Source organism: Notolepis coatsorum (genome assembly GCF_963971535.1).
Source record: "Notolepis coatsorum genome assembly, chromosome: 3".
Classification (NCBI taxonomy): Eukaryota; Metazoa; Chordata; class Actinopteri; order Aulopiformes; family Paralepididae; genus Notolepis; species Notolepis coatsorum.
The window spans coordinates 13,386,699-13,509,040 of record NC_140167.1 but is presented as its reverse complement, the minus strand read 5'-3'; the positions used below and the strand labels follow the sequence as shown (position 1 = coordinate 13,509,040).

Sequence of the window (122,342 nt, the reverse complement as noted above, 5' to 3'; positions counted from 1 at the left end):
TATTTTCCTCTCTTTCCTCACTAAACCTCTCTTCCCTCTCTCTCCTCCCTAAACCTCTCTTCCCTCTCTCCTCTCTAAACCTCTCTTCCCTCTCTTTCCTCCCTAAACCTTTATTCCCTCTCTTTCCTCCCTAAACCTCTCTTCCCTCTCTCTCCTCCCTAAACCTCTCTTCCCTCTCTCTCCTCCCTAAACCTCTCTTCCCTCTCTTTCCTCCCTACCTGTTGTTCTTTCTTCCTCCTCTGCTCTTTCATACTCATTCGTCCTCCATCTGTCTTCCCTCCCTAAACCTCTCTTTTCCTCTCTTTCCTCCTTAAACCTCTCTTCCCTCTCTTTCCTCCATAAACCTCTCCTTTACTCTCTTCCCTCTCTTTCCTCCATAAACCTCTCTTTTCCTCTCTTTCCTCTCTTTCCTCCCTAAACCTCTCTTCCCTCTCTTTCCTCCCTAAACCTCTCCTTTACTCTCTTCCCTCTCTTTCCTCCCTAAACCTTTCCTCTCTTCCCTCTCTTTCCTCCCTAAACCTCTCTTTTCCTCTCTTCCCTCCCTAAACCTCTCTTCCCTCTCTTTCCTCCCTAAACCTCTATTTTCCTCTCTTCCCTCCCTAAACCTCTCTTCCCTCTCTCTCCTCCCTAAACCTCTCTTCCCTCTCTCCTCCCTAAACCTCTCTTCCCTCTCTTTCCTCCATAAACCTCTCCTTTACTCTCTTCCCTCTCTTTCCTCCATAAACCTCTCCTTTACTCTCTAAACCTCTCTTCCCTCCATAAACCTCTCTTTTCCTCGCTTTCCTCTCTTTCCTCCCTAAACCTCTCTTCCCTCTCTTTCCTCACTAAACCTCTCTTCCCTCTCTTTCCTCACTAAACCTCTCTTCCCTCTCTTTCCTCCATAAACCTCTCCTTTACTCTCTTCCCTCTCTTTCCCCCCTAAACCTTGCCTCTCTTCCCTCTCTTTCCTCCCTAAACCTTTCCTCTCTTCCCTCTCTTTCCTCCCTAAACCTCTCTTTTCCTCTCTTCCCTCCCTAAACCTCTCTTTCCTCTCTTTCCTCTCTAAATCTTCCCTCTCTTCCCTCTCTCTCCTCCCTAAACCTCTCTTTTCCTCTCTTTCCTCACTAAACGTATCTTCCCTCTCTTTCCTCCCTAAACCTCTCTCCCCTCTCTCTCCTCCCTAAACCTCTCTTCCCTCTCTCCTCCCTAAACCTCTCTTCCCTCTCTCCTCCCTAAACCTCTCTTCCCTCTCTCTCCTCCCTAAACCTCTCTTCCCTCTCTTTTCTCCCTAAACCTCTCTTCCCTCTCTCTCCTTCCTAAACCTTTCTTCCCTCTCTTTCCTCCCTAAACCTCTCTTCCTCTCTCTCCTCCCTAAACCTCTCTTCCCTCTCTCTCCTCCCCAAACCTCTCTTCCCTCTCTTTCCTCCCTAAACCCCACCCGCATTTCATTGTATACTTGTATGCCGTGACAAATAAAACTCTTGACTTGACTTGACTCTTCCCTCTCTCTCCTCCCTAAACATCTCTCCCCCTTCCCACACATTGTCTTCTCTCCTCTGTATGAAATTTCTGTATAAACAAAAACAATAAAGATAATGAAATGAAAATGAAAAATGGAATTAACAGCTCTGTCTTCAGGAGGAGGAGGGGGACTATTCAATCACCACATGGGACCCCTGTACCGGCCCTCAGAGGACGGGGTGGAGGGGGAGAGCAGGGGGGAAGGGGGAGGGTGGGGGTGGGTGTGGTTGGGGGGTGGTAGAGAAAGCAAAAGGGTCAAGAGGGGGGAGTTGTTGAAACTGTCCAGAAAACGTGTCCCTCTCTGTTGGCAAACCGAGGCTGGAAATGTGAACTGGGGGCAACGAAAGGGCCCCGTCTTCACAGGACCGCAGCTCGTCTGTGGGTCGCGGGGTCCTAAGTTCCAACGGGGACCCAACGAACGCAGTAAAACTTTACAGACAGGCGGGGAGATTTCCTAGTCCCTCAAAATATCCCACTCCTATAGCGTGTCCTCTCGCCGTGGTCCATGAAGATAATAGTAAAATGTAAGAATGTGGAAATTCAGAAGCCGTCAGGATTAGCGTAGATAGACACCGGGGCAACTCTATCCTCTTCACATCCGGCTGTAAAAGAGACAGAGACGGAGAAGGCTGCAATATCTATGTCACTGCTCATCAAGGTTGAAGGTGCAGCACCTCACTATAAACATCAGACCATCTCTCCGCGGCTCATGGGACGAGGCTGAGGCCGCAGACTCTCAGGCTGGTGGAGCCTACAAGTGTTCCTTGTCTTGTTAGACCTCTCCAAACTTGTCTGTAATAGAATAGAAATACTTTATTCATCCCGAGGGAAATTTGGCACTACAAATCACTCACAGTAAACAGTAAACATTTAGGGAGACAAAAACAAAAGTCACGAATAAGAATACAAATAAGCCCAAGAATAAAATACGGCCCGGGATATACATTTCCTATGTTATGTATATACATTCTAATATAAAATATACAGAAAAAATATACAGAAATATACAGTAAGTGTACAGTAAAAGTGTACAATGTCGGTTTAAAAGTAAAAGTGCAGGAAGATAGTACTGTCACCCTGTGCTCAGTGATGCAGTGAGGCACAGTCTTAATCTCTTGACTGTATCCACACACCCCCAGCCCCCCGAATAGAGACAGTCCATGTAGGGAAATAGATATATTTGGGAATAGTTGTTCTTCTTTGGGAGAAAGTTGTTCATGTTTCCATGAATTGAATGGAATTGTTTGTTCTCTAGACCATAAGAATAATATAAAGAATATGAATTATTCCTTTGAGAGGTATTCCACTGAAAAATAAAACAAATCGTTTTGTACCATTTTCTCCCCAATTTAGTCGTTATACCAATTCCATGTGTGTATCACGGTCCTGGTCGATGCTCTACCACCTCTGTCAGTCTGGGAGGGTGTAGACTACATGCCTCCGCCGATCCACATGGAGTCACCAGTCGCTTCTTTTCACCTGACAGCGAGGAGTTTCACTGGGAGGGCATAATGTGTGTGGAGGTTTATGCTATCTCCCCCCAGACCCCCCCCCCCCCCTGCTCAACAGGTGCCCTGACTGACCAGTAGGAGTCGCTAATGCAACAATCAAGACTCTCAGTGCTAAGACCTCTACACTGCCCAGCCAAACCAGTGCTAAGACCTCTACACTACCCAGCCACTCCCGTGCTTAGACCTCTACACTACCCAGCCATCCCAGTGCTTAGACCTCTACACTACCCAGCCATCCCAGTGCTTAGACCTCTACACTACCCAGCCATCCCAGTGGTTAGACCGCTACACTACCCAGCCACACCAGTGCTTAGACCTCTACACTACCCAGCCACACCAGTCCTAAGACCTCTACACTACCCAGCCACTCCCGTGCTTAGACCTCTACACTACCCAGCCATCCCAGTGCTTAGACCTCTACACTACCCAGCCACACCAGTCCTAAGACCTCTACACTACCCAGCCACTCTCGTGCTTAGACCTCTACACTACCCAGCCACACCAGTCCTAAGACCTCTACACCAGTGGTTCCCAACCTTTTTTGAGTACTGTACCCCCAAAGCATTTCAAGCCAACCTAAAGTACCCCCTACTACGCAATCAATCGTGGTGATCCCCAGGATATATAATTAATAGTCTCTATATTGTGGCAGACCGGGTGTGTGTGTGTGTGTGTGTGTGTGTGTGTGTGTGTGTGTGTGTGTGTGTGTGTGTGTGTGTGTGTGTGTGTGTGTGTGTGTGTGTGTGTGTGTGTGTGTGTGTGTGTGTGTGTGTAGAGGTGTGTAGAGGTGTGTAGAGGTGTGTGTGCGTGTTGCAGTTCAGAGCTGGAGTCCATCCAGCTGACATCAGTAGAATATCAACAGCTGAAGAAGAAGTTCATGTTATACAAGGAAGAGACGTCTTCAATAAGACGACACCTCAGGTACACACACTCACACTCACACACACACACACACACACATACAGGCTCTCTCTATCTCTTTCACTCTGTCTCTCCATTCCTTCTCCTCTCTCGCTCTCTCTCTCTCTCTCTCTCTCTCACTATTCAATTCAAAGGTGCTTTATTTGCATGCATGTCAAACAATTAACAGTATTTTTACAATGTAAGATTGTTATGTTTTTTATATATTTATTTTTTAGTCAATGTGTTTTTAAAGTTTTAGACGTTACAGTAGACATTACAGACGTATCAAACATAAGCACACACAAAACAAAACCAAGAAAACAGAAAAACAGTTCACAGAGCACTTCAATACAAAACCGTTACAATACAATACAGTCATTATCTCAGGAGATGAGAGACATAGTGTTATGTCGTAGTAAGAATGAGGAATGGACACTTTAGTACTAGCGTCTTACTTTATTCACATCCATACCGAGAGCTGCCTTGCTCAGTCATGCACTCTACTTTGTGTGTCACGCAGGAGCACACCCAGCCAGGTGTAACACATACTCTATGTTAGAGCTCCGCCTACAGGCCTAATGGAGAACACCACATATCCTTCTCAATAAGACAGCACTTACAGGACTGACTATAACTGTAACATAGAATCCATTAAGGCTAAACAGTAAAGAACATTTCAAAGTACTCTTACCTTTCTTAAGTTATAACTAACATAGAGTCCATTAAGGCTAAGCAGTAAAAAGAACATTTACTCTACCTTTCTTATTCCGGCCTATGAAAAACAGAATAAACATTTGTATACATATTTCAATTATATGCATTACTAGCATTCAAGTCTGCCACAATTATAATGAACCAGAACCGTTAACTCTTTCACCTTTCAGCATTACTAATATCAATATTACATCACTTTTCTCAGTGGCTCATCACAAAGTCCTGAGTCCACACAGGTGCTTGTCTCAGCCTGGCCTGTCTTACAGGTTCTGTGTGTGTGTCAGAAGGTGGCACTGCTGTGACCCCTCGCCATCCCCCTCTCCTCTCCGAAGAGAGACCGGTGCCAGATGGGAAGCATTCCAACAGTGTCCATCAGACAGCATGTAGGTCTGCGGTCCTTTCTGTCCCACCACCTTGAGTGGCTTGGAAAACTTGCACTGAGTCTTAGGCAGAATGCCATGTTTCTTAACCCGAACGTATGAGCCACATGGGAATGACACACTCTTCGCACCTCGCCTTTGATCCGTGTACGCCTTGCTTCTGTCCTGTTGCACGGCTACTCTGGCGGCTATGTCCTCCGACGAGTGTGGTGTGGCTTGTGGAATCTGAAATCCAGCCACATGGAGTTTGGTGCGCATAGGCCTACCATGCAACAGTTCTGCTGGTGAGTGCTGTGTCGCAGAGTGAGGAGTAGACCGGTAGGCCTGTAAGAAGTCTGTTGTAAACTCCTTCCATTGCTTGCCTTCCAGCGAGGCAGTCTGCAAACTGTCTTTCAAACTGCGGTTAAAGCGTTCTATTTCACCATTTGCACGTGGATAATACACAGATGACTTCCTGTGCACTATGCCCCTGTCTTGGAGAAACGCCTCAAACTCCTGAGACACAAACTGAGGGCCATTGTCAGAGACGAGCTCTTTCGGATTGCCCTCTCTGCTGAAAACTGTAGATAGGAATATTGTCACAGTCCGTGATGTAACCTGTGGCACAAAAGCTATCTCAGGCCACTTACTGTAGTAGTCTATTAGTGTGATTGCAAAGCGACAGTCCAGGGGCACTTTATCAAAGGGCCCCACCACGTCAATTGCCAGTTACTCCCAAGCCCCAGTAGGGCACAGGCTGCAGTGGAAAGGTTTGTGTGACTGCTGACTTGTCATGTGACTGGCATGTGTTGCATGCTTTGATAGCCGACTCAACCTGGGCATCCATGCCAGGCCACCAGTATACTTCTCTGAGTCTCTGTTTTGTCCTCACGATTCCCTGGTGAGTGTCGTGAGCCAGGGAGATCAGTTTGGGCTGTAGACTCTCTGGGACGAGCAGTCTATATGTGCCTCGCACGATACAGTCATCCTGTAGAGAGAGTTCGTTCTGTAGTTTGAAGAACATCCGTAGGTCCGGGCCTAGATCCTTTTCGGATTTAGGCCATCTGGAGGTGAGTATCTCACATAGTTTCAGTTGCACCGGGCAGGCAGTGCATGCAGCTTTGAACTCCGCCGCTGTGATGGCTGAGAGATTAGAGACAAGGGCTACCACTTCCATGTCCTCCTCCTGGCTAGGTTCTGAGCCGGGTAGTGGGAGACGGGACAGGCAGTCCGCAGTGACGTTTTCTCTGCCGGGCTTTTACTGAATGTCATAGCAGAATGACATTAGCCTAGCGGACCACCTGGCTACGCGCATGCCCACTCTACCTTGACCTTTTGAAGAGAGCAGTGTGGTCAGGGGACTGTGATCTGTCCGTAGTGTGAAGTGTCTTCCCCACAGGTATGTCCTCCACTTTTCCGTTGCCCACACACAGCCCAGCGCCTCTTTTTCCACAGTAGAATATTTTCTCTCTGCCTGGGACAGCGTGCGGGAGGCGAACGCCACAGTCCTTTCTGAGGCGTCCGGATGCATCTGGGTGAGGACGGCGCCCAGACCATAGTCCCATGCGTCTGTAGTGACGACCGTGGGCAGCTCAGGGTCAAAGAGTGAGAGTGCAGGGCTATCAACTATGAGTCCTTTAACTGCCTCAAAACTCTGCTGAGCCTCAGGAGTCCAGTCGAATATTGCTGACCCTCGGAGCAGCGCTCGCAGCGGCTCCACGACAACGGCGTAGTCTGGGATGAATTTTGAATACCACCCTGTGAGCCCCAGGAATGACCTCAGTCTGATGAGATCTGTAGGTGGGGGTAACTCAGACACAGCAGCAGCGTGAGATGCGTCAGGTTGTAGTCCCTTTGCTGACACTGTGTGCCCCAGGAAAGTCAGCTCTGTTTTCCTGATGTGGCACTTGGAGTAGTTGAGCTTGAGCCCCGCGTTGTCTATGCTTCGCAGCACCGCCGTCAGGTTCCTGTCGTGCTCCTCCACTGATGTACCTGTGACAATGATGTCATCGAGATAGCACTGGACCCCCGACAGACCTTTGAGGATTATTGACATCATTCGTTGGAAGCAGCTGGGTGCCGACGCCAGTCCATACGGCACTCTCTTAAAGCGAAACAGTCCATCATGAGTAATGAATGTCGTCAAGCTACGGCTGTCCTCGTGTAGTGTAACCTGGTGATAAGCACTCTGAAGGTCTAATGTCGAAAACAGTGTTGCGCCCCTCAATTCTGTAAACAGTTCCTCCATGTGGGGTAGTGGAAAACCATCTATGACTACTGCCTTATTTGGCTCCCTCAGGTCTACACAGAGGCGTAATCCTGCGTCTTTCTTTGTAGTAACTACTATGGGTGAGATCCATTCAGATGCCTCTACAGGCTTGATTATGTCCTGCTCTACCAGTCTCTTTATCTCCTGGGATACAGCTGCTCTAACTGAGAATGGCAACCTACGTAGTGGTTGTTGTACATGTTACGTGCCCCCGTGGGGAGACGCAACACTAGGCCACAGACAGGATAGGTGAGGATGCAGTGACACAAAACACCATAGACGGGTTGTAAAATAACAATATTTATTTTACACAAATGAGGATCAGCAACACAGAGAGCAAAGAGGACCTACCAGTGAGCACCAAATAATATCAAAATAAAACAAAAGCCCCCCCCCCCCTTTACAGGCGCGGACGCCCCAAAGTACAGGAGGTGGTGCTCACTCTAAGCTGGTGTCTTTAACAGTGGTTCTCCTACGTGATGCAGATGTAGACCCCAGGGTATCTTCACTGCCCTCAATGTCCCTGTGTGCGAAACAAAAGGTTAATATATAAGAAAAACAATCACCATAAGCTGGGTGACGAGGAATACATAAATACAGAAACAGGTTATGGGTAAAACAGAAATGTACAACAGGCAGGATCACAAAACGGTACAATACTATAGGGAATTGCTAGAAAACCAGAGCCTTGACCAGCTCTCACACAAACAACAGCTCCACAGAGCTTTAACTAGCTCATGCTCCAAAACATGAGCTCAACAGAGCTTTAACTAGCTCATGCACCAATCATGAGCTCAACAGGGCTTTAACTAGCTCATGCACTAAACATGGGCTCAACAGAGCTTTAACTAGCTCATACACAAAAAACAATGAGAGCTCTACCACAACACCACCAGATATAATTACCCACATACACCGACAGAGCTCTGGCTCACAATGCATACACAGGGATTATATTGGGATGTGGAGGCCAATTAGGCTGATGAGCCTCAGCTGTGGTTGCTGCTGCTTCTTCTGTTGGTTGGAGTGGAATGGTGATTGACCCTGAGAGGTAGATAGATTATATAGGAGGGAGACAAGAAAACACTACAACCTGCCTACATACATAACACATATTATATATATACATAATAACCCATACAATATAATATTACATGCATACATAATGAAATAAGGAATGAAATAAGGACAGAGTCCGTAACACTTCCCCCCCCAAGGAGTCAGCCCATGGCCGACGAACACACTCTCCATCAGTCACCATAGAACAAACAAAACAAACACCCAACCATCCCGAATAGCAAAACACCTGTTCCAACAGGCTACCCCCGAGAAAGGGCATCGGCAAACACATTCTCTGTGCCCTTCTTGTGCCGGACCACCACGTTATACCCCTGCATAAGCAGAGACCACCGCATCAACCGCTGGTTGTGGTTATACATGCGGTGCAAAAAAACAAGTGGGTTGTGGTCTGTGTGGACCACCACAGGCTCCACACTCGATCCCACATAGACCTCAAAAAATTGGAGCGCCAGCAGCAATGCCAACGTCTCCTGCTCTATCGTCGAGTAGCGTGTCTGGCTGCCACTAAACTTCTTTGAGAAGTAGCCCACAGGATGGACCAAACCCTCGGAATCCACCTGCGTCAGAACCGCACCAGCACCCACACAACTCGCATCAACCTCAATAGAAAAAGGCTTACTGAAATCAGGAGCATTTAGAACCGGAGCACTACATAAAAGGGCCTTACAGCTCTCAAAAGCCGCTTGACACCTGCCTGTCCACTGGTATGGCACCAAGGGACTGATTAGGTCAGTCAGAGGGGCTGCAACCAAGGAAAAATTCCTACAGAACCCCCTGTAGTAACCTGTCATCCCAAGAAAACGACGTAGCTCTCGTCGTGTGGTCGGTACTGGGAACATGGTTATGGCCTCTATTTTGGCTCCTAGAGGACGCACCTTACCACCGCCCACCTGTTTCCCCAGGTAGGTCACTGTCGCTTTACCGAACTCGCATTTTGCCAAGTTCAGTGTCAGAGAAGCGTCTGCCAACCGCTGGAATACGGTTCTCAATGAGCTCACATGAGCAGACCAACTCACTGAATGCACCACCACATCGTCCAGATATGCTGTGCAGTTGGGCACATCCCCCAACACTATGTTGACCAGTCTCTGAAACGTAGCCGGTGCGTTACGCATCCCGAACGCCATCACAGAATACTGCAGGAAAGCATCGGGCGTAGCAAACGCAGATATTTCAGAGGCCCTTGACGAGAGCGGCACCTGCCAGTACCCTTTTAAAAGATCCAATTTCGTCACATACCGGGCTGACCCAATGGTATCTACACAATCGTCGATGCGCGGCATAGGAAAAGAATCAGGAATGGTTACTGCATTTACCTTTCGATAATCAGTGCAAAACCGATGAGTGGTGTCTGGTTTCGGAACCAGCAGGCATGGTGAGCTCCACGGGCTCAAACTGTGATGAGCCAAATCATGCTCCAGTAAATATGCCACCTCCTGTTTCATTATTTCCCTTTTTACCGCATTTACCCTATAAGGATGCTGTTTGACTGGCCTTGCATTACCGACATCAATGTCGTGTTCCAGAACGGTAGTGCGGGTTGGGACATCCCCAAACAAAATGGGATAACTGTTAATGAGCGCCACCATGTCAGCTTCCTGCTCCTTACCCAAGTGTGGCATCAGGGAGGGAAGGATCAACAACATCTCTGAGTTGCATAAACGAGGAGTCTGCTGCTGGACCTCACAACCATTCAAACCATCCTCATCACTTATTGGCAGAGTAGAAGGAACAGCAACCACAGTCACTGGTACTCCTCTCACTCCTGCTACTGCAGCTCCCACAGCGGCCCCTGGGGGCGTACTTTGTTTCTCCAGCTGCAGGTTGTCCCTGGGAAGATAACGCTTCAACATATTAATGTGACAAACACAGGTTTTCTTTCGCCTGTCAGGCGTCCTGACTACATAGTCAGTATTACTCAACTTCTGCTCGATAGCATAAGGGCCAAAAAAACGAGCACTCAAAGAAGAGCCAGGGATGGGGAACAGAACTAAAACCAAGTCCTCAGACTGGAAAGAACGTGGAACCGCTTTTTTGTCAAACTGCCGTTTCATTGAACCCTGAGCAGCAGAGAGACTCTCCTTAGCGATACTACACGCCTCATGCAGCCGCTCTTTAAATCTACACACATAGTTCAAAACCCCTCTCTTTGGAGGTACGGTGTGCAGAGCCTCCCCCATTAACTGATCCTTTAATACTCTCAAAGGACCCCTCACTGAATGCCCAAACACCAGCTCTGCTGGGCTAAAACCCAGTGACTCCTGAACTGTCTCTCGCACAGCAAACAGAGCTAGGGGAACACCTTCATCCCAGTCTCTGCCGCTCTCCATACAATACTTGCGCAACACCGACTTGAAGGTCTGATGCCACCTCTCCAGGGCACCTTGCGACTCAGGGTGATACGCACTTGAGATCCTGTGAGAAATAGACAATGATGACAACACCTGCTCAAATATTCCAGAAAGGAAGTTAGTACCTTGGTCCGTTTGTAAGACTTTTGGCAGCCCGAACGTAGAAAAAAACTTGATCAGAGCTTTCACTACAGACTGAGATGTTATCTTCCTAAGAGGAATAGCCTCAGGGTACCGTGTCGCCACACACATAATTGTTAAAAGGAACTCGTTACCAGACTTCGTTCTCGGCAGGGGACCAACACAATCCACTATCACATGCTCAAACGGCTCCCCCATCGCTGGGATTGGGTGAAGCGGGGCAGGTTTAATAACCTGATTAGGCTTCCCTGTAACTTGACACACATGACAAGTATTACAGAATCTGGTCACATCCCCCTTTAACCCGGGCCAAAAAAAGTGCTTCAAAACCCTGTCATTGGACTTGGTGATGCCTAGATGTCCCGACCAAGGATGATCGTGAGCTAAAGACAAAACAGACTGTCGATACGGTGTTGGCACAACAATCTGGGTAACATAACTCCACTCATTACCAAAATCCATCCGTGATCTCCACCTCCGCATTAGCACATCATTCTCAACAAAATAGGCTACCTCCTTGTTCTCAGCTGTCTCTGGGGCAAGAGCAGCAGCAAAACATTTTGCTAAACTAGCATCCTCCTTCTGAGCAACGATCAGATTACCTCTAGTCATGGGTAAATGCGTTGTCTCAGAGGTGAGCGTATCCTGCTGAAGCGCATTACTGTCACTCGTCTCTATAGCAGGTGGAACAAACACAAGTGGGGAAATAGGCGCGCCAGACAACTGTGTAGCTAGCACAGACTCCGACAGATCAACTACCTCACCCAACTTACGTGCTTGAGCACGGGTGACTGCACAAACTGTAAACACCTGGGGAAACTGTTGCGCCAACACATCTGGACGCAAAACCTCAGGGCGCTCTAAAACCTCCAAAACGGGCATAACTCTGCCACCCGCGATGTCGTTACCCAACAGGAAAGTGACACCCCGTACCGGTAACGGCGGGCGAATGCCCACTTTGAACACCCCCTGAGCTAAACCACAGTTTAAGTGTATCAGATGGAGGGGCACCGACACAAAACCCATCTCGATCCCCTGCACCAACACACTTGAGCCATTTGATGACTCATGAGTAAACTGTAGCACGTCTGACAAGATAAAAGACTGCGCTGCCCCAGTATCTCTCAGTATGCGCACCGGACGCTGGTCCAACTCACTACCACTGAGAGAAACCATGCCGTCCAACATAAACGGTTCGTAACTGGGCTCCAGGTCACCACACATTTTTGTGGGGACTACTGACTGTGGAACTATCACCGTCTGCACCAAACCAACCTCCTTTGGCCGACCACTTGGCGTAGACTGTGTGCGTTTATACGCTTGACAGTTCTCTCTAATATGACCCACCCGGTGACAATGATAGCATTCCCGCTCCTCCCTGTAGCGGGGAGATAACAAACGTGCTGGGCTAGTGTGCACTTTAGCTGGAGCCCGAGCAGAGGGATAGAAACCTCTATCCTCCTGTCTTAGTGTACCAAATGACTGTTTATGAGTAAGCACAAACTCATCAGCGAGCACCGCCGCCTGTGCCAACGACTCAACTTTATGCTCATTGAGATAAGTCACTAAACGGTCATTTAGGCTATTTTTAAACTCCTCCAGTAACATTAATTCAGACAGAGAATCAAAATCAGCTACATCACAAGCCCTGCACCACCGATGAAATAGGGATTCTTTCTCCCGAGCAAACTCCACAAAAGTCCGGCCAGGTAACTTTCTGTGAGTTCTAAACTTTTGCCTGTACGCCTCTGGCACTAACTCATAGGCTCTAAGCACCGCCGTCTTGATTAAGTCATACGACAAACTGTCAGACAGAGGGAGGGCAGACAGAATTTCCTGGGCTTTTCCCGTTAGCTTACATTGCAGTAAGAGAGCCCAGACCTCTTTAGGCCACTTTAAAGACGTAGCCACCCGCTCAAAAGCATTAAAATAGGAGTCTACCTCCGCCTCACGAAATTGAGGTACTAAAGAAATAAGCCTACTTACATCATAAGCCCCCACAGCCGTGGAAGAGGGTTGAGCAGGACTCCCAGCCTTAGCAGCGTCGAGCTCCAGTTGCTTCAACTTAACCTCCTTCTCAGCATCCACCCGGCGGTTCTCAGTGTCCAGCTCCATTTTTCTAATAGCTAACCGATGACTATATTCTTTCTCCCTCTCCTCCTTCCTCTCCTCAAATTGCAACCGTGCTAAACTCAATTTAAGATTGTCCTCCTCAGCACTCCCACTAGGGAAAGATGCTGCACGCCCGTGCACTGGAGACGTGACACCCGAAAGGGGAGGCTTATCCTCTACCCCGTCTTTAACCGGGTCTACCACCGGAGGTTCCTCGCCCTCCTCGTCTGTGTTTAGAGGGGAAGAAACAAAAGACGCTCCCTCACCGACACCGAGCACCTTGTTCCACACCAATATGCGCACCACCTCTTCTCTCAGGTCAGCCTTTGCCAAACTTTTAGAAAGGGCGACCTGAAAATGCGAGGCGATGGCAAACAAGTCTTCCCTCCTACACTGATCCAAACGATCAACCGAGGGATCACCCAGGAACACCTCCACCCCAAAAGACGACATCCCTACCCAGACCAGTGCACACAAACACCAAAACACACCCAACAAACTACCACCCAAAACCAAAACCAAGCAACGCGCCCACCGCACACCAACACCAAATGTCTGTCGCCCAACTACCGAGCCCCCATTTATGTTACGTGCCCCCGTGGGGAGACGCAACACTAGGCCACAGACAGGATAGGTGAGGATGCAGTGACACAAAACACCATAGACGGGTTGTAAAATAACAATATTTATTTTACACAAATGAGGATCAGCAACACAGAGAGCAAAGAGGACCTACCAGTGAGCACCAAATAATATCAAAATAAAACAAAAGCCCCCCCCCCCTTTACAGGCGCGGACGCCCCAAAGTACAGGAGGTGGTGCTCACTCTAAGCTGGTGTCTTTAACAGTGGTTCTCCTACGTGATGCAGATGTAGACCCCAGGGTATCTTCACTGCCCTCAATGTCCCTGTGTGCGAAACAAAAGGTTAATATATAAGAAAAACAATCACCATAAGCTGGGTGACGAGGAATACATAAATACAGAAACAGGTTATGGGTAAAACAGAAATGTACAACAGGCAGGATCACAAAACGGTACAATACTATAGGGAATTGCTAGAAAACCAGAGCCTTGACCAGCTCTCACACAAACAACAGCTCCACAGAGCTTTAACTAGCTCATGCTCCAAAACATGAGCTCAACAGAGCTTTAACTAGCTCATGCACCAATCATGAGCTCAACAGGGCTTTAACTAGCTCATGCACTAAACATGGGCTCAACAGAGCTTTAACTAGCTCATACACAAAAAACAATGAGAGCTCTACCACAACACCACCAGATATAATTACCCACATACACCGACAGAGCTCTGGCTCACAATGCATACACAGGGATTATATTGGGATGTGGAGGCCAATTAGGCTGATGAGCCTCAGCTGTGGTTGCTGCTGCTTCTTCTGTTGGTTGGAGTGGAATGGTGATTGACCCTGAGAGGTAGATAGATTATATAGGAGGGAGACAAGAAAACACTACAACCTGCCTACATACATAACACATATTATATATATACATAATAACCCATACAATATAATATTACATGCATACATAATGAAATAAGGAATGAAATAAGGACAGAGTCCGTAACAGTACAGGTCTGACTTCTGGACGCATTTTCACCCGATGTGTGAATGCCTTTGCACACCCAAGTGTATTTTCCTCAACACTGGTTGCAACTGAATTTGTCTGGTTGCACTGAGCTGACGTGACCTTGCCGTCTAGTATCTGCATCTGTAACGCAGTAAACAGGTCCCTCCCTAACACTGGAGACCCATTTTGCACAATGTAAATATCTGCGTCAGTGCAGCGGTCACCAAAAGCTACGCTAGCCTTCAAGCATCCATGGATGGGGATTGCATTACCTCCGTAGCTGACAAGACTTAGCTTTGGTGTTGTAAGAGATGCATTAGGGAATAATTGCATGTAACTCGCTCTGGGCAAAATAGACACAGCTGAACCTGTATCTAGCATGAGCTCAATGTCCTGACCGTCTCGTTCATTTGTGCTAACCTGACCTGTACACACTATCTTTTCAACAGAGCGTGCACCATCTACCATGCACAATACAGTCACTTCAGGTACAGTCTCAGACTCGGTTACCTCACTCACTCTGTTAGAACCCCGACAAACTTTTGAAAAATGTCCCTTCTTTTTACATGTGTTGCACAGTGCATCCCTAGCAGGGCATCCATCAAAGCTGGCGATGTGTTGAGGAGAGCCACATCTGTAACATGTCTTACCCTGCATTGACTGCGTAGGCAAGGGTTGCGGTGACGCATTAAAATTACCCCGCTGTGACCTGTACTGTCGCGAGCGTGAGAACTGGACCGCCTCTACCCTGCTCTCCGGCTGTCCATGAAGCATGACTTTTGCCTCTGACACCGCAGTTTCAATCTGACCAGCGATCATTACAGCCAGTGGAACTTCCATTAGTAGTCGCTCCCTGATGCGTGCTGAGTTGGTTTTTTCGACCAGCTGGTCCCGGATAATTTCCTCTTCCATCACCCCAAACTCACAAGTTGTAGCTAGCTCTTTTAGAGAGGCAACGTACTGGTCCGTGCTCTCGCCATTGCGTTGGCTACGTTGGCGAAAACTGTAGTGCTCCGCCACTACATTAACTTTCCGTGTAAAGAACTTTCCAATAACTGATAAAGCTGTGGTGTAGGCCTACTTATCATCTGCCACCATCATTGTATAGAAAAGTCTCTGTCCTTCCACTCCCAAACAATGGACGAGCAGGGCACGCTTGCGCGCGTCAGGTAGCTCCTTCTCGGACATGGCTAGCAGGTAATTTTCGAACGTGCAGATCCATGCCTTGAATGGAATGGCTGGCTCTCCGGCGTTTTGCAGAAAAGGTGCCGGTTGGCTTAGGTTCAACATCGACATCACTCGTCGCCAATATGTTAGGTCGTAGTAAGAACGAGGAATGGACACTTTAGTACTAGCGTCTTACTTTATTCACATCCATACCGAGAGCCGCCTTGCTCAGTCATGCACTCTACTTTGTGTGTCATGCAGGAGCACACCCAGCCAGGTGTAACACATACTCTATGTTAGAGCTCCGCCTACAGGCCTAATGGAGAACACCACACATAGTCAACCGTTCCACCTGAGAAATAAAGGGCTGCCACACCACATCAAACTTTCCACTTGATCCCCGCAATGTGTATTTTATCTTTTCCACTTTTAAACAATACATAACATCACAAATCCACCTGAGGGAGGACGATCATTTTTCCAGTTCAGAAGAATGAGACGCCTTGCTAGAAGGGAGGAGTAAGCAAATGGCAATACAGTTCAGCTGTGCTTCTGGTAGATCAGAATCCCCGAGAGAGAACACCAACAAGTCCCGGAAAATGACATGGTTAACCCTTTCACTGCCACACGACAGAAGGTTAACCCTTTACTATCACACAACCGACGGCGATGCTCCATCATTAGCATCCGCGGAGCTAATGTAAAGGGCTAACCTTCTGTATTGTCACAGTGAAAGGGTTAACCGGCTGTCGTGTGGCAGTGAAAGGGTTCAAGTATCCGACCTGCAAGCTAGCTCCTCTGAGTAGAGCTCAAATATGGAGGACCAGAAAGCTGCTAGGCTAGCACACAACCAAAATGTGTGATACAGATGTCAAATTTTTTTTATTTCTTTTATCCACTTTTTCTCCGTATTTTCTATTTTTCCCCCATCCCAATTTCGAGTTTCCAATTCTCCCTCCCCTGTCTTGAACGTTGCTCGACTATGCCCCCCACTGGTCGGTTGTAGGGAGGATAGAAGCCTTGCATCACGTGTCCCCTCCGATACACGAGGAGGCAGCCTGTCGCATCTTTTCACCTGCCAGCGCGGACTCTCAGTGGCAAGGTGTAAAGGCCTCTACATGCTACAGCAACTTCAAAGCAACTTCAACACAACATCAGCGCGATTTCAGCGCGGTTGTTGTTTAGGGTCTTGTAGACTGTGTTGCGAGGATGCTGCGTACATGTCTCCAAAATCTAACCTAAACAACCGTTGCGTTGATATTGCGTAGCAGTGATTGGTTGGTTAGCGAATGGGGGCGGGGCTGTCATAGAATAATATTGGTCTCGCAGAGAATACCATCCGCCATTGTTGTAGCCAGCCAGCATTGATGCTAAATAATTAGCGTCACATAGCTGGCCTTTTTCTGAAAACCCAAGCACATATTGTTCCATAGCATACGCCTTCAGTTGATCATGACAAATCCTCTCTTACCTTGACGATTAAAAAGCCTCCATAATTTAGTAAATAAAGCTGTAGCCAGCCAGCTAGCATTGGTGCTATACAAAATGCTATCCACATTAGCTACATAGCTAACCAACTAAATACAATGGTATCCTGAGGTAACTTTAACGTTAAATACAACGTTTGCTAGTCGAAATGACTGGACACACACAGGGACAAGTTAAACATCAATCAATTAATTTATTCCAATAGGTAGTTTGAGCTGCATGTGAGCCGAGGTCCTCTCCATTGGAAACTAATGACGTTACGGTAACGTTAGCTTGAAAAGCACAGAAAGTTAAGCTGCTAGCAACAGACACTATAACACTTCCGGTCGGGGGATTTCAAAATAAAAGAGCGACGTCTAAAATCACCGGAAATACGTTTATTTTGTACATTATCTAACGTTAACACGAACCTAAACTAACTTTAGTTAAACTAACTTTGTGCGTCGATGTTGCAGAAGCATAAAGGCAGAGTGTCTAAAACACCGTTGCTTTGTCGATGTTGTGTTGCAGTTGCTTTGAAGTTTCTGTAGCATGCAGAGGCCTTAACGTGTGGGAGGCTCACGCTGCCCCCGCCACATCCTGTCTCTGCTGTGCAGGCGTCCCCCAACCAACCTGTAGGAGTCGCTGTCCATAACGTCCAAATCCCCACCCATCGACTTCCACCCGCTACCTCTGCCAATGAGTTAGTATGACCAGGGACGTGCACAGGACTTTAGAGGGGCAGGTGCTCAAAGGCTGAAAAGGGCACTGGGCCTGTGCTATTTTTGGGGGCCCTTTTTGGGTGGGGAGGGGCCTTTTTATGCTTTTTGGGGGGTTTTGGTGATCAAATATTGAATATTGAACTATAATAATCAGTGCAGGAGCTCACTTATCCTTGAAAGACACTTTTATCACTGACTTAAAAGGCCCATACATCTCCATAAATGTTCAGGGCGGAGGGAATAAGTGCATACCCTACAGACCCCAAGTCTGTTAGGACAGCAGACTCGGTAGGCACTGCTCAAAACTTACCTTTTTAAAATAGCTTTTAAATTAATTATTATCTTTATTTCATTGTCTTATTTTTCTTTATTTTTATACATTTTACTTAAATATTTTATTATAATTTGTATCATTGTTTTATGTCGTTTTTTTATCATTTTATTTGTTCTTTTTTAATGTCAACATATTATTTATATTATCGAACTCAAACGTGTTCCGTTGTGATGTCACAGTATGATGTTGTAATAACACATTCTAGAACATTTGTGATGTCACAGTATGTTGTCATAATCAAACATTCTAGAACATTTGTGATGTCACAGTATGATGTCATAATCAAACATTTTAGAACATTTGTGATGTCACAGTATGATGTCATAATAGACCATTCTAGAACATTTGTGTAAAGTATATATTCAACAATTCTCTCAGAAGTTCTCAGATCTCAGAAGACCAAGTGAAGATAGCACTTGTTGGTTCCGGCTACTTGTCTGTAAGCTTGAATATATTCTGTAGATACAATTTAAAATCCCCACATGGCAAAGGAAACAATGTCCTGTACAATCCTTAATGAGCTGCGTCTGGAGGGAAGGCTCTGTGATGTGGTTATTAAAGTCAACAGCACTGAGTTTAATGCCCACAAGGCCCTCCTGTGTGACTGCAGTGACTATTTCAGGTAAGTTTAGCTTGGTTCAGGTTAGCTTGGTTCAGGTTAGCTTGGTTAGTAAACAGATACCATACTGTACTTTTACTGTAAACAGATACTGTACTGTAAACAGATACTATACTGTATGTCTACTGTAAAAAGATACTATACTGAACGTCTACTGTAAAAAGATACTATACTGTACTTCTACTGTAAACAGATACTATCAAGTCAAGAGTTTTATTTGTCACGGCATACAAGTATACAATGAAATGCGGGTGGTCTTGCCCGCAACGATGTGCAATACAGTAGTACAACATATAATAAAATCCAATAAAACAACATTGTGCAATAAACAGGTAACATAGTGGGGCATCTCTGCATCTTTTTCCATAGTCGAATATTTTCTCTCTGCCTGGGACAGCGTGCGGGAGGCGAACGCCACAGTCCTTTCTGAGGCGTCCGGATGCATCTGGGTGAGGACGGCGCCCAGACCATAGTCCCATGCGTCTGTAGTGACGACCGTGGGCAGCTCAGGGTCAAAGAGTGAGAGTGCAGGGCTATCAACTATGAGTCCTTTAACTGCCTCAAAACTCTGCTGAGCCTCAGGAGTCCAGTCGAATATTGCTGACCCTCGGAGCAGCGCTCGCAGCGGCTCCACGACAACGGCGTAGTCTGGGATGAATTTTGAATACCACCCTGTGAGCCCCAGGAATGACCTCAGTCTGATGAGATCTGTAGGTGGGGGTAACTCAGACACAGCAGCAGCGTGAGATGCGTCAGGTTGTAGTCCCTTTGCTGACACTGTGTGCCCCAGGAAAGTCAGCTCTGTTTTCCTGATGTGGCACTTGGAGTAGTTGAGCTTGAGCCCCGCGTTGTCTATGCTTCGCAGCACCGCCGTCAGGTTCCTGTCGTGCTCCTCCACTGATGTACCTGTGACAATGATGTCATCGAGATAGCACTGGACCCCCGACAGACCTTTGAGGATTATTGACATCATTCGTTGGAAGCAGCTGGGTGCCGACGCCAGTCCATACGGCACTCGCTTAAAGCGAAACAGTCCATCATGAGTAATGAATGTCGTCAAGCTACGGCTGTCCTCGTGTAGTGTAACCTGGTGATAAGCACTCTGAAGGTCTAATGTCGAAAACAGTGTTGCGCCCCTCAATTCTGTAAACAGTTCCTCCATGTGGGGTAGTGGAAAACCATCTATGACTACTGCCTTATTTGGCTCCCTCAGGTCTACACAGAGGCGTAATCCTGCGTCTTTCTTTGTAGTAACTACTATGGGTGAGATCCATTCAGATGCCTCTACAGGCTTGATTATGTCCTGCTCTACCAGTCTCTTTATCTCCTGGGATACAGCTGCTCTAACTGAGAATGGCAACCTACGTAGTGGTTGTTGTACAGGTCTGACTTCTGGACGCATTTTCACCCGATGTGTGAATGCCTTTGCACACCCAAGTGTATTTTCCTCAACACTGGTCGCAACTGAATTTGTCTGGTTGCACTGAGCTGACGTGACCTTGCCGTCTAGTATCTGCATCTGTAACGCAGTAAACAGGTCCCTCCCTAACACTGGAGACCCATTTTGCACAATGTAAATATCTGCGTCAGTGCAGCGGTCACCAAAAGCTACGCTAGCCTTCAAGCATCCATGGACGGGGATTGCATTACCTCCGTAGCTGACAAGACTTAGCTTTGGTGTTGTAAGAGATGCATTAGGGAATAATTGCATGTAACTCGCTCTGGGCAAAATAGACACAGCTGAACCTGTATCTAGCATGAGCTCAATGTCCTGACCGTCTCGTTCATTTGTGCTAACCTGAACTGTACACACTATCTTTTCAACAGAGCGTGCACCATCTACCATGCACAATACAGTCACTTCAGGTACAGTCTCAGACTCGGTTACCTCACTCACTCTGTTAGAACCCCGACAAACTTTTGAAAAATTTCCCTTCTTTTTACATGTGTTGCACAGTGCATCCCTAGCAGGGCATCCATCAAAGCTGGCGATGTGTTGAGGAGAGCCACATCTGTAACATGTCTTACCCTGCATTGACTGCGTAGGCAAGGGTTGCGGTGACGCATTAAAATTACCTCGCTGTGACCTGTACTGTCGCAAGCGTGAGAACTGGACCGCCTCTACCGTGCTCTCCGGCTGTCCATGAAGCATGACTTTTGCCTCCGACACCGCAGTTTCAATCTGACCAGCGATCATTACAGCCAGTGGAACTTCCATTAGTAGTCGCTCCCTGATGCGTGCTGAGTTGGTTTTTTCGATCAGCTGGTCCCGGATCATTTCCTCTTCCATCACCCCGAACTCACAAGTTGTAGCTAGCTCTTTTAGAGAGGCAACATACTGGTCCGTGCTCTCGCCATTGCGTTGGCTACGTTGGAGAAAACTGTAGCGCTCCGCCACTACATTAACTTTCCGTGTAAAGAACTTTCCAATAACTGATAAAGCTGTGGTGTAGGCCTACTTATCATCTGCCACCGTCATTGTATAGAAAAGTCTCTGTCCTTCCACTCCCAAACAATGGACGAGCAGGGCACGCTTGCGCGCGTCAGGTAGCTCCTTCTCGGACATGGCTAGCAGGTAATTTTCGAACGTGCCGATCCATGCCTTGAATGGAATGGCTGGCTCTCCGGCGTTTTGCAGAAAAGGTGCCGGTTGGCTTAGGTTCAACATCGACATCACTCGTCGCCAATATGTTATGTCGTAGTAAGAACGAGGAATGGACACTTTAGTACTAGCCTCTTACTTTATTCACATCCATACCGAGAGCCGCCTTGCTCAGTCATGCACTCTACTTTGTGTGTCACGCAGGAGCACACCCAGCCAGGTGTAACACATACTCTGTTAGAGCTCCGCCTACAGGCCTAATGGAGAACACCACACATAGTCAACCGTTCCACCTGAGAAATAAAGGGCTGCCACACCACATCAAACTTTCCACTTGATCCCCGCAATGTGTATTTTATCTTTTCCACTTTTTTTTTTTTTTTTTTTATTGATATTTTTGCACAAATCTTACAAATATTCAAAGATATATTTCAACAGCATAATATGCAAATTCCAAGATTTGTTTTTTTTTCTTTTTCGTATAGACATATAAAACATACAAAAGACTTATACAGACATACCAAAAACAGACATGGAAATTATAAAAAATACTTACAAAAAAAAACATTACTATATGTGCATATATAACCAAGATGCATATACGTTAATGCATATACATATATAATACAATATAAAGTATAGGTACCATCAGGTCAGATCCCATTTTTCACTTTCATCATTGATAATACTGAAACCCCACCTTAATCATTCATCCCCAGACCGTTCAGTCAGGTGTAGAAAACTGTCCCATACCTCAGCGAAGATATCCTCTCTTCCTGCGACTCTATATGTCACCCTTTCATATGATGCTGTCCGGAACATTAGTTCCATCCATTCTTTAAAAGTAATATCAACAGGTGATTTCCAATGTCGTAATGCAATTCTACATCCTGATATCATGGCCATTCTATACCACATTCCCCGGTATTTAGGCAGTTTAATCCCTTTCGGTACTATACCCAAAACACATGCCATTGGGGCGTTATTTATCTTCACATTCAGAACCTTACTTAGGAACCTCACAATTTGATCCCACATTTTCCGGACCTTCTCACATTCGTACAGCATGTGCAGTAAAGTGCCTGTCTCCTTCTCACATCTCCAGCAGATGTCACTGTCCCTTAATTTCAGTCTGGCCAGTTTACTAGGCGTCCAATAGCTTCTGTTCAACACTTTGTAAAAAATAAGTTGTGATTGTGCCTCCCGCGAGAATTTACCCCATTTGGATACCAGCTTCTCCCATATTTCCTCAGTAATATCCTCACGTACATCGTTCTCCCAGCTCAGCCTCAGACCTGCCAACTTGGGTGCATTGTATTCTCTTATAACATCATAGAATCTTGACGCACCGCCTTTCCTACGCCATCCTTTATAAAATATTTCTTGAATTGCAGTAATCGGGCCACACTTTGGCCCTCCCATTGATGACGATATACAATGTCTAATCTGTAGGAATTTATAGACGTTTTTATTATCTATACCAAAATCCTCTTTAATATCCTCAAAAGGTAAAACCCCATCTTCCCCGGCTATATCACCTAGTACATGTATCCCCCTTTTAATCCAGTCGTCCCATATGACTGATTTCTTACCAATCTTTAGTTTTTTATTATACCATATAGAGGCTCTTGTAGTCAGATATGGGCTATCACCAGTCAGCCTGTGCGACTGATTCCAAGTTTCCCTGGCAAACGCCATTAGAGGGTTCTTAAGAGGTATAGGTCTGTCTGATTGTGTCAGAAAGGATTCCAGAGACGAGGGATACACCATTTCCTCCTCTATCTTGACCCAAACAGGTGCCTCCTCAGTCGAGTGATTCAATTTGGAGAGCTGGGAGAGCGAGAACGCATAGTGATACCAGTCTAGCTTAGGCAGGGATAAGCCGCCATTTTCCTTTGCTGCATACATTTTGGCCCGACCAAATAGTGGCCTTTTGCCCCCCCACAAATATATATTAATGACTTTGTCATACTGTTTGAGTAACTGGGTCGGGAGAGTCAGCGGCAGCATATATAGGATATAATTTAATTTGGGAGCCAATATCATTTTTACTAAGTTTATCTTCCCCAGGAGGGACATATTCTATCTTTTCCACTTTTAAACAATACATAACATCACAAATCCACCTGAGGGAGGACGATCATTTTTCCAGTTCAGAAGAATGAGACGCCTTGCTAGAAGGGAGGAGTAAGCAAATGGCAATACAGTTCAGCTGTGCTTCTGGTAGATCAGAATCCCCCGAGAGAGAACACCAACAAGTCCCGGAAAATGACATGGTTAACCCTTTCACTGCCACACGACAGAAGGTTAACCCTTTACTATCACACAACCGACGGCGATGCTCCATCATTAGCATCATTAGCTCCGCATCCGCGGAGCATCTGCGGAGCTAATGATGGAGCATCGCCGTCGGTTGTGTGATAGTAAAGGGCTAACCTTCTGTATTGTCACAGTGAAAGGGTTAACCGGCTGTCGTGTGGCAGTGAAAGGGTTCAAGTATCCGACCTGCAAGCTAGCTCCTCTGAGTAGAGCTCAAATATGGAGGACCAGAAAGCTGCTAGGCTAGCACACAACCAAAATGTGTGATACAGATGTCAAAACATTTTTATTTTTTTTATCCACTTTTTCTCCGTATTTTCTATTTTTCCCCCATCCCAATTTCGAGTTTCCAATTCTCCCTCCCCTGTCTTGAACGTTGCTCGACTATGCCCCCTACTGGTCGGTTGTAGGGAGGATAGAAGCCTTGCATCACGTGTCCCCTCCGATACACGAGGAGGCAGCCTGTCGCATCTTTTCACCTGCCAGCGTGGACTCTCAGTGGCAAGGTGTAACGTGTCGGAGGCTCACGTTGCCCCCGCCACTTCCTGTCTCTGCTGTGCAGGCGTCCCCCAACCAACCTGTAGGAGTCGCTGTCCATAATGTCCAAATCCCCACCCATCGACTTCCACCCGCTACCTCTGCCAATGAGTTAGTATGACCAGGGACGTGCACAGGACTTTAGAGGGGCAGGTGCTCAAAGGCTGAAAAGGGCACTGGGCCTGTGCTATTTTTGGGGGCCCTTTTTGGTTGGGGAGGGGCCTTTTTATGCTTTTTGGGGGGTTTTGGTGATCAAATATTGAATATTGAACTATAATAATCAGTGCAGGAGCTCACTTATCCTTGAAAGACACTTTTATCACTGACTTAAAAGGCCCATACATCTCCATAAATGTTCAGGGCGGAGGGAATAAGTGCATACCCTACAGACCCCAAGTCTGTTAGGACAGCAGACTCGGTAGGCACTGCTCAAAACGTACCTTTTTAAAATAGCTTTTAAATGAATTATTATCTTTATTTCATTGTCTTATTTTTCTTTATTTTTATACATTTTACTTAAATATTTTATTATAATTTGTATCATTGTTTTATGTCGTTTTTTTATCATTTTATTTGTTCTTTTTTAATGTCAACATATTATTTATATTATCGAACTCAAACGTGTTCCGTTGTGATGTCACAGTATGATGTTGTAATAACACATTCTAGAACATTTGTGATGTCACAGTATGTTGTCATAATCAAACATTCTAGAACATTTGTGATGTCACAGTATGATGTCATAATCAAACATTTTAGAACATTTGTGATGTCACAGTATGATGTCATAATAGACCATTCTAGAACATTTGTGTAAAGTATATATTCAACAATTCTCTCAGAAGTTCTCAGATCTCAGAAGACCAAGTGAAGATAGCACTTGTTGGTTCCGGCTACTTGTCTGTAAGCTTGAATATATTCTGTAGATACAATTTAAAATCCCCACATGGCAAAGGAAACAATGTCCTGTACAATCCTTAATGAGCTGCGTCTGGAGGGAAGGCTCTGTGATGTGGTTATTAAAGTCAACAGCACTGAGTTTAATGCCCACAAGGCCCTCCTGTGTGACTGCAGTGACTATTTCAGGTACGTTTAGCTTGGTTCAGGTTAGCTTGGTTCAGGTTAGCTTGGTTAGTAAACAGATACCATACTGTACTTTTACTGTAAACAGATACTGTACTGTAAACAGATACTATACTGTATGTCTACTGTAAAAAGATACTATACTGAACGTCTACTGTAAAAAGATACTATACTGTACTTCTACTGTAAACAGATACTATCAAGTCAAGAGTTTTATTTGTCACGGCATACAAGTATACAATGAAATGCGGGTGGTCTTGCCCGCAACGATGTGCAATACAGTAGTACAACATATAATAGAATCCAATAAAACAACATTGTGCAATAAACAGGTAACATAGTGGGGCATCTCGGTATTTGTACATAGTTATTTACAGAGCATGGATGACATGCTAGGTCCTTTGGTAGTGCAATACACTGTTACTGTTGCTATACTATTTTTAAAGTGACCTTTCCTTTGTGGCCATAAGTGTGGGCGTGTGCAGCATGAGTGTGTGCTTGCTCATGTTAAAGTGGCTGCTAGTGTGCTTGTGTGTGGAGAGTTCAGTGTTCTGTGGCACTCAGTGTTCAGTGTTCAAGGCTCTGATGGCCTGGGGGAAGAAGCTGAGCCGAAGCCTCTCTGTCCTAGTAGCTGGGGTTCGCAGGCGTCTGCCTGACCTCAGCAGCTGGAACAGGCTGTTATTGGGGTGGTGAGGGTCTTTCATTATTCTGCAGGCTCTGGATTTGCACCTCTTGTTGTATAGAACCTGCAGGGGAGGTAGTGCAATACCCGTGGTACGCTCGGCTGAGCGCACCACTCTCTGTAGGGCCTTCTTGTCCTGTGCCGTGCTGTTTCCATACCAGGCAGTGATGTTTCCAGTCAAGATGCTCTCTACAGCTCCGGAGTAGAAGGACTGGAGTATCTTCCCAGATACTCTGAACTTCCTTAACTGTCTCAGGTGGTAGAGGCGCTGCTTCGCCTTTTTTACGACTGTGTCTATGTGTGTTGACCATGTCAGATCCTCTGAGATGTGGACCCCCAGGTACTTAAAGCTGCTCACCCTGTCCACGGTAGCCCCGTTTATCCTCAGTGGTGTGTGTGTCTCCTGCTGTCCTCTCCTATAATCCACGATCAGCTCCTTGGTTTTACCAATGTTCAGGAGCAGGCTGTTGTCCTGGCACCAGCGTTCCAGTACCTCAACCTCCTCCCGGTAGGCCTTCTCGTCGTTGTCCGAGATCAGCCCCACCACCACCGTGTCGTCTGCAAACTTCACTATGGAGTTGGAGCTGAACTTGGCCACACAATCGTGTGTGTAGAGTGAGTACAGCAGGGGGCTCAGAACACAGCCCTGGGGGGACCCGATGCTCAGGGTGATGGTGTTGGAGGTCTGACCCCCCACCCTGACCGCCTGGGGTCTTTCACTCAGAAAGTCCAGTACCCAGGCACTCAGAGCGGAGCTCAGACCCAGCTTGATCAGCTTGTCCACCAGTCTGGTGGGGACTATGGTGTTGAACGCTGAGCTGTAGTCAATGAACAACAGTCTCACATAGCCCCCCTTCTGGCGGTCAAGGTGAGAGAGGGTGCTGTGCAGTACCTGGGAGACCGCGTCATCAGTGAACCTGTTTGTCCTGTATGCAAATTGCATAGGGTCCATATCACTGGGGAGGGAGGCACAAATGTGATCCTTGACCAGCCTCTCGAAACATTTCATGACCACAGAGGTGAGTGCCACCGGTCTGTAGTCATTGAGACATGTTGGGGAGGGTTTCTTCGGTACAGGGATGATGGTAGACATCTTGAAGCAGGCAGGGACCACTGACTCCGCCAGGGATTGATTAAATATGGCGGTGAACACAGGGGCTAGCTGGTTGGAACAGGACTTAAGTATGCGTCCTGTTATACCATCTGGGCCAGCCGCTTTCCTGGTGTTCACCTGCATAAATGCTCTTCTCACACTGTGTTCCGACAACGAGAGAGCGTCCCCGCCCCCCCGCGGTTGCCCCCCCCCCCCTCCACAACAGCCGGCGCGCCAGTGACGTCACTAGCCGTTGAGCCACCGTCTACACCAAACCGAGCATAGAAAGAGTTGAGTTTGTCCGCGAGAGAGGCGTCGTCGCTCCCCATTGAGGGGGCGCTGACTTTGTAGTCAGTTATTGTCCTCAGTCCCCGCCATAAGCCTCTTGTGTTGTTTTGTGCCATTTGTGTCTCCAGTTTATCAGCATATGTCCGTTTTGCAAGTTTTACAGCCTTGCGCAGAGTATAGACTGAAGTCTTGTACTCCTCCATGTTTGCTGACTCTCTGCCCAGGTTGTAAGCAGTGGTGCGAGAGTCCAGAGCTGCTCTGATAGTACTGTCCACCCACGGTTTCTGGTTTGGGAAAACCTGCACCTTTTTCATGGGGACAATACTGTCAGCAATTGTTGTTATGAAGCTCACAACGGTGTCCGCGAACTCGCTGACATCACTGGCGCTTCCTTGAAACATATTCCAATCCGTGTCTGCGAGCGCGTCCTGAAGCGTGGCCTCTGATTGGTCGGTCCATTTTTTTGTCTCACGTGACACGACGGCGTCACATGATCTTTGTTTGTAAGCAGGAAATAACAAGATGGAGTCGTGATCGCTTGAGCTTGTAGCACCCGTCAATGGTGGAGCTGCTACAGCCTTGTAGCCGGCTCTGAACGGGGTATAACAGTGGTCGAGTGTGTTTCCTCCTCTTGTGGAGCAGGCGATGTGTTGAAAAAAGGACGACATCACTTTTTTCAAATTCGCCTGGTTGAAATCACCAGCTACGATCGTCGCCGCGTCTGGATGTTTGATTTGATGTTTATTGAGGTGGTCGTGTAGCTCCACCAGCGCTTTGCCAGTGTTCGCTTGTGGAGGGATATATACGGCGGTCATGATGACCACGGTAAAGTCACGGGGAGGTGGAACGGACGGCACAGAATTGAAAGATGTTCCATGTCTGGGGAGCATGAGCTTGAGAGAACAAGTACCTATACTGTACTTCTACTGTAAACAGATACTATACTGTACTTCCAATGTAAAAAATATACTATACTGTACTTCTACTGTAAACAGATACTGTACTTCTACTGTAAACCGAGAATATACTGTACTTCTACTGTAAACAGATACTATACTTTATGTATACTGTAAAAAGATAATATACTGTACTTCTACTGTAAACATATACTATACTGTACTTCTACTGTAAACAGATAATATACTGTACTTCTACGGTAAACAGATACTATACTGTACTTATAATGTAAAAATATACTACACTGTACTTATACTGTAAACGGGTACTGTACTTCTACTGTAAACTGATATTATACTGTACTTCTACTGTAAACAGATACTATACTGTACTTCTACTGTAAACAGATACTATACTGGACTTCTACTGTAAAAAGATACTATACTTCTACTGTGCTAAAGACCCTATACTTCTACAGTGAAAATATATTACTACTAGGGCTGTCCCCGACTAAGGATTTGGATAGTCGACTATGATTGGCCAAAATTTGCCATTAGTCGACTATCAGTCGACCAAAAAAAAAAAGTATAATATTTATATATATTTTTTTATCATTCCATTTGGGCTGTGGGGGGTGCTTAATGTCTGAAGGAGTCTACTGAAGGCTTCTTGTCCTCTGCAAAAGCATGCAATTGGTCCACTGATGGATACATCTTGATATTTGTCTAGTCTAGTGTGTTCATTAGATGGGTGAAATCCTCTTTCAGTGCCTCTGTGCCTGTTTTCTTAGGCAGTTGGCCTCTGGTATGCGTGCCAAGGCGCTAGCCACGCTTCTAAGAGGTTGGCAGTCGACTACGGCTCCTTTCGACCGATTAGTCGAATATTCGACTAATAGGGGTCAGCCCTAATTACTACACAGGACAGAATGTTGCTTACTGTTTACTTCAGATATCTCTATACTCTGCGTCCCACAGAGCCCTCTTCACTCGCTGGAGCGACTCAGAGCAACTCGTCTACACTATCCCTGGGGTGTCCCCGGGTATGATGCAGCTCATCATAGAGTACGCCTACACACGCTTTGTGCTGGTGATAGCAGAGAACGTGAAAGAGCTTCTGGTGGCTGCAGACCAGCTTCTCGTCACTGGCATAGTAGGAGCGTGCTCTGACTTCGTAGAAGGCCAGCTGTCTCTGGAAAACTGTGTCGGCATCTGGAGGTTCGCGGACATCTACTGCTGCCCTGACCTGATGCGCAAGGCCCATCTCTTCATCGTGTGCCACTTTGAGGAGATGTTGCATGTCTCACAGGAGTTTGTGGAGCTGTCCCCGCAGCAACTGGTGGACATCATCGAGAGGGATGACCTGAACGTGAAGAGCGAGGAGACGGTGTTCAAGGCCGTCCTCCGTTGGATCGACCACTCCCGTGAGGAGCGTAAAACACACATCCCTTTGCTGCTGCCCAAGGTAACTAATTGTATTACGGATACACAAACATGGTTGCTAGTGCCTGAGCCACATTTATTTTTAATTTAATTTTTATTATTTTACTTTTTCTTGTTTGTCTGTCTCTTGTCAAGGTCATTATGATTCATGTTACTGTTATTATTGTTGTCGTCGCTGTTGTCATTGTTATTATTATTATTATTATTATTATTGTACTGTTATGTTCTGTTTTATGTATGAAAAGAAAAGAAAAGAAAAACATTTATAAAAAATAAAAATAAATAATTGTATTACTGTGCATTACATTAAAACAACACTAGGTTCCCTAGTACAGTGGTTCTCAAACATTTGGGTCCAAACTGTTCCCTAGCAACAGAAACTGTCTACAACCGATGTCTAAGTTGTACCCGCTGTCTGCTTGTCTCTTCCCAGGTTCGCATGGGCTTGATGAGGCCTGACTACTTCAGGAGCAATGTCCAGAACAACCCTGTGGTGAGGGACAGCCACGACTGCAGGCCCCTCATCCTCAGCGTCCTGAACCCCCCTGGCTCCGACAGGCTCCCAAACCCCCTGACCCGCCCACGCCTGCCCCAGGAGGTCCTATTGGCCATCGGAGGCGAGAGTCACGGCAGCATGACCATTGGCATGGAGGCTTACAATATCCGAGCCGGTGGATGGATGGACGTGAGCGTTGAGGGGGAGAGTCCCCGGGCCTACCACGCCACCGCTTATCTCCACGGTCTGGTCTACTGCGTCGGCGGCAGGAACGGCCGGCGGTATCTCAGAAGTGTGCGCAGGTTCAACCCTGTCACTTGCAGCTGGCTGAAGGTGGCTCCCATGCACTCACGCCGCAGTCAGATCAGCGTGGTCGCATTGGACGGCTGTATCTACGCCATGGGAGGGTTAGACGGACACGTGCTACTGAACACCGCCGAGCGCTACGAGCCTGAAACCAACCAGTGGACACTGATCTCACCCATGCTGGACCACAGGATCTCCGCAGGGGCAGCAGCCCTCCAGGGCAAGGTGGGTGAAACTGAGGGACACAGGGTGCTAGATGAACACAAGGAACGTTAGATCAGAAATCATAAATGTCTTTATTGCCAAGTAAGCTTGCACATACAAAAGATGTGTCTGGGTCCTTTGGTGCATCAACATTAACAGACAATTAAAGTAGAATGAAATCAAATGGAATATATAAACTAAATTAGAATATTCTTTCTTATTACAGGTTTACATCTGTGGTGGCTTAAACGGGAGGTTGGAGTGTCTGTTCACAGCTGAGTGCTACAGCCCAGACACTGACCAGTGGACTCTGATCGCCCCCATGAGCAGCAGGCGTAGAGGACTGGGAGTCGCTGCGTACGGAGGACAAGTCTATGCGGTAGGTGCACACGGAGACAAATGCTTTATACTAGATATTTCTATAGATATGTATCATTTGACTTGCAATGCTGCTGTGATGCCCTCATTTCCCTAAGTGGATTAATACAGTGTCTGCCTGCCTGCCTGCCTGCCTGAGCCACACACTAAAACATTCCTCTCATGTGTCCTGTCCTCAGGTGGGAGGGTATGACCGTGTAAACGACCTGCGTAGCGCGGAGGCCTACTGCCCCTTGACTGACTCCTGGAGCGCCCTGCCCGACATGCTCACCCCCCGCAGCTTCTTTGGCATTGCGGTGCAGGACGACCTGCTCTTCGTGGTCGGAGGCCTCAATGGCTCCACCACCCCCTCCAAGGTGGAGCGCTACGACCAGAGCAGCGACAGGTGGACTGCAGCCGAGGACATGAAGACCCAGCGCTATGGCCTAAGCTGCTGCACAATGCATGGCCTGCCTAACATGAGCCAGTACGCTGCTCCCCGTGGAGGAGGAGGAGGAGGAGGAGGAGGAGGAGGAGGAGGAGCAGGAGGAGGAGGCTCCGACAGGCTCCCAAACCCCCTGACCCGCCCACGCCTGCCCCAGGAGGTCCTATTGGCCATCGGAGGCGAGAGTCACGGCAGCATGACCATTGGCATGGAGGCTTACAATATCCGAGCCGGTGGATGGATGGACGTGAGCGTTGAGGGGGAGAGTCCCCGGGCCTACCACGCCACCGCTTATCTCCACGGTCTGGTCTACTGCGTCGGCGGCAGGAACGGCCGCCGGTATCTCAGAAGTGTGCGCAGGTTCAACCCTGTCACTTGCAGCTGGCTGAAGGTGGCTCCCATGCACTCACGCCGCAGTCAGATCAGCGTGGTCGCATTGGACGGCTGTATCTACGCCATGGGAGGGTTAGACAGACACGTGCTACTGAACACCGCCGAGCGCTACGAGCCTGAAACCAACCAGTGGACACTGATCTCACCCATGCTGGACCACAGGATCTCCGCAGGGGCAGCAGCCCTCCAGGGCAAGGTGGGTGAAACTGAGGGACACAGGGTGCTAGATGAACACAAGGAACGTTAGATCAGAAATCATAAATGTCTTTATTGCCAAGTAAGCTTGCACATACAAAAGATGTGTCTGGGTCCTTTGGTGCATCAACATTAACAGACAATTAAAGTAGAATGAAATCAAATGGAATATATAAACTAAATTAGAATATTCTTTCTTATTACAGGTTTACATCTGTGGTGGCTTAAACGGGAGGTTGGAGTGTCTGTTCACAGCTGAGTGCTACAGCCCAGACACTGACCAGTGGACTCTGATCGCCCCCATGAGCAGCAGGCGTAGAGGACTGGGAGTCGCTGCGTACGGAGGACAAGTCTATGCGGTAGGTGCACACGGAGACAAATGCTTTATACTAGATATTTCTATAGATATGTATCATTTGACTTGCAATGCTGCTGTGATGCCCTCATTTCCCTAAGTGGATTAATACAGTGTCTGCCTGCCTGCCTGCCTGCCTGAGCCACACACTAAAACATTCCTCTCATGTGTCCTGTCCTCAGGTGGGAGGGTATGACCGTGTAAACGACCTGCGTAGCGCGGAGGCCTACTGCCCCTTGACTGACTCCTGGAGCGCCCTGCCCGACATGCTCACCCCCCGCAGCTTCTTTGGCATTGCGGTGCAGGACGACCTGCTCTTCGTGGTCGGAGGCCTCAATGGCTCCACCACCCCCTCCAAGGTGGAGCGCTACGACCAGAGCAGCGACAGGTGGACTGCAGCCGAGGACATGAAGACCCAGCGCTATGGCCTAAGCTGCTGCACAATGCATGGCCTGCCTAACATGAGCCAGTACGCTGCTCCCCGTGGAGGAGGAGGAGGAGGAGGAGGAGGAGGAGGAGGAGGAGGAGGAGGAGGAGCAGGAGGAGGAGGCTCCGACAGGCTCCCAAACCCCCTGACCCGCCCACGCCTGCCCCAGGAGGTCCTATTGGCCATCGGAGGCGAGAGTCACGGCAGCATGACCATTGGCATGGAGGCTTACAATATCCGAGCCGGTGGATGGATGGACGTGAGCGTTGAGGGGGAGAGTCCCCGGGCCTACCACGCCACCGCTTATCTCCACGGTCTGGTCTACTGCGTCGGCGGCAAGAACGGCCGCCGGTATCTCAGAAGTGTGCACAGGTTCAACCCTGTCACTTGCAGCTGGCTGAAGGTGGCTCCCATGCACTCACGCCGCAGTCAGATCAGCGTGGTCGCATTGGACGGCTGTATCTACGCCATGGGAGGGTACGACAGACACGTGCTACTGAACACCGCCGAGCGCTACGAGCCTGAAACCAACCAGTGGACACTGATCTCACCCATGCTGGACCACAGGATCTCCGCAGGGGCAGCAGCCCTCCAGGGCAAGGTGGGTGAAACTGAGGGACACAGGGTGCTAGATGAACACAAGGAACGTTAGATCAGAAATCATAAATGTCTTTATTGCCAAGTAAGCTTGCCCATACAAAAGATGTGTCTGGGTCCTTTGGTGCATCAACATTAACAGACAATTAAAGTAGAATGAAATCAAATGGAATATATAAACTAAATTAGAATATTCTTTCTTATTACAGGTTTACATCTGTGGTGGCTTAAACGGGAGGTTGGAGTGTCTGTTCACAGCTGAGTGCTACAGCCCAGACACTGACCAGTGGACTCTGATCGCCCCCATGAGCAGCAGGCGTAGAGGACTGGGAGTCGCTGCGTACGGAGGACAAGTCTATGCGGTAGGTGCACATGGAGACAAATGCTTTATACTAGATATTTCTATAGATATGTATCATTTGACTTGCAATGCTGCTGTGATGCCCTCATTTCCCTAAGTGGATTAATACAGTGTCTGCCTGCCTGCCTGCCTGCCTGAGCCACACACTAAAACATTCCTCTCATGTGTCCTGTCCTCAGGTGGGAGGGTATGACCGTGTAAACGACCTGCGTAGCGCGGAGGCCTACTGCCCCTTGACTGACTCCTGGAGCGCCCTGCCCGACATGCTCACCCCCCGCAGCTTCTTTGGCATCGCGGTGCGGGACGACCTGCTCTTCGTGGTCGGAGGCCTCAATCGCTCCACCACCCCGTCCAAGGTGGAGCGCTACGACCAGAGCAGCGACAGGTGGACTGCAGCCGAGGACATGAAGACCCAGCGCTATGGCCTAAGCTGCTGCATAATGCATGGCCTGCCTAACATGAGCTAGTACGCTGCTCCCCGTGGAGGAGGAGGAGGAGGAGGAGGAGGAGGAGGAGGAGGAGGAGGAGGAGGAGGAGGAAGATAAGGAAGATGTGGAAGAGTAGAAGGAGGAGGAGAAGGAGGAGGAGGAAGAGGAGGAGGAGGAGGAGGAGAAGGAGGAGCAGGAGGAGGAGGAAGAGGAGGAGGAGGAGGAAGATGTGGAAGATGTGGAAGAGTAGGAGGAGGAGGAGGAGGAGGAAGAGTAGGAAGATGAGGAAGAGGAGGAGGAGGAGGAGGAGGAGGAGGAGGAGGAAGAAGAAGAGGAGGAGGAAGAGGAGGAGGAGGCAGCAGGGGATCCATCTAAGAACCTTAAACATTTATTAGACCAAAAGAAATCCTAAGAAATTATTAAATTACTATCAGCCAAAGGTGGTGCATTTCTTTCTTCTAGTAATTCAGACAATATCTGTTTTTAGTTTGTGTAATGTAATGTAATATCTGTTTTTAATTTGTGTAATGTAATGTAATATCTGTTTTTAGTTTGTGTAATGTAATGTAATATCTGTTTTTAGTTTGTGTAATGTAATGTAATGTCTGTTTTTAGTTTGTGTAATGTAATGTAATATCTGTTTTTAGTTTGTGTAATGCACATAATATGGGAACTTTTATCCATATGGTGAGCCTGTTAGGAATTGCACCCCCAACCCAAGCAGATTGCAGATCACTCTCTCTGGAGGTAAAAAAGAAAATATGGTCAAAATAATTGGCATAAAAAGGGCACTTTTTTATGAGGCACAAAAGGGCAGGTGCTTGTGCACCCGTTGGGCTCGATGTGTGCACGTGCCTGGTCCAGGGTGTCACTCACCCTGCTCCAGAAGCTGTGCGGCAGGGGTTACTGCAAGACAAATAACTAGAGAATGAGTGATCAAGTGTGAACACATTTGGTTGTGTGTGTTTCTGACTAAGGCCTGAAACACAGCACCATCAAAGCGCCACAAAACGGACATTTGTAGCCTGGTTGTTAACACCAGCAGCGATACCCAGTGGTGCAGTCGTAATATGGGAACTGGTTACACGCCACGTGCACGCGCGCTCCCGCGCATGCGCATACATGTTCCCTCAGTTGCGCACAGAACAGATGATTATTATGCATAACAATGGAGATCAAGCAGCCCCCCACCTTCTCGTAGGTTCCTATTATTATGCAAAGTCTAGGTGAGAAGTGCCGGCCGCCGGCCGGGTAGCTTTCTACAACGGCCGGGTACTTATCATTGCGCGCACTTCTGCCCTGAGTGACCTACTAATAACACGCCGTGTAACCGCGTGTGTGCACGACTGCACCCCTGGCGATACCCCCACGCACCTGTCTGCTCCGCTGCTCTTAACTCTTTGGACGCCAGACCCGATGATAGTTGGGTTATCTCGCCGACCGTTCAGCACCAGACCCGAGTATAGTCGGGTTTTCTTTTTTTTTTTGATCCACTTTTTCTCCCATTTTCTATATTTTCTCCCATCCCAATTTCGTATCATCCAATTCAACCCTCCCCTGTCACGAACGCTGTTTCTTGCCTCCCACAAGCCGGCTGCAATGTGGACTAAGTCATACATAGCACAAGTCCCCTCCGGTACTTGAGGTAACAGCAGTCGCATATTTTCACCTGCGCAGCTCGATCTCTCAGTGTCGAGGAGTAACGCGTGGGAGGCTCACGCTGCCCCCGACACTTCCTGATTCTACTGCGCAGGCGCACCAACTGACTTGTAGGAGTCGCTTGTTCACAACGTTCGATCCCCACCCTTCAGTTTCCCTCCCCGTAATACGGCCAATGTGTATTACTGCGGACGACCAGCTAAACTGAAAACAATGTGGAGAGCTGGATTCGAACACGCGAATCCAGCGTCTCCACATTGGTGGCGAGTGCCTTTCCCACTACACCACCTAGCCGCCCCGTATAGTCGGGTTTTCATCGTTATTTCTTTTATTCGATATTTCCATTAATTACAGGCACACGGACTCGGGGTTAACATGGGGAATCATCCTGAGAATGCCAAAGTGCAATACCGGCCGCATCCACCCAGGTGGCAGTATCGAGCACCCTTTGAAACATTATATCTTGGCCTGTGTGTTGATCTTGGCCAAATGTCTCGGGGCCAATTTTCTTTGTCGGGCGAGGCGGGCGGGTATCCCGATCCCATTGAGAAGCGTCAAATGCCTCCGATGCATCTGTTGTGGTGGATTATGTTGGCGACACGATGGACACCAGTACTTGGACTTGCGATCAGACAATTTGAATATTCTTTTTGGGGTACCTCTTACTGAAGGTAAGGATTCAATTATATCAATCCTGCTTTGATCCAACCATGATTTCACCTCGATCGCAACGTGTGTCTGTAACGTTACTCCACAACATATGCCGTTGGTGACGATCAAAGCATCAAAAAACGCCCGCCCCCCCCCCCCCCCCCCCCTTTCATGCATTCATGATGAAACATAATACCTATTTTATATATTTGTTTTGGAAATAGTAGCGTGTCCAGGCGAGAAATGGCAACACTTTTAGTGAAAATCACATTTTACTGTATATCGTCGTTTTCTGGGATTAGACAGGTTCACTCTAAAACTATATTCATATTCACCACGGTATAACACGCGAACGTATTGACGAATTTTTTTTTTTTCATATATTGAACGATAGATAGGTGATGTCAAATGGGCCATAGTATTGTATCCATAGCTATAATATAAAATATATATATAGCCCTGCAAACACTGCCACTTATTCCTATCCTTTAGAGCGTTGGCGTATATGTACACTCCTATACAATATACAGTTTTACTTCTATGTCCCTATGCTATACTTGCTGTTACTAGCTATACTATGCAATAATCACAACAAGTTATTTTCTTAAAGTGTCCTTTTTCCCCTTCATTTAAAGTGTCCTTTTTTCCCTTCCTTTTCCGCTTAACCCCTAACTACTGCCGATGAGCAGGTTGGCACCTTGCATTGGTGTGTGAATGGGTAAAATGTGAGGAACAAACTGTAAAGCGCTTTGGATAAAAGCGTTACATAAATGCAGTCCATTTACCATGGTCCACTGTGGTGCAAGTGCTGGTTCTGTCAAAGACAAACAAGTACAACAAACCTCTCAATAATGTGCATTGATGTGCACCATTACATTTCTCTTTTTTCCGTTTTGTCCTGCAACACCCTGGTGTGGTTCTGTGAGCCCGCGCCCAGACACGACCCTTCACGCCTTGCTCTTTCACATTTTCAAGTAGTAAATCTTCACTCAGTTACTCAATTACACAAGCTTATACTTTTCTATTTGCTAAATCCTTTTCTCCTCAGGCTACTTCATTCTTAACCTTGGTTCCGATAAGAATGAGGCAATAGACATACTCCTTTTATATGCTGTTTGTTTTATCTCTCAATTGACCATTAGTTAAGCGTTTCTTAGCCACACATTTCAGTTGAACTTGAATGTCCAGCCAAGCTTGATACAGTGTCACAACCTGTCAAGACATGTAACATTGGAAGGGCACTTGACATCTCTGGTCCGAGGCACGCAGCTTGGTGGGCTGCCTGGCAGCAAAGGCTCTTGCCAGTTCTGAATGCTAGCCACAGTTCCAGCTGGTAGTTGACTTATGGCAGACGGAGCCAAGACCACAACATCAGTGTTAACGGTATGGATGAGGTGGTGGCCATGCTGTGCAGTATGTGATACATACAGTAGCATACGACTATCAGCTTCTTCATGGCTGCATGGGGCCAGGGTGTGGAGATCCTGCTGTGGCTGTGTTGAGCACCCCCTTCCCATCATTGAGGACAACTTCCTTATCTTCCTCACAGAACACCTTTACTTTATTAAGTTTATTTGAATAGGGACAGTGCACATTATTCAACAGTAATGAGACAGAGTACCACCACTGTAATTATGCCAGTGTTAGCTGGGTAGCTAGTTTTCAACTGCAGTCCCTAGGCAAGATGTTAAATGCCAGGTAAAAACAGAATAGATAGACATTTTATACATTTTAAGAGCATAATTATAACAGTATTTGAATATAACAGCATAGTTAAAAGTGGTTAAGGCTATTAAAAACACAATTTGCTGTTGGCAAAGTAGGGAAAATACAATACAGGAGGGGAAATGTTGAGACAGAACAAGGCAAGACAGGGACAATGTAACATCAGCAACATGTAGGCATGTAAACAGGCAGACGGACGTACATTAAGTAAAACACTAACTACTATTGAGGACACCTTCCTTGTCTTCCTCACAGAACACCTGAAGGAGGACCCTGCAGGACAGGAAACTGAATAGTTCTGTCTTGTTGCCAGGGGCGTAGCTGGGGGGGTAGCTTAGGATGATTCCAAGGGCCCAGCACTGGTGGGGGGCCCCCAATTTTTTTTTTTTTTTTTTTTTTTTACTAGACATCACTCAGGTGTATTATTGATGCTCTCATTGATACTATGTTTCTTTCTGAAGTGTGTGTGTGTGTGTGTGTGTGTGTGTGTGTGTGTGTGTGTGTGTGTGTGTGTGTGTGTGTGTGTGTGTGTGTGTGTGTGTGTGTGTGTGTGTGTGTGTGTGTGTGTGTGTGTGTGTGTGTGTGTGTGTGTGTGTGTGAGAGATATATAGAGAGAGAGGGGGGGCTTTGGTAGACTATTGCATTGGTCCATTCATTGAAGATGAACGCAATGCGACATCCATTACTAGGCTCACCCACCAACAGTGCAGGTGCTGAATTGCTGATCCGAATGTATAGGTAAAAACCATATTATGCGTTTTCATCAATAAAAAAATGGCCAAAAAAAATTCCGCTCGCGCGCTTACGCGAGCTCGCATTCACTGGGGGCCTATAAATACATTTTTTCATGGGGCCCAGAATCTGGAGCTACACCCCTGCTTGTTGCCCACACGTTATGTTTCCTGGTATGTCAGCCTTTCCAACCACACATCTCCTTACACCTTTTCCACGCTTGGCTCTTGCTGTGCCTTTAAAAAGGAAAACTCCAACATTTTGGGAAATTAGCTTATTTGCCATCTACCCTGGAGTTAGACAAGAAGATACATACTTTTTTCTTCTCTGTGCGTGCATTAGGCTTAGGGAACAGCCGCTCCGTTAGCGTAGCTTAGCTTCTTCACTGGAAGTGGGTCAGACTTGTACCCTGACGTTCCCTACAGTGCCCTACAGTCACGAAATACACTCCAAATACAACTCCAAAACGTTCCTGTAAACATGTTGTGACCTGTGTATTTACCACGTGGAGAAATAAAAAATAATTGAATTCAACAATTACGTTTTCTAAGCAAATATACTCTGAACTATTTATTGCCGAACCACTCCTCTCCCCGTCCTCCCATTGATTAAAGCGGTGGCCATCTAGACCTATATTCGCCATATAGCTCTGGCGCTGAATGTGTTAAGGGGATGCAGACCAGAGAAAGACTTTCGTCTTGTTTACATCAGGGTCCCCCATTTTCAATTCATCATAACATATATGACATACATGACATACAGTACTGTTACATTTAGACATTCATGACATACCAAATCTACAAATATACAGTACTGTTTATGAGTACAAAAAGAGTTTAAAAAGAGAGTATATACATTTGAGGGGAAAGAAACTGTAATTGGAGGAGGTTGGGTAGGTGGGGTGGGGGGGATTGGGGTTGGGTAGGTGTTAAGCAACATAATATTAAAAGCTTCATGCCCCAATGAAAGCAGAGAGATGTTGAGTTTCCTCACAAAGGAAAACAGCTGAACTCCTCCCATCTTCTGCTTCCATGTTGGCTGAGCTCCAACACAGCAAACCAAACCATCAGACAGGTGTTCTAATCTAAAACCTAAAGTACATCTAGCTGTACTTAACACATTGACTGCCAGCCATTGTACCCATCAAAGTACCCAGTATGCCACCGTTGAAAGCCTATGGAGATGTTTACCTTCTTTGTAGGGCTATAACTTTTAAAATTGTATTGCTATATTGACATTACTATGGCCCATTCAACATTGATTATCTATCGTTCCGGATGTGGGAACGTTATATTTTGTCATTCATACATTGTTGTGTTAATACCGTCGAGAATATAAGTATGTTTTTAACGTGGCAAACAATACAAAACTGACTCACTGGGAATACGGAGAAACATAAGGTTGACAGCACACAGGACGAGAGTAACATGAACAATGATCCAGCACAGGAGGGCAGGGCAGACACTAATATACACAGACTAATTGACACATGAGGGTGATTGGGAACAAGACACAGCTGTGTGGAAAAGACTGAAACAACCTGGGGTAACATACTGAAACATGACGAGACTAAATAACACATAGATACAGACACATACACTAGACTAGACAATGGGGCACAACACAGACAACAGATACACAGACAACAGCTAGGTGAGCATAACAGAGAACAAATTAATAAACATAGACAGACACAAATGCAGTGGTGTATTGTTCATGAGTGGTGCTGAAAGTCCAATGACCGGTCCATTAGGACCGGGGGGAGACACTTTTTGGGTGGTTTTGGTGATCAAATATTGAATATTGAACTATAATAATCAGTGCAGGAGCTCACTTATCCTTGAAAGACACTTTTATCACAGACTTAAAGGGAATAAGTGCTTACCCTACAGACCCCAAGAAGTGCTGTATATTCTGTATTGTTTAATATAAATGCATTTTTTTTTCCAATCCCGATTTGTATTTGAGATTCCCAAATCCCATCGGACTTGACTTCTTCGTGTCCCTCAGTGAGTGTAATACCAGTATTCAACTGTATGCACCACAGCGGTTTCTATCATCATCATCATCACCACCCACGCTATGCATAAAATATATAGGCCCGCAGAGAGGCACTCTGAGGAGGCCGTGCAAACTGCAATGGAATATGGGGCAACTCTCTCTCTTTACCTAATATTTTGATTCTATCCTGACATTTTCAGTTGGAAGGGCAGTCTTGTCCTCCATGTTGGAAGAGACAACGGTTGCTATATGTTGATTCATGAGAAATCAATCAACAAACATGTAATAAATTGGTGTTCGTTTACTGGATCTTGTAAACAAGTCACAGTGGAACAGTAATATCATGCTACCCCTATGCGGAAACGATGGCATTTTCTTTTTGAAAGTGGGTTACCAGTGGTTAGGATTGATTGAATTGATTGAAAACTTTATTAACAGATTGCAGAATGGGTACAATACAGTACAGCTCAATACACACAATTGTTAAGGGGATGCAGACCAGAGAAAGACTTTCGTCTTGTTTACATCAGGGTCCCCCATTTTCAATTCATCAGGAGGCAGCCACGTTGGAAGAAAGACTATACAAGCATTCCGTCCGAGGCCTCAATTCTTCCCAGCTGCGTCCTCCCCTCTGAAGTCTCGTTATTCCTCCCTTGTTGTCCGCAGATCAAGGCCTACCTGCAGTGCTGTAAGCTGCGGCCCGCCTACCTGCTGGCGGTAAAGCTGGAGTCCAGCCGCGCGCGCCCCCTGGTGCAGGAGGTGCTGGTGGCCGCGGAGGGCGCACATGACTCTGTGATGCTCAACATCTGTCGCCAGTGGCTCTCGGAGCACCAGGATAGGAGCGCTCAGCAGCAGGAGATGAGTCCTCAGCAGCAGGAGAGGAGCACTCAGCAGCAGGAGAGGAGCCCTCAGCAGCAGGAGAGGAGCGCTCAGCAGCAGGAGAGGAGCCCTCAGCAGCAGGAGAGGAGCCCTCAGCACCAGGAGAGGAGCCCTCAGCACCAGGAGAGGAGCCCTCAGCACCAGGAGAGGAGCCCTCAGCAGCAGGAGAGGAGCCCTCAGCACCAGGAGAGGAGCCCTCAGCAGCAGGAGAGGAGCCCTCAGCAGCAGGAGAGGAGCGCTCAGCAGCAGGAGAGGAGCCCTCAGCATCAGGAGACGAGCCCTCAGCACCAGGAGAGGAGCGCTCAGCAGCAGGAGAGGAGCCCTCTGCACCAGGAGAGGAGCCCTCAGCACCAGGAGAGGAGCCCTCAGCACCAGGAGAGGAGCGCTCAGCAGCAGGAGAGGAGCCCTCAGCACCAGGAGAGGAGCCCTCAGCAGCAGGAGAGGAGCCCTCAGCAGCAGCGTCAGGGCCGCCCCAGCCCTCAGTGATGACTCCAGTGGCTCTCGGAGCACCAGGAGACGAGCCCTCAGCAGCAGGAGAGGAGCCCTCAGCAGCAGCGTCAGGGCCGCCCCAGCCCTCAGTGATGACTCCAGTGGCTCTCGGAGCACCAGGAGACGAGCCCTCAGCACCAGGAGAGGAGCACTAAGCAGCAGGAGACGCCCTGGTGCTCAGTAATGACTCCACGCTAGGTAACGGCACACTGTGCACTACGAGGGAACGCAGGAATAGCACCAAAACTGATTTTCTCTTTGCCGTCGAATGGCGTCGTCACCTCCGATGCCTACCGTTCGCACAGGCTTCCTTCTGTTGTAAATGAAAAACACTGCTGTGCTTTACTTCCAATCCTGGGGATATTCTGCTGGTCGCCGCACCCCTTGTGTCTCATCCGTAGCAGTTGAATTGAGAGGTTATTTCCCGTTTGAATCCATATTCTTGAATGGTCGTTTTTGGCTGAAACACCTCAATGTCTGCCATGGAATGTTTGTAAATGTTGTCGTGGAAATTCAGTGTTGATTTGATGCGTTGCCGTGGCAAAGGTGTCATCTGGACCGTTATTCCAGCAGCACGTTGGAACATTCCAACTTTTTGGAGTCAGTGTTCCACATACACACACGAAACGGTGCTCCATTCCATGACAACATTATCAAAATTCTCTTGAAGCCATCTTGGGTACGCGGAAGGAAATGACCCTGATCTTATCTCTTCAGGTTATGTGGTCGCATCTGTCTGGGTGGCGAGGGAATGATGTTACCACACTGGAATGACAACAACTATTATGTAACAAAATAGAGGCCTGTCACGGAATGCTTACAATGCCCACCTGTGACCCATGTTGGAAGAAATAATATCAACAAAGATTTTATCATTTGATTTGAATTATTTCTGGATGTTGTGAACAAGTCGTGATGGAACAATAATAATGTTCCTTTCCGGTGTTTTACCTACTCTAGCACTACACAGAAACCATGTATTTTCTTTGCAAAAGTGGGTATCACCAGTGGTTACAGGCGCGGCCATGTTGGAAGGGTGATGGCTACACAAACATTCTGTGCAAGGCCTCTACCGCTGACCGCAATATGCACAGATAAAGACATGTGGTATAGCTCAATATTTATCAGTGTTATGTCCTACCTCAGCCAAAAGGGAAGGTATCTTTTACCAACAGCAAAGCCTCCTGACACGTCTTTGTTGGTCGTACGAGTTTGTATGTTCCATTCCCTTATCCTTCTGTAGCAGGGTGGATTATCCCTGCTTTATGGGAGTGGTTGTACACGGCCACCTGGTAGCGGGATGCAGTAGATTCTAATCTATCTGAACCCCCGTCTTTGGGCCCGGAACGTCGAACTGGAGGGCGGGCAGCAGGAGCGGATGGGGCCCAGGATTTACTAACCTGGGGGTGGTACTCTGGTCCTCCTCGCCTTCCAGGGCGGTCAGCAGTAGCTCCCCACACACTCTCACTTCCTTCCCCCAGTACCTCCGTTAGCCCTCCCACACCTGGTGACTGTTAGTTGAATAAAGATATTGCGCTCCCCCAAAGCAGTACCCTTCCTTGACAACCTGTAGAGACCTTTAACCATGTGATGCGAATAGGGTGAGAAGGGTTAAATAATAATACTACAGTCATATATTTACCCAGTCAACAAAGGTTAGAATACGGGCTCAGTAATAGACACACACACCGTGCTCCCATCTACGTCTCCTTTATATAAGGCCTGGTCAAGTAGCAATTACAGGTTATAACTTTATGTGGTTCATATGGCATATAATCACATTAGGCACCGGGTACTCTCACTCACATTATAGGGGAACGCTATTCCCAACATAGGCACCTAGTGCTCAGTACATTAATTCAAAAGCCCCGCTTGGATTAGGGGAAGACCCAGGCACATATCAAGGAGTTCAATGGGAATTCAAGAACGTCACACAGTTATTACAATACAAAAATAAGTTACATGTGGGCCCACGTTACCAAATAAAAGACCTAAGCTAAAGCCGGCTTATAATGGTTGGGGTACCCCTAGACGCTGGTTGTTAGCGTTCGCTTCAAATGAATACTGTTTTGGCACACGAAGTACCGCTGCACTTAACCAAGATGGCGGGTCCACTCTCACCACCCCTCGTCCGGGTGACAAGATGGCCGTCGGGCGATCCCGCGAGCACAGCCAGCGGGCTGGGGTAGGCAGCAGGGGCAGTGGCTGAACTGGAGGAGCGTGCTGTGTTGTGGCGACCTCTGCTGGAAGAAGAGGTGTCCTCGGCTTCGTCGACGAGACGTCCACTGCGGGGCTGCTGACTGGGCTGGCGCGCTCTAAACTGTTTGCTACCTTAAACACAGCTAAACTGTGGGTCTTGGTGAACCCTCCTGCTATCGCCTGTACTGCTAACGCAACGTGGCTGTATGCACCACCGGTCTTCAGCGACGCTCGCCTTGTGGTATACTCAGAGTCACTATAGCCGTTAGCAGCAAGCTAATATACCGCTTACACTTCTAGGATAACACGTTATTTACTGACGTTGGTTCTTCTTTCCGTTTCGCTTATTCACACACTTCTCTATCGCTTGTACTTCTAATATAACCCGTGTTATAGCAAAGTACTTGTTATCTCCCGTTGCTCTTCAACGGGGCTCTTCAATGGGGCTCTTCAACGGGGCTCTTCGAGAGCACACGCCCGTTCACGTTCGAGGTCACTGTCGAAGAGAGCTTCCTTCTGTTCTGCCCTCCAGGTAATCATCTCTCACTCGCTGCTCCTTTCTCCTCCGCTCCGCCTGCCACCACTGCCCCCTGCTGGCGACCGCAAACTGGTCCCACTATAGGACACTCAAGGCAGGAATAAAGATGCTTCAATGTCACGTTAATGGTCCATATCGAAGCCGGAGGAAGAAGAGCACACAGTGCAACACTTCCGGCGCCGGGGCGACGACTACTGGCGAGACGCATCCCCTTGATCCCTTTGAAGAGGCCGTCCACTCCGCCGAGTACGTTCATCCCCAGAAGTCCCTGGACGGCGTCTGTCGCGGGTCCTCGGAGGGGGTCGTCTTTCACGATGAATATGCACTTCCCGGAGAACGTCAATTCTAGGCACTTCACCTCCGCGTACAGGCACCCCACCACGAGGATCTCCAATCCGTTGGCGGCCGTGAGGGTGATCCAGTTGGCGGAGGTCAGCTTCTTTTTTGGGAAGTGCCGCTTGAAGTGGCTTTCCGACATGGTCGTAACCTCGGCTCCGGTGTCGAATAGGCAGCGGGTCTCCACACCGTCTATTTGTACATCCAGGGTGAAGCATTCCCCATGTACGTTCTGAGCCTCCGGGGCCTCAGCGACTGGGTCGGCGGCTCCTGTTGCGACGGCGTCGATCGCCCTTCGCGGTCCAGGTCGGTATCCCGACAGGCCCGGCGCTTCGGGAGCGGGGGAAAGGGCGGGGCTTGGGCCACCGGCGGGGCAGGGGCAATCTCTAGCGATATGGCCCGGCTGTTGGCAGGTGTAGCATATCAATCGCCCGTCCTCGTCTCGGCAGGGCGTTCCACGCGGGGCCGCGGACACGTCTCCCCTGTGTTGGCGTCCGGCGACGCCTCTCTGGGGCGCGTCTCGCTCCTGCTGCAATGCCTGGAAGAGCTGTTCCTGGCGCTCGCCCAACCGCTCTTGGCCTGCAAACAGCTGTCGGATCGACTCTTGGAGGGTGTCTGCGCTAGGAGGGGTTTCGCATCCCTCCGCGGCGGCGGCGTGGATCAGGCCCTGGGCGGGAACCTTCGTGGGGGGCAGGACCATCTCCTCCTTGGACCAGTCTATCGCCGCCATCATCAAGTCGAGGAACGTCCGTCCCCCGTCCTCCCTCACGTACTTCCTCATCTCCCATCTCAGCATCTCGTCCCTCAGGCCGAGCACAAACTGCTCCTGCAGCCGGGCGGCAGGATCTGTGACCTGTCTGGGGTCTCGGCCCTGAATGCGCCGCATCCGCTCCTGTAGGTCGTACGCGAACTCTCGCGCGGTCTCACCGTCTGATTGCCGGCGGTCGAGGAACTCTCCCAGGCGGACACTGACTGGGGTTTTGTCTCCGTACGTCTCCTGCAGCAAGCGGAACAGGTCGTCTGGCTCTGGGGTGGTTCCTTCCATGACGAAGCGCACCGTCCGCTTAGCCTCGCCCTTTAAGTGCTGCTGTACGAACTCCGCCTGTTCGTCGCCGGGCACTCTGCTGATCCGGAAATGGGCTTTCATTTCCCGGATCCAGTCCTCCACCGGCAACTCCCCTCTCTCTTTTCCCCCTCCGAACTCACTCCATTTTTGGTCCCGTTGGACATACACGGTCTGCGAGGGGGGCGGGCGGGATTCGCGGCCGTCCCTGTCGAGTGCGGCTTGGGTCCTTTCCTGGGCCAGCGCCTGTCTGTCCAGGAGGCCTGCTTGTCGGTGGGCTTTGTCCGCCAGGGCCTTCACCTGTGCGGTCAATTCCTCCATGGTTTCAGCCTCCTCTTTCTTTACTTTGGGGGCGGCGTCTTGGCCGTCTCGTTGCTCCCGTAGAGCCGCCTGAGTGTAGCGCTTCTCCTGGAGTGCCTGCTCGGTCAACTCCTTCACTGCTTCGGCTTGCTGCTTTAGTAGTGCCGCCTGAGTCCGACACTCTTCCTGCAGCTCCTCGAACTTCGCCGCCATCTCCTGCGCGGCGCGGGTCTGTTCGTCTGTCATCATGGTCTCTCTACTGGTCAACGTCAAGGAAGTGGAGTAGGATGTTGATCCTGTTCGTGACGCCAAATGTAGCAGGGTGGATTATCCCTGCTTTATGGGAGTGGTTGTACACGGCCACCTGGTAGCGGGATGCAGTAGATTCTAATCTATCTGAACCCCCGTCTTTGGACCCGGAACGTCGAACTGGAGGGCGGGCAGCAGGAGCGGATGGGGCCCAGGATTTACTAACCTGGGGGGTGGTACTCTGGTCCTCCTCGCCTTCCAGGGCGGTCAGCAGTAGCTCCCCACACACTCTCACTTCCCCCAGTACCTCCGTTAGCCCTCCCACACCTGGTGACTGTTAGTTGAATAAAGATATTGCACTCCCCCAAAGCAGTACCCTTCCTTGACAACCTGTAGAGACCTTTAACCATGTAACCAGGGTGAGAAGGGTTAAATAATAATACTACAGTCATATATTTACCCAGTCAACAAAGGTTAGAATACGGGCTCAGTAATAGACACACACACCGTGCTCCCATCTACGTCTCCTTTATATAAGGCCTGGTCAAGTAGCAATTACAGGTTATAACTTTATGTGGTTCATATGGCATATAATCACATTAGGCACCGGGTGCTCTCACTCACATTATAGGGGAACGCTATTCCCAACATAGGCACCTAGTGCTCAGTACATTAATTCAAAAGCCCCGCTTGGATTAGGGGAAGACCCAAGCACATATCAAGGAGTTCAATGGGAATTGAAGAACGTCACACAGTTATTACAATACAAAAATAAGTTACATGTGGGCCCACGTTACCAAATAAAAGACCTAAGCTAAAGCCGGCTTATAATGGTTGGGGTACCCCTAGACGCTGGTTGTTAGCGTTTGCTTCAAATGAATACTGTTTTGGCACACGAAGTACCGCTGTACTTAACCAAGATGGCGGGTCCACTCTCACCACCGGGTCACTCGTCCGGGTGACAAGATGGCCGTCGGGCAGCAGGGGCAGTGGCTGAACTTGAGGAGCGTGCTGTGTTGTGGCGACCTCTGCTGGAAGAAAAGGTGTCCTTGGCTGCTGACTGGGCTGGCGGGCTCTAAACTGTTTGCTACCTTAAACACAGCTAAACTGTGGGTCTTGGTGAACCCTCCTGCTATCGCCTGTACTGCTAACGCAACGTGGCTGTATGCACCACCGGTCTTCAGCGACGCTCGCCTTGTGGTATACTCAGAGTCACTATAGCCGTTAGCAGCAAGCTAATATACCGCTTACATTTCTAGGATAACACGTTATTTACTGACGTTGGTTCTTCTTTCCGTTTCGCTTATTCACACACTTCTCTATCGCTTGTACTTCTAATATAACCCGTGTTATAGCAAAGTACTTGTTATCGATGTAGATAACCTAGATAATGTAGATAACCTAGTTATATTAGTATTGGCTGAGCGTCCCGCTCTGAGCCTTATTGAGATACCCCTTATCTCCCACGAACAAATACATGCACCCCACCTGTATGGGGCCCCGCCCCCATGGTGGCACCACCCATATAACTGTGACTCTGGTCACCAAACACTCTTCCTCGCCAAATCCCGTCCCAGGAAAAGATCCCTCAAGAGGGAACTCAGGGCCGCGCAGAGCAGGACGCTCAGCCAATACTAATATAACTAGGTTATCTACATAACCTATCGTTATATATCGTATTTGCTTCGCGTCCCGCTCTGAGCCTTATTGAGATATGGGGAAGAGCGGACGCGAGGCCCGACAAATGTACCCCCTGAGGACCCGTAAGCCCACATCAAGGGGTGCGGGGAGCCCTGTCACCCCATCCTTCCTAATGAAGGGGGGGCGCAGTCAACTCCACCTGAATGCGAACAAGAGGGAACTAGAACCCCTTGAACACACCGTACAGGCGGAACCACGTGTGACTCAACACACTGTGGCCCATACCCATACACTCCTGCTACCCGACCAAAGGACGGGAAGCAGGAAAGGCCACAGACCCCAGAACCGCCTGGGAGACAGAACCCCCGGTCATGTCCATGAGGTAAAACCTTACAAAGGGGCCCGGGGAGGACCATGAAGCTGCAGCACAGATGTCCTCCACCGAGGCCCCACCCAGGAGAGCGGCAGAGGCAGCCACCCCACGAGTGGAGTGCGCCCTGATGCCCCCAGGGGGATCCTGCCCAGCCAACGTGTAGCAGAGGGTAATACCCTCGCACAACCAATGGGACAGGCGCTGCTCCAACAGTGCCTTACCAGCACGAGCCCCACCGTAACAGACAAAAAGCTGGTCGGTAACCCTGAAGTCCTGAGTACGGCTGAGGTAACTCCCCAAGCACGGACTGGACATGACAGGTGAAGGCCCGCATCTAACTCACTAGTGTGAGGAGGAGGACGAAACGCCTGAACCACAATATCCCGGGAGCGGAAGGAACTCCGGATATTCTTAGGCACGAAAGCAGGATTAGGTTGCAGAGTGACACCGCAATCGGTCCGAAAAGACAGGCACTCTGGATGTACCGAGAGAGCACAGAGCTCACCTACGCGTTTAGCGGAAGTGACAGCCAGTAGGAACGCGGTCTTGAAGGACAGCTGTCCCAACGGCGCCTGCTCGAGCGGCTCAAACGGGGCCAAGGACAACCGACCGAGGACCAATTGAAGATCCCAAGTCAGAGCCAAGGAGCGTTGCACCGGCTTAACGCGTCGAGCGCCAAGCAGGAAACCCTTCACAAGAGGGTGGCTGAACAAGACATCCCCTCAAACCCCTCATGATAGGAGGATATAGCTGCTGCATATACCCTCACCGTCGAAGCCGACAGTCTATCAAGGAGAGACTGGAGGTAACTAAGGACAGCATCCAGGGGGCAGGAGACTGAGTCCCGGCCCCCCGCCTTACACCACACTTGGAACATACGTCATCTGCCCGCGTAAGCGCGACAGTGGAGGGAGCATGCGCATTCCAGATGGTAACACCATCAGGATCAAGAACCTGCGCCCCTCAACGTACCCGTCCCAACAACTGACCTAACAGATGTATGGGGAAGAATCCCTGGCGGCACGGCATCGGTCCCAGACCTGCCTGGCCATGTCCAGACGTAATCCTCACCCGTCAGGATGAGGACCGCCCCGCGACAGTACACCTGCACCCACATTCTCCCTGCCAGGGATGTGGGGAGCCCTCAGGCCGCGCAGATGGAGGACGCCCATAGCCAGCCGCCCGCCGCCTGGTGCAGACAGGGGGAGCGTACTCCTCCCTGTCTGTCGATACACGACACTGACGTCGTATCGTCCGTCCTGATCAACACCATTTGTGGACCAGAAGGACCGCTTTCAACACCAACACATTGAACGTAGCGCAGACCGGGCAGCATGGTTTGCCAGCTGCCCCCTACTGCGTTGGCCCGACGCGTCACCAGCGAGGGAGGCGTCGGTGAAAACGCGACATGAGACAGCGCCGTAACCGTCCTAGGACGGAACCTCCCGAGCGTGTTGACAACACGCTCTGAGATGGATGCCCATAGCCCTCCAACCGTTGACTGGGAAGAGGAGTACTCTACATCCAGTCTACAGCAACCCCAGGCTGGTAGAGACCTGCCTGGTACGAGACCTGACGATCCACCTTGACCGCGAAGGACCAGAACGTCATCAGGGCAGAACACTCCGTAACCCCGGACGACGCAGAGGCCCCAGTGCGGCCTCCACGCACTTGGTGAAGATGCGGGGAGCCAGAGAAAACCGAACGGCAGCCTCTGGTACTCATACGCTAACCCTGCAAAGGAAGCGTAGGTAAGCCCTAGGATGGAAGATCGGGGATGCGCATACGCATCCTACAGGTCTATGGAGGAGAACCAGACCCCCACCTGACAGTGTTCAACAGGTAGGAGACGATCCAAAAAATGCTGAACCTTCCCATGGGACAGGTCCAGCCTGGGTCTTACACCCCTCCCTCCCAACTTCTCGGGCAGAGAACACCGGGAGGAGAACGCCACGACGATGGCTTGCTTCGTCCACAGAGATTGGATCTCGTTGACCAGAGCTGTCACTGCTGGAGACCCTGACAATAGGGTCTGTACCAAACCTGAAAACGGGTGGGGTTGTGTAAACACAAGTCCCCGCCACAGCGTTCTCTCCATCCACCTCGACATATGGTACTGCCGTAGTCATATGTGACGACACTCCCAACGCACCCGCCGTCACGTGGCGCAGGTCCGCCAGGAACTGTAGATAGTTGGCCCGGTCCCCCCGCTGTGCGTAGCCAAACCTGGAACCGAGCGAGGAGCGCGTTCCGTGTCGGAACACCTGACCCTGACACCACCCACGAGGCAATCGCACCCAAGGGGGAACCCCGACAGAAAGGGCCGGTCTGATACGGGGGGCTTCCGATGAAAAAAGCCCCCCCACTGAACACCCCTCCAGAACATGCTGAAGGAGTTGTTCTGCAGCCGGACATGTAAGGCCCCCATGGGTTCCTACACACCGTAGCCCTGCAGTGATATTACTACCACCCCAAATCATGTGAGCTGCGACCACTTGCCAATATTTCAGGAGTGGGAGGCACCAACATGATACCTGGCCTGGCGAAGGCGAGGCCGGGGAAGCCCGCACTGTGTGCCTCAAAAGGTTTCGAGCCCCCCTGCTGACAACACTTAAGTTGACAGACGTAACACCAAGGCTCAACCAACACAGTTCAAGGTGTGGGAGCCGCTTGACAGCACAACATTCTCACGGACAGACCCAGGCTCAGCCATCAACTGGGTGTCAGCCCCTGTCCCCATGAGAAGCGAAAAGGGGGGCCGCCCGCGCATCAACGAAGGCACGCGGCCCGCAGCCAAAGGAAACAATCAGAGCCCACTTCTTCCGCTGGTGTTGGGGAAGGGAGTGATCGGAGAGCGGGCTGCTCGCGGCAGGACGATGACGGCTTGTTTGTTCAAGCCGAACCCATCCTACATGGCCGATCCCTCGGCCGCCAAGGCTGTCGGCCTTGTGGACACCTGTCGAATCAACGCCCAGGATACCTCCGGCGGGGAAAAACATGGCCGCCTGTCGAGGGCCTCGTCATCGCCGCTGACGAGGCCGTGCTCTCTCTTCTTCTGGCTGCGCGGTGTGAGGCGGTGTAGGGCCTAGGACAATACCGCCCGCGCTCCAGCAGAAGACCAAAAAATCCCCTGCGGAGAGGGGAACCCTGAGCGGTTATAGCTTGCGGCTGGGTCAAAGCTAATAACGTCAACAACCTCGCGTGATGTGTCGACGTCGGCTGGCCCTCAAGGCCCCTCCACCAGACACCATTTTTTCAATAGAAAAAAAAACAGCAATTCGAACACAGTTCTAATCGTTGCCAATTCCATACCGTGGCGGTACAAGCCTTAACAGCCCACCAGCCACTCGCCAGGCCGACCCACCCATGGCGTCGGCCGGGCGGGGCATTGTTTCAATATGTCAAAAACAAAGGACTGATGTTAACACGGAGCACCAGTGGTGATTGCAAACAGCAACCTCCACTGTGGTGTGCACCATGAAAAGGTTAAATGAATAAAAGAACTAAACCACAAAATACTGTAGAATGAGCAAACCCATACACACAAAGTTAAGGGGAGACGGACCAGAGCGAACTAGTCCCGCCTTCATTCAAAATATTCACAACAGGACACCAGCCCTAGTTTAGCCCATTTACCAAAAAAGGTAAACAAAGCCCCCCCCCGCACTACTCCCCCAGTATACCGATTGACCGTCAGTATGAATGGTTGAGAGGAGAGAAAACTGTAGCAAGACAGACCTTCTCATAGCAGAGTGACAAAACGAAACAATAGCCCACTACACAGGGCCGCCTCAGGGGGTGGGGGGCCTCGCGTCTAAAAATGCACATAGCCTCACATTTCTCCCATGCGGCCCTGCCCTTATACTACTGCAGCCTAGCGCGAGGCGATGTGGGACCCAGAACAACAATTGCCTGCGCACAGACACGCAACATGTTTACCATGTCGGCTGGACCCATAGCCCCACTACCCGACGCCAACCCAGATGGGAACACCGTTCAACAAACCCCGCCGGAACACAAGGTAACACACCTGGCTAGGAAACCTAGCCACGGCCTACCCTGTTGTCAACCCATTTACCCGAAAAAAGGTAAATAGGACTCAGCAAAAAAAAACACAACAGCTACCGACTGACCTTCATTGATGAACCGGGCAAGAGGAGGGAGAGTGACAACATCTCACGGCGGAGACATTAGAACAGCGTAGCAATTAGCAGTAGTAATAGCATGCGGCATTAGCGATAGCATGTAGCATAGCATTAGATGTTTTAGCAGCACGCCCAAGACAGCTTGGAAACCGTTCCCTGCAGTGAACGTTCACCAAACCATCCTGCCCCCGGCGCCAACACACAACATGGTTGTGTAACAAAACAAACCAGCATTACTAACACTAATACCCATGCCTGAAGACACAGGGCCTACCTGAGTACAAGCTGGCCCGACAGCCAGTCTTGTACAGCTGAACCTCGATGTGCTGTCATCAAACGAGGAACATCAACATAGGCCCGTCGTGTTGCCGAAAACATGCGTCGAAGATGCCAGGGGCCAGCAACCTCCGGTAAGCTTTCAACATTATGACTCTGATCTTTTTCATCCTGCTAGTTAACGAATGGTGCACGCAGCCAGTACGATGGGACGAAAATAGAGGAAGAGTGTTTGGTGACCAGAGTCACAGTTATATGGGCGGTGCCACCATGGGGGCGGGGCCCCATACAGGTGGGGTGCATGTATTTGTTCGTGGGAGATACAGTAGGTATCATAGGAGATAAGGGGTATCTCAATAAGGCTCAGAGCGGGACGCGAAGCAAATACGATATATAACTCCCGTTGCTCTTCAACGGGGCTCTTCAATGGGGCTCTTCAACGGGGCTCTTCGAGAGCACACGCCCGTTCACGTTCGAGGTCACTGTCGAAGAGAGCTTCCTTCTGTTCCGCCCTCCAGGTAATCATCTCTCACTCGCTGCTCCTTTCTCCTCCGCTCCGCCTGCCACCACTGCCCCCTGCTGGCGACCGCAAACTGGTCCCACTATAGAACACTCAAGGCAGGAATAAAGATGCTTCAATGTCACGTTAATGGTCCATATCGAAGCCGGAGGAAGAAGAGCACCTCGCATTATTAGTCCGGGCGAGATATCAAAAAGGAACACTGTTTATCACGCCTTTGTGCACACAGGGGAAGTAACAGGTTAAGTCAGCACTTCTGAATAAATAGCAGAATATTCAGGATGCTACACTTCCTAACCTTTTTGTTTGTTTGTTTGTTTGTTTGTTTGTGAATAACATTCTAAATCCGATGAAAATGTAACGATCTGTGAAAACTACACTAGCCCCAACGAGGCAAGAAAATGATGGTACATGTTCAAATCCTTTTAGAGAATTTAAGAATCCATATTTTTTTGTGCTCTGAACACGAGATGAGTGGATTTTAGCGATCATTGTTCTCGGTGATGCTGTTGTCGTTTCCTGTCAGCTTTACCTGCCTTTAAGTGAGTTCCCTGACTGTCTTTGCAGCTTATACTCCCTTTTTACTGAGGGACATTAAATACAAATGGCATCTGGGGTTTTAAGGGGGGCATTTTTAGGGAAGCAAAGAAGAGGAGCTTTCCATGAAACCCAGGAAACACTGGGGTGTTGGATGCAGAAAGGGACTCGTGCCAGGACCCTGTTAGGTGTCTTAACATGTGAAAAGAATATATTATTTGAGTTTATGATCATGGAAAAAATAATCTATACATTTTCAGGTCAGCTATCGCTAGGTTTACTTATGATTTCAGTGTGATTTTTAATCATCTGATCATCTATGAGAAATGGGCAACTTTGTCTCTCATTGTGATTGGAATTCTACATAGTCTGCATTAGGGTTGCAAAGGGTTGGACACTTTCTTGTACATTTCTGGAAATTGTCTACACAAAGTTAAGCTCAGGAATCTTGGAAATTTTGCCCAGTTTCAATAAAGAATCTTAAAAAGTTACAAATCATTACCGGTATATTGCTTAACTTATTTGGGGGGGGAATCCACATAATGAGGCATTACCAGGTCTTTTGGCATGTTATGGCTAAAATATCCCCAGTGAATGAAATTAATTAGAATTGTAAACCCTGCACTGTGCATTCAATATGCAGTGCACTCCTCCATCATATGTACAGGTGCCAGCATCCAGAGACAGTCTATATACTGAGATGGATCACTGGGGTAGTTTAACCAGAGACAGTCTATATACTGAGACGGATCGCTGTGGTAGTTTTGAATTGGGAAATCCATAACACTAAAGGTGGCGGCAACGACAAAACTACTAAATGTGATTGAGTGGTTGCCATGGTAACTAAGGACAAAAAAGTGTCCTTTTTTATTAGATTCTGTGTTATGTAATTTACCATTGACTTCAAATATGAAAGAAAACTGATGTGTCTTGACAGATTCTTAGATGCAGATGATTCCCATCTAATGGGAATTCAGCTGAATTTACAACCCTCTGCCTGCACAGTGTATTCTATTCTCCCATCACATGTGTAGAGGACTCCAATACAATATATAATACAATGTACAGAGTCAACTAATGTAATTGAAGTTGAACTCACAACTAAATCGTTGATCTTGTCATTTCTATTAGGTTTAGCAATGGTCTCTGCTCATAATATGGTACAAGGTTTGTGTTTCTATCTGCAAATAACAGCCTGTGCAAGTAACCCCCCATATTTCCAGTCTGTTCCCGTTAATTCCCATATATTCCTGTCAATTCCGATGGAGTTTCCTTTGAATATTCCCCCACATTTTGCAACTCTGGTCTAGATGGAATTGGGTCACATGTGTCCAATGTTGAGACATAGAAGGGAAGAGCACATGGGGATATAAACGCATACAGTCACATTTAAATAAATGTAGCCACAGATGACGCATAGCATAACAAAACACATAACATAACAAGTTTAGACACACACAGCACTGAGATCTCATAACCTCAGATGTAGGGCTGGGCTTAGGGACTTTCTCTGTCTATATTTATATCACAGAATCTGCTCAAATATGTCAAATCACAGGTTATGTCAACCCATCAACGTTAATCCCATTGAACTGCATGGTCATGTGACCTAAAACTAAAAGTGCCATTTTCAAATTACATTCTCTCAAATGATTTCAGATCAAATATTGTGAGGAATGTAGTTAACTGTATCTGTTTTTGTTTTTATGTACATTTTTGCAAACCTAACATGCCCAACATTGTCTTAAGTAGCTTTTCTTCTCAGAAGGTGAAGCCTATGTGATCACCATATATACCGGTACTTATTAGGTTATAAGTTATTTGTTCATTTACATGACAATCACCTGTTTCTGGAACCACTTTTTTTTTTTTTTTATATATGACCTATGTTATCTTTGAGCCTGAGCCTTATAGCCTGTCTGATCATGTGATCAAATATGTATCTGTCATATCAGCTGAAGGTTGGATATTGGGTGAATTTCAAAACTGTAAAAAAAAATGATGTTTGTCCATGCCTCTTTCTCCTCAGTCACTCTGGTTAAAAAGAAAAAGAAAATATACTGAAATGTGGAAAACATCTTTCAGGATTTATGTCTATCGTCTGTGTAGTCAGAGGCAAAATGAAACGAAGCCATTTGAAACGAGATACATTCATTGTCACTTTGTACCCTGTTGCACTCTTATCCTCCCGGTCCCTATGACCGAGGTCACTGTTGCACTTTATACTTAGCCAATCTACATTAGAAATGTTCTTAGAAAAAGCAAAACATGAAATAGCCGCTACGATGTGTCGGGTTCATGAGAGGTTTGCGTTTTGACTGATTTGTAGAACAGAAAGAGTGACATGAGAAATAGCATAATCCTCAGAAAAAGGGATTTATGAGGGTAGTGCAGCCAAGTTGAATGGATTTGATAATGAATCTGCTTCTCAGATTGATATAATTACTGTGATACAGTGGCCATGTTGATAATATCTGACTAATAAACTGTGGATTGTGTATAAATGTATATTGTGCCCTGGGTTCCACTTTGTTCATAACAGATCCTTTGTCTAAAGAGCACCCTTTCCCTGTTGCCCTTCGAGAGAACCTTTTGTCCTCTCGCCAGGCCGTCATTGAAAATGAAAATTTGTTCTTAATTGACCTGCCTGGTTAAATAAAGGTTAAAGAAAAGTACTTTTTTGACGATATTTTACTGGTATGCAAGAGGATGACACAAACCACCTCCTAGTAATATTTCCATTTATTTACATCAAATGTAAACATTCAACTCTGAACATGGTTGTAAATATTGTAAAAGGCATGTTGTACTTTAGTATAAAACATCAAACAACTGTAAAGTCTTGGCAGCCTTAATTGTGGTGAATGCTAAAACAAAATGAAACATAGAGGAAAACCGTAAAACGTATGAAAGCTTGGAATGGTAAAGAATATTTCTTGCGATTTTGTGAAGGCAAGATCTGTTTTTCTGAAGACAAGGCCTTGAAATTGCTCAACTCTTGTGCATTGTTCTAAACGAATATCTTAAGGACTGCAATTTTATTTAAGTATTGCAATTTTTGTTTGAGCAGATCTCTTGCTTCATGATTTGAAGTTCATTATTAATCTTTGCATTTTTCATTCGGATGAACGGAAAACATTGCAAATATACTTGCAATTTTCCAGAAAAACAGACACAAAATCAAGCAATTATGTTGTGATCATCACTGAAACAGCCCCAAATTCTGCAGGAAGAGATAACAAAAAAAGCAAAACACAAGTTCCATAAAGCAGTTGATAAGACCCTGTCTTGACCCTTCACAGTATCCTATAGGATCACAATAACCTATGTTGCTTTTTTGCCAGAACTGTTAACTATTCACATTGTGTCACAAAAATATTTATCAAATTATTTGTACATAGTAATACAGCTGAGTTTTCGGGTTTGTGGAACTGTTTGTTTAGCTAAATGTCCACTTGTGAAATTCCAAAAAGCTCAACTTATTATAATGTAATTACTGCATTATCACACCAAAATAGCCAACTTCACATTATATATATAATCTCTTACACCCAAATGCTGGAATCTCGATGGGTAACTCGATGTTGGAAGTACATCAACACTGTAATGAAAATGGAATGAGTTTTGAAATGGAAAGTGACTGAAGTAGCTTCCTTGGTGTGGATGAAAAAGGCCGCCTCAGTCCCATTCGATGCAGAGAAGTTCACAGCTGACGTTCCACAGTCTTTTCGCCTTCTCCTCGCTCCTCCCCTGTGGGGCGACGAAGGCGGGGGCACAGTCGCTGTGGAAAGGAAGAGGGGCATAGGGTGTGTCACATGACTCGCAGAGTACACGCACGCAGAATTACCAATAATAGCTATTATCCCTGTCGATGCCTTATTTGGGATAAGTGGTTTGTATACATCTTCAACTCTGCGAACACGCTGATGTTATGTGACATGCGCACACCGTCTTCTCCAGAGTAAGACAAGAAGATGGATAGATTTCCTCTTATGCATTCAGTAGAAAGCTAGAGCTGGGTGATATAACGATAACGATAATTATCGTGATATATTTTAATAATAGATATCGGGGGGAGAAAATATACAGCGGTCAGTTATTTCTCGTTAACGGACCGCTGCTATGGGCAACGCACAATAATGACCGCTGATACGGGTAACACAGTGCTATTGACCAATCACAATCAAGCATTTTGGTCGCAGACAGTCACGAAAGCTAAGCTCAGCATATGCACAGCTGCACTCATCAGGTAATCAGACCACACACCTGCCGGCGATGACAGAGGAGCCACAGAACAACTGCGTCTGCATTTGATCTCGTCTTGTCGATGGTGTAAAATGAATTAGGTATATTGTTAGTAAGTTAGCCATGTAATAAGCGGGATAATGTATAGCTATACTCGGTCATTGTCGCAAAATAATTGACCTTCACTGCGTTTAGAACACCTCGGCGCGGCGCCTCAGTGTTCTAAACTCCGTGTCGGTCAATTATTTTGCGACAATGACCTCGTAGCTATACATTATCCCTTACATATGATATTGTTATCGATATCGTTATCACAATATCATTTTTGGCCATATCGCCAATGAATGGAAGCGGATACGGACCAGCTAGCCTAGCTAGTGTTCCGTATCCGCTTCCATTCATTTGTGCTGAGCTAGGCTAGCTTGCAGCCGGATGGCTTTCCACTGAACGCACAGTGAAAGAACTGGTATCTATCTATCTTGTCTCACTCTGGAGAAGAGCATTTCCCATAATGTTGGCGTGTTGCTTTAACATCTCCCCGTCCTGTTTACATAAACTTTGTAACAGAATATTGCTAATATCACCATGGAAACGGAGCTAACACTCTTTACCGATAAAGTCAACAGTGAATGGCATAAGGACTATTAACCTCAGTCTTGGTGAATCCCAGCCAACTTAAAGGAACACGCCAACATTTTGGGAAATTAGCTTACCGTCTTCTCCAGAGAGAGACAAGAAGATAGATACCAGTTTCAAGTCAAGTCAAGAGTTTTATTTGTCACGGCATACAAGTATACAATGAAATGCGGGTGGTCTTGCCCGCAACGATGTGCAATACAGTAGTACAACATATAATAGAATCCAATAAAACAACATTGTGCAATAAACAGGTAACATAGTGGGGCATCTCGGTATTTGTACATAAGTTATTTACAGAGCATGGAGGACATGCTAGGTCCTTTGGTAGTGCAATACACTGTTACTGTTGCTATACTATTTTTAAAGTGACCTTTCCTTTGTGGCCATAAGTGTGGGCGTGTGCAGCATGAGCGTGTGCTTGCCCACACTCATTTCCCACAAACCCACAAAGTTTCCTCTCTGTGCGTTCAGTAGAAAGCTATCTGGCTGCACGTTAGCCTAGCTTAGCACAATGAATGGAAGCGGAGATGGCCGGTTAGCCTATTCATTGTCCAACTAACACCTCTCCCGAAGGCTAACCGGCCATGTCCGCTTCCATTCATTGTGCTAAGCTAGGCTAACATGCAGCCAGATAGCTTTCTACTGAACGCACAGAGAGGAAACTGGTATCGTATCTATCTGGTCTCTCTCTGGAGAAGACGGTAAGCTAATTTCCCAAAATGTTGGCGCGTTCCTTTAAGTGGGATAAGAGCCTGTCTGGAATTCCTTTGAATAAGGGATGACGCCAACTCCAAAATGAAATACTCGAATATCCTGAATAACAACAGGATACCGGTGTGTCGCCACCTGCGAGATCAGAGAACTAGTATCCTCCCCGGGGAGAGAGCACGTTGTTGCTGACGAGTCGAGCCTTGCCTCGGTGGGCTTCGAGGCCCACAGTACAACAACACCGCCTATGATACTATGAACAACACCGCAAAGACGAGGAAAAGCCCCCAAAATATGAAACCTCAGAAGGACACTTCAAAGAAGGAGCCCGAACCATAGCCAACAGTATTATTTGCATTTCAGTATTGCATTTGTTAGGAATTACGAGTGAGTCAAACCCATTTCTCGCCAAATCTGATGCAAGCCATTCCACTTACTTGCAGTACTACTATACTAATGGTAAATGGTGCATTTTATATAGCGCTTTTATCCAAAGCCCTTTACAATTTTGTTCCTCATTATATATATATTATTCACCCATTCACTCACACATTCACACACCGACAGCAGAGGCGACCATGCAAGGTGCCGACCTGCTCATCGGGAGCAATTCAGGGTTAAGTGTCTTGCTCAAGGACACTTCGACACGCTGCCCGGGAGAAGCGGGAATCGAACCGAGAAGCTTCCGATTACGACCGCTCTACCTCCTGAGCCACTGTCGCCTAATAATTATAGTTGTTATTATTTGTAGTAGTATAAATAAAGCTGTTTGAGGCGATATGTGTTTCATATAACCATTGCACTAGCATCACTTAACAAATATTGACAACAAGCTGGTGCCAATCAGAGATTACACGTTTCAGTTTTCCTCAAGGGGGCGTGGTTAGCGGGACAGGCTTCTAAAATGCTGTGGCTAATCTGGGGCAATGACCTCATTCCTCTCTTGCCCCGGGATGATGGGAACCTTCATCTATGCAATAATTATATATATATAAATGAGAATATATATATATATATTCCAGATAAGCTCTTATCCCATTTAGAAGGAACCCACTTAAATTGCTGCACTGGTTCCATCAGACGCTTCGTTTTTAAATAGTCGACCTGCAGTCAACCTGTAGCCTCTAGGTAAGGGTGGAGAGCAGGGGAGTGCAGATATTTTGGGGGGCAGGGGCTCAAGCTACAAAAAGGGCACTTAACCCACAAACACCCAGGGATAGATCCACAAAGAATGGATTGCACGGAGCAAGTTGCACCCTTACTTACAATTCATTATGAATTGAAAATGGGGGACCCTGATGTAAACAAGACGAAAGTCTTTCTCTGGTCTGCATCCCCTTAACAATTGTGTGTATTGAGCCATACTGTATTGTACCCATTCTGCAATCTGTTAACACAATTTTCATTCAATCAATCACCGTGCAGATTGATTGATTGAATGAACGTGAAATGAAAGAATGCAATCCATTCTTTGTGGATCTAGCACCCAGTGTCCATATTTGACAAAAACAACCTGGCGGCGTAGTTTGGTGACAGAAGTCCAGCTGCTCTCGTGAGCTGGTCAGTGCCATCTGTGTATGTTCTGGTAAAGACTGTGTGACACAGTGGCCCATGTAGTATCAAAAAAAGCCAATGGCAGTAGTATTGTATTTCAAAATAAAAGAAAACTATTTAAAATTCACTCATTTCACTTTGAACACATTTTTATATGACGGGACCTGATTTGAGATGAATAATAAGCACATCACTTAGTCCTGGCTGCTGTATATGAAGGGTTCTGGGGTGAATAAGGGCCGATACTTTGGCTGGAGTTACACCTAGGGTGTTTTCGTTTTGTTTTTCAGATGAGTTTCGCTTTTCCAGGTGGCAACGTAGTGGCAGCAGATTCGTTTTGCAATCTGAGCACAGTGATGTAGTACAATGCCAAAGCAGTAGATGGCAGTAGGTGGCGAACATGAAGGCAATTTTCAACCAATCAGAACTTGAATGTGCCAATACACTTCTTGCAAAGAAATGTCAACAAGCCGCCATCTTTAAATGCCTATGCAGCACTTATTTCAAGTTTCAAGTTTCAAGTTTCTTTAATAGTTGTCATACAGAAGTACAGAATACTTTCATACAAAATGCTTCTTACTGTTACGCTCCAGAGACTGTGCTAGACAAGATAGTATCAAATAACATAGTATAGCATGTAATTTAGAAGAAGAAAATGAGGTCACAGTGTTCGGTATAGACATATGTACAATGTTCTGAGTTACCATATAATATACAATACTATGCAGTGTACTACTGTACAGTACTATATAGTGCAAAGCAGAAATGGGATGAGGTACAATTTAGGTACAATTTACAGTAAGGTGTACGAGTTGTAGTGCAATCCTTTTTCAGCAAAGTGTAATAAAAGTGCAATAAACAAAACGGATACATTCACTGTGTTCTGCCTCTCATTTGTTGATGAAACAAAACTAACATCAACACAAGTGACCACCAAGAGCGGATAGTTTAGTCTCAAAAAAGATCGGCAATGTTGTTAGCTACATTGTTAGCTACATGCTAACGTTAATGGAATATGCCAGTATAACAGTATAGCATTGTGGCTAGCAGCTAACGTTAGCTCACGTTAACCAGCCAGCACCAAACTGATGATATCGGGAGCTATCAGTAGCTAGATAACATTAGAGACAACGCCTCGTGTATTAAACAAAAGTGAATAGATGACTGGGCCATTTTGTTTAATGCTTGTTAAGATTGAAAGAGGAGCTTGAGCTAACAGGGTCTGATAGCTAACGCTAGCTTGATTGATTGATTGATTGAAAACTTTATTAACAGATTGCAGAATGGGTACAATACAGTACAGCTCAATACACACAATTGTTAAGGGGATGCAGACCAGAGAAAGACTTTCGTCTTGTTTACATCAGGGTCCCCCATTTTCAATTCATCAGGACATATATGACATACATGACATACAGATATTCAGTACTGCTACATCTATACATTTATGACATACCAGATTTGCAAATACAGTACTGTTTGTGATACAGAAGGAGTCAAGAAAAGGGAGTATATACATTTGACGTAGAAACTGTACATTGGAGGAGGTTGGGTGGGGTTGTGTGGGGGGGGGTTGGGTACATTGGGATATTGTCAACCATACTGGGTAATTTACATTGGAGGTGGTTGGGGGGGGGGGGGGAGAAACACTGTATAAACATGCAAAACTGTACATTGAGGGGGGGGGACACTGTACAAACAAGCAAAATTGTACATTGGACTATTGACAAAACCATACTAGGTAAATGACTGTACATTGGAGGGGGTTGGGTTAGGACATTTACAGGGGCCAGTTTTGAATTGCAGTCTCCCGTAGGTGTCCCTTGAGAGTGGTTTTGAAAGTGGGTAGTGATCCACATTCCTTTACAGCTTTGGGTAGGGCGTTCCACATTGATGTGGCATAATTGCGAAACGTGTTTAGTCCCTTATTTGAGCCGAATCTGGGTTTAACATGATTTGTGGCGCTCCCTCTGGTGTTGTGATCGTGGTATTCACTGACCTTTGGGAAGTATTTTGACATGTACATGGGTACCTTGGTCGTGTAGTGTATCTTGTAGACCAGCTCACGTTAGCCAGCTGCTCTTGCAATCGTTAATGCTAGCAGAATGAATGGATGTAAACTTTATTTAACATATTGCATAATGGGTACAATACAATACGGCTCAATACAAACAATTGTTAAGGGAATGCAGACTGTTGTAGCTTGGACTGGGGTCCTTATAACAATAACTTGACACCACATGGTAGCTGCAGCTATAGCTCTGTTGTCACCGGACGTTGGTGAGAGCACGCAGATGTGGGTATCTACTGCGCATGGGCGTTGAGCAACAGCGGCTCCGCGCAGATTACACGACACGTTGTCGGCGAGTTTTGGTGAGGAAAACACCTTTTCAGCGTTCCCACTAGGGCAACGCGTTTTCCTGCCAAAACGTAATTTCTATCTAATAGGGACAGCAAACGTATTCAAAACGTATTCAAACTAAAACAAAAACAGTGTGTGTAACAAGGGCCTTTGTTAGCTCGCTGTTCTACAGAGATCTAGATCTGTATTTCTCCAAGCTGCAAACATGACGCTTCGTTAATAATAATAATGGATTGGATTTATATAATAATAATAACTTTATTTGTATAGCACTTTTCATACAGAGGTTGCAGTTCAAAGTGCTTCACAACAGTAAAAAATACAGGCATAAGCGAGCATAAAAAGATAGACAGGTAGAATCACAGTGTTTCACATTAGGATCTAGCATCCCAATAGGCTCTCCGCTTACAGTTTTCAGTAACACAAATAGTAAAAATAGTTTAAAATTATTCAGTTTAAAAATAGTAAAAAAATTATAAAATAGAACGGACATAATAAATACAGGCATGAGCGAGCATAGCAAGATATGGCAAATCACAGTGTTTCACATTAGGATCTAGCATCCTAATAGGCTCTCTATTCAATAATACTCCTGTAATTCCCAACATACTTCACAGTACATATTGCTGTAACTTTAGTGATATTAGATCACAGGGACACGAACCCACACTGTAACTTTAGTGATACTAGATCACAGGGACTCGAACCCACACTGTAACTTTAGTGATACTAGATCACAGGGACTTGAACCCACACTGTAACTTTAGTGATACTAGATCACAGGGACTCGAACCCACACTGTAACTTTAGTGATACTAGATCACAGGGACACGAACCCACACTGTAACTTTAGTGATACTAGATCACAGGGACCATATAGCGCTCTTCGTGACACCCCAGTGACCCCAGAGCGCTTACAGAGTCCATTATTCGTTCATACACAGTCATACCGGTGGTGGTAAGCTACAATTGCAGCCAGAGCTGCCCTGAGGCAGACTCACGGAAGCGTGGCGAATAATCATCGCCTACGGCCCCTCCGACCACCACCAACATTCATTCACATGCATACACATTCATACGTGGCAAGTAGGTTAAGTGTCTTGCCCAAGGACACAACGGCAGTGGGATGGACATGGGCTTGAGCGGGATTCGAACCACCAACCCTTCGATCATTGGACGACCCGCTCTACCCCTGAGCCACGCCGCCCCACGTTAAATTCCACCCTCGACTCTGTTGTCCACATCCGTGAATAATTTGTTTAGGTTTAACAAGATTATTCCCTGTCACCGAAAAAAGAGTAATATATATATATATCGGTTTTCGACTCCCAACGTTGGAGAAAACCTGGCCTGTTTTCCAGAGGGTCTAATCTCACATGACCTACCTGAAGTGTTTCCCAGAGGTCCTAATCTCACATGACCTACCTTGAAGTGTTTCCCAGAGGGTCTAATCTCATATTATCTAAAGTATTTCCCAGAGGGTCTAATCTCACATGACCTACCTGAAGTGTTTCCCAGAGGGTCTAATCTCACATGACCTACCTGAAGTGTTTCCCAGAGGGTCTAATCTCACATGACCTACCTGAAGTGTTTCCCAGAGGGTCTAATCTCACATGACCTACCTGAAGTGTTTCCCAGAGGGCCTAATCTCACATGACCTACCTGAAGTGTTTCCCAGAGGGTCTAATCTCACATGACCTACCTGAAGTGTTTCCCAGAGGGTCTAATCTCACATGACCTACCTGAAGTGTTTCCCAGAGGGTCTAATCTCACATGACCTACCTGAAGTGTTTCCCAGAGGGTCTAATCTCACATGACCTACCTGAAGTGTTTCCCAGAGGGCCTAATCTCACATGACCTACCTGAAGTGTTTCCCAGAGGGCCTAATCTCACATGACCTACCTGAAGTGTTTCCCAGAGGGCCTAATCTCACATGACCTACCTGAAGTGTTTCCCAGAGGGCCTAATCTCACATGAACTACCTGAAGTGTTTCCCAGAGGGTCTAATCTCACATGACCTACCTGAAGTGTTTCCCAGAGGGCCTAATCTCACATGAACTACCTGAAGTGTTTCCCAGAGGGCCTAATCTCACATGACCTACCTGAAGTGTTTCCCAGAGGGCCTAATCTCACATGACCTACCTGAAGTGTTTCCCAGAGGGCCTAATCTCACATGAACTACCTGAAGTGTTTCCCAGAGATGGAGTGTATCTCCTCTGCCAGCGCGCAGTAGAGGGAGGTCCTACCTGAAGTGTTTCCCAGAGATGGAGTGTATCTCCTCTGCCAGCGCGCAGTAGAGGGAGGTCCTACCTGAAGTGTTTCCCAGAGATGGAGTGTATCTCCTCTGCCAGCGCACAGTAGAGGGAGGTCTGCGCCCCTCCCTGCGGTGTCTTCAGGAACAGGCTGAAGACGGTGAACATTATTGTCATCAGGGTTGAATGTCTCATCAGCTCCGAGTGGACCGTCCCCGGGTGCACAGAGTTCACCGTCACGTTACAACCTGGGACACAACAACACCAACACGCGGGGGGGGTTGGTTACCATAGAGACTGTGTAATGGGAAAACCAAGGAAATGATAAAAGAAGGAAGTTCAAGTTCAAGTTCAAGTTCTTTAATAGTTGTCATACAGAAGTACAGAATACTTTCATACAAAATGCTTCTTACTGTTACGCTCCAGAGACTGTGCTAGACAAGATAGTATCAAATAACATAATAACATAATATAGCATGAATTTAGAAGAAGAAAATGAGGTCACAGTGTTCGGTATAGACATATGTACAATGTTCTGAGTTACCATATAATATACAATACACAATACTATGCAGTGTACTAATGTACAGTACTATCTAGTGCAAAGCAGAAATGGGATGAGGTACAATTTTAGGTACAATTTACAGTAAGGTGTACGAGTTGTAGTGCAATCCTTCATCCATAAATATAAAGTGTGGGGAGTGGGTGCTACAGTGTGTTTGTTTAAAGTGGGTGTGTGCTATAAAGTGTGTGGAGTGGGTGCTACAGTGTGTTTGTTTAAAGTGAGTGTGTGCGTGTGGATGTGTGTGCTATGTGTGTTTGGTGGTAGTTGTTGTGTAGTGTTCATTCATTGTTCGTTTAGCAGCCTGATGGCCTGGGGATAGAAGCTACTTCTGAGTCTTTCTGTGCTCGCCTTGAGACTCCTGTATCGCTTGCCTGACGGCAGCAGTTCAAAGAGGCAGTTGTTCGGGTGGCTCGAGTCCTTAATAATTCTCTTAGCCTTCCCCTTGCAACGCTTGTAGTAAATGTTCTGGAGGGTGGGGAGCCCCCCTCCAATTGTGCGTTCGGCTGAACGTGTCACTCTTTGTAGTCTGCTTTGGTCCCACCCTTTGGAAGGGTCATCGCGTCACTGTGTAGCGTGTGAAAAACGTCCAGTTCAGCCGGCATCGAGTTGAATGGGATCAGCAGTCTGTCTCCTTGTTTATTTATAACCTAATTTAAAACAGGTTATTATCTTGGATGTCATAATCGTTAGCAATCGTTGTTGCTTTGTTAACTAGCTAATGTTTGATATATTGGTTGATGTATATTTTCCTCAGATAGCTGGTATGTTTTTTTATTTGAATACAGGCTTCAATAAAAGCATTGGTATTCTGATGTCATGACCCTTCCTTGAATGAATGAATTAATTAATGAAAACTTTATTTAACAGATTGCAGAATGGGTACAATACAGTACGGCTCAATACACATGTAGACACATGCAGACCAGAGAAAGACGTTTGTCTTGTTTACATCAGGGTCCCCCATTTTCAATTCATAGTGACATTTATGACATACACAAGTTCAACATACATGACATCATGACATAGGGACATACAGGTATATAGTACTGTTACATTTGTGACATATACCATATGCAAATATACAGTACTGTTACCCAGAGATCCTAACAGAAAATATATTCATATGATGGGGAGGAGACTGTCTATTAGGAGGGGGTGGGGGGGGTGCGCTGCTGCTCTAGGAAGAGTCATATTTTATTTATACATATTTGTATATATTTTAACAGGTTGACCCCAATTCAGGTAGAGGGGTCGCCTGGTAATCAGAAGGTTCCTGGTTCGATTCCCGCTCCTCCCAGGCAGCACGTCAAAGTGTCATTGAGCAAGACACTTAACCCCTAATTGCTCCCGATGTGCAGGTTGGCACCTTGCATAGTTGCTTCCGCCATCGGTTTGTGTGTGAATGTGAGGAACAAAGATTGTAAATCGTGATATATAAATGCACCATTTACCATTTAATACAAATATGAATAATAGATAATAAACGGTTGCCACTTCGGAACCCCCCAATCTCCCCTCACAAAATCGATAGCGTACACATCAGCATAATATGAACCATTTTAGTCTGTTCCTGTTGTTGGCGCTCTGAAGATGCGTTTATCTCCCCAACATTCTGCTACAGACAGTCCACTGTCCTTTTCATTTAGAAAGTGAGTTTAGTAGGAGGAAATTAAATTTTAAACATCAGTTTGCACGTACCACACTTAAACAGATGTGTCCTTCAGTTATTGTTGTAAAGTTGTGGAATTCTCTCCATAGCGAGCTTAAGGGATGTAATAGTGTTTGTCAATTCAAAAAGAATTATAAAAAAAAATATTTAGTCAGTATGAAAGTCAAATGTGATCTGAATAGTGAGATATTTTCTTTCTTTTTTTCTTTTCTTCTTCTTTATTATTATTACTATTATTAAATTTTTTCTTGTTTAATCTGTGGATTGTTTGTTTCTTTGTATATGGTATACATTTTTATTTTGTGTAAATTAGGTTGTACGCCGACCACCAAGTAATACTCGTTTAGTTTAGGAATAGGGGGCAGGTGACTATAAGAATTATTCTTCTTCCTGCTCCTTTTGCCCATGGTATGGTATTTATGATTTTGTATGAAAACTCTATGATTGTATTGCTTCCATGTGGAAAATAAAACTCTGAATCTGAATCTGAATCTGTTGATCCTGTCATTGTTACCTTTGAGTCTGCGGGCCAGCTCCCTGGTGAAGAGCACGTTGGCCAGCTTGCTCTGGCAGTAGGCCAGTCCGCTGTTGTAGCTGCCCTGGCTGTGCAGGTCGTGGAAGCGGATCCAGCCGAAGTTGTGCGCCAGGGAGGAGATCACGACGATCCGGGCCGGCGCACTGCGCTTCAGCAGCCCAATCAGGAGGTAGGTCAACAGGAAGTGCCCTACGAGAGGTAAACAACGCACACAATGATTTAGTGGTTACACGTTTTAATAGAAAGGTCTTTGGTTGTAATCAACTAAACATTAATAAACCTTATTACGGGTGGTTAGCACTTTTGCCTGACAGCAGGTTGTGGAGATTGCATGTTCTCCCCGTGTTTGCGTGGGTTTTTCAGGTACTCGGGTTTCCTCCCACACCAAAAAGACATGCATGCTAGGCTTCCTCCCGTTGCCCTTGACCAAGATACTGGCATTACAACTGGAGTCCCGGGGCGCCGCACTGTGTGGCTGCCCACTGCTCCTAAATAGTTAGGATGGGTCAAATGCAAGGGGATTAATAAAGGTTCAACTTTACTTAACTTAATGAGCAGTGGATCTGTGCAGACTCCCTGTCCTAGACAAATAAAAATGCCTTGTCGCCAAACAACTCCCGACCCACCTGCACTCCAATAACCCCTACAGTCCGCTTCACGGCCCCTCCACAGCACAGAAACTGCACTCCTCAAAGTACATGACCTCATGCAGCAACATTCTCGTAAGTTTCCTCGTAAAAATAACCTCATAGGATGTTCGTAAGAGAAAACCTACGATAGTCCCCCCCCGGATTCATCAACGTGTGGAGAGGTTCTCTTAAGTTGCCAAAATGATCGCAGCTCCGAACTCCTTGAATGAAGTACGTCACTCATTCTCAAACTGGAAGCGTGTTCTCGTACACCTGAATTTGCATAGACACTCCCCGGCCAGCTCCTTATAAGGCGAGGGCCGTGTGCAAAACGGAAGCGAGAGGCTCAGCATTGCATCTGTTCAGTGCTGACCCCCGTATTCAACAGGTAGCGCTGAAGCGATTTTAGCGACTGCTAAAAATGTGATTAGATTCAAATGTATTGTCATCATACAGCACAAGTACAATACGAAAAAAATAAGTTTTGCATCTAACTAAGTACAAATGTAACAGTAATAGTAAAAGTGCAATAGTAACATACAATGCACAGGTGATTAAACTGGGTATAAAATATATAAATACTACTGAGTAATAGTGCTTATCAGATGCATGTACAGAGTTGTACTGTAGTATTCATATGTACAGTGATACAGGTATAAAGACTACTGTAAGGCATACTGTAGAACATGACATCTCAGCCGGACCGTCCACCAGCGCTGCCCCCCCCCCCGTCCACCAGCGGTGCCACGGGTGCACCCAGTGCCCGTGGCAACATGGCCCAGGCGATGTTGGACAGCCAGGAGAGGGTCGCCAACAGCCTGGAGAGGTTCGCTGACAGCCAGAGGGCCGTGGTGGTGATGGAAGCGCTTGCGGCCATGCTGGCCCAAATAAAACGCACATTTCCCTGACACCCTTGTTTGAGTATTACTGAAGTATTGATTTATTGATGCATTGATTTATTGATGTATTGATTTATTGATGTATTTATTCACTGTCATTTGCAGTGTTGGTGGTGTAGTGCTTTTATTTATTTTCAGACATCACAATGCCTCAACGAGGCATGACTGTAAATGTAAAACGTAATTTTTTAATGAGACAAATATTGACGTATTTATTATTATTATAATTATTTAATTCCGAGGAGAATCGACGTGAACGCAATCACCATGATTCCTCCCAAATAAAGCCTGCAAGAACAAAGACTGCTCTTCCATCTTCCGCTCGTAAATGCACTTAGCTACGAGCGAAACCCAGAGAAGGAAACGTTCGTGAATGCCAAAATTGGCCTGAAAAGGGTGTAAAAAAATTACTAAATGTAAGTGGAGCTATGATGAAATTTGCTCTTAACGTTTGTCGTAAGTCCGTTGGTGCATGAGGTCCATTGACCTCCTCACCTCTGCTGACACTGGAGCCCTTAACATTCTCACCCTTGACCTGAGTGTCGCCTTCAATACTGTGAGACACAACATCCTGCTCACTAGACTTGACGACCTCGTTATTGAAGGCACCGCACTCCGCTGACTCCAGTCCTACCTCTCCAACACATCACACTTCAATCCACTTCACAACTACTCCTCTCTCACATCCGCAGTCACACAAGGTGTTCCCCAAGGCTCTGTACTTTTTCATCATCTACATCAGGGGTCAGGAACCTTTTTGACTGGGAGCCATAAAAGCCAAATATTTCTAAATATATTTCATTGAGAGCCATATAGTATTTTTAACATATAATAAATTAAATATGTCTTACTTTTAATGCGACTTCTGGTGCTGCGTGGTTTTGCTGATGGCCTTGTAATCTGGTTCATACGTGGTGAGATTGAGCTTCATGCAGGCGTTGAGGCTTCCATCAGTTAAACGTGAGCGTAGGTTGGTCTTAATGTTCCTCATATGCGAGAATGACTGCCCACATGCATATGTAGAGCCAAACATGGTCAATACGGCAATACTCACCCTGCATTGTGTGGTATGTCACAGGAAGCTCGTTCCAAGTTTTTTTTTTTTTTGATCCACTTTTTCTCCCATTTTTCTATATTTTCTCCCATCCCAATTTCGTATCATCCAATTCAACCCTCCCCTGTCACGAACGCTGTTTCTTGCCTCCCACAAGCCGGCTGCAATGTGGACTAAGTCATACATAGCACAAGTCCCCTCCGGTACTTGAGGTAACAGCAGTCGCATCTTTTCACCTGCGCAGCTCGATCTATCAGTGTCGAGGAGTAACGCGTGGGAGGCTCACGCTGCCCCCGACACTTCCTGATTCTACTGCGCAGGCGCACCAACCGACTTGTAGGAGTCGCTTGTTCACAACGTTCGATCCCCACCCTTCAGTTTTTCCCTCCCCGTAATACGGCCAATGTGTATTACTGCGGACGACCAGCCAAACTGAAAAACAATGTGGAGAGCTGGATTCGAACACGCGAATCCTAGCGTCTCCACACTGGTGGCGAGTGCCTTAGACCACTACACCACCTAGCCGCCGCTCGTTCCAAGTTTTAAGAATCGGCTGGTCTTCAGGTTGAAGATTTTTAATTTCTGTCCACTTGTGTTCCCTCGCCAGCTCTGCTCGCTATATCTTCAGCTACAGATACTATTAGCTGTATCTTCAAAACTAATTTCTGTTTACTTTAAAATGACACAGTATTATTAAGAAATATCACAATTTTTTTTTTTTTTTTACTCAAAAATTTCTGGGAGCCATACGCTGTCACCAGAAGAGCCATATATGGCTCGCGAGCCATAGGTTCCCGACCCCTGATCTACATCCTTCCTCTCAGTCATATTCTCTGCCATTTCAACTTGGACTTCCACTGCTATGCTGATGACACTCGGATATACCTCAGCACCAAATCCCCCCACAACCCTCCCCTCTCTTACATCAACTCCTGCATGTCTGCAATAAAAGCCTGTGCTTCTAGGGCAGCAAAAATCCCAATCACAGTTATTTTGGTCAATATTATTATTTAACACAAAACTCACTGACTTTGGAAACATGCATTTATTGAACTTAATTATGAATAAACACAACAGTGTATTTCCTTGAACTTAAAAACATGACCTGGCTCAAAGGTTTGACCTGGCTTGAAAACATTACCTGGCTCAAAAACATGACCTGGCTAAAAGCTGATTATCTTATGATATGATATGACCTATGCTCCCCAAAGAGGACCTATGCTCTTTGGGGACCTATTGGGACCTTTGGGGACCTTTGGGGACCTATGCTCCCCAAAGAGTAAGTAAGTAATGATATGATATTAGCATTTATAATGCCCCGAACACGAATAAATGGACAGGACAAAGAAACAGGGAACAGGGAACCAGGCAGACGGACAGACAGAGAACATAAGAACACCTCAGACACACAACACAACAGCAAGGTAACTAGTGATCATCCAGAGCGAAAAGGTGGGTTTTAAGCAAGGCCTTGAATGTCTGTACAGTGTTGGCAGACTTGATCTTGAGGAGGAGCTTATTCCACAGTGTCGTCGCCATCACTGCAAAGGCCCGGAAACCCTTTGTCACAAGTTTGGCACTTTGTCACTTGTTTTCATAATCGTTGGAAGCCACAATCGTAATTGAAAATGAAATGTGATTAATTGCCCAGCCTTTCTGTATGCAATACAATTTCCTCAAACTCAACAGTGACAAATCTGAACTCCCCTTCGGCTCCAAGTCCACCCTCAGCAGAATCAACAACCCCACACTCACTATTGACGCCATCCAGCGTTTCCGTTAGCCGGTAATTACCGGTATTTGACCGGCAAAATCTGTTGAAGTCCGACATATTTAATCTCTCCGGTCTTAATGTCCGGTGAAAATAATTCCCTGAGTCTAAGCACAATTTGATTATTTGAATTGTATTAAAATAGGCTAAAATTAAATAGCCTATGCGATGAACGAAACAATCATTACATTTGTTTCATCGTTGCTTCTAATAATGACAACGACGTTGTCAGCGAGAGCTTAGTGCTGGGTGTGCGAACTTTTGTGAAGCTGCAGAGCCGGAGCAGCAGCAGCACAATGCAGTACTCCAGCAGTACTCCAATTCAGCCATTTTCAATTCAATGTTGGGTGGGGGGCGCTGCTGTGCGGTCCCCAGAAAAGAGCCAATAACAGCTGAATCTGCTGCTCTGCATCGACATACTCTCGCAAATAAGTCATTGGGAGGTGGAGAGAGAGAGAGTCGTCACGCAAACCCACGAAAATGTTGCTGTCTCTCTCTGCCAAATTTCTCAGTTCTTCGCTTGATATAATTAATACAAATGTCCAATATAACGGAATTTGTTAGCTCATAAAAATGTGATTATAACAGACTGTTGTTTATTAATGTCGGGCGGCTGCCCACAGACACCTATTTGATTTAAAGTCGGCAGCAGCACGAGTCTCGGGACTTATTTTATTTGGAATATAATGACTTTATACGCAAAAGTAGCCTAGTTTTAAGTAAAAATATTATAAATCTACATGCCTTGATAATGTCATTCTTTTGCCTATCAATTGTTTTTAAGCTCAATAAACTCTGACCGGAATTTCTCTCATTTGACCGGTAGATTGAAATCTACCGGACACTGAGGCCGGCAACAATTTTTTCGAACGGAAACCCTGACGCCATCACTCTCTCCCCGTCCTCCCAGACAGGCAACCTTGGCCCGATCCTTGATCCCACCCTCTCCCTCGAATCCCATATCCATCAAATTGTCAAATCCTCTTTCTACCACCTTCACAATTATTGCAAAGATGCTGAAACACCGATCCCCACCTTCCTTTCCACCCGTCTTGACTACTGCACTCCTCTACGGCATCAGTGCTGCTCCATCAACAGCAAATCCTGGCACCACATCACCTCAGTCCTAAAAGACCTCCACTGGCTTCCTGTCTTCCACCGGATCAACTGCACCATCTGTGGTCTACTTACAAATCACTTCACCAACTGGTGGTGATACACTGGTAAACCTTTTGGGCAACACTGTTGGGCAATGTCGTGCAAGCGGATCTTTCAACACGTTTGTACTGTTTGCGTGTCAACCTCTTGTCGCCCAGAGACACTCTATTGTACGTTTTCCCCTCTGTCTCACTTCATTTCCCAATGGCAAGCAGTAAAGCACATCATCACCCTTAACTCTGCACGGCAGCTGGCTTCCCAAGATCACAAGATCGTGCGAGAATCCGTCTTGCCAGGTTTCAAGTCATGCGCTTGTGCCCTGAAGCAGAGTGGTCCTGACCAATCAGTGTCCTTTGAGGAACAACTGGCAGCTTAAAAAAATAAAATAAAAAATTAAGTGCCGGCCCTATTCCAAACAGTTGCAAAGGACGACTTCCCAGATGGCTTTGTGTAACAGATCGTCTGGCGGGTCAGGTTACATTGCCCTATGATGTTGCCCAAAAGTTGACCAGAGTATCACCACCCTAACAGCTCACACAAAGACTTCATGGCATCATAAAGTCAGAGAGACCCGTTCATTGTTCATTGGGGGACCCTGATGTAAACAAGACAAACGTCTTTCTCAGGTCTGCATCCCCTTAACAATTGTGTGTATTGAGCCGTACTGTATTGTACCCATTCTGCAATCTGTTAAATAAAGTTTTCATTCATTCATTGTCTATGGAGCAGCCCCAGATTATACATCCCAGTGACATCACCAATAGGAGGGTTCTCTCTCTCTGATTTCTAGCTTTACGAGAGAGTGGTGTGTGTGTTCACAAAGACCGACTCGGCTGCCCTGGGACACAGGAAGACAGTGTTGTAGTCGAGTCACTAAATCTCGAGTCCCGAGTCGAGTCTCGAGTCCCCAGTGTTCGAGTCCGAGTCCAAGTCCGGGTCACCAAAGAAGAGCCCGAGTCGAGTCAGAGTCGAGTCCCCATTACCCTAGTCCGAGTCCCAGTCCAAGTCATCAAGGTTGAGTCCACTCCACTCGGGCAGTCAAAGAGCTGACGTACAAATAAAGAAAGTCTACATTAAACATAAATGACACAGCGGTCACCGTTTCAAAGGGAGTTTATTTACTTTGTGACACAATAGCCAAACAAATGCACTAGCCATCAATATCGTATGCCAAAAAATGATTAGGGCCTATTACAAAGAAAATAAAAAATAAATAACTGTATTTATCAATTAACAAGTCCAAGTCCTCGTCTGCACCTTCCGAGTCTGAATGCAATCAATGCTCGAGTCCAAGTCCAAGTCCGAGTCATCAGTGCTCAAGTCTGAAAATCAGTCCAGGACTCGGACTCTACAACACTGCAGGAAGAATAAATGTATTAATCCCCAACAGATTTCGGCGTATAGTCTCACCCAAGTGATTGACTCCGATCTGCATCTCAAAGCCGTCTACGGTCTTCATGTAGGGACACATCATCACTCCAGCGTTGTTGATCAGGATGTCAAGTTGGTTGACCTCTGAACGTGAGAGCATTGCAAAAAAACAGGCACATGGCAATTGTGTTACCTGTTTTGCATGAATCGATCAGGGGAGAACAGGTACGTTACAGATGGGGAGGCATCACATACCTTTAAGAAAATGCTGTGCGAAGGCACGTATGGAGCAGGTATCTGCCAAATCAAGCTCTCGAACCTCAACTTGTGCGTCACGGTAAACCATACGGATGCTGGCTGCAGCAACTTCGCCCTTTTCCACATCCCGACACGCCATTATCACCCGGGCCCCTGTCGTAGAAAGACAATCGGCATTGTTATCCATCATCAAATGGTAAATGGTGCATTTATATAGCGGCTTTTATCCTAAGCGCCTTACAATTTTTGTTCCTCACATTCATCCGTTCACTCACACATACACACACCGACGGCGGAGGCGACCATGCGAGGTGCCGACCTGCTCATCGGGAGCAGTGAGGGGTTAAGTGTCTTGCTCGAGGACACTTCGACACTCTGCCCCGGGAAAAGCGGGAATCGAACCGGGAACCTTCCGATTCCCAGACGACTGCTCTACCTCCCGAGCCACTGTCGCCCCCCTCCCTCATCGCCCTCTCAATGAAGATGAAATTATACACAACCAGTGACATCTTTCTGAAACGTGAAGGCTCGGATTACTAGTGCTTCGTGGAAGGGCCGTCGAGGAGGGCTCAAGAGAGTCCACATGGACCCAGGAACTGACCTCTTATTGCTAGGTCCAGGGCCGTCTCCTTCCCAATCCCTGTGTTGGCACCAGTGATAAGGACTGTTTTCCCGTCCAGACGGGCCATAGACCGACACACTCCTCCAGCTGCATATTTCCTTAAGAGAATAGGACAATATTATAACTATATTATTACTGAATATTTAACTACGGTATATATTAACCCTATGTATTGTTATAATAGACAAGAGCCACCACAGAGCTTGAATGAAAACGTCTGCAATCAACTTGGCCCATGCTGACTCGCCCCCCCCCCCCCCCCCCCCTCTCTCCACACTGAACATATTGAGACCCGTAGTCTATTATTCAGACATTTTTAGATAATGATTATTAGGCTCCAGCGTCACGTGGTACGACCCACGCCACCAAACAGAGATGCTTCCAGCTGCAGACCTTCAGACCAGCGCTTACAAGCCCCGCACATACAAGCACCGCACATAGCAACCCCTCGCTTCCATTGGCTGATTTTGGTGACGTGATTTTGGGTCACGTTGCACGTTGCACTGCGGGATTGATTGATTGATTGATTGAAAACTTTATGGTGACGTGATTTTGGGTCACGTTGCACGTTGCACTGCGGGATTGATTGATTGATTGATTGAAAACTTTATTAACAGATTGCCGTATGATTTGGGTCACGTTGCACTGCGGGATTGATTGATTGATTGATTCATTGATTCATTGATTGATTGATTGATTGATTGAAAACTTTATTAACAGATTGATTGATTGATTGAAAACTTTATTAACAGATTGCCGAATGGGTACACGTGACCACAGGCCCTGATTGATTGATTGAAAACTTTATTAACAGATTGTAGAATGGGTACACGTGACCTGACCGATTGATTGATTGATTGATTGATTGATTGATTGATTGAAAACTTTATTAACAGATTGCAGAATGGGTACAGTGACCGATTGATTGATTGATTGATTGATTGATTGATTGATTGATTTATTGATTGATTGATTGATTGATTGAAAACTTTATTAACAGATTGCAGAATGCAGTACAGCTCAATACACACAATTGTTAAGGGGATGCAGACCATGCAGTACTGTTACATTTGTGACATACAGTAAATATATACAAGGGGGAGGGAACTGTACATTTATGATGAATTGAAAATGGGGGACCCTGATGTAAACAAGACGGAAGTCTTTCTCTGGTCTGCATCCCCTTAACAATTGTGTGTATTGAGCTGTACTGCAGATATATTTCAATTGCCTTACTTATTTACATAAGTATTATAGGCCTACAGCAGTATTGTACAGACAGTCTGTGTGAAGTCTGTGTGGTTATCCAGCTGCACAAAGGCAGAGCAAGAGGCTCTACAGAGGGTGGTGAAGGCGGCAGGCAGGATTGTCGGGACTCCTCTATCAAACATCACCTCCGTCTTCACCTCCCGCTGCCTCCACCGCTCCAAGTGTATCATCAAGGACCAGTCTCACCCAGCACATCACCTCTTTCAGCTCCTTCCCTCAGGGAGGAGATACCGGTCCATACATGCCAAGAGTTAAATATTTAAGAACAGCTTTTTCCCCCAAGCAGTCAGACTGTTAAACGCTCATTGACTGTCCCCTCACGTGCACCATGCACTTACCTGGACTTGATAATCACTGTTACCACTCATCATGCACTTTATTTAAAATATTCTGTTATGTACAGTGTTATATGTGTTTCATGTATGTATATATTGTACTACGGTCTGTGGGAGCTCCCCTGAAATTTCACTCACGGTCATATAAGAGTTTTAATGTACCATGTACAGACATTGGATTTTCTACCCATAATTTGATTTAAAACATTCCATAGATTTTTACCATCATTTCTCACATCATATAACCATGGTTTAAAATATTCCCTTTTTCTCACCTTATTTAACTTTGTGACTTGATTACGTAAGGAACGGTACTTTTGTCTGTCATCTGCAGAACTGGAACACACTGATGCTTTTTTGGCTACAGTATGTCTCTCTCATTCATTAAAATTCATTAAAAGCTACTATCTATCCATGGGGCTGATTTGTTTCTGACATAAATAAGTCCAGTGCAACCTCTGGGTCATCCTCACAACATACCTCCTCCCAGTTTATACCCAACATTTCATTAATAAAACCTTCTACATTAAAACTCTTATATGACCGTGAGTGAAATTTCAGGGGAGCTCCCACAGACCGTAGTACAATATATACATACATGAAACACATATAACACTGTACATAACAGAATATTTTAAATAACGTGCATGATGAGTGGTAACAGTGATTATCAAGTCCAGGTAAGTGCATGGTGCACGTGAGGGGACAGTCAATGAGCGTTTAACAGTCTGACTGCTTGGGGGAAAAAGCTGTTCTTAAATATTTAACTCTTGGCATGTATGGACCGGTATCTCCTCCCTGAGGGAAGGAGCTGAAAGAGGTGATGTGCTGGGTGAGACTGGTCCTTGATGATACACTTGGAGCGGTGGAGGCAGCGGGAGGTGAAGACGGAGGTGATGTTTGATAGAGGAGTCCCGACAATCCTGCCTGCCGCCTTCACCACCCTCTGTAGAGCCTCTTGCTCTGCCTTTGTGCAGCTGGATAACCACACAGACTTCACACAGACTGTCTGTACAATACTGCTGTAGGCCTATAATACTTATGTAAATAAGTAAGGCAATTGAAATATATCTGCAGTACAGCTCAATACACACAATTGTTAAGGGGATGCAGACCAGAGAAAGACTTCCGTCTTGTTTACATCAGGGTCCCCCATTTTCAATTCATCATAAATGTACAGTTCCCTCCCCCTTGTATATATTTACTGTATGTCACAAATGTAACAGTACTGCATGGTCTGCATCCCCTTAACAATTGTGTGTATTGAGCTGTACTGCATTCTGCAATCTGTTAATAAAGTTTTCAATCAATCAATCAATCAATCAATCAATAAATCAATCAATCAATCAATCAATCAATCGGTCACTGTACCCATTCTGCAATCTGTTAATAAAGTTTTCAATCAATCAATCAATCAATCAATCAATCAATCAATCAATCAATCGGTCAGGTCACGTGTACCCATTCTACAATCTGTTAATAAAGTTTTCAATCAATCAATCAGGGCCTGTGGTCACGTGTACCCATTCGGCAATCTGTTAATAAAGTTTTCAATCAATCAATCAATCTGTTAATAAAGTTTTCAATCAATCAATCAATCAATCAATGAATCAATGAATCAATCAATCAATCAATCCCGCAGTGCAACGTGACCCAAATCATACGGCAATCTGTTAATACAGTTTTCAATCAATCAATCAATCAATCCCGCAGTGCAACGTGCAACGTGACCCAAAATCACGTCACCAAAATCAGCCAATGGAAGCGAGGGGTTGCTATGTGCGGTGCTTGTATGTGCGGGGTTTGTAAGCGCTGGTCTGAAGGTCTGCAGCTGGATACTATTGACCAAACAGGGCCGCCTCATAACCAATGGCTCTGCGCAGTGATACAGATCTATGATATAACTCCGCCTACGTACAGCCGCCTGATAGGCATATAATGTATACTATAGCCGGTTTACCACAGTGAAAAACTGTAGCTCCGCAATATTATTTGTTATATTCCGATACAAACCGTATATATAATGTATAAATGTATATAATGATTTATTAAAAAATGCATTGTAGATAATCTTATAAAATAGCGTTGTTGTTGTTATTCATATCGTCTTCATTATAACAGCATCCTTCTGCTTACCAAGTAGCCCTGCACACACTGCATTTTTCTATCCATGATGCAATGCAACTAAACAAAGGATATAATAAAAGACAGTGAATGGGTATTGGTTGGCGTCGCTACTTACCTGATGTGGGGTGCAAATAAAACCATCATTAAAATCACTACTCCGAGCCCTGCGACAATTAATAAAAGCACCATGATGACACGGAGGTGCGTGTTCCTCCCTCCTTGTGTTGCTGCCACTGTTCTCTCGGCAGAACAGCTGATGCCAAAGCACACAGTGAAGCTCGTAGCTGCTGGTGTCAGAAATGCTCCTCAAATGGAATCATGGGATTGTAGTTTTAGCAACTAGGTTAGTGAAATGGTGAGGCTTGATCATTATAGAATGTAGCTATTCGTCATTCTATACATGTGCCCGATGTTCCTAACATTTTGTTATTTTATTTTTTCTGTTTTTTTTTGTTTTTTTGTTATTCTGTTTTTTTCTGTTTTTTTTATTTTGTTATTTCATTTTGCTGTTTTTTTTTTCATAAATAATAACTTGTCTTCAATTGAAACTATGATTTTCGAATAGTAGAATATTTTAGGACAATGTAAAGCATTATATTATTATTGCCAGACCTGAACAGGTTACATTTTAATTTGACAATAGCTTGGCCAAATTAGGACTGTGATTTTTTTTTGGGGGGGGGTTTAAAAAGGCACGTGTTTGTAATGTTAATTTAAATGTTTATTAGTGTCTGTTTTTTGTTTATTTCGAAATGGAGTGTGATATTTTCTGAAAATATTTTATTCTGGAAATAGTGTTATAGTGTATATAATTATTATCAATAGGATACTACTACTACTACTACTACTACTACTACTACAAGACCACTACACTTCCGCGTTACATTGAAATCAAGGAGGAGATTGCGGGGGTCAAATTAATGGATGTGGACGAGAGCCGTGATGGAAGTGGTTGCCGATACGGCTGTGGGGGTGCTAGAGACATGATCGAATAGACGTTTATGCGCCTCGCTCTCCTGAACACGGCGTGACCCATAACTAATCGATCAGAACTAAATCGGCAGAGAAAAAGCCCATTTTAAAGCACATATTCCGCATGGACATGCGCAGAGTGCCCATGGAGTCTGGACGACGCGCGATGACGCTCGAATGAATGTGGACTGTTCTATCAGAGGGGGGAGCTTCGGTGGCCAGCCGAACAGGATAATGAAAAAATTATCCCACTAAATGGCCAGACGCGTCTTATGGCGACATCTACAATTACCTCATTGAGTCTCCAGGTAGACTAATGTTTATATAATTTAAGTGCAGCGGTCTGTAGCCACTTACATGACCATCGAAGCTCCCCCCTCTGATGGAACAGTCCACATTCATTCGAGCGTCATCTCGCGTCGTCCAGACTCCATGGGCACTCTGCGCATGTCCATGCGGAATATGTGCTTTAAAATGGGCTTTTTCTCTGCCGATTTAGTTCTGATCGATTAGTTATGGGTCACGCCGTGTTCAGGAGAGCGAGGCGCATAAACGTCTATTCGATCATGTCTCTAGCACCCCCACAGCCGTATCGGCAACCACTTACATCACGGCTCTCGTCCACATTCATTCATTTGACCCCCCCGCAATCTCCTTCCTGATTTCAGAATCCCGGAAGTACATAATAAAGAATGTCTGCGATCTTAGCAAAACTACATTTACCATGATGCACCAGTGCCAGCTGTCTTGATACTGCCTGCATTAAACAACTGTCACTACAGAGTTCAACAAATAATGTCCATGTCATATTAGTCTTTATTTCAATCGTTTTCGCTAAGAATCGATCGTTGGATTACAAAACACAGTTCTATATACATTTATAACGTCAATAATTGTGTCCTTGAATTACAGGCACTCGCCGCCCGTCACCTGCCCGGCTGCCCTGCCCTGATCACGGGGACCAGGATGCGGAAGAGTCCCGTGGATCTGATTATCAACAAAGCATATCAGCTAATTTACACTACATTAGAGTTTGTACTACTTACTTAAATTGTTTTTTTTGTTAAAGGGCAAACGTACATCTAAACACTCAACTGAGTCAAAGCAAAATGTCGTCAGAAGAATTCGAGAAGTTACACGAAATATACAAGTCACTCTACGATGAACTGCAGCTGATCCCAGAGAGAGCTTTGAAATGCTACGGAGGTAAACAACACAGCTAATGTTAGCTATTACCAGACAGTGAACGTTACCTGGAGAACAACAAGCATTTCAAACGGTGTTTTATGTGTGATTTAAGTTTAAATGGTATGTCCTTCCTTCCTCATATTTACAGAGGAGAGGAAGAGGTTGGTGCGGGTCTTTGATGAAAGGCACGGGGAGGCTGAAGAAGTGGTAAGTTCAGTATATTATTTAGCAGGGTTTGACTTTTGCAAGCTTGATTGATTGATTGGAAATTGTATTAACAGATTGCAGAATGGGTACAATACAGTACGGCTCAATACACACAATTGTTAAGGGAATGCAGACCAGAGAAATACTTTCGTCTTGTTTACATCAGGGTCCTCCATTTTCAATTCATCGTCATAACGTTACATATGACATATGACATACAAATAGACAGTACTGCTACATCTATACATTTAATGATGACATACCAGATTTACAAATACAGTACTGTTTGTGATACAAAAATAGTCTAAAAAAGAGAGTATATACATTTGACGAAGAAACGGTACATTGGAGGAGGTTGGGTAGGTGGGGTGGAGGGGATGAATGAATGAATGAAAACTTTATTTAACAGATTGCAGAATGGGTACAATACAGTACGGCTCAATACACACAATTGTTAAGGGGATGCAGACCAGAGAAAGACGTTTGTCTTGTTTACATCAGGGTCCCCCATTTTCAATTAATATCGACATTTATGACATACACAACATACATGACATTTATGGCATAGGGACATACAGGTATTTAGTACTGAGACATTTGTGACATAAACGGTATTCAAATATACAGTACTGTTACCCATAGATCCTGACAGAGTATATAACTGTACATTGGATTATCCACAAAACCTTACTTGGTCCCAAGAAGAGGGTCTTGTGTATTATTGGGTTTGGACATTTACGGTGTGAAGCTAGGTGTGAATGGTGAGCTTTGGTGTCCTTAACTATTGCAGTTGGTTCACGAGTGAGTGGATGTGCCAGGGCTAAGATTATGCAGGGTTCCTAGAATGCTCTTTGCTCTTAGACAGGATTCATTGTTCATAAAACACATGGATATAATAAAAAATAAAATCTGCCTCTAATGTGGGGAAGTGCTTAAAAATACCTTAAAATTAAAATGGATCATCCCGTTGTTAGAAGGGTTGGGCATTTGAACCTGTGATGTGATGTAGCATGTAGTACCTGCACTAAAATGCACTAAAATGTTACAGAACGCAAGTCAAACACAGAAACATATACAGGTGTATTCTGTCAAAAGAAGTGACTTAAAAGCATATGTACCTATGATTAGATGGATGGATGATTATTGAAATGCACTAAAATATTTACTGAAATTGTTCTTCTGAAAGTTTTTTGGAACCCTAGGTCCCTAGCCCTATTTTCCACTTACCAATGATGTTGTCGTTTCTCATCCCAATCCATGCTGTTCCTCATTCTAGCTCCGGCTAGTTAGCCACAAACCAATGCAAAGTCAATGGGGTCGAGCTCCTGTGTGTGCAGAGTGGCTTTCATTTAGCTTTCAGTCAGCTTTAGTACAGACAGGAGCTTGACTCCCTTGACCTTTCAGTAGTTTTCAGCTAACTAGTCAGAGCTAGTATGAGGAACAGCATGAATTGTGCTGAGAAAGGACACTAATGATCAACATCATTGGTAAGTGGAAAATAGGACTAGGCTCCCAAAAAATCGGAACTGTCCATTTAAATATGAATTTGTTTGTTCCTGATAGGTCTGTGTTATAGAACAATAACCTGGGATAATTATAAGAGGATAGGTCATAGACCTACCTAGGATACTAATAATAGGACGGGTGTCATCACAGTGTCGTCATAGAACCATTTCCCTTGTTACCACTGGGAGACACAATGCATTGAAAGCAGTAGCATTGTGTCTCCCAGCGCTGGACTACTTCCTGGAGAACGTCGAGACTGTGACCCACATCCTCTTCTGGTAATTCTAGCTCTATACCAGGATGTTGCTAATTTCCTTCAAACCTGTGTGTTATGTGGTTTAACAAACCCCTGGCAGCTGGTTTGTGCTCAACTCACTGTGCTCATTCTCAATCAATTCAGGAAGTGGGTTTACAATTACGGGAAGATTTCCACATCCATCCTATTAAGCAATAAGGAAAGCTCTAGCCAATTAATTTGTTACATTTTTTTTTTTTTAAATCTCCCCCCCCCCCCCCCCCCCCCTTTTTCCGATTTTCTCCCATCCCACTGTTAGTCGTTATGCCAATTCCCAACTCCCTTCCTGGTTGTTGCGCACTTTCCCCTACTGTTGGTCCGAGTGGCCGGAGACTGTCGCATGCTTTCCTGGCCGCGCAGATTCTCCCTGGGAGAGTGTAACGTGTGGGAGGCCGCACTACCTCTCTCCAGATCCTACCCTCGCTGAGCAGGCGCCCCGACCGAACTGTAGTGGTCGCTGTCCACAACGCCCAGGACCCACCCGCCAGCTTTCCCCACCCCCTAATACTGCCAATTGTATTAGTGTGAACGGCCAGCCAAGCTGGTGACAACGCCGGGAGCTGGACATTTGTTACATTTTGAATTGAAAGTGAAACTGAGCCCAACCCCAACAAAAAACAGTTTCGGGACCCGGGCTCGGGACCCCCACTGACACCCCCCACCGCGTTACATTAACACACCCTTTTATTTAGTTTATAATATTCCATTTAATTTTATTCTACCTTTTTATTATATTCTACCATAATTGTCTGTCCGTTAATGTCGCACCACCAAACGACCAAATAAAATTCTGTGTACGTGTAAAACTACTTGGCAATAAAGACCTTTCTGATTCTGATTGTGTAAAGATCTCTGTATGACCTGATCAAATCACTCCGGTGTTGTTTGTCTCGTCCGTCTGCAGCTGCAGGGAATGGAGCAGGAGCTGCTCACGGCCCCCTCCACCTACCGGAACGCCATGTCCACCAAGCTGCGCCTGTATCGCAGAGACGTGGGGAAGCTGCAGAGGGAGATGAAGAGCTCGGACCAGGGACACGGCTTCACAGCCAGGACGATGGAGGACGGGCGTGGCATCTATTCATCTCAGAATCAGCACAGTGTGAGTGTGTGTGTGTGTGTGTGGCAGTGTTGTAGTCGAGTCACTAAATCTCGAGTCCAAGTCCCGAGTCACCAAAGAAGAGCCAGAGTCGAGTCCCCATTACCCTAGTCCGAGTCCAAGACATCAAGGTTGAGTCCACTCCACTCTGGCAGTCAAAGAGCTGACGTATAAAAAAAAAAAAAAAAAAAGGTCTACATTAAACATAAATGACACAGTGGTCACCATTTCAAAGGGAGTTTATTTACTTTGTGACACAATAGCCAGTAACAAATTCACTAGCCATCAATATCTTTTGTCAAATTATTAGGGCCTATTACAAGAAATAACTATTTATCAATTAACAAGTCCGAGTCCTCGTCTGCACCTTCCGAGTCATCAGTGCTCAAGTCCAAGTCGAATCACGAGTCCTGAAAATCAGTCCAGGACTCGGACTCGAGTACTACAACACTGGTGTGTGGGGCCATTTAATGGGATGGTTCTGATTTGTGGAACCCTAGCCCTATTTCTTAATATCCCTTTAACTATTTGAATCTTCCTTTATTTGATCCTCCAATCACAACTGATGGTTTCGCGGAAACCATCAGTTGTGATTGGAGGATCAAGAAAAGAGCGCAGGGTTTGAGCTCTGTTAATTACCTGCAGTGTGTCATCAAGCAGAGCTGATGTGCGCTCATACTCAATGAAGCATTTGAATCCAATTAGTTCAAAGTGTGAATAGGAACCGCAATTCATTTGCTAACAGTAGAGTATTTCTTTACATTTTCAATCATGTATCCATATCGCAAATTACTTGGTCCCAGTGATCCAAATGTGAACAAATGGGTCGGCGGCGACAGTGGCTCAGAAGGTAGAGCGGTCGTCTGGTTATCGGAAGGTTCCCGATTCAATTCCGTTTCCTCCCGGCAGCGTGTCGGAGTGTCCTTGAGCAGGTTGACACCTTGCATGGTCGCCTCCGCCGTCAGTGTGTGAATGTGTGAGTGAATGGGTGAATGTGAGGCATAAGTTGTAAAGCGCTTTGGATAAGGGAGCTATATAAATGCAGTCCATTTACCATCTACCTGTCAAACTCTTTTAGAGTTTCATTTAGCTGACTCTCTTACCTAAAGCGACTTACAAGTTCTGTACGACAAGTCAGCAGGAAGGGTACGACTCTTTCAGCTGAGTAACAATGATCATCAAAACAGTGTTGAAACTTGGGTTCTGCAGTGTTGAGTGCATAGTAGTAGAGACATATTAGTATAGTAGGTAGTGGTACTACTATAGAATACTACCATTTACTACCATAAATATAGATAATATATAAATCCGTATTGGGCCTTTAAAGCACATATTTCTGTCATATATATTGTAAGCAGGGATATTTTACCTTGGTAGGCTAATGTCATTTTCTCCCACTTATTCAGACACACTTGCAGTCGCAGAGAGCCTTGCTGCTCCAGGGCACAGAGTCTCTCAACAACACCAGCCAGAGCATTGAGCGAACCCAACGCATTGCTTCCGAGACCGACCACATCGGCACAGAAATCATCGAGGAGCTGGGAGAGCAGAGGGAACAGCTGGACCGCACCAGGAACAGAGTGAGAGTCAATGATTAGCCTGTTGTCATATTGAGATGGTTGGTAAAGGGACACATCACCAAGAATAACAATGCCGATTTATTTTGCACATAATCTCGCACACATCCAAAAAGAATTTTTGCACATATTCATTTAGTTTCATTTAGTCATTGAGAGTAAATTAGTTTGAATATGGCCACCAGTGATGTCATCGGGGACATTGAATCCTTGTGTTGTGTTAATTACAGCTATAAGACGAGGTATAAAAAAAAAAATATATATATATATATTTACATCTCCATCGTTTCACGGTGCTGTAATGAATACATTTTTGTACATTAAGTTGTATGAAATATTTTCCAGTAGTAGTAGTGCGGTCGACGCAAAGCTTTTAGCGTACTTATCAAGTCCTGTGGTTCTGAGCGAGGCGGAAAGCAAACGGGTCGCCAAACCAAAACGTTTCAATCCACACCACAACATGTAGGCAAAAGGTTGACCTGTGTCCAACACAACCACCGTCCTCCAGCATTTCTGATTCTGCTATCACTTGGCACTATTTAGTTTGAAAAAAGCCGGTGTATTACTACGCGCTGGTGCCGGTTTCACAGGTAACAAGACCTATCGGCTGTTTTGAAATGCAGGAGGAAATTGTGTTGGAAATAGGAAACCCTTTGTCTGCATATTGTGGTGTGGATTCAGAGCTTTTGGGTTTCGCGACTCCCGGATCCCAGTTTGTGCTGCCTGTCTAAAGCTTCCCGGTTCGCTCGGAACCCGGCCAGAACTCCGTCCACGGGACCCGGTAAGTGAGCTTATTGCTTTGCATCCACTACACTACTACTGGCAAGCATTTCATACAACTTACTGTCCCAAAACTATCTCTTTAAAATCAAAATCAAAGAGCACTCTCCCGAATATTTCTATATTGTCAACATTACTCCCCATGGACTGATACTGTGATCACCAGGCGGATCTGGGGTAATTTCCTCTTGATTTATCCAGAGAGGTTTTGCTGAGCAAGTACAGTGAGTGAGCTCCTTTTCAACAGCCCCCTGCTTCACACTAATACAGTCACTCACCTGAGAGCCACCGAGCCGCTCCACCAGAGCAGCAGGGGGTTTTAGTGCTCAGGTTGAAGGGCACTTTGGCAGTAGGGGGTTTTGAAGGGCACTTTGGCAGTAGGGGGCTTTGAAGGGCACTTCGGCAGTAGGCGGCTTTTAGTTGTGAAGGGAGGGAGAAGACCGTCAACACCACGCTTCCACTGACCATGTTCCGTTCACACAGCTTTTCACCTGCAACGCCACATTTGCTCTTGTTTGGTTTCTCTATTATGGTTGCGACAGAAAACACGTTGGTCCTGTGCAAAAGGGGCAACGTGAAAATAGATGGCAAGTGTAAATTAGATCTGATAAGATATTCCTTTATTGATCCCCTTGGGGAAATTCAGCGCAGCAGCATGGGGGAGGGGAGGTACAGGTATGGGCAGGGTAATTGTAGAAAGACATAAATATAGGCAATACAATTAAATCTGAATATAAAATACGACAAAAATAAACAGTGTAAACAAAGGCGCAGATCTGTATACGTTACAAATACAATAAATATAGGCAATAAAAAAGCGTTTTAATCTCAATATATACTATGAGTAAAAGTAAATCGTTTAAACACAAGGTGCATATGAGAGTCTGTACCTTATCGGTCATAATATACGTTATAGTTCATGCACACAGATGCAGACACACTTAGTGGTCAGGGGTAAGACATTCCTAATGCTTCTCAAGTTCTGTAGCCAGTAGTTTTCCACATCTCGGCTAGCTCCTTGTAGAGCGGGTGGGAGGGGTTCTCCAGGATAGCATCCAGCTTCCTTCTCATCCTCAGCCAACACCTCTAGTTTGACGGGCCTGACTCCCACCACTACAGAGCTACATTTAGTCATTTAGCTGACGCTTTTATCCAAAGCGACTTACAAGTTCTGTACGACAAGTCATCAGGAAGGGCACAACTCTTATCAGCTGAGTAACAATGTTCATCAAAGTGTTGAGTGCTACAGTGTAGGTTAGTTTATTAGGACAAGTGCATGACAGTAAGGTTAGTTAGGGTTAGCTATCCTATATAGGACTCATCGCACAATAACACACACACTAGGGATGTCGGAAAACTAATTTCAGTTTTCGAAATTCATGTCAATAAATACAAATAAGTTAACACATTATTGATATGAGGTGAACGGAGAACGCACACACTAGGGCTGTCAAACTAATTTCAGTATCTGAAAAATCCGTAAATTAATACAAATAACACATTATTATTATTATCATTATTATAATAACACACAATGGTTAACTGGTTCATCTAGTTTTACACATGCTTTGATGCAGTAATAATATGTAAATTATATATTAATATTACAATTAATTAATTCTAAATGAATACTTCAAAAGTTATAAATCTGTTGAAATGCTGAATATATAAAAACAAGCTGGGTACAAGCTAATGGCCTGATGCCAATGTGGCAGTGATGAGGGATTCAGTGTCCCAACGAACGTGAACGTGAGCCAACACATGAAACCAAACCCTTGAGTCAGCGGCGGGCAACCTTTTTGGGCATGAGATCTATTTTGCCCTTTTCCAAGGCTGGAGAGATCTGCCATCACCAGCCATGGAGACGGTGGAAACCACCACCACCTTTAAGTCTAATCATAGCCTGGCTAATTATAATAATTCATACATAGAATTGGTCCTTATTCTATTGATGTATTAATAATAATGTGTCAATTCTTACTATCTGTGGAGACAATTATGCACATTGATATTACGAAACGATAAAGATATATGATGATGATAGCATTTGCTCCAGTTGCAAAAAGAAATTAAATTGTGGTTTGTTTTAAAATTCAAGATTAAGGAAACGATACAAATGCTCGGTCATCAAGATGTTTATTTGACATTTAAGAAGTCATGCAACGTACAACACTAAATATTTAAAAGTATTGTCTCATATTTCAGAAGCAAAACAACACACTTTGCAATTCCAGGGTATCTGCAGGGTATTAAAAAGTATTAATCTTTAATTCTCAATTTAAGGCCTTAACTCATTCAGCACCAGCTATTAGTCGGGGCCCGTCGTAGCAAGGCCACACTTTAAAAGATAGGCGTGTTTGTAGAGCTATAACTATATTCTATATTATAGCTATGGATACAATACTATGGCCAATTTTTTTTTTCTTATATAAACTTTTTCTCCTGTTTTTCTGTATTTTTTTTCTCATCCCAATTTAATCGTTATGCCAATTCCCCCCTCCCCTTCCTGGTTGTTGCTCACATGTGCCCCCCACTGGTCGGTCTAGGGAGCCCTGAAGTCTATCAGATGCTTCCTCCGAGACAGGAGACAGCCAGCAGCATCTTTTCACCTGCCAGCGCGGACTCTCATTGGTGAAGTGTAACGCGTGGGAGGTCACACTACCTTCACCATCTCCCTTCCTTGCTGTGCAGGCGCCCTGACCGACCTGTAGGAGTCGCTGTTTACAACGACCAGAATACCACCCCACCGGCTTCCCTCCCGCTGACTCTGCCAATTGAGCCAGTATGACGGCCGGCCAAGCTGGAGGCAACGCTGACAGCCAGATTCGATACCAGTGTCTCTTGCGTTGGTGACGAGCGCTTAGTCCGCTGCGCCACCCAGCCGCCTTACTATGGCCCATTTGACATGACCTATCTATCGTTCATTATGTGAAAAAGATTTAAAAAAAAAATCATCCATACGTGAATATAAGTATAGTTATAGCGTGGTCTGGGGTAATTCCTGAAATGCTGAGTTATAGCCTTATACGTCAATTCTACTATAGACGTTGCCGTTTCTTGCCTGTACACGCTATTATTCCGAAATCAAATCTATATCATATGTATTATTTGATTGTCAGTAACGGCATTCGTATTGAACACTAAAAACGCTTATCAGCCCGATCGGTATAAAAGCATTGCAGGATCAAGCTAAAATTGACGTCAGATAGTCCTTATCGGGAGTATTCCAAAAATAATATTCCAATTGTTTGATCACCATCTGGTACATCCAATGTCCATTTGGTCCACGGCATAACCCACCACAACATATGGATCGGGGATATTTGACACGCTTCAATGGAACCGGGAGAACCGCTCCACTCGGCCGACAAGCAAAAGTGAAGCCGGAGACATTTGGCCGTTCCACAGGCCAAGATACAAGGTTACAAAGGGTGCTCGATACCACCGTCTAGCTGGATGCGGCCGGTATTGCACTTTGGCGAATCATTCCCTATGGTAACACCAAGGTCCCTGGATGAATAATGAATACAAATATTGAATAAAAGAATAAACTACCAAAACCCGAGAAATCTCGGGTCTGGCGCCCAACGCATGGCGAGTTAACTCGACTTATCTCGGGTTTGGCCTCCATTGAGTTAAAAGGTATTAATATAATAATATTAAATTTGCACAGGTATTACTTTTTTGGGGGGGGCAGCCCGGCTGTCGGGAGATGAAATAATATTATATGTATGAAGTGTTTTTGTATTCAAGTATTTATTTTTGGCAGGGCTACCGAGAGCTTGGTGCGTCTGGCAAGAGCTCATATGGAACGTGTGAGAATTCCACACAAGTGCAGCCGCCAGTTGAGAGTCGATACTATTTTTGCTAGTATGGTTGTGAAATTGGTAGTAAATCTTGCTCTAAGTGGTATTAAAAAGGTCTTAAAAAGTCTTAAATTTAACTTGCTGAAACCACCAGATACCCTGAATATCCACTTTTTCTCCCATTTTCTATATTTTCTCCCATCCCAATTTCGTATCATCCAATTCAACCCTCCCCTGTCACAAACGCTGTTTCTTGCCTCCCACAAGCCGGCTGCAATGTGGACTAAGTCATACATAGCACAAGTCCCCTCCGGTACTTGAGGTAACAGCAGTCGCATCTTTTCACCTGCGCAGCTCGATCTCTCAGTGGCGAGGAGTAACGCGTGGGAGGCTCACGCTGCCCCCGACACTTCCTGATTCTACTGCGCAGGCGCACCAACCGACCTGTAGGAGTCGCTGTCCACAACGCCCGATCCCCACCCATCAGTTTCCCACCCCCTAATACGGCCAATGTGTATTAGTATGAACGACCAGCTAAACTGAAAGCAATGTGGAGCGCTGGGCTCGAACAGGCGAGCCCAGCGTCTCCAGCATTCGTGGCGAGCGCCTTGCCCACTACGCCACGTAGCCGCCCCCTGAATTAAACTTTTATGGCTAAATTGTCAAATTGATCTAAATTATCAGCCTAATACTGTTATTCTCACTCCAAGTTATCAAGACGTCTGTCTGTACGCAGCCTAATACTGTTATTCTCACTCCAGTAATGCAGAACACATGATGCTCAGTGTTGACTCTTACAGGAAACAACATGTTGCTTATAATACAGGACATGTGGCAACATTACCTCTGAGCGCACGGACAGCCTCCTCTGTACTTTGTGCCTGAATGGAGCGTCCATCACCATTATAATAATAGAATGGCAATAGGCTGTAGACAATCAAGTCAAGTCTTAGCGAAAGATTGGACGGGTTTCGGCTGTCCTAACTGGGGTGGGTAGTTCATTCCACCATTGTGGGGCAAGGACTGAGAATAGGCGACTTCTCTTTGATGACCCTCCCGGAGCTTGGATAGGAGTAGGTCTGAGGCGGCCAGAAGATGCAGAGCGTAGGGGTCTTGAGGGTGTGTAGTTAGAGACCATTGACCGGAGGTAGGCGGGAGCGGTTCCCTTTGCGGCACGGTATGCCAGGTCGAGGGCCTTGAAGCGGATTCGTGCAGCTTGCAGCCGATGCGATTGAGCTCTGCTCTTAACCCATCCCGTCGTCCTTCCCCCCCAAGGGCAGCCGGGTGCAGACAGAGCCTCGGTGAGGTACCGCTCCCGGGGACCAATCCAAGTGCTCCTGCCCGTCTTCGTCAGGGACGCGACAGCGTCAGCGATCTGTTGCGCATGTCTTTCCATTGGGTTTCTCTTATCGGGGGGGAACCCTTGCGAGCACGGGGAGAACATGCAAACTCCACACAGAAAGGCCTGGGAGATCCCCCACCTGGGTACCTGGCATCGCGGGTGGGGGATCTCCCAGGCCTTTATTGATCCCCTTGGGGGAATTCAGGAAGCTCCTCATAGAGGGGGTGGGAGGGGTTATCCAGGAGAGAGTCCAGCTTCCTTCTCATCCTCAGCCACCACCTCTAGTTTGACTCCCACTACGGAGCTAGCCTATATAGGATTCATCGCGCAATAAGTTAAATAATACAAATAAGTTAAATAACACATTATTGATACGAGTGAACGGAGAACGCATCACTGGTTTTTGTCCCTTTTCTGTGATTTTGGAAAAGTGTACCTACACTGCAAACCAGTAAATGTTTGTTAAAAAGCACAGGTTGATTGTTTCCTAGTGGTACTACCCATAATAGCACATACAACACACAACTAATTGCTTAACCCTTTAATCGCCAATGACGTGTTAAGACGTCATTCTCCGCCATGCGTAATCTGCCAATGACGTCGTACAGCGTCTTTGAGATCAATATTTCAAATTTTTGTCATGGCAATCATATTTCACCCACGGAGACTTGACGGGTGTTGTAGATCTCCTCTCAACTCTCCAACGGTTCAAGACCGCCATCTGGTGGCCGATCGGCGAGTTGCCAAAACCGGAAGTGAGTGGCCGGAAGTGGTGCTCACCCATATTTAGTCCGGCCACTCGCTATCGCTCGCGGGACTCCATCTCGACACACTGGACATGGATCCGTTGCCATAACAAGATAAACAACATGATTGGACGTATATTAGTATTATACAACCTGGAACTGGACCAACTAGATCGACATCCCATAATAACGATCTTTTTGCTCCAGTAGCATCCCCCATCGCTACGAGGAAGCTGCGGTGAGTTTCAGCCTGTTTGATTATTATTATCCATACTGCTCTGATCTATATATCACCCATACTACACAAATGATTTAACGTCGGCCACGGACTTATAAACCCCCCCCCCCCCCCCCCACTCCGGGCACCAGCAGATGATGAGTCATGACGTTTAGGACCTTGTACAATTGACATTTTTAATCTGGCGTCAATCGCTATCAAACTGCATTTGATGATCATGCATAAATGGCTATAACTCACGTTCTATGAATTACTGCTGAAAACGATAAAAACATATGTATACTCTGGACGGTATTTTTGTATGAATGTGTGAATGAAAAAGTAAAATGTTCCTACACCCTGAACAATAGCTAATCGATGTTGAATGGGCCATAGTAATGTCAATTTAGCAGTACAATTTAAAAAGTTATAGCCCTGCAAAGTAGGTGAACATCTCCATAGACAAATAGAGCTGGCAGTGATCAAACATTGATGGATATAAGCGTGGCAGAGAAAGGGTTAATTTAAACTTTTATAATATATAAATGTTATCAAACATTCAAATTTGCTTCATTTCAGCCTATTAATAGTCGAATGGTATTCTATTGACAGTCCTATTAATACTTTGGTCTTCAAAAGTCATACATCTGCTGAAATGCCGAATCTATAAAAACAATCTGGGTACAAGCCAAGTGTCTGATGGCCTGATGCCAGTCGTCAAAGCTGGCATATCGCCCAATGACCGATGGCCCACAACGCATGAAACCAAATCCTTGAGTTAGGGTTGGGCAACCTTTTTGGGCACAAGATCTATTTTGCCCTTTTCCAAGGCTTGAGAGATCTACCTACTGGCCGAGGCTATTAGTGTTGTTTCGTGATATGTAGATTAGATTAAAATGTATTTTCATTATACAGCACAAGTGCAGTACAAACGAAAAGAAGTTTGGCGTCCAACCAGAGTGCAAATGTACCAGTAAAGTGATTTACAATGTACAGGTGATTAAACTGGCTATAAAACGATGATCACATCCCAACCCACTTTATTATGAACTAAATCAACTCAAATGTATTTTTAAAGCCCGAAATCACAAGGTAATGTCCCCATGGGCTGGACAAGTCTTCTTTAAACAAGTCGAGAAGAAACATCACAATAAATCAAGAACAAAAACCCACCATGAAATCCAAAATAAATGTAAAATAAATAAATGCAACACTCCCAGACATGGTAAAGAAAAACCCACTAAAAACCTAGCAATAGGAAAAAAGAAACCTTAGAAGGGCCGTTCAAGGGGGAATCCGCCTACTAGGATGTCGGTGATAATAATAGTGTTGCTTGCTATGGATGATCGATGGGTGGAGAATACTGGAGGTCCTTTGAGGACACTGACTGGCCTCAACCCCTCTTCTCTACCAGAAGTTAGTGATGCACGATATATCGGCCGCCGATATAATATCGGCCGATATGGCCGTTTTTTTACACATCGGTATCGGACCGATATCAAGATAGGGCCGATATTAAAAAAAAAAAATCAGTCATTTCTGAAAATAAGTTACAAAAGTAAAAAAATTATGCGTTTTGGAAAATAGCTCTTTATTTGATTATCATAAAAAAGTGTTTTCTATACAGAGATATCGACATCGGTAAATATCGGTATCGGCCAGAACAGCAATATTAATATCGGTTATCGGTATCGGCCACAATTTTCACATCGGTGCATCACTACCAGAAGTCCCTTGTTATCCTTATAGACCTCAAGACATATTAAAGGAGTATTATATTTAAAAGGAATATATTTAAAACAGGGTTATGAATAGGGCGGCCGGGTGGCACAGTGGGCAAGGCGCTCGCCACCAACGCAGGAGATACTGGTATCGAGCCCAGCTCTCGGCGTTGCTTCCGGCTTGGCCGGTCGTCGTACTAACACAATTAGCAGTGTTAGAGGGTGGGAAAGCCGGTGGGTGGGTCCTGGTCGTTGTAAAACAGCGACGCCTACAGTTCGGTCGGGGCGCCTGCTCAGCGAGGAAAGGATCTAAGGGGGGTAGTGTGATCCTTCCACATGTTACACCCTCTCGGTGAGAGTCCGCGCTGCCAGGTGAAAAGAAGCGGTTGATTGGCTACACATGTGTCGGAGGAAGCACGCGATAGCCTCCACTCTCCCAGACCGACTGTAGGGGGTAGTAGGTGCGCAGCGACCAGGAAGGGGATTGGGAATTGGCATAACGACTAACATTGGGATGGGAGAAAAAGGAGGGGGAAAAGAACAAAACAAAAACAGGGTTATGAATATGACGCATCAAACTACTGGGTAATATTTGAGACAGAATGATCGTCCCTCACACATTTCCACTACAATGTCCTGATGTTTCTTTCCTTTCCTGCGCCCCCTAGCTGGTCCACACCGGAGAGAACCTCAGTCGGACCCGTAAGATCCTGCGCGCCATGTCCCGACGGTGAGCGTCCGCGTCCAACGTGTCCTCCACGTCGCTCGTCTCCACGTCCGTCGCCAAGTTCATCGTAACTCTTCTCCTTTCTCGCAGGTTGATGACCAACAAGTTGCTCCTGGCTGTCATCATCCTAATGGAGTTGGCAGTGCTGGGCGCCGTGGTCTACCTCAAGTTCTTCAGAAAGAAATGAGTGCCTTGCAAGAAGCCCCGCCCCCCCCTCCTCTCCTCTCCATTACTCAACACATGATTGTCGCTTGGACTGGGAGAGTGCTTATTTAGTACAGCATGATCGTTCAGTCTCAATGGAGGGGGTGATGGGGGGGGGGGGGGCAGGTGAATCGGTTCTGCCCCATGGATGGAATGAAATCATCGGACCCAATGTGGACCGAACCGGACGCTGTACAAAAAGAACTGCAAAATTGATTTAACTGAGAATTGCACTGTCTTGACCAGACTTGAATGTTCGTCATCCCGGGACTCTCGGGTCTCAGGCCTCTCTGTCCCGGGACTCTCTGTCTCAGGCCTCTCGGTCTCAGGCCTCCGCCCCCCGGCTGGAGGGTCTTCCTGGAGGCCGGGTGCGACCCGTGTGAGTGTCTCATATAGGGCAGAGCACAGCGGACTGACCCCAGACCCTCCACAGCCCAACGACAGAGGGGGGGGGGGGGGGGGGGGGCGTTTACGTGATAATGTTTCCCACGCATAGGCCGCCTTTTCCCCCGGACACTTTCCACAAAGGAACCGTTCAGAACCTCTGAACGTTCTGAGATGGGTTCTTCTTGTTTCTTTTTACACTATATTTTAAGATCCGTGAAGGTAGGTGGAAGAGTCCTGAAGCCACGGTTACGTCACTTGGCGAAGCAACGCAGAAGAGGCTGTCGTTGTACCTGTCGTGTTCTTTTTCACTCTGTTGTGATTATGGGATATGCACCGACATTGGTTTGTGCTGTTTTTAATTATAATTTTTTAAATGGTGTGATGGACTTTCACCAGCACCATCTAGTGGACTGTTACGGATGTGGCGACTCACGTTTAGTAGCACCTCCCTGAGCCGCTCCAAAACCTCATGTAGAACCTCCCTGTTTAACCGTGGAAGCTGTTTTGGAACCCGCAAGTCGGGTCTGACAGCGAGGTTACGCCACGGCCAGCTCTTAGCGGTGGACAAGGGCCAATAGAGGGCATTGTGTACGAATTTGACCCTATACCAGGTCAAAAATACTCACTCTCGAAGGAAGTACTCGTACTTGGTCAGTAAAACGTGGTATCTGTGCGCCTCTCTGACATGGTTTTGTTGACCTGATCCCAAACCCTGCCCTCTTTTCTCGATCCTCCAATCACAACTGTTGGTTTCGAGGAAGGCAACAATTGTGATTGGAGGATTGAGAAAAGAGGGCAGGGCTTGAGATAGGCCAATTGGGACAGTGATTGAGACGCTGTTCTTTTATATTACACGCATCCAAACTCATCTCATCCAACTCATCTCTTGTACTATTTAATATGTTTATAGTACCGAACCTTAAACTTGGATAGTTTTGTCATGTGTCATCACTGTATTATATTCATATTTTTTTTATTGTAACTTTTCAAATAAGTTACGCCTTTCTTTGCGTCCATCCAGATGGCACCACAGAGCACATATTATGAGTTCACTCACCAGTGACCCAAACGATTCCAATGAGCAATGAGACCTGAATCCCAAGAGGTAAACATGTGGAAGAAAAAAATTGAAAATTATTTTAACAAAAATGCAATAATGTTCACTGTTAATAAATAACTTATCACTGTATAACATTAAAATGACTGTTTATTTCCATATCCCCCCCCCCAATATTATACAATCTATACACTATTAAAGTTTTGTTATTCCAAATTTGTATCTGGTTTTGATACTCCTGGGATGGAGTATCAAACTTTTCTTCTATAGTTCAGTATTTTCCATTCGTTTTTGTTTTCAATTCTTGTTTTCAATTCAGTTTAGTTTAACTTTGTTTCCATAGTGGGTTTGCTAGTTTCAGTTTCGTTTTTATTGTTTTAAAATGATTAGTTTTTGATAAAGTTTGATAAGTTTTTATTAGTTATACATTTTTCTTCATTATAATATGAGGGGTATTTGTCTGGGGCAAGATTTGAGAAGTTCCGAATAGGTTTTCATACAAACACTTTGTGAACACAATTGACTCAATGAACAGTATGCACCAGTGACTCCTTATTCATGGCATGTTGACAAATCTGACCAAATTGACTAAAGGTTAACTAAAATGTTTTTTTCACACCTAGATTTGGTTTTTAGTAATAATAATAATTTATTTGTAAAGCACACAGTTGTGCGGGCACGTGCTGAGAGGATCCAGTGGGGAGATGTTCAAGAAGGTGGTGATGGGGAATGTGGATGGAAAGAGAGGGAAGAGGCTGGGTAGACGACGTCTGTGATTTGAGCGGAGTGAGAGGCGGAGTCACGGTAACCTCGTTCCCAGTTGTATCTCCTCCGTGAGATAAAGACTGGTAAAGCACTACGGCCGAAAGTGTATGGGGTAGAATTTCCAGTGTATGTACTTCCCCTGGAAGCTGCCTCCGAACGGACCAAACTTTTCACGAATCCTGTCGGCAAACAAGCTAGAACGTCCTGGTCATGTAGTAAATTATTCAGACAAAGCCGTTGCAGTGGCTTAAACAAGGAAATATTGTGCACTTCACACGTTTCTATAATTGTTTTGTCGAAACCGGAAAGCCTGTAGCCGGTACTTCCTGTACTTCCGTTTTCACACTTGAGGAGGCATAGCTTTACCAGCCTAGAGTCACGGAGTTGGAGAGTGATAGGCAACCTTCGGAACGAAGAAGCCACCTGATGATGATGAAAGCACCTTTCATACAAAATGTGCAGCTCAGAGTGTCACAGCAGTAAAAAAGACGGGCATAAAATGAGCAATGCATAAAGTGCAGACATATAAAACAGACATAAAGATTAGCATAAAATAGATAGCAGCAAAGTGCACAAGGTAAGGCAAATCACATTAGAATCTAACATCCCAATAGGCCTCATTGTTTACGGTTTGATTCAGTTATAGAATAGACCGTAATAAAAAGTTAAATTGTGCAATAAAATAGTTATATATATTCTAGTGAACCATAATAACCTCGGTCCAAGTCAGGGACCGATACAGCCCTGTTAACGAGTGCGTAAACAGCATCTGTCACCAGGGAATTCCTTATCTCGTAGTAGCTGATTACAGCACTGTTGATACTGGCACAGTTGGTGTGGAATGCGGAAGAAGAACATAATTGGGCATTTGCTTGTTGGGACTCGGAGGAAGTGGAATGTGTTTTATATATATATATTTACATGTAGTCATTTAGCTGACGCTTTTATCCAAAGCGACTTACAAGCTCTGTACGACAAGTCATCAGGAAGGGCACAACTCTATCAGCTAAGTAACAATGTTGATCAAAGTGTTGAGTGCTACAGTGTAGGTTAGTTTATTAGGACAAGTGCATGACAGTAAGGCTAGTTAGGGTTAGATTATTATTTATTTATCTATTTTTTTCATTTCAGATCATTAATTATTAATGATAATAATATATATACAGTATATATTGTTATGTATGGGCAGCAGTGGCCTAAAGGTTAGAGAACCGGTTTTGTGACCGGAAGGTTGCCGGTTCGATCCCCCGGACTGGCAGGGGATATCGGGGCGGGGAAGTGAATGAATAACTCTCCCGTCCCTCAATACCAACCGCTGAAGTGCCCTTGAGCAAGGCACTTAACCCCCAACTGCTCCAACAGTGGAGCTGCTCAGTGGTCAACAGTATCAGACTGTGGTTGTACTGGGCAGCTCCCAGGTGCGAGTGTGAAGCAGGGCTTTGCTGAAAAAGAGCATTCGTGCTCAGAGAACCTACCCTGGTAAATAAAAGTAAAAGAAAATGTATGTGGCATGATTAAATTGTAATCACATCATTCTACACACAACACTCCGGTCCGATACCATGCTAAAATAGAGTATCAGTATTGGAGGATTTTCCCCCGATACCAAGAATGATGACTTGATTCGCTGTATTTTTAACACATGAAACATGTTAGATCTCTGTAATGGAGAAAAGGGATTTGATCTCAATCATGTCTGTCCATTGGCCCAAAACTGAAAGTCTAAGTCTGTCCTGTTCAGTAAAAGTGATGGATCTGTATCAGCCGATACTTAAAAGGTTTAAGCCCATCCCTACTCTTTGGATAATCAGGTTTGAAAACATTGTTCATTTGAAAAGTTGAGACAGACTGGTAATGGTTCTTCGTTTCAAGTCATCTGTTTTATCATATCAAGGTTTTCTTCTTAGATATTGCAAATCGTAATGCACATTTTAAGTCCGACTTCTCACTAAATTATTCCTGAAATATTTGAGAATCGAATGATCAACTGAAAATGACAGTGTGTGATACTGTGTGAGTTATGCTAGATTATCTATGTGATTTTCCATACCATAAGCAGATATCGAGATGCGTACATCAATATTGAAAGAAGTCTGAATGTCGTCATATATATTTCCCCCCTATCAACCAGAGCCCTGCCTTATAACCAAAGAAACGTGATCACAATTATGGAAGACCAAAATATCAACTCTTTATTTAAAGACGTCAAAGTCATTCAGTGGTCATAACGAAGGTAAATGCATTATATTGTTTCAAACTTGACTGTTGTTTTCTTTATTTCCACTAGTCCTAATGGAACCATTGCACTCAATGGCCGAGCCATTGAAATCAGCAGGATACAAACAGTCTGCTAGCCAATTAATAAATACTGATGTAATCCTCAGTAATAAAAATCATAATTAGTAAATACACACATTTATGTCCATTGACATAAAGTAATACAAAACGGAACTCTAAAAAGAAGAAAATACAGTAACCTCGGCTGGTCCAAAAGTGCAAACACATCATTACTACAGTTCAACTGGCACAGCCACATACAGTTATAATTAATATTACTCTTTTTGTCCAAGTAAGACTATGGACACGTTTCGTCAAACAAAGAATTTCTTGTAAGCCAAACACATGCAAAGTTTCTGTGGAAGTGATCTCCCCAGCAATGCCCCTTAGGGATCGATGTTTGTATAACAAAACACAACAAATCCCAGCCACAATTAAATTCAGTATTTTTTTTGTTTTGCTGTCTTGTTTTGAACAAAAGATTCCTGGAATGCTCAGTGGTGATATCCGTAAAGTCTGTAGTGTCTACACGGCGCTCTAGAGGCGTAGCTGCTCCGTGTCCTCCTTGACCATGTCGCTCCCGACGAAAGGCACGTGAGATCCCTCCCTCGTCTGTCCCAGCGTGGACGCGATCACGTCCACCGCCAGCGTAGCGGTGGCCTCCACGGCCTCTGGGCTCGCCGCCAGGAGCGGGTTCACCTCCACCAGGTCCATGACAGACAGCAGACCTGCGCGGCAACACACAGTAAAATGGTCAACCACTCATAGAAATAGCTTAATTTTTTTTTTTATTATTTTGGCCTTTCTCTCCTTCTTCCCATCCCCTAATTTAGTCGTTATGCCCTACTGTCGGTCTGGGGAGGGTGTCGACTACCACATGCTGCCCTACTGTCGGTCTGGGGAGGGTGTGTAGACTACCACGTGCTGCCCTACTGTCGGTCTGGGGAGGGTGTAGACTACCACGTGCTGCCCTACTGTCGGTCTGGGGAGGGTGTAGAGTCTACTACCACATGCTGCCCTACTGTCGGTCTGGGGAGGGTGTAGAACTACCACATGCTGCCCTACTGTCGGTCTGGGGAGGGTGTAGAACTACCACATGCCTCCTCCGATACATGTGGAGTCGCCAGCTGCTTCTTTTCACCTGACAGCAGAGGTTGTGAGAATTGTGCACCCCTGATTTTGTGTCATGTTGTGTCCCCACTGTTGCTTAAACTGACTTGATATAAATAGAGGTGCGGTTTACTATATCATGTATATATCATCATGTGTTATTGATTTACCATATGGTTAAAATAAATTGGAACTGCTCTTCCATATTGCACTGACTTTAATCAACTGTGATTAAGAGAAGAAATTTTTTTTTTAAAGAAAATAAATGTCCCCGCTGTTCTCTAATCCATACCTGTGTTGTGGATTTCCTCTGTGATGTAGAGTCCCTCTCTATAGGTCAGACCTCCGTTCACGGGGGTCCCTGTAGCAGGGGCCAGAGTCGGGTCGAATGCGTCGATGTCAAAACTCAAATGGATCGGCCGCTGTTGCCTGTCAAAGGGTGAGAAGGGGTGTTTTATGACACATGCAGTAATACAACACTTTTGGTTACATCTGCAGGAAAATAAGTATCAAAACAGAATGCGAATAGGTCAAGCCACCCGATTTTACCTCTGTATGATAGCATATACAATAATGCTGTATATACCGTATATATATACATTTTGACCGTATATATATATATATATATATATATCCGTCTGTACATACCTGCACATAATCCTTTTACATATCTGTCGATACTATATCTATATCTGTACATATCCCTTACCTACTCTTACTAGTTACACTGCTGGCCAGTATGACTACTACCATAGTGTCTTTATACCTGTATCGCTGTACATATTCATATTACAACTCTGTACATACATCTGATTAGCACTATTACTCAGTAATACTAATTTATATATTTTATACCCAGTTTAATCACCTGTACGTTGTATATTACTATTGCACTTTACTGTTACATTTGCACTCTGGTTGGATGCCAAACTTATTTTCGTTGTACTGTACTTGTGCTGTATAATGACAATACATTTGAATCTAATCTAATCTGATTTACCTTCCCAAAAGGTGGTCGAGGGTGACCTCCATGACCCTCTGGATGCCAACTCTGTCGATGTCCCTCATAGTGAAGTACTGAATCCCCAGGTTCTTCAAGATTTGGCTGGGAGAAGCAACATGTGTAAATATCAATAACTATTCTCACAAATCTTCCATTGTACACAAGGACACAAAAAGAGTCTGGGATTGAACAGGGTGTCATGCATGTAAGCCGCCACAAGGGGCAGAGTAGCTAACCGTGAGTCAATGAATGACATGAATGTGTGAGCGAGTTAATGAACGTTTCCGGTACTAAAGCACAAAATGAGTACAAATCAACCCTGTATGCTGTCTAAGATGTACAGTAGGTAGCTACCATACAGTATTCCAGCGTGCACACCAGGCATGTTCAAATCAACGTTTTAATTGAATTCATATAGTCGTATGAATAAATAAACAATCAGAGCGATCGTTTCTCTAATTGAATTGAATTAAAAAGTTGGTTTTGAACACTTAAAATCTCTGGGACACTTCAACCCTGAATGCCGTATTATTATGCCTCTGCTCTGGCAGGAGCCCTGGAGGAGTGACGTTAGCGCTCAGCTGACCCGCGTGTAAAGTAGCTAATTCACTTACTACTCGCCAGGATCTACGTCCCTCAGTCCAATGTACACCAGATCTCTGGAGGAGAGGAAAGGCTTCATCCAGGAGAACCCAGGCAGAGCTGGCATCTGGTGGAACGAGTACAGAGAGAGAGATGGGGGGGGGGGGTTAAATATCTCGACACAAGAGGAGGAACTGGAGCGCTGACAGACAAGAACCCAGTCCTGGCGGCGTTTCAAGTTCAAGTTTCGAGTTTCAAGTTTGTTTTTATTTGTCACGTATAAAGGTACATGTACATTACAGTGAAATGCTTGGTTCTGTATGAGCCCCTGAGAATGTGCTTCATACAGTAAAAAGGTACGTAAAAGAGGAATAACACTATACAATATATACAATACATTGTATATTGTTGTACTAAAGTACAACCTAAGTACAATGAAGTAAAAAGGCAGACAATGAGGTACAAAATGCAGACAATGAGGTACAAACACTTTTTTTTAAAGGCAAGTTGCAAATGCAAATGAGGTATGAATGTAGTGCAAATCTCTTTAATAAATAGATAAATATAATGTTGTGTTAAAGTGTCTAAAGTGAGTGTTAAGGTGAGTGTTTGTTTAGAGTGAGTGTGTGCGTGGGTTTCCCAATAGTTACCTTATCCTGCAGCTCCTTGAGCATGAAGGCCACAGACTGGCCGTGGAGATTCCCCGATGGGGAGGTCATGGGTGTGTTGACATCTGCGTGAGCGTCGACCCAGATGAGGCACAGGTCGGGACACTGCCGGGCGTGGCCCTCCACCGACCCGATAGCCAGGCTGTGGATGGGAAACGGTTCGGTCAGTGTTAGATATACAGTATGTAGAGCAGTGGGTTCTCAACCCTTTTATCTTTATATTTTTTTGATCAACTTTTTCTTCCATTTTCTATTTTTCTCCCATCCCAATTTCGTATCGACCAATTCTACCCTCCCCTGTCTCGAACGCTGTTAGGCCATGCCTCCCACAAGCCGGCTGCAATGTGGACGAAGCCTTGCATCACGTGTCCCCTCCGGTACTCGAGGAAGCAGCCGTCGCATCTTTTCACCTACACAGCGCGATCTCTCAGCGGCGGAGGTCTGCGTGGGAGGGACACGCCGCCCCCGTCGCTTCCTGATTCTGCTGTGCAGGCGCACCAACCGACCTGTAGGAGTCGCTGTCCACAACGTCCGATCCCCACCCGTCAGCTTCCCACACCCTAATACTGCCAATTGTATTAGTATGAACGACCAGCCAAGCTGATAGCAATGCGGAGAGCTGGGCTCGAACCCAGCGTCTCCTGCATTGGTGGTGAGCGCCTTGCCCACTGCACCACCTAGCCGCCTACCCTTTTATCTTTATGATATGAGCACTTTATGATGGGCACTGCCTAATATGCACTTTAAAACAAAAAAAATAGAGCACTTTAGGATAGGCCTAGCCTAGCTCACACTTCTTGTGGGGGGCCCCCGGACCCCACTTTGAGTGGTGTAGAATACCAGTGATGTAGAGAGTATACATGAACATTCATATTCCAGATTCTAACTCATATCACAGGCAGGTCTTAAGATGTTGTAGGGCTGGCAATGTGGAATAAATCAATATCACGATAATCACAAGGACTTTTTCACGATATCGATACATCTCACAATACCTGCTCACTCACCTATGTGAAATCACGGTCTATGTCATCCAGCTGTTGTTAATTGTGTGATCACGTTAAGTGTGACATAAAACCAAAAACTGCCCTTTTTCAAACGACAATCCCTCAAATATTTCAGATCCGATTCAGACAACAGAATCGTGTATCGTGATATCTTGGATTTGCCGCCGCGACAGTTACCTGTGGTCGCCTCCCAGCATGACGCAGGTGTGTCCGGCGCCGACGGCTCTGCTCACCGCGCCCGCCAGCAGCTTGTTGGCTCTGCCGACCGTACGGGGGAAGGGCACGTGCATGAAGGGCTCGTCCTTCTCCGGGTGGCTGAAGCTGAGGTCTCCGAAGTCATGGACGGGGTAATCTGAATGAATGAATGAATGAAAACTTTATTTAACAGATTGCAGAATGGGTACAATACAGTACGGCTCAATACATACAATTGTTAAGGGGATGCAGACCAGAGAAAGACGTTTGTCTTGTTTCCATCAGGGTCCCCCATTTTCATTTCATATAGACATTTATGACATACACAACATACATGACATTTATGGCATAGGGACATATAGGTATTTAGTACTGATACATTTGTGACATAAGCGGTATTCAAATATACAGTACTGTTACCCCTAGATCCTGACAGAGTATATACATATGATGGGGAGGGGACTGTACATTAGGAGGGGGTGGGTGGGTGGGAGGGAAATATACATACGGCGGGGAGGGAATATATACATGCGGTGGGGAGGAGACTGTCTATTAGGAGGTGGTGGGGGTTTTGGGCATTTACGGTGGCCAGTTTTGAATTGCAGCCTCCCGTAGGTGCTCTTTAAGAGCGGTTTTGAATGTGGGCAGTGATTCACATTCCTTTACAGCTTTGGGTAGGGCGTTCCACATTGTTGTGGCATAATTGCGAAACGTGTTTAGTCCCTTGTTTGAGCCGAATCTGGGTTTAACATGATTTGTTGAGCTTCCTCTGGTGTAGTGGTTGTGGTATTCACTGACCTTTGGGAAGTATTTTGACATGTACATGGGCACCCCGGTCGTATAGTGTATCTTGAAGACCAGGCCCATTGCAAGTTGCTGTACTCTGTCGTCTACTCTAAGCCATCCTAGGTTGTCAAAGTGGGCAGGGGTGAGGTGGGTTCTGGGGTTCAGGTCAAGTAGTAGTCTGACCAGTTTGTTTTGTGATGTTTGTAATTTTGTTTTAAGCGCCTTTGAGGTGCTTTGGTACCATGAGGTGCACGCATAGTCATGGAGGGAGGAAGAAAATACAAAAGAATTTTTTTATTAATTAATTCAATTAAATTACATCAATTCGAGGATTTTTTTTTTATCCACTTTTTCTCCCATTTTCTATTTTTCTCCCATCCCAATTTTCGTATCGTCCAATTCAACCCTCCCCTGTCTTTGAACGCTGTTTCATGCCTCCCACAAGCCGGCTGCAATGTGGACTAAGTCATACATAGCACGACAAGTCCCCTCCGATACTCGAGGTAACAGCAGTCGCATCTTTTCACCTGCGCGGCTCGATCTTTCAGCGTCAGGGGTCTGGGCTTTGGAGGGGCCCCGCCCCTGTCGCTTCCGCCCCGCCCCTGTCGCTTCCTGATTCTACTGCGCAGGCGCACCAACCGACCTGTAGGAGTCGCTGTCCACAGCGCCCGATCCCCACCCATCAGTTTCCCTCCCCCTAATACTGCCAATGTGTATTAGTGCGGACGACCAGCTAAACTGAAAGCAATGTGGAGCGCTGGGCTCGAACAGGGAGATGATCTGTTTGAGCCCAGCCTCCAGTATTTGTGGTGAGCGCCTTGCCCACTGCACCACGTAGCCGCCCAGGATTTTTTTTTTTTTTATAGACATCTGTCACTCATTGCACACACACGTCCACATGCACACACTCACTTTAAACATTCACCTTAACATTCACTTTAGACACTTTAAACACTTTTTAACACTACACCATATTTGATCTATTTGTTACAAAAAGATGTGCACTACATCTCTACCTCATTTTTGCATTGTTTGCATTTTTGTACTTTAGATTTGTATTTTGTATAGCGTTTGGTCCTTATTCTTTTTACTTTTTTACTGTATGAAGCACAATCTCAGGAGGCTCATACAGAACCAAGCATTTCACTGTAATGTACATGTACCTTATATGTGACAAATAAAAACTTGTACTTGAACTTAACTTTGTGTAACTCTCAGGGGTGACCCTGTGTAATCTATCGCCCACATGTCCTGAAGAATATTTTACTACAGCTACACACACCCCTCCCCCTCCCTCCCTCTCACACACATGCACCCTGCCTCCCTCACACCATTCCCTTGACCTGCCGACAGATGACACTGATTCATAAAATACCCCTGACTGTACATCGCTGGGGGGGGGGGGACTGACTGGGCACTTTCCACTTGTCAGAGACCCCAGTTCCGCTCTGGTTTCATTCTGACTCGGATGAGCATGGAATTATTTTCATCTATTTTCGCCGGAGTAAACAAGTGATCGGATCCCCCTCGCTGGGGGCTCGTCCGGGAACGCGACCCGGGACGGCCGTGTAGCGTTTCTCCACGGTACTAGTTGGGGAACCAATGTGGGCCCACTTGACCATTCCTAGACAGGACAGGAATAGCCCTCATCTTGATGCAATCGGGGACAATAATTTCACACCAGTGTGTGTGTGTGTGTGTGGGGCCAATTATATTTTGCAAACAACAAAACTTGAAAATGAGAGTTATGTGACTAGAGCGTTATTTGAATATGCATATTTTTTTATGATATGATAATAATATATATTTTTTTTATTATTACATATAATATTATATTATAGAAACATTCCCAAATTAAGTTGGCTTGGTCTTGTAGGGAAAGGTTAACATGTTTACAGGTTTTAGTTCACTTAAGGATTTGGTTACATGTGTTGGAAACCGTTCATAGCTGGTAGCTTTGATGACTGATACCGAATCCCTCATCATTTTGGGACCCCCTCGAAAACAAGATACTGTATCCCAGTATGTTTGGCATCGGGCCATCGGAAGGATGACTTGCACCCAGCTTGTTTTTATAGATTCAGCATTTCAGGAGATGTGTGACTTTTTGCAGACTGGGCTGTCAATAGTCCCTAAGAATACCATTAAACTATTAATAGGCTGAAATGAGGCCATTTCTAATTAACATTTACATATTATTATATTATTAACATTTACACACAATTAACCAGTTCATTGTGTGTTGTATTTGCTATTATGGGTAGTACCACTAGGAAACAATCCTTAAGGCATCAGGCTGTGCTTTTTAACAAATATTATTAATTAATTATTTGTTATACATTTTTCCTAAATCACAAACAAATAACCAGTGATGCATTTTCAGTTCACCTCATATATAATCATCAATAATGTATTTGAATGAAATTCGATTATTGAAATGAATTCTGGCAGGCTTTCTGAGAAAGATATCTTGACAGCAGACGAGGCTACTCAAGTTGAAAAGGGTACTGCAGGACAGTGGTTCCTAAAGTGGGGTGCTGGGACCCCCCTGGGTCCTTGAAGAGGTTCTAGAGGGTCCCCAGCAAGATGGAATAGTTGAACCTATATTTCACTATCATTTCATTCAAAATAAGTTCTTATTTTATTATATAATATGATTATTATAATTATATTATTATTATTATTATTATTATATAGTATATATACATACACACACACACACCCACACACACATACATACTTTCACCCCCCCCCCCCCCCCCCCCTACTCCTCCCGTTTATTTTTTTGTACATGTGTTTATTTGTTTAGTGTATGTGTATGATTCTTAACAGTGTTTTTTTTGTATTCCTGTTGGGGCCTCTTGGACCAGATCGACATTGTAAATAAGAAACCTGTTCTTAATGTTTTATCTGGCTAAATAAAGGTAAAATAAAAAGTGATCATGATTCATGACAGAATGTATGATATTGTGATCATAGGGTGCACTCCTCCATTCTGTCCCAAGCTATACAGTATAGAGAACAATGTAATTATGTACTAAATGTGATCTAAAAGCACAAGTCTTAACGGATGGAGGGCCCTGGGACACAATCGTATACGGTCACAGAGGCAGGTTAGAAGCTCTAGTCGTCCCCTAATTTATATAACTAGCTGGGAACATTCGGTTCTCGAAGCATTTAGTCAATTAGAGGCTTTTGACATTCCCACGGCCGCAGAATTAACTTGTTGTAGGTTCACTTTTCGGGTTCACTAGTCATATAACTTAGAGCAAAAGAAACATCGCATTCATCAAGTTGTGGTGACTGAGGTACAGTAAGCGACAATATGTCAATATGATGTCAGATGTACAGTAAGATTGCCATCATACAGTTTGCAGTGTGTGTGTGTGTGTGTGTGTGTGTGTGTGTGTGTGTGTGTGTGTGTGTGTGTGTGTGTGTGTGTGTGTGTGTGTGTGTGTGTGTGTGTGTGTGTGTGTGTGTGTGTGTGTAGATCTATAGATAGGATTCTGCTGGGGGGGGGGGGGGGGGGGGTGTTACGCAACCACATGTTGATCTGACTTCCCAGCTGACGATAAGAACAGGCAGCACTAGGATTACCTAGCAAAACATGGGTGGCACGTTCTATATCTGAGCTAAATATAGACAGTTTCCCCCGAAATTGCGCAAGAGTATATAAAAGTAAAGAATACAAAGGTAAAAATATCTGATCCGCAACTGGGTCCCTGTGCGACAGTGAACAGGTGAGTCAATAATACACTATGCACTATACACCCCCAGTTGAAGTTGAAGGTGTAAATAACATGAATGAGTGATATGCATGGCAACAGCTTGGACCCCTGTCAGTTACCAAGGAAACAATATATACGATAGTCAGTCATTGATGATAATGATATTAGCTATAACACTGAAACAGGAAGTAAACTTTAGTAGCCATTACTGTCACTTTTTCTTTCTTTCTTTCTTTCTTTCTTTCTTTCTTTCTTTCTTTCTTTCTTTCTTTCTTTCTTTCTTTCTTTCTTTCTTTCTTTCTTTCTTTCTTTCTTTCTTTCTTTCTGTCATTCATCCTTTGCTTTGCTTTGTATACCTTTTTGTAAAGTCCCTGGGAGTTAGACCCCACAGGCTGAATAGATAAGACACCCTACAGGGGGTGCTTACAGACAGTAGGAGGTTGAGAAGAGCTAGAATAATAATTACTCTGAGTCGGAACAACGGGGGCGTTTCATAATCCAATAGTCTCTATACGCACAATGACTTCACTCTGGAAGAAGTTGATTTTTTTTTTTTTTTTTTAACTTAATTACATGAAGTGAAACCGAAACGACTATACCCAACACTGGACATATACTCAACATGCATTTATTACAAAAAAATATGTATATATTAAACCACAAACGCCACCATGTGCGTTATTTTCTTTAATGTGGCGTTATTACTAAACGTCTAGTCTGTCGGAGATATTATTATATCCGAGCTCATCCAGACTTCCCACCCGGTGGCAGATTTTCCGAGTTATTATTATTTGTTTTATAAAAAAAATATATATATAGCATTTCCTCCTGTTACTGTCTGTTACAGTATGAGTCACGCACATTGGAGGAAGATTACTCATCAAGATCAGCCAGGCGGGTCCTGACAAGCAGCGCTTCCGAACATGTGGCTCCTCCGAATGAACAGTTCGTCATCATCATCATCATCATCATCATCAAACGTATTTTTTTTTAACAAAAAGGTATTTAGCAGAAAAGTATTTGTTTTAAAATCGCCACCGTTACTTCGGACGAGCAATATCTCCATATCCATGTATAATAACGCCCTCTAACGAAATGATGTAATAGGCATACATGGAGGTATGGGGAGGAGGAGGGATCTGTCTGGTCCTTTCATCCACAGTTACATAATAATAACACAATGTACAGGGAGTTTTTAAATGCACTAAATATTTGACCTACCTAAATTTGATAGCCTCTCGATCAGACCCGCGTCTCTGATGGCTTTGGGACCATGTTCCACACCTCTTCGTTTCTGTGAAATTAAAAGAAAAGTCTGACTTTAATCACCTTGAGTTCACCCCCATTGTAATGCTAACCTCAAACAAATACATGAATAGAATACCCTTAGGAATTATTAATAGGCCTTAATATTTTAATTTCTTACCTGTCCTTTAGAGAAAGGAGCCCCCAGAATAGCCACAGATTGTGCTCTTATTTGTCGGCAGGTGATGTGGTTGAGTTGAGTTTGGAGAAGACGAGACAGTGGTCCTCTGAGTGCCATTTTGGTTGTTATTATAATAAGAAACTATTTCACTCCCAAGAGAAAACAAAACGACCTCAAACCAACGCTGTCCCCGAGAAGAAAATCTGATGAAAGAGCTCTGGTGGATGCGGCTTAATACAACCGCGTTTGTTGGGGAGGCTGGTCTTATGCGCTCATTGTCTCATTCATATTCATGAGGCGATGAGAGGATCAGACAAGTAAACTACATTGTTTTTTACTCTCCATTCTTATATACACACTGAGTAAAAAGTTAGGCTATGCTTAGATTATTTAATAAGTAATTGCCATTCAATATTTTTTCTCTTTCGTTTTTAAATTTTTTTTACATTACATTATTTTAGCGGCTCCTTGTCTTAGAAACTCACTTTAAATTGAGTGACACACCTTCGCGTTAGCCAATGAGTTCAGCCTGTGGGCAGGGCTTGTGAAATGATGGAGAGCGACTGCGTGATTTTTTTCCCGTAACCTATGTGTGCGAAGACGCTCTCTGATTGGCTAGCCACGTACAGCGAAGACCCTCTCTGATTGGTTTAGCGCCGAAGGGTCTCTTCCGCCTAAGGCAATCAGAGAGCGTCTTCGCACACATAGGCTACGGGAAAAAATCACGCAGAGCGGCTACTTGAACACGTGAGAAGCTGGCATCGCGCCGGTGCCCACGGAAATTTCCACAGGCACCGGTTAAATGTGGCTCGACAAGACATGCATGTTTACATTATTGTGTTGGCCTACTTTACACAGTGTACATGTAATGTATCCTAAGCTTTTTCCTGCAAAACATATCCGATTGCACTGCAAGCTTGAAATATCCATGCTGATCCTAATGTGAAACACTGTGATTTACCTTACCTTGCTACCTCTATCTTTTTTTAATGCTCGCTTATGTCTGTATTTTTGTACTGTTGTGAAGCACTTTGAACTGCAACTTCTGTATGAAAAGTGCTATACAAATAAAGTTATTATATTATATCTCAGTTAGGCGATTTATCAGATGGTGCTGTTTTCATATTTTTTTTTATATACAGATGCCATTCTGATATTTATTTTGATTCAACGTTGTTATTATTATTATTATTATGTATTTCCATGTGTAATAACGTTACAATCTCGCATATGCGATTAAAATCGTGAGACTTGCGACATTATTAATCTAATGATGGTGTCACAATTATATGTACTGATATACTTCTAAAAAGGAAATACTAAATATTTATACCGGAAGGGGAATATTTTGAGAACGTAACGTTATATAATAAATTGAGTCGCAATACAACTGCGTGATGGTACTTTTTGATCACGTGACGAAGACTTGCCTCGTGGTCGAACATTAGATGACGTCAGTCGAGACAACTGCACTTCCGCATTACATGGAGCTCGTGAGGATAGGGGGGAAGGGGAAAGAGAGCGCGGGGGGGGGATACAAAATAATTAATGTTGATTGGAGCCTTGACGTTAGAGCCCTCCTCCCGCTCTCCCATGAGCTCAAAATACCAGAAGTGTTGCGATGGTCTATCTTTGGCCAAAATGTCTCTGATCTTCGAATCTAGTCCAACGGCGAAGAGCTCTGTCGCCCCCAAGTGGCCACAAGGCGAACACGCCCAACAAAAACTATGATCCCATAATGCACTTCGAAAAGAATAGGTTCCAGTCACACAGCAGGTAGCTCGCTACACCCTCTCTGCTAACTAACTAACGCGCCGGCGGCTCAAGTTTCTTTCTTTTTTACACTTCTCCATGAACCTATATTTGGACAGCTCGTGATAAGAACATTCTCGGGCTGTGGTTTATAATATCTGACCCTAGGTGAGTTAAATAATATAAGTGGGAAAGCTCTAGCTAGCAAAAACGTTAGTTGGCAAGGCCAAAGAGTAGGCTAGCTAACGGTAGTTGACTGCTAACTATGAGCTAGCTAACGCGCTTGATTGAATTGATTGAAAACGTTATTAACAGATTGCAGAATGGGTACAGTACAGCTCAATACACACAATTGTTAAGGGGATGCAGACCAGAGAAAGACTTTCGTCTTGTTTACATCAGGGTCCCCCATTTTCAATTCATCAGGACATATATGTCCCTACCCCCCCCCCCCCCCACCTCCAATGTACAGCCCTCACCCAACCCACCCAACCCCACCCCACCCAACCAACCTCCTCCAATGTACAGTTTCTACGCCAAATGTATATACACTCCTTTTCTGGACACTTTTGTATCACAAACAGTACTGTATTTGCAAATCTGATATGTCATAAATGTATAGATGTAGCAGTACTGTCTATCTGTATGTCATGTATGTCATATATGTTATGATGAATTGAAAATGGGGGACCCTGATGTAAACAAGACGAAAGTCTTTCTCTGGTCTGCATCCCCTTAACAATTGTATGTATTGAGCTGTACTGTACCCATTCTGCAATCTGTTAATAAACTTTTCAATCAATCAATATGACACACATGACATATAGATAGACAGTACTGCTACATCTATACATTTATGACATACCAGATTTGCAAATACAGTACTGTTTCTGTTTGTGATACAAAAAGAGTCCAGAAAAGGGAGTATATACATTTGACGTAACTTGGTGGTTGTGTGACTTCTTGACTACAGTGCGTTACTGCAGGCAGGCGTCTCTTGGCGTCTAAAACTGACTTGCTTGATAGTAGGGTTGCTATCAATACTTGATCGCTGATCCACAGTGTAGTGATACCGACAGACACTATATATCACCTTTTATATTAAACGCAATGGGTTTCTTCTTTGGGTCCTCTTTCTCCCTCTCGCAGAGTCGCAGGTCGTCCCCGCATAGGATGTCCTACCCTCCACATCTTACCCGCCAGCATATTGGGATCCCTCAGCTGCCCCCGAGGATTCCCCCTCCTCAATATGCCGGATTCCCTACGATCCCACCAGGTAATATCACAGGGATCACTGATGTTCAATATGTGGAGCCATACTTCTCAAGCATGTAACTTTTATACACTTCCACTTCACTTGTTTATACTTCCAGCGTGCCCTGGCCCCCGCCAGCATATTGGGATCCCTCAGCTGCCCCCGAGGATTCCCCCTCCTCAATATGCCGGATTCCCTACGATCCCACCACCAGGTAATATCACAGGGATCACTGATGTTCAATATGTGGAGCCATACTTCTCAAGCATGTAACTTTTTTTTTTTGTATTTTTTTTTGTATTATTTTTTAAACAAACACATAAACAAACATGACAACACACGATAAGATATACAAGCATTAGTTGTCAGTGCACATCCAATGAAATCACATTTTAGTTAATTGTCTTATATAGGATATACCCCTAATACCTGTTATCTAAAAACCTACACACATATGCTCCAGCTCGAACCCCCCCCTCCCGGACCCCTCTTTGGATAGTACCTCCACTATCCCTCGCTCCTAACCAGACACTACCATTATAAGCTAGCTTTTATTCTCTCCACCACTTCTAACCACATTGACATTTTGGATTCATTGAGACCCAGAATTCTTGCTGTAGATATTTCTTGATAAATCACATCGAGATATGTAAGAAACCAAACTTTTTTCCGGTTGAAACCAGCGTGATGCGATCAGCTTTTTAGCTACTGTGATACCCGATAAAACCAATCTCTTTAGCTGTGGATTTACTGCAAACTCAAAAACATCATTCAATAGTAATACAGAGGGGTGTACAGGTATATTCCAAGATACGAGTTTTGATAATTGTTGGGTCACATCTTTCCAGAATGTCTTAACTGGTGGGCAGTCCCAATACATGTGCATAAATGTCCCTTCGTCCCCATTTGTACATTGGGAGCATTTGGAGTCTTGTTTAAGACCCATTCTGTTCAGTCTTATAGGAGTCAAGTATGTCCTGTGAATATAGTTAAGATTGATTTGTTGATGGTCCGGGTTCCTTGATGTAAGTCGGACATTTGCCCAGGCTCCTTGCCAATCAAAGTCACTTTCCAGGTCTGGTATATCCCTCCTCCAGGCAGAGTCTAGTTGGAGGGTTTCATACGAGGACGTTAGTAATTGATGATAAAAATCTGAAACAAAACCTCTTGATGTCTCTCTTTCATAGAAGAATTTGTGGTATCTGTGGTGTTCAATTGGTATGTCTAATGGAACACCGTGAGACTTCAAACATAGCCGTAACTGTATGTAAAAAAGCCATGTGGACTTGGTGAGATTACATTTTTTGCATATTTCTCCATAACTACAAAAACCCTGTTTGTTAAAAAACATCCCCTAATGAGTGTATGCCTTGCTATTCCCATATAGGGAATCTTATAGGTCGTTTTTCAATTAAGAGTGCCTTGTTATTGAATAAGGGAGTATGATTGTGCCATTTATGTGGGTTAGGATATTTTTTTTGTGTTTCACGCCATATCCGGATCGCATGAGTAATTATGGGGCCAAATTTCCGTTCACAGTGCTTGATTGGTAGTTTAGTGTATGCTATGTCCTTCAGTCTATGTGGGGCTACTATGTTTTCTTCTAATTTTCTCCAGGATACTAATGCTTGGGGATCAAACCATGTTGTCAATGGTCTTAATGTGTACGCCTTAAAATAGTGGAACAAATCTGGAAATGCCATGCCACCGTCTGCTTTATTTCTCTGTGCGGTGGATCTTTTTATACGTGGTGGTTTGTTATTCCAAATAAATTTGTATGTGGAGGAGTGTAATCTTTTCCAGTAACCCTCTGGAGGGGGTAACGGTAGCATTGAACTGAAGAAGTTGATTCTAGGTAGTACATCCATCTTAACTATTGATATCCGTGCCTGTACTGAGTTTTTAAGTTTTGCCCACCTATCAAGGTCGTCTTTGATTTTGTTTTGGATTTTTGTGTAATTGTGCTTCACCGTTTGTCTTATGGTGGGGAATATTTCCACTCCCAATCATCTAAAATGTTTTACCATAGGTATCTCTCCTGGGAGGGTTATATCTTTTTTTGCAGGGTTGTTAAGTGGAAGGAAAGCCGACTTCGGCCAATTTATCTTAAATCCCGATAAATCACCAAAGTTCTCAATCAACTTGAGCAGATGAGGCAATGTGGTGTTGGGGTTTTGCATGAACAATATTACGTTGTCCGCATATAAACTAATTTTATGTTGTGTGCCCTTGATTACGATTGGTTCTATGGATTGGGATTGTCTTATATATTGTGCTAAAGGCTCTAATGATAGATCGAATAGTCCAGGACTAAGAGGGCAACCCTGTCTGGCTGAGTGTGATACCGGAAAGATTTTGGAGATGATTGTACCTGTTGTAATCATGGCCGATGGGTTTTTGTATAATACTTTAATCATATCAATGAATCCTTTTCCTAACCCCATCCTTTCTAATACTGCCCAGGCCCCATAGATACGACCATTCCAGCCTGTCAAAGGCTTTCATAGCATCCAGGGACAGCATCGCCTTAGGTATGGTGTCGTCCTTGTCGGCATCTAGTACGTGCAGTATTCGTCTTATGTTATCAGTGATCAGGCGGCCTCTTATAAAGCCAGTTTGGTCCGGATGAACTAAAGACGTCATATGCTTTTGTAATCTGCTGGCTAATACCTTAGAGTACAGTTTGATATCGGTTCCGAGGAGGCTTAAAGGTCTATAACTACCGCACTCGTTGGGGTCTTTGTCTTTTTTAAGGAGGACTGTTATGAGTGCAATATTGTCATTCTTATGGAAGTTCCCCTCCTTGACTGAGTATAAGATCATATTTAGTAATAAGGGTCCAATTATGTCCCAACAAGAAAGGTACATTTCTGGTGGGATACCGTCTCTACCAGGAGCCTTACCACTTTGCATTTCGGATATGGCCTTCTTGAGTTCCTCTAGTGTGATCGGTGTTTCTAACTGTTTAGCGTCATCCTCTGAAAGTTTAGGGAGAATAATTTGATTAAGATATGTGTCCATGGGAGCTCCAGTAGCTCACCGCGTACCTCGAGCGCTATTTCGGCGCCGGGGACAACCGTGCTCGTCACGGATCTGGGGTAGCAAGTTCGATTCCCGGACAAAGCCGTAACTTTCTCAGAGTGTCTTCCCCCCATCTGTACCCCCATTCAACCTGTTTCTGTCGGTCATTCTTGACCAGAGAAAAATGCGATAAATGCAAAAAGAGCCAGCGGAATGGCCAAAGTTTAAAAAAAAAAAAAAGAATGTGTCCATTTTGTTTTGATCGAAGGTCGTTTCTGATTTATATAAGTCGGAGTAGAATTCTTTGAATGTATCGTTTATTTTTTCAGGGTCTGTTTCAAGTACTTGTTGTGCTCTAATGGTAGTTATATCTGCAAATTTTGCATTAATTCTTAATCGCATGGCTAATAGGTGACTAGGTTTAGAACCTTGGGAGTACTGCTGTTGTCTTGTGCTGCATATTTGTATTTCCGATTGTTGTCTGTATATGGCATTGATCTCTATTTTTAGTACGTTAACTTGATTTTCTAGTCGAGTTGAGTTGTTGTATTTTAAAGAATTAAATAACGTTGAGTAAAGCGTTTCCAGCTCAGCCAGTTTTGTGCATTGATTCTTGCGCATTTTGAAGGAAAAGCTATCAGTGAAATCTTTGATCATTCCCTTTACCGACATCCATATTATTCTGGGGTCTTGCACCGAGTTTGCATTCTCCCGTAGGAATACTATAAGAGCTTCTTTGAGTTGTGTTAGGGCTGGGCGATATGGAAAAAAATCATATCGCGATAACGATATGATAATTTTATTTTATTTCTCGATATCGATAATTATCGAATTGTTATAAGTATAAAAAAAAATTAAATTTTTTTTTTTTTTTAACAACAGATGTATGTTTATTTTGCAGCAATTCTTTGTCATTGCCGCCATCTTTAGTGTTACATCCCCTCACACTCCAGTTCTCAGGCTGCAGCTGGTTTAAAAGCTAAAGTAAACCGGCTTCTCTGCTGGCTGTGGCTCCAGAGGAGTTGAACAGTTCTGGCTCTGCTAGTTTATTTTCGATCTTTTGGCGCTTTTTTGGTGGACAAACCACCGCACATGTGCACTGTGACTCGTGACTGGAGTCTAGTTCTGCTAGCACACATCGCCTACTGTGTACAGACGGTTTCAAAATGTATTTTAAATTAGAAAGCAAACAAAATAAATGGACAAGAGAAAAAGAAATCTGAATTTGGTCAGTATTGTCATTTGGACAAGCAAAGCCATTACTTTAAGTTGCAGGCAAGAAAGACAAGTCTGTCCACTGTCTCTGGTTTTAAAACTGCCCTGTTGCAGGTAAAAAAAAAAAAAACGATTTTTCGATTTTTTTTTAATTTCGATATTCGATATCGATTATTAAAATATATCGCGATATTTATCGTTATATCGCCCAGCCCTAAGTTGTGTAATGAATTCCTTGTTATTAAGCAGCATCGAGTTAAATCGCCATCTTGGGGCTCGGGAAGATAGTATACCAAATGTTCCTTTTAGGAGTAAATAACAGTGATCTTGTGTATTGTGTAAGTGCGTTGGGTATCATTTCCACTTCATAATTATCAAATAGTCTCGGGGATGCAAAGACATAATCTATTCTGGATAATGTGTTATGTCTCGCAGATCGACAAGAGTACTTTCGGGTCGTGGGATTAAGTGATCGCCATAAGTCATTTACACCTGCAATCTTCGACCAATCCTTTAATGCATTAGATGAATTCTTTTGTTCGCTGGAAAAGGCGAGGTAAGATTTGTCCATCCTTGGATTCCAAATGGCATTAAAATCCGCACCTATTATAAATGAGTAATCGGGAATGTCTAACATTGCATTGGTTAGTGTAGTGAAGAAATCCTCTTCGTACAAATTTGGGGCGTATACCGCTACCAACGCTATTTTCCTGTTCTTGTGTACAATCTTAGCTATAGTTATCCGACCTTCTACATCAGACCATACTCCCTTTAATTCAATATTCAACTTACGTTTAACGACTATGGCTACACCCCGAGTTCTCGTACCAATAGAAGAGTGACTAATATTATGATATGTGTTGTCCGCTAACTTATCTATGTCTTTCTCTAGAATGTGCGTTTCGCTTAGCAGAGCAATGTCCACCTGTTCTTTTTTCATTAGTGTGAGCACGCTTTTGCGTTTGAGTTGGTTATTTATTCCCCCGGTGTTCCAGATCATTATATTCAAACTAGCCATAATCTATACATGTTGTAGTGTAGTTTTTGGTAATGCTTCTGGAGTGCGAGGCAATAATAGACATACATCCAACTAGTGAGGTCCCGTTGAGAGCAGAGCTTAAAAACATACATATATACAAATAAAAATCCCCTTCCCTCCCCTCCCACCGAGAGTCGTACAGGATTGTGTTCCATGAACACAACCTTTGCGTATGACTCCCTCCCTTAAACCACCGGATATCCCAGAATGATCCAATTATCCTTAACATTCCTATGTATACCATAGGATCTAACACTCTAAATTCTACCATAAGTAGAATGTCAACTGTGGCTTGGCCACTTTCCTGTTAAATAAAAATTAAAATAAGATAAAACTAAAAATAAAGATAAAATAAGCTTCAATTATCATGCCCTAATCACTTACATGATGAACTTGTGTAATTTGTAAATTGTACCTAAATTGTACCTCATCCCATTTCTGCTCTGCACTATATAGTATATTGTATATTAGTATATTGCATAGTATATTGTATGGTAACTCAGTTACTGCTATCCTGCATTGAACATTGTACATATGTACATACTGAACACTTGTGTCTATGTACGTGACTTCTATTTTTTAACTTTTACTTGCTATACTTATTTTATTTCATACTTATCTTTTGTCTAGCACAGTCTCTGGAGCGTAACAGAAAGAAGCATTTTGTATAAAAGTATTCTGTACTTCTGTATGACAACTATTAAAGAAACTTGAATTTATAATAACCCATGAATAATATGGAGGTATTGAACTGAAAAGAGGACCTCAATAAATCAGAGAAAACAGAAGAAAAAAAAAACAAGTAAAAGGAAGAGAACATTAACTTAGATCTTAAAAGAGCTTTGCTATGCTTAAACATCTAAAGTATAAATTGGAGAAGTAGTGGAAATATTTCCAATTAATAAAAAGCGGTTTTTAAATACGTATATGCAGCATTTCCCCTGGCCAGGGGTGGGCGATGATCCGTTGTGAAGAATGTTATTCCAGCCGGCCGCTGCTGTGATGGATCTGTGGTTCTGCAGCTAGATGCTGTTGGTTATTCCCCCGAAGAGCTTCTGGTAGTATGTCTGGCCACGTATTGCTGTTATTCCAGAATGTTCCCTATATCAAAGAATGTTTTAGATGTTCTAGATTATTCCAATATGTCGTTTTTACAGTGTTCGAATGTTCCAGTATGTTCTGGAGTGTTGTTAGAATTCCATACTCTTAAAATAAGGATCGCTTCAACGCCATGTTCATCTTCTCTGTATCGTTCCAATTTTGAATCCAATATGTCCACAATAATAGAAGCCCAACGGGGAAAACATTCAATAACTCTGAGCTCGTAGGTCTCTCTGTCCCAAATCATCGGTTCATTAAAGTTTATACTATATGGTGTCCATGCATAACAGATTAAAAGGCCATTTATACACTATCCTGCGTGTTGTGCTGCCATGTATTTGGCTGCATCTTCAGGCGAGTTGAGGAAAACCCTTGCTCCTTGTTTATCGACGATGCGAAGTATTGCAGGGTATATTAATAGGGGGCTGTATTTCTCCAGATAGAGTTGAGACATCACCGTCTTGAACTTGGCTCGCAGGTCCACTACCTCACGACAATAATCTTCAAAACAGTGTATTGATATATCCTTGTATTTCAGATTGCCTTTCATCCTGCGAGTTTCACGAATAATCATTTCTTTTATTCTGACTTGGCGCAGGGTAACCAATATCACTCTGGGTCTAACGTTATTGTCACTGGATCAGGTCCCCAATCTGTAGCACTGCTCCACCTCGGGTACTTTAGGAAGGATCGCTGGTCCCAAGATTTTCTGTAATTCTGTCGCAAACTCTTCAGGGTGTGCGCAGCTCACCGACTCGTCCAGACCGACTACGAATATTCAGGTTGCGTCTTTGATATTCCATCTAGAATATTTTGGCTTTCTGTTCTTCAATGATTCGCTTAAGCTCCATCGTTATATCGTTGAGCTTCGTCTTGAGTTCTTTGTAGTTTCCCTTCATCTCAGCAGT

The 122,342-nt window shown here is 45.2% G+C and overlaps 3 protein-coding genes across 3 annotated transcripts; 1 reads left to right on the top strand and 2 right to left on the bottom strand.

The window, feature by feature from the left end:
• Nucleotides 1–57,391: 57,391 nt before the first annotated feature.
• Nucleotides 57,392–81,601, bottom strand: rdh12 (retinol dehydrogenase 12). Its single transcript, XM_084310653.1, has 7 exons — nt 80,792–81,601; nt 76,925–77,043; nt 76,321–76,476; nt 76,105–76,209; nt 69,163–69,372; nt 66,473–66,662; nt 57,392–58,435 (listed from the first exon to the last, which is right to left on the bottom strand). Exons 1-7 carry the CDS (start codon nt 80,863–80,865, stop codon nt 58,333–58,335), a joined length of 957 nt encoding a protein of 318 aa, XP_084166779.1. The 5' UTR covers nt 80,866–81,601; the 3' UTR covers nt 57,392–58,332.
• A 1,023-nt stretch (nt 81,602–82,624) lies between these two features.
• vti1b (vesicle transport through interaction with t-SNAREs 1B) lies at nt 82,625–97,496 on the top strand. Its single transcript, XM_084310073.1, has 6 exons — nt 82,625–82,854; nt 82,985–83,043; nt 85,749–85,943; nt 87,347–87,520; nt 96,798–96,859; nt 96,947–97,496. Exons 1-6 carry the CDS (start codon nt 82,758–82,760, stop codon nt 97,041–97,043), a joined length of 684 nt encoding a protein of 227 aa, XP_084166199.1. The 5' UTR covers nt 82,625–82,757; the 3' UTR covers nt 97,044–97,496.
• Nucleotides 97,497–101,443: 3,947 nt separating this feature from the next.
• On the bottom strand, nt 101,444–112,276 carry arg2 (arginase 2). The gene is made up of 8 exons (XM_084310050.1): nt 112,052–112,276; nt 111,847–111,919; nt 106,094–106,268; nt 104,892–105,051; nt 104,274–104,368; nt 103,657–103,761; nt 102,949–103,085; nt 101,444–102,274 (listed from the first exon to the last, which is right to left on the bottom strand). Exons 1-8 carry the CDS (start codon nt 112,166–112,168, stop codon nt 102,084–102,086), a joined length of 1,053 nt encoding a protein of 350 aa, XP_084166176.1. The 5' UTR covers nt 112,169–112,276; the 3' UTR covers nt 101,444–102,083.
• Nucleotides 112,277–122,342: the final 10,066 nt, after the last annotated feature.

Bases quoted from the DNA above. Each gene is read 5' to 3' on its own strand.
- rdh12 (XM_084310653.1), bottom strand. From the start codon at position 80,865: ATGGTGCTTTTATTAATTGTCGCAGGGCTCGGAGTAGTGATTTTAATG. The intron at 76,477-76,924 runs GTCAGTTCCTGG...TTTCTACGACAG, and splicing joins CCTGGACCTAGCAATAAGAG to GGGCCCGGGTGATAATGGCG. The intron at 76,210-76,320 runs GTATGTGATGCC...TCTCACGTTCAG, and splicing joins CGCACAGCATTTTCTTAAAG to AGGTCAACCAACTTGACATC.
- arg2 (XM_084310050.1), bottom strand. From the start codon at position 112,168: ATGGCACTCAGAGGACCACTGTCTCGTCTTCTCCAAACTCAACTCAAC. The intron at 106,269-111,846 runs GTAGGTCAAATA...TCATTCATTCAG, and splicing joins CGAGAGGCTATCAAATTTAG to ATTACCCCGTCCATGACTTC. The intron at 103,762-104,273 runs GTAAGTGAATTA...TGCTTCTCCCAG, and splicing joins GACGTAGATCCTGGCGAGTA to CCAAATCTTGAAGAACCTGG.
- vti1b (XM_084310073.1), top strand. From the start codon at position 82,758: ATGTCGTCAGAAGAATTCGAGAAGTTACACGAAATATACAAGTCACTC. The intron at 82,855-82,984 runs GTAAACAACACA...TCATATTTACAG, and splicing joins AGCTTTGAAATGCTACGGAG to AGGAGAGGAAGAGGTTGGTG. The intron at 85,944-87,346 runs GTGAGTGTGTGT...CCACTTATTCAG, and splicing joins CATCTCAGAATCAGCACAGT to ACACACTTGCAGTCGCAGAG.